Here is a 142,425-nt window from a genome sequence, read left to right as displayed (position 1 = left end):
CACATAATGGGGGTTAGCAGAGCCCCCTCCACTCCCCATCCCAAAGCTGAAATGTTCCAAATTCCTTCATGGGCCAAACCTCTCTCCCCCCAAGATCTTTCCTGGGCTTACAGAGGTCACCACACAAAAGCCCAGCTGGAGTTTTTGACAGGAAAAACACAAAACTCACCGAAGTTTTTTTAAGTACCTCAATCTTTCACAGCCTCCAGGGGTTTAATTCTGATCTGTAATAAGTCTCTGACCCAAGGTTGAGATTTGCAGATGGATTTTGCAAAGCTGCAGCTAACAATTAGAAATCCTTTATCACCTCAGCCTGGGGCCCCTTGCACCTTCCTACCCTCCCTCAGGATCCCTTCCTTCCTCTCCAGGGCTATACATCTCCTCCAAGGCTCTGCAAAAGAACTGCTTCGTAAGTGTCTCCATTCTGATTTATTTGCTACCTTTTAAATTTCTAGTTGTTATCGGTTTGGCCTATGGTGAAGCCAGGCTGGGCCACTTTGGGTTTCTGACGGGAGGGTATGGGAGGGAAAATTCAGGAAGCACCTGGATTTGTAGTATTTGTTTCCTCAAGGAAACCACAAAGTTTCCAGTCTTTGAAACTGCGGGGCCAGAAGAAGCACTCTCCAAGTCAGATGATAATTTCTGGGTGGAGTTTTTCAGGCCAAAAGGACTGAGATCAAGGGATGGGATGAAGGAGGTACAGTTTACCCTCCTGCTTAACTGTGGGGGTGAGGCACCGAAGAGGACTGGAAGGGTGCTTTCTCATGACCAGTTCCAGTGCCTTGCTTGCCATGAAGGCTCACGGAGTCAGCAGAAGATGGATTTCTGAGTGAAGTCCTAAAGTCTCCTCTTTAAGCCCTTAAATAACTCTCTCCCATTGGTCTCCAAGTGTCTCATTAGAAAGCTCTTCTTTGAAGAAAATCCTGTTATTTGCAATAACATGGATGGATCTTGAGGACATTATGTTGAGTGAAATAAGTCAGACAAATACTGTATGATCTCACTTAATGTGGAATCTAAAACACGAAAACAAACAAGAGCACATATACACAGAGAACAGATGGATGGTTATCAGAAGTTGGGGTGGGGATGGGTGGGTGAAATGGGTGAAGTGGGTCAAAAGGTACAAGCTTCCAGTTATAAAATAAATAAATCCGGGGGATGTAATGTACAGCATGGGAACTATAGTTAATACCACGCTGTAGATTTGAAAGTTGCTAAGAGAGAAGATGATAGAAGCTCTCATCAGATGAAAAAGAAAAAAAGTGTGTAACTTTGGTGATGGATGGTAACCACACTTATTGTGGCTATCAGTTTGCAATATATGAATGTATCAAATGATTACGTTGTACACCTAGAACTAATAATTGACGACTCTTTTGTGACCCCATGTACTATAGCCCACCAGGCTGCTCTGTCCATGGGATTTCCCAGGCAAGAATACTGGAGTGGTTTGCCATGCCCTCCTTCAGGGGATCTTCTCGACTCATTATATCTCAATAAAAATGAAATTCCTTTTTTGGACTGAGACATTATTCTCTCCAAGTGGCCTCTTTAAAAAATGGAACTGGAAACATTAACAGCACTTATAGCTAGGGAGGTTGTAGGTGAACTCTGTTTTTTAAAATTCTGTCTTTCTGTGTTTTCCAGCATTTTAACATGAGAATGCTTTACTTTGATGATCAGGACAAAAAGCAACTTCTTTTTTTGTATACAAAGTATAACTTTACTTTTATGAAACAAACAAAAACTTGTATCTGAATATATATGTCACTGAGGGCACACACAGAAGGGTGTATCCATGTGCAGAGAGAGTTGTAAAGAATACCATGCTTCAAACATTGTTTTTCTCCTGACACTTTTCATTTACTTTTCCACAATTCTGTATACTGTAGTATTTTGTTGTTGTTGAGTTGCTAAGTGATGTCTGACTTTTTTGCGACCCCATGGATTGTAGCACACCAGGTTCCTCTGTCCATGGCATTTCTCAGACAAGAATATTGGAGTGGGTTGCCATTTCATTCTCCAGGGGCAACTTCTTTTTAAAGCAATTAGAAAATCTCTCCATCCAGTTGTAGTTTGCTGTGAACTGCTCCAAGGACAAGCTTTCCAGAAAATTGGGCTTCAAAGGAATGGCTTTGCTACCTACCAGAGTGCTTGGGAGCTGGGGGTGAGGTGTGGAGTGGAAAAAGTGTCTCAGATTTCTGGGAGGGACTGTGAGATCAAGGGCTGGAGAAATGAGACTGGCGGACAGAAGAGGGTTGTGGTGGCCTCCATCTCCTCCATATCCTTCCTTGCACTTGAGGATCCACCTATCCCACAGAGTCTCATGAAAGTACCCTCAAAGAAAGGGTACCACTCACAAGACTCTTCGAGCAAGAAGTGGGGAATGGCAGGGCAAGGACCTAGGCAAGAAGGGGTTAATTCAGAAACTGCTGTCAGTCTTGACCCTCTTAATCCTCTCCTGCAGTTCCAGTCCCTCCCCTAAGGAAGATTAAGTAAGAATCCTAAATGAAGCCTTCTTGCCCAGCCCCTGGACCATGGAGTGTGTTGGCCTCACGCCCAGAAGACAAGTTCAGCTGGCCAGACCCAGAGCTCTCTGCCCCTCCAAAGCCACCAGGGCTTGGCTTCTAGGGGGACCCCTCAGAGGGAGGAGTTTCGTTCAAGGGACAGCTGTTCAGTTTTCTAGTTTTCTGTTCAGTTCAGTTTTCTGCCTCTAGTGACAGCTGTTCAGCTTTTTCTATTTGTCCAAGTGGCTTGCTGTGCCCATGGCCTTAGTTGAGACTCAAAACTTCTCATCAAACTAGGGCCTGGAGAAGTGAGGTAACTTCCTCAACAGGTTCCTGGCAGAACCGAGATGAAAAGTTGGTCTTGATTCTCAGGCTAGCACTGGTTCTCTAAACCCTCTACTGCTTATCACACAAACCAAAGCAGAATCTAGACTGGCTCACTGTTCAACCACTTGCTATTTTGTCCACCCCATGCCTTCCTGAGCCTGGCTGAAAATTGACCCTATTGGGCCATTTCTCCCAGTTGAATAAGCTCCAACAACTTGCTCTTCCTCCTGCTCAGCTCTGCCATGTCAGATTCTTTAGAGATTCCAAGCCTCAGTGATGGCATTTAAAAAATTCTTGTTGCTTTTTCCTTGCTGCTTTTACTATTTATTCTTTGTGTTTAATTTTTGTTAGTTTGATTAATAAGTATCTTGGTATATTTCTTCTTGGATTTATACTGTATGGGACTCTGGGCTTCCTGGACTTGGATGGCTATTTCCTTCCCCATTTTAGGGAAGTTTTTGACTATAATCTCCTCGAATATTTTCTCATGCCCTTTCTTCTTGTCTTCTTCTTCTGGGACACCTATGACTTGAATGTTGGGGCAAAGGAGACACAGACATTTTGGACACAATGGGGGATGGAAAGGGTGGGATGATATGAGAGAATAGCATTGAGACATATATGTTACTGTGTGTAAAATAGATAGCCAGTGGTAGTTTGATATATGACATAGGGAACCCAAAGCCAGAGATGTGTGACAACCTAGAGGGGTGGGATGGGGAAGGAGGTGGATTCAAGAGGGAGGGGACATATGTATACCTGTGGCCAATTCATGTTGATGTATGGCAGGAACCAACACAATATTGCAAAGTAATTATCCTCTAATTGAAATACATATATAAATTCTGCCTACCCCTTTCCCCAGACCACTTCCTACTTACTCCTACTGAGTCAGGACTGGCTCTGGAGAGAGGCTCTCCTCTTGGGGACACTGTTGACTCTCATAGGAAACTTAAACCAGGCTCTTCTGCCACCATCCCAGGAAAGCTGAAGCAGTAGCTGCTCCTCTGGGAGGCAGGAAGCCTTCTTCCCATGAATCCTCAAGATAGCCCACCAATCCCAACGGAAAGCTCCGATATGGATAGGAAGTACAAAGAGGAAAGTGTTAAAGCCAACTGGGGGGAAGAGTGGTACAAGGAAGGTTTCAAGGAGAAGATGAGTCCTGAAGATAACTAGCAATTACCCAGGCAAACGTTGGGTGGTTGAGTAGCATGCTTAAGGGTTTGGAGACACATAGAAAGGCAACTTCAGAGAAGTACACATACATGTTCAGGTAGCATTAGATTGTGTGTGTGTGTGTGTGTGTGTGTGTGTGCGCACGCACACATAGGAGCATAAAGCATGAAGTTGTAGGTTTTTGGTGAGAGATGAGCCTGGGATGAAGAGCAGGAGTCAGACATTGGAGGGCTTTCCTGGCTTCCTGGGCTAGAGAGTTTTAAGTTCATCATGGAAGCAACGAAGAAGTCCTGAAGTTTTTTAAGTGTGGCCAAGAGATGAGGCGATACTAATTGTTTGATTTCCATTTCAGAAAGAGCCTTAGCTACTGGATGGATAATTGATCACAGGGACAGGGCAGAAGTGGAATTAGAGGGACCAATTTGAGATCCATTTGAGGTTTGCAACTGGACAGAGATAATATCAGGTTTGAACTAAAGTCTAGCTAGTACAGATGGAACAAAGTGGATGCATTTAGGATATATTTTGAGGATAGATCTCATAGGACTTCATAACTGCTTATATGTCAAGAAGAGATGAGGAACCAAGGACGACTGATTTGGGTTGCTGGATGAATGATAGTCTCACTGAGCTAGGGAACACTGTGTGAAGAATAGTTTGGCAGTGGAGAGAGAATAATGAATATGATTTCAACTTTGCAAAATGTTGAGTCTAAGGTGGCATTAAAACATCCAGATGGGGTCATTCCAAATGAAGTTGCATATAAAAATCTTGAGTTCAAGCGAGAGATATCTGTGCCAGATACATGGATTTAGGAGTCACTGGCATAGAGATGGAGTGCATGATGTCCCTCATGGAGAATGTAAAGAAAAAGAAGTCTAACTGAAACCCTGGGGGTGGGGGAATAGTCAGATTTATACAGTGGGTAGACGAGGAGGAAGTTATACAGGAGACCTAGAGGAATCATTTTGAGGAGCAGGGAAAACTGGGAGTGATGCTGCAGAAAACAAATGAGGAGATAATTTTTTGAAGGAGAAGGACAAGATGAGATGACAGAGATATGAGGGATTTGGGGACAAGCTTGGTAACCTTGATGAGAACATTTTCAGTGGAGGACTAATGGCAGAGACCAGCCTTCAAAAGTTGAGCAGTGAGTGGGAGGGGGAAGAAGTAGAGACACCAGTATTAAATGGCTTATTTAAGAATCTTGGCTGCAAAGAAAATGATGAAGAGAGGGTAATAGCTGAGAAGGGAAGAGGTAGAGTAGGAAGCTCAGAAAGTGGTAAGTATTTGAAGTGGTCACCAGGAGATGTTCACCAGGGACAAGTAGGACTTCCAAACAGCTCTGAAGATACCACTGGAATACAGAAGCACGATCAGGTGAAATTATGCCCATTTTAGCAATAAGAAAACCAATGGCTGGAAAAGAGTTACTTGCACAGCATCTCTGCTGATAAGGTGACAGAGCTGAGATTAAAGTAGATTTCCCTCTGTACCTCCCATTGAACGTTTTCTGGCCCCTGCTCTGCAGTGCTTTGCATCCACACTGGCATCGTCATATCCATCACTGGTGAATAGTACTGTTTATCAACCATGGGTCCAATGCTGCAGAGGCACAATAGAGGTTTCATATGTGGTTTAGAATTTAGTTTGAAGAGACAAGGTAGTCAACAAATGCATGTACTTATAAAATGGTGATGAGAAATCTCTTCAAGAAAATTGGAGATATCAAGGGAACATTTCACGCAAGGAAGGGCACAGTAAAGGACAGACAAGAAAGGACCTAATGAAAGCAGAAGAGATTAAGAAGAGGTGGCAAGAATACACAGAACTATACACACAAAAAAGTCTTAATGACCCAGATAACCATGATGGCATGGTCACTCACCTAGAGCCAGACCTCCTGGAGTATGAAGTCAAGTGGGCCTTAGGAAGCATTACTATGAACAAAGCTGGTGGAGTTGATGGAATTCCAGCTGAGCTATTTCAAATCCTAAAAGATGATGCTGTGAAAGTGCTGCACTCAATATGTCAGCTCATTTGGAAAACTCAGCAGTGGCCACAGGACTGGAAAAGGTCAGTTTTTATTCCAATCCCAAAGAAAGCCAATGCCAAAGAATGTTTAAACTACTGTACAATTGCACTCATTTCACATGCTAGTAAGGTTATGCTCAAAATCCTTCAAACTAGGCTTCAACAATATGTGAACTGAGAACTTCCAGATGTACAACCTGGGTTTAGAAAAGACAGAGGAACCACAGATCAAGTTGACAACATTCAGTGGATCATAGAGAAAGGAAAGGAATTCCAGAAAAACATCTACTTCTGCTTCATTGACTACACTAAAACCTTTGACTGTGGATCACAACAAACTGTGGAAAATTCTTCAAGAGATGGGAATACCAGAGAATATCTGACTCCTGAGAAACATGTATGCAGGACAAGAAACAACAGTTAGGACCATATATGGAACAACAGATTGGTTCAAAATTGGAAAAGGAGTACATCAAGGCTGTATATTGTCACCTTGCTTATTTAAATTACATGCAGAGTACATCATGTGAAATTGCAGGCTGGATGAATCACAAGCTGGAATCATGATGACAGGAGAAATATCAATAACCTCAGATATGCAGATGATACCACTCTAATAGCAGAAAGTGAAGAGGAACTAAAGAGCTTTTTGATGAGGGTGAAAGAGGAGAATGAAGAAGCTTGCTAAACCAATACAGTATTGTAAAGTAAAATAAAGTAAAAATAAAAATTAAAAAAAAAAACTAAAACTTTGGCATCTGGTTCCATCACTTCATGGCAAATAGAAGGGGGAAAAGTGGAAGCAATGACAGATTTTATTTTCTTGGGCTCCAAAATCACTGTGGATGGTGACTGCAGCCGTGAAATTAAAAGATGCTCACTCCTTGGTAGGGCAGCTATGAAAAATTTAGACAGTATATTAAAAAGCAGAGACATCATTTTGCCAACAAAGGTCCATATAGTTAAAGCTATGGTTTTCCAGTAGCCATATACAGATGTGAGAGTTGGACCATAAAGACTGAGCACTGAAGAATTGATGCTTTTGAACTGTGGTGTTGGAGAAAACTCTCGAGATTCCCTTGGATAGCAAGGAGATCAAACCAGTCAGTCCTAAAGGAAATCAGTCCTGAATATTCACTGAAAGGACTGATGTTGAACCGGAGGCTCCAATACTTTGATGCAAAGAACCGATTCATTGGGAAAGACCCTGATGCTGGGGAAGATTGAGGGCAGGAGGAGAAGGGGGAGACAGAAGATGAGATGGTTGGACAGCATCATTGGCTTAATGGATATGAGTTTGAGCAAACTTTGGGAGATAGTGAAGGACAGGGAATTCTGGTATGCTGTAGTCCATGCAGTCACGGAGAGTTGGGCACGACTTAGTGACTGAAGAATGACAAAATCAAATGGTGAAACTCTTTTTCTCTCTGCTGTGTTTCCCACCTCCCCTGCATTCCCTTACTCTTCCTCTGATTCTCTCTCTCAATCCTCTTTCCCAACACTGAGCAGCTCTGGTCCCTTACGCAAGTGTCATTGTTCATTCAGAAATCTGTATCTTATAGTCCCTCAAACCTCCTTACCACTTTTGTTTATTCATTGAGAGGATATTTTTGAACATCTGCTTTGCATGTGAAATGGATGGGTAATGCATGGTGCAAGGCATTAGAGATACAGAAATGAGTAAGACACGGTCCTTGCCCTTGAGGAGCTCACAGACTAGTGGGAAAGAATAAGGATTTAAACAAGAGACTGCAATATAGTGAAATTAGTACTTTCTGTATTTCCTCAAGTATACAATAGGGATTAGTACCTACCACAAGACATGGTTGTGAATTAAGATGCATAAACTGTTTATAGTGGTTGCATAGGATATGAGTGCTGCTATTTATCATCATTAGTAGTAGTAGTAGTCGTACTATGATGGAGGTAAGTAAATACAAGATACTACAAGAACACAGAGAAGGGGAACTTGACCTTGACTAAAGTCATCTGAGCTGAGCCTTAAAGGATGAGAATGTGCTAACCAGAGAGAAAGAATGCCAGGCATTCTGCATTGTAGGAACAGCCTGAGCTGAGGCTTGGAAGCAAAAGACAACAGGACATGACGAGGAACATAAAGTAATTTAGTTCAGCAAGAGCATAGAACATGAGAAGGGCAATGGCAAGAGATAAAGTTTGACAAGTCATAGAGTCCAAACATGTTTGAACTTTATCCTTTAGTAGATGGGGAGACAGTGGAATGTTGTATGGAGAGTAGAGACTTGATCAGATTAATGTTGAAAGATCACCTTAGCAACGGCATGGAGAATGAATTGGAGGAGGCAAGACTGGAGGAAGTAAGACCAATTAGGAAGTCATTGCTATAGTCCAGGGGAGAGAGAATGATGGAGCCCTGGACTGTGGAAGTAGCAGTGGGGTTGGAGAGAAGGGTGCTATGGAATCACTGTGGACAGTGACTATAGCCATGAAATTAAAAGAGACTTGCTCTTTGGAAGGAAAGCTATGGCAAACCTGAAAGTGAAAGTGAAAGTTGCTCAGTTGTGTCCAGCTCTTTGTGACCCCATGGACTAAACAGTCCATGGAATTCTCCAGGCCAGAATACTGGAGTGGGTAGCCTTTCCCTTCTCCAGGGGATCTTCCCAGCCCAGGGATTGAACCCAGGTCTCCCACACTGCAGGCAGATTCTTCACCAGCTGAGTCACAAGGCAAAGTAAAATAAAGTTGCTTAGTCATGTCCAACTCTTCACGACCCCATGGACTGTAGCCTACCAGACTCCTCTGTCCATGGGATTTTCCAGGCAACAGTACTGGAGTGGATTGTCATTTCCTTCTCCAGGGGATCTTCCTGACCCAGGGATCGAACCCGGGTCTCCCACATTGTAGACAGACACTTAACAGTCTGAGCCACCAGGGAAGTCCTGAGTCACAAGGGAAGCCCATGACAAACCTAGATAGCATATTACAAAAAGAGAGATATTACTTTTCTGACAAAGGTTCATGTAGTCAAAGCTATGGTTTTTCCAGTAGCTATGTATGGATGTGAGAGTTGGAGACTGAGCACTGAAATATTGACGCTTTCCAACTGTGGTGTTGGAGAAGACTCTTGAGAGTCCCTTGGACTGCAAGGAGATCAAACCAGTCAATTCTGAAAGAAATTAACCCTAACTATTCATTGGAGGGACTGTTGCTGAAGCTGAAGCTCCAATACTTTGGCCACGTGATGTGAAGAGCCTGATGCTCAGAAAGACTGAGGGCAAAAAGGGATATCAGAGGATGAGATGGTTAGATAGCATCACTGACTCAATGGACATGAACTGGAGCAAACTCTGGGTGATAATGAAGGAAAGGGAAGCCTGGCAGGATCACAAAGAGTCAGACGGGACTTAGTGACCGAGCAACAACAACAAGGATTGGTGAGACTGTGACAGTAGAAGGTGACACGTATGTGTGATAGAAGTGTCAAGAATCACTTCTAGGATTTGGGTCTGGTGCAAGGAGATAGATATCATAGGTATCATTCAGTGAACCCATGGAAGAACTGTTTGGGGAAGGATGCAGTGGGGGTGTGTGTGATGAGGCCTCTTTTGAACATGTCAAATTTGAGCTGCCCATGAGATTTCCAACTGGATGGTAGTTGGTCTGGAAGTCTTGAAGCTCAGGAGAAAGGTCTATGCTGGAAACACAGATTTGGGAGTGCCAGGGGATGGGTAGGAGGTTACATCATGGGGATGGATACATTTGCTCAGGGACAGAGTGTTGATTGAGGAAAGGATGGACTTTCAAATACTCACATTTAAGAGATGATTACACTAAGAACTGTCTTGAATAAGGCTCAAATTGAACAGCCAGATTTTGGTGGGTTGAAAAACAAGTGGGTCAGAGGGTCTTGAGGTGGATGGAAGCAAGGATGTGCCCTTGACCCTTAGTGTCTTGAACCTTGGTAAGAGTCAGGGGCGCCGGTGGGGGACGCTCCTTGAACACTTGAAAACCCTGAGCAGCTCTGTGATTCTAAAGGATTGACTTGGATGACTGCCTCTTACAAAGTCCTCCATTCTGGAGCAGCTGCCTTTTCCTCTGTCTACCTTAGTGTCCCTAGCAGATAGCCCAGGAATGTCAGGGCTCCCTCTAGGCCCTGGAACAACCTTCACTCTTGAATCCTCCCACAACTCCTGAGAGGCCTATGGGGTGATGGCACAACTATTAAGAGAGCAGACAGGAAATGTCTGGGTGTGTGATACATGTGGGAGGCCTCAGGCTAGCCTGTGGAGGAGGATTGGGGCAGGACTGGAAGGACTTGAACTCTGAGAGTGTGGACAGATGCCCCGTTGTCTGCCCCAACCTGCCCTGGAGTCGACTTTAACCTTGGACAGGGTGACCCAGGGCTATACCACTGATCTCTAGGCTGCTGTAGAGTCAAGAGGCCTCTGAGAACATACAGTCCAAGGTTATATCTTAGGGTCTGTTCTTCCTGCTCCTTTGCCTTGGAATTTGGCCCCAAGGTACAATTGAGGGGCCCCGTGGCACCACTGCTGGGCAATGCATTAAACCGTGGGCCTTGGAGACAGAACCAGCCGACAGCGTGATCTGGAGTTAACATAGTCACCACAACCGACCCTGCCGATGCCACCTTCTCAGAAAGCAGCCACCTGTCTGGCTCTAGGTTTTGTCTGGCTGCCAATATAAAGCATGTGCCTACGCAGGAGCTGATGACATTTTGGCTCCACTTTCAAAGTTTTTTTTTTTTCCTTTGTTTCTCATGTGTTTTTTCTAAAGATAACAAAGGTCAAAAGGCACCCAGCATTTTCTGGTTTCTCATAAGCTTCTGGTCAATATTTAATCTGGTTTATGGATTTTTTTTTAAGTCTTCTAGATGCCTTCTTGAGCCTGCTTGTGGCCACCCACAGACACTTGTAAGGAGGAGAGAAGTCAGCCCGGCAGAGACACTGTGAAATGAGGGACTAGAGGCCGGGATCCAAGCAGCCAAAGCTACAGCCAGCAGACAAGGGAGCCTGCCCTGAAGCCGTGTGTGCTGAGAGGTCTGCCATGGCCTCTCTTGGCCTCCAGCTTGTGGGCTACGTCCTGGGCCTTCTGGGGCTGTTGGGCACCCTGATTGCCATGCTGCTCCCCAGCTGGCGAACAAGCTCCTATGTTGGTGCCAGCATTGTGACTGCAGTTGGCTTCTCCAAAGGCCTCTGGATGGAGTGTGCAACACACAGCACAGGCATCACCCAGTGTGACATCTACAGCACCATGCTAGGCCTGCCCGCTGACATCCAAGCTGCCCAGGCCATGATGGTGACGTCCAGCGCCATGTCCTCCTTGGCCTGCATTGTCTCTGTGGTGGGCATGAGATGCACAGTCTTCTTCCAGGAGTCTCGAGCCAAAGACAGAGTGGCGGTGGTGGGCGGAGTCTTCTTCATCCTTGGAGGCCTCCTGGGCTTCATCCCTGTTGCCTGGAATCTTCACGGGATCTTGCGAGACTTCTACTCCCCGCTGGTGCCTGACAGCATGAAATTTGAGATCGGAGAGGCTCTTTACCTGGGCATTATTTCCTCCCTGTTCTCCCTGGTAGCTGGAATCTTCCTCTGCTTTTCCTGCTCACCCCAGGGAAATCGCTCCAACTACTACGATGCCTACCAGGCCCAGCCCCTGGCCACTAGGAGCTCTCCAAGGCCTGGTCAAGCGCCAAAAGGCAAGAGTGAGTTTAACTCCTACAGCCTGACAGGGTATGTGTGAAGAACCAGGGGCCAGAGCTGGGGGTGGCGGCTGGGTCTGTGAACACCAGTGGACACCCCCCCTCCCCCAGGCCCACAGGTGAGGGATATTGGCACTGGATCGTGTCAGAAGGTGCTGCTGGAGATAGACTGACTTTGGCCACTGGATCAAACAAAGGCAGAAACAGGAGCTGGTGTGACAGCATGCGGGTTAAACTGTCAAGACTCTTGCTAAGCCAGACTTTCTGTTTCCTTCATCTTGGCACCCTCCACCCCCCAGCCCTCGAATACCCAACCCTCAACTCCAGCCACCCCCCACCAGAAGCCAGGCCCCAGCATCTACCCTTTACCCTTTGATTTACCTGGGAGTCCATCCAAAAGCCCACTAAGTACGTCCCACTGACTGACCCTCTCTTGTGATCAAAGACCCTTCCTCTTGCTGAGGTTGGCTCTTAGCTCATTGCTGGGGGATGGGGGTGGGTGCGAAGGGGTGGTGGCTCCTGTGGGCATGGCGCTAATCTCCTTTGCAGGCCTCCCTCCAAACAAACTGATTGGCCAGTAATGGGCCCTGGAGCCTCCTCCATCCCACTCTTATGACTCCACATGTCTAGACTCAATGTGTCTAACTGAATGTGTATGAACTGAAATAAAGCCACCCCACTGTACTGAGGGAACAGAGAGCAATGGGGTGGAGGATGAGAGGGCAAGGACCAAAGCTGAGGATCAAAAAAAAAAAAAAAAGGCCAAAATCATGGCCCAGGGACCTAGCTCCCAGAGAGAGGAAAGAACATGCGACAGGGCCCTCAAGGCGGCAGCAGGTTCTGACTGTACCGAGGCGCTCCCTCAAAAGCTACAGCGCCAACTTGCACTGAAGCCCCCGTCTCCCTCTGACCTGGCGTCCTGCTAACAACAGGCGGAAGGGCCTGCACAATGGTTTCTGTAGAGAAAGGAAACTGGTTTGGTTTAGAGATGGCCCTTGGCTGGGGGTGACAGCCTGGGAGCACGGGTGGACACGGGTGGGAGCTACAATGAGTGTTTCTACTGGGCCAGAGAGAGGCAGCCCCCAGGAGAGTCTTCAGGCTTAAAGGAGAAGCAGCCTGAAGACTGAGATCAGGCCCCCGAGGTCTGCCCACAGAGCACAGTAGCACCTCTGAAAGACCACAGCCCCAGATGGGCCCCTGTCAGTCACCTTCCTGTTCTCCCCACCATCCTTATCAGACATGGTGGCATTGCTAGAAGGCATCAAAGGGCTCTAGCATGGAGTCATCCTGACCCAGGTGCCGTGGCCCTCATCTGAGTGACAGCTGAATTGCCACCTGGGATTTTGGTTGAGATGGAAGAGTAGAGGATTCCCAGGCAGACAGTTTCAGCTCCAAGATTTCAAAATGCCCCCTTTCCCCTGGGGGTGGAGGTGGGAGTGACAGGCACAAACAAACCAAAGGCTTGAGCACGACTAGCTTCTGACAAACTCCAGTACACTGCCCTAAACCGCAGTGCCAGCAGGAGGGGTCCAGTCATTGTCTGGAACATGTCTTTCACAGTTCTTGCCTGTATTTAAGCTCCTCTCCCAAGCAGGAAGGCCCTCTCCCCTTAGCTAAGTCTTCCTCATGCTTGGAGAAGCCGCTTGGCACCACCTCCTTCACCGAGCCTCCTCTGACCACTCCGTCCCTCTCCTACCCCTCCATCCTCCAACCCTCAATGTAAAAAAATCACTCTTTGATGCTTATTATTCACAATGTTTGATGGATAATTATCTTTCTATGTGTATGTAACCGATTTCACAAGTACATTGTAAACTCTTGAAGGGTAGGGTCCATATCTTAGCCATGTGTATATTTCTCAGACTATCTGTAAGAGTGCTGAGCACATAGTAGGTGATCAATAAACACTTGTTGATTGAACAACTGTTTTATTAATTCTAATTAATTCAGACAGGGCAGGTGTGACTGAGGGAACTGGGTGAAGGGGAGGGTAAAATAGAAATTGGTCTTTCTCCCCACTAGGTGAATAGAAAATTCTAGACCTTACTGGAGACATTAAGAAAGCGGGATGTTCTTGCCCCTTCTTAGGGAAACATTAACCTTTCCACAATGTCCAGGGACCCTCCCTTCTTACAAGTTATTTCCTTTAAGTTATTTGTTAAATGCTTACATATTTATTCTACTCATCTCTGAACCACCATTATGAGGAAGGTGAAATAGATCAGCAAATCTCCATTTGGCAATGGAGAAACTAAGGTACATATCAGTAAAGAGATTTTCATAGGGCCACACTGCTTGTATAGGTGCCTGAGTCTCCTGACTCCTCAAATAGGACTCTGCCAATTAAACAATATTCACAGCCAGTACTGAAAGCCTGCCAGAGGTTGCAGGTTGTCTGAGGAAAACAACGTGTGGCCAGTAAGGTAACACTGGGGACATATAGGATCTGCTGGTCTCCCATGAGAGAGATCTGGGCGAGTAGCACCAATTCACTGAGTGAACCACTTGGAACTGCCTGCCCTGCCATGCTGGCCAGTTGGCCAGCCTGGGTCCAGCTAACTGGCCCATTAGGGGGAATGCCAAGCTTACATTTAAATAAGACATGACACCTCAACTCCAATTCCTCTACCGCTGGAGGTGTGGGAGTTTGGAAAGCCAATGATTTAGCACTGCTCTAACCTCATTGGGAATTAACCATGTTTGATGTGTAAACATGTTGACTGTGGCAACCCTAACAAGAATGGAGCCCTACAAGACTCAGCCTCCCCAGTCCCTAGACCTGGTGGCCTCAGCACACAGGAGTCTGTTATAAGACACACTACCCTTGCATTCCTGAGGTGAGCCTTCTTTGTGGCAGAGGCTAGGACGCTACCATCCAATCCCGTTTAGAGGGAATAGTGGCAGGCAGGAGTAAGGGCAGTGGGGAGAGGGCTCTCTGAACACATGTTTAATAAGTGGTCATATCTCTGGCCTGGTACCAAGAACCCCAGAGCCCTTGACTAGAGGCCGCTGGAATTTGGAAAATGGATTAGCCTTGCTGACTCTGCTGGGCTGTGCGTGCTTAGTCACTCAGTCGTGTCCAACTCTTTGTGACCCCATGGACTGTAGCCCGCCAGGCTCCTCTGCCCATGGGATTTCCCATGGTGGGTTGCCATTTCCTTCTCCAGGGGATCTTTCTGATCTAGGGGTCGAACCTGCGGCTCCTGCCTCATCTCCTGCATTGTAGGTGGATTCTTTACCATCTGATCCAGTGGGTTGCAACCTGATATGGACTCTGATGACCCACCACCTGGTAGCCAAAGCCCTTTCAGATCCATGATTTCACTACCTCCTCCAAATACCCCCAATGAAGCAGGTCTTTTACAGGAGACAAAAGGAAGGCCCAGAGAGGTGAGTAAATTCCTTAAAGTCAGTGTCAGAATCTGAACATAAGCTTGGAAACCCATCCCACACCAAACGTGGGTCTGGGATTCTGTCTCAGAAGGTGTAAGTGGGGGGCAGCCTGTGACTCTTCAAATTCCTGCCACCTTCCTCCTCCTGTCTTTCACTCAGAATAAGGGCTTTTGAGGAAAATAGGGCACAGAGCTTCCAGCCATGTTAGGTTGAGGCTTGTCTGAGAGATCCTCCTTCCTTTTAATTTGGGAAGATTCTATGGAAGGAGTTAGACTTTCATCGTCAGCTAGAAAAACTGGAACAGGCATGATAAAGAGCAAGTGATCCTTTTGGGTGGTTGAGCAAGAAAAGCCTTGCTCTAGCTACTTTCCCAGAACTCTGAGTCTGGGTCCAAGTTGAACAGCTTTCAGGTCACCCCATTGCCTTCCGTCATAAAGTAATTTAGATTAGCCATAGACCCAGGGACAGTGAAGGCCATTGCATCTATTCCCTGGCCTCACGGTTCTGACCCTTGCACAAGAAGAGATGTTTCTGCCTCCCCTCATTCCTCTGATAATGGTGTGACTCATGGTTTTTCCCCCTGGGGGCCCTACTGACCCACAGCTATGTGATTAATAGGGGGGGAGGAGGAGGCCAAAACTGGTTTCTTGGTGGGAAGAAGAACTCCAACTTTCTGAAAGACCTTCATTCAGCCAGTCAAACAGCCATCCAGCCAGCTCTCCAGCTGGCGAGCTACCAGCCGGCACACACCAACTGCCCTCTTACCTGGTGGCAGGCAATGTGCTGAAGGCTTTGACAGTAACAAGGGTGAACAAGGTAACGTCTGTGCCTAGTAGCAGGTGATACTTGATCTATGGGAGATAAGACATGCACACCCACCTGTGGTACAAGATATAATATGGTCTATCTTGTGAGAGATAAGGAAAAGTGTCACAAGATAAGGGTATATCAGGGGCTAGTTAAAAACGGTTTGAAAATCCCCTAAATCCCAATCCATAGGAAAGGAGGGTCTGGCACTACTTGAGCTTCTGGGGGAAGGATGATCAAACAAAGAAAACTGCTTCCTCCAGCTGAAGGACCATAGGGAATAGAGAAGTAGGGGAGAGGGCTGTACTAAGAAAGAAACAGAGATATGCTACACAGCTAACCTGCGAGCTCCATGAGTTTGTCTCACAGGACCCTAAGTGGTTCTAATGGAGAGAGAGACACTGGGGCTCAGCCTCTCCTTCCTCATCTCCTTCTCCTGATCAAGGCTCCAGAAACTGCTGGAAGCAGCAGAGGCAGTGTCCATCCGGGTAACCTGAGGCCTCTGGGCTCTCGACCAGAGGAGAAACATGTCTGTATGTGGAAGAAGGGAGAGAAGAGGGGCCCAGTCCTAAAGGAAGCCAAATGAGGCCTCACAGGGTCATCATGCAGCCCTACACTCACGGATGTGGCATTCTTTCATGCCTGCAGCTGCCTGCTCTGGGACATGCAGACCCCAGGTTGGAAAGTCCATGTGCTTCTCTTCAGTGGGCTTTGCGCTTATCTAAAGCCTTTGCCAAGTCTGGTCTTGTGGGCCCAGCGAGCGGCTCTCAGCTTTGATGAGAATTTCTGTTATCTCAATGGGAAGGTGGGGGGCAAACTTCAAACAGGAAGTCCAGCAGGTTATCTCTCTCTCTTGCCCTAAAACGTGGCTCCCTACATGCTATGATATGATCATTGATAAAATATTAACAGGATGTTATCAGGAACAGTTATACAAAAACTATAATCTGACCACCCCCTCCACCTCATACGACCCACCACCTTCCTGAGAATTGCAGCCCAGGAATTCCTAGTTAAAACTTTCCTACCATTCCCTGCTCTAGGCCTCATTTCTCTTCAAGACAAGCAGGAGGTTCTTAGGACTTGACAAAGCAGAAAGTCACCATACAAGGGCAAACCAGGAGGTGCTGCTTTCCTGTCATCCTGAAAGTCCCATTCCTCCACTACAGCACCCTCATCACCTTATAAGTCACTTCTTAGGAGGGCCTTGAAGAACTTTCTCTTCATAAGTAAGGCCTTGTGGAGAAAACTTTGAGCAAACTCACAGGCTTTCAAACAGACGCTAGGGAGTGAAATTTGGATGTGAAATTAGATGCCAAATGAGTGTGAGTAGTGTGGCAGGCAACCCAGCATTTCAGTGGTTAGTTCCTTTTCTCCAATATTGCTTTCAGTTGCTGTTTAGTCGCTAAGTCGTGTCAGACTCTTTTGCTATCTTCTGGACTGTAGCCGGCCAGGCTCCTCTCTCCATGGGATTTCCCAGGCAAGAATCATGGAGAAGGTTGCCATTTCCTTCTCCAGGGGATCTTCCTGATCTAGGGATTGAACCTGCATCGCCTGCCTTGGCAGGTGTATTCTTACCACTGAACCACCAGGGAAGCCCAGTGCTTTCAGAGTCTGTGATATTTGACAGAATTCTGTGTGGGTTGCTCAGGAGAAACGCCAGTCACACCACAAGTACAAAGAGAAGACGCTCTTGACTTGATTTCTGGAATTATACAATGGGATGCAAGAGGATGGATCAGCAACCCCACAAAGGATATCTGAGGATATTGTGAGGACTCTGCTCCCCTGGTTTTAAAGGCACTGAAGGCCCTGATTAAAAAGTAAGTATATTTTCTGGGAAGAAACATACATTCAGTCATAGATTAACCATTAACACCATAATTTGCACTAGTTTCTCAGTTTAACCCTTAAAAGAGCCAAAATGAGATGAGGCCAATGAGTTTAAAAAATATAACATTAATTCAGAGACTATGGACACGAATTTGGGGGGGGGTGGCAGGGGACGTCTCTGAGTAACACACACACCCTTCAACTAAATGCTTCAACAGCTTTAAAAATGGAGATGGCGTAGGAATCAAAAAAAAGAGACAAGATGAGAAAGGCAGAGCCATCTTTGCCTTGGCAATTCCAGACACATCTCGTGTGGTTAATTTTACTCTTCTCTGTGTAATAATAAACCAATATGTTCTCAAGTGTCACTTTCTCACTCCCCAAGACTTGCTCAACTCAGCACTGTCTAGAGGGGGTGGTACAAAGGAGCCAGTGGGAACATTCAAAAGCAGAGGCCAACAATTCCAAGACCTCCTGGAGTGTAAGAATAGGATCTTGGTGGCTGTTTTGGTAACAGGAAAGCTGCCAAGCAACGGCCGAGTAAAAACCCAGTCAAGAGGAAATGAATCTTCACATTGTTTGGAGGCATATTCGTTACATAAGTGAACGATTTCCTGATCATGAGGGCAGTTAAACATTGTGTGGGATTATAGAACTTTCTTCCTTGGACATTACTATTAGCGTGGGCTGGCGGTAGCATTTTCTTATCAAGAGGAAGAAGACGAGACTGATAGTTTTTAAGATAGTAGGGGATAGCGGGTAAATAGTCTGGGCTTTGGGAGCTCTTCAGCTGCACTCTTAGCTGTGTAGCCTTGGGGAGTGAGTGAAAGTCGATCAGTCATGTCTGACTTTGTGATCTCATGGATGGTAGACCGCCAGGTTCCTCTGCCTATGGAATTTTCCAGGCAACAATAGTGGAGTGGGTTGTCATTCCCTTCTGCAAGGGATCTTCCCAACTCAGGGATTGAACCTGGGTCTCCTGCATTGTAGGCAGATTCTTTACCATCTGAGCCACCAGTCACTTTTAATTCTTTACACTTTAGTTTTCTCATCTGTAAAATGTGGATTATACCCGCCTCTCAGTGTGGTCATGGCATATAGTAAGACCTCAATAAATGGTTAACTGTATTCTAAGCATCAGTTCAGTCAGTCAGTCAGTTCAGTTGCTCAGTCATATCCGACTCTTTGTGACCCCATGGACTGCAGCACACCAGGCCTCCCTGTCCATCATCAACTCCCAGAGTTTACTCAAACTCACGTCCATTGAGTTGGTGATGCCATCCAACCATCTCATCCTCTGTCGGCCCCTTCTCCTCCTGCCTTCAATCTTTCTTAGTATGTCAGTTCTTCGCATCAGGTGGCCAAAGGATTGGAGTTTCAGCTTCAACATTAGTCCTTCCAATGAATATTCAGGACTGATCTCCTTTAGGATGGACTGGTTGGGTCTCCTTGCAGTCCAAGGGTCTCTCAAAACTCTTCTCCAATACCACAGTTCAAAAGCATCAATTCTAAGCATATTGGTGACCTAAAAAGTCATGCCAAATTTCACTAAAATGTGTCATGTGTCTTTGGGGAATGGAGACAAAGTACATTTTCTACCATAGATCGGAATCTACGTTAACAGGGGGATATCCTTTTTTCCAGGCCAAAATTTCTCAAGATTCTTCCCAAAAGTCTGAATTAATACTTTGAAGACTTTGAATAGGCATCTACTCATCAAATTCTGGGCTTCCCAGAGGGCGCTAGTGGTAAAGAACATGCCTGCCAATGCAGGAGACGTAAGGGATGTGGGTTCAATCCCTGGGTCAGAAAGATCCCCTGGAGGAGGGCATGGCAACCCACTCCAGTATTTTTGCCCAGAGAAGTCCATGGACAGAGGAGCCTGGCGGGCTACAGTCCATGGGGTCGCAAATAGTCAGATACGACTGAAGCAACTTGGCACACAGGCACATCAGATTCCATTAACAGAAGCCAGGGGCAAAACAGACTTGAGAAGCTGGAGAGGAAAGAGGTGGTGATAGTTTTTGACCTTGATCCAGATTTAAGAAAATGTGAGGTGGAACAGAATCATGATCTATCAGGTCCCACTGCTAGAGAAAAGCTTAGCCCAAGGGAATTTCCCGAGCTCAATGACACTAGCGGAGACTTCGTTAGCCACTTTCCTAATTCATATCAGACCAAGGCTCCATTGTTAAAGAAATTTAGCATAGCCCCCTTCTTGTCGGCATTTCAAGCCCTTGGTCCATTCTGTTCCTTATGCCCCAAACCAGTAATTCACTATTCCTCAAACCCTCGGTGTGTTCCCTAACTTACCCCACATCCAGTCTTATGATTTTGCTTATACCATTCCCTACACTTGGAAAACCCCCCCTACACACCTCCATCTTCCCAATCCTCACAGGTTTCCACATCCCATCTGGAAAATCAGGCCTTTGGGAACACTTTCCTGAGCCTCTGCCTAAAGACATCTTGCTTGTCCCTGAGGACTCAATGGCCAAACGTATGGAATGTGTTTGGCACCCAAACATTTGAAGAATTATCTAAAAGTGGGTTAGGGATTTCTGATGATTCACATCAAAACTCTGGGTATAGGTATAGAGGCAAGTAACAAAACACATGTCTCTTACAGATTTTATTTTCCATTAGAAAATGAATGCTATTTATGTCTCATTTAATGGCTAAAGCTTTAACATAACCAACAGTATCTAAATCCATTCCAGTGATGTAGTTTATTATCCAACCACGTACCCTGCCTTTGGAATCAGAAAGTATGCTTCCTGAATTTCCTCTCAGCCTAAGTGAATTTATGAGTCAGGGATGTCCTTGTCACCTAGCAGGCTTCCCTCGTGGCTCAGACAGTAAATAATCTGTCTGCAGTGCAAGGAGATGCAGGTTCAATCCCTGGATCAGAAAGATCCCCTGGAGAAGGGAATGACTACCCACTCCAGTATTCTTGACTGGGAAATCCCATGGAGAGAGGAATCTGGTGGGCTACAGTCACAGAGTTGGACATGACTGAGCGACTAATACTTTGTCATCAAGTACAAGTTACTCTTTTGGGGAAATTACACTTGACTTAGCTTGAGCTCACCCCTAGCTTTCCTGAGCATACTTCCATGCTTCACTCATAACACAGTACTACAGAAAGAAGTTTTAATACATAGTACAGAACTCTGAAACATATTCCACCTGGAGATTATCTGTAGGAACCAGGAGCCTACCAATTAAGCCTCTGTCTCTAAATTGTCACCCCGGATTATTTGCAATCAGTGGACTTGGGTAAGCAAAATCTTCCTCCCTGGGGCCACAAAGTCTCTGACCTGGTTCTCTGGAAGGTCTCCATTTGTTCATCCACAAGCATGTACATACAATTGTCTCTCTGTATCTGTTGGGGATTGGTTCCAGGATCCCCATCAGATACCAAAATCTGAGGATGCTCAAGTTCATTATATAAATTGGTGTTTAATTTGCATAAAAACTATACATAGGCTCCCCTACATCTTAAATCATCTCTAGATTACTTATACCTAATTCAATGTAAATGCTATGCAAATAGTTGTAAATACAATGTAAATGTTATATACCTAAATGAGGCAGATTCAAGTTTTGCTTTTTGGAACTTGCTGGATTAAAAATTTTTTTTTCCATCTGTGGTTGGTTGAATTTGTGGATGCAGAACTCAGGATTTGGTGGGCCAACTGTACTTGCACTGACTTTCTAACATGTTCTGGAAACTTACCAGCATACCTCAGAGATATTTCACACTCGATTCTAGATCATTACAATAAAGCAAATATCTCAATAAAGAGAGTCACAGGGATTTTTTGGTTTCCAAGGGCATGTTGAAGTTATGTTTATACTATATTGTAGCATATTTATGTACAATAGCATTATGTCTAACAAAATCATGTACATGCCTTAATTAAAAATATTTTATTGATAAGAAATGCTAACCATCATCTGAGCCTTCAGTGAGTAACAGCAAAGATTATTGATCACAGATCACCATAACAAATATAATAGTGAAAAAGTTAGAAATATCATGAGAATTGCCAAAATGTAAAACAGAGACATGATGTGAGCAAATGCTGTTGGAAGAATGACACTGATAGACTTACTCCACACAGGGTTGCTACAAACCTTCAAATTGTTAAAAGAAAACAAAAACAAAAACAAAAAACCCAAAGAGAACAAACCAAAACACAAACAAAAAACCCACGCAATATCTGCAAGGCGCAATAAAATGAGGTATGACTGCATTTCCTTGAGGTGTGTTGTCTGTCCTTTGAAAAAGGATAGCTCCTCTTCCCTAGAAATAAACTATCACTGCTCTTGGAAAAAGTGAGAAAATTCCTCAGAATTTTTTTTTTTTCCTTTTGAGTTCTCATTCTCAAGATCTGGTCTCTATAAACTTCTTGTGATTATATTCTATAATTCTTAGTATTTTAAAATTGAAATCTAGGGAGCCTCCTTGTGATAATATTCAAATACTTGTTATAAAGAACACCCGTATTCCCTTTCTCCTGGTAACCTTTCTAATTATTCTAAGATCAGCTAAGGAGAAATACTAAGCCACTCCAGCTCACAGTGTTTGCCTCCCATAACCTGCAGAAATTACTTAGTCTTTCATTTTCAGAGTTTAAGGCCCAGGATTATCTACCTCACCCATATTGCATTTTTCAACCCCCTCCTATAAACGAGGCACTGTTTCAGGTTCTTGAAGGAGATGGAGATAGGAGCAAAACGCACATTCCATCATTAACTCATTCATGAACAACTATTGGTTATCTACTCTATACCAGGTACCATTGGCAAAAACAGGCATGGTCCCTCCCCTCATGGAATTTATTAGTGAGAGGCAGACAGAAACTGGAGAAGGAAATGGCAACCCACTCCAGTACTCTTGCCTGGAAAATACCATGGAGAGAGGAGTCTTGTAGGCTATAGCCCATGGGGTCGCGAAGAGTCGGACATGACTGAGTGACATCACTTCACTTCAGACAGAAACTGTGTTGTGTTCTCCACTGTAAATCACACATCACGCATTATTGGGTAGTAGGTATCCAATAAATATGTTAAATAAAGAAATCAAACAGCCAAATCTATAACAGCAAATTGTGAGAAGTGTTATGGATTAAACAAAACCAGACACATGGCAGAATTGGGTAGACAGAGAAAAATGGCTGCAGGGGAAAGCCTGTCTGAGAAAGCTGACATTTACATAAAGGCCTGAAGGATGAGAAATAGTCAGCCATGCCAAGACTGGAGATATGAGCATTCAGAGAGGAAATAGTCTGGGGAAAGGCTCTACTGAAGCAAGAGCCTGAACTATTTCTGGGGGAAGACCACCGTGAGCAAGAGGAAAAGTGAGATAGGATGGATGAAGAGTTGGAAGACACTAAGTAGAAGCAGCAGGCAGGGGTCTTCATAGGACATTGTAAGGAGTGAGAATTTTATTCTAAGTGCAATGAGGAAGGGATTTAAACAGGGAGCCATGTATTCTGACTTGTATTTTTTTTTTAATCACTCTGGTTGCAGTGTAAGACAATTGTGGGAACAAAAATGGAAGCAAGGAACCAGTTAGGAGCTGCAGGCGCTAGTGGTAAGGAACCTGCCCGCTAATGCAAGAGACGTTAAGAGACATGGGTTCGATCCCTGGGTCGGGAAGATCCCCTGGAGGAGGGCATGGCAACCCACTTGCTTAGAGGATGTCATGGACAGAGGAGCCTGGTGGGCTATAGTCCATAGGATTGCAGAGAGGCGGACAGGACTGAAGTGACTAAGCAGAACAGCACATGGAAGACGATAGTAGTTTGGACTGAGCAGATGTAGTAAATATGAGTGGAGTCAAGATATACTTTGAAGACAGAATTGACAGACTTTCTGACAGACTGGATGTATAGGACTAAAGGAGGAAACTTAAGAATAACTTCCAGGTTTCTAGCTTAAGCAACTGAGTGGGTGGAGGTGCTATTTTCTAAAATGAGTAAAATTGGGGGAAGGAACAGTCCCAGAGTGTGTGTGTCACTGTTTAACAGTTTTATTTGAAATGTCTGTGAGACCTGGAAGTGCAAATGTCAAGTAGGCAGTTGACTTTATTAAATGTGGAGCTTTCTAATGGGAAACCTAGGACAAGGTCACTTGTGATAAGAGCCTAAGTGACAACAAACTTCTATGTTCAAAGGAAATTCTTATCTGGCTAGGTTAATCAGAGGAATTTCCAGGAAAGAAGGTGATATTAGAGCCAAAAGAAAGATGATGAAGGAAAATAATCCAGGCAAAAGGAATAGAATGGCAAAGATGGAACAGAAGAAAAATCTCAAGGCAGGTTCAGAAACTGAAAGAGTTCAGCTTGGATGGAACATGGTTTCTGTTTGGAATGTGAGAAGAATCTACTGAGCTTGGTTGAAGTCAGAAGGGAATTTGCATTGCACTCAGTGCACAACTGAAAGCACTCACTAGAACAAGTTGTTGAGCAGAGGCCTAACTCGATGAGGGCATTAAAAGCAATTTAGTGACAGGGAGGCCAGATATGAATCTAGTTCAGTTAGGAAGGCATGAGGTAGTAAGGACCTAATTGTTGACTGTGGAAATGAAAAATTAAAGGGCAAATGTGAGAGATTTTTGTAAGAATTATATTAACCTGACAGGATAGCTAGGAGAAGGCAAACAATTTTTTTTTTTTTTGCCTCCACAGTACATCATAATCTCTGATAAGGCTGGGTGACACTGTTCAAGATCTCCACTGCCTCATTTAACTTTGGTTAAAGGGACTTCGTGCTGGTATGGTTTCATTGTAAACGGGCAACAGAGGGGTAGTTCTAGTATTGTAGAGACTGAACTCACAGAGCTAACTGTTGTTGGAAGGAGCAGTTTGGGGTTGAGACCACAGATTAGCAGACGGTCTGAGAGTAAGCACAAGTAGAGCTGAATGTTTCCACCCTTTTCATTCTAAAGCCCAACTGCCTGTACTCTTTCATATTCTGCCCCACTGCTGACCCCGCCCCCCGCCCCACCCCACCCCACCCTACACGCATGCACGCCACATTCTCTCTCAGGTTGAATCTTCAATGCTCTGAATCTTCCCCTATACCACTCTCCCCTCATATTGTCCCTCTCTGTGCAAAGTCCCACTGTTTCACAGCCCTCATCTGAAGAGCAAGTATACCTGAGAGAGTGGCTCAAAGTACCACCTGCCTTCCCTCAGTACATTAGACAACCGGGGCCTTTCATATCATAGTCTGACATAAGAATTCATCATTTGGTAGCAAAAGCAGCAGTGAGGTAAGGGAAGAGGGCAGGGCTATCATTAAGCACCCATTCTATGGGTGAAGTGCACCTCTAGCCTCCTCTTACTTCCTTGCAGTCCCACAAGTATCTATGATGGCTCTCCTGAATTTCAAAAAAGTTAAAATAAGTTTGGGAGAGTGTTGTGAAGTAACTGCAGAGGAGAAATAAAATGAACATCCAAAACCTCCTTCAGGACTAGCTAATCCTTTGCAACTGCTTGATCCCACCTCTCTATAATTTCTTCATTATTTCCTATTTTTCACTGTTTGTATATTTTTACGTGTTCATTGGTCAATGTCTTTTGAAGACTACCTTTAACTCTTTGGAGAGTATGCACTATACCAATACAATAAAGAAAAGAATAAATAAAATGTCTACTTTACAGGAGTATGTTTCACTATTTCTGATAATATGAGATCTATCCTTCACTCAGCAGTACCCTGAAGAGTAGGTAGGAGGTGTATTCCGAGGCATATCAAATAGACGTCACTGTTCTAAAATACCTCCCCACTTAACCTTAGAGCCCACAGTCGTGGTGATATGCGTTTTAAAAATTGGAGCCTTGAAGATTTCCTTTTCAAGAATTCCTTATTAAAATGCAAACGCCACAGAGGAGGGTGGGTAGATGGGTCATGATTTAACCTTGAAAGTTACTCAGTAATGTCTGACTCTTTGCAACCTCATGGACTATATAGTCTGTGGAATTCTCCAGGCCAGAATACTGGAGTAGGTAGCCTTTCCCTTCTCCAGGGGATCTGTCCAACCCAGGGGTCGAACCCCGGTCTCCCCACATTGCAGACAGATTCTTTACCAGCTGAGCCACAAGGGATTTAACCTTATTTCCCTTATATTAACCCATCACTCCTACAAGTCACATTTTTTACATTCCAGCTTTTTCCATGCTTTCTTTCATGTTATTTTTCCAGAGGTAATACTAAATACAACATAAATTATAAAAATTACCTTATATTTTCACACAGTCTCTCACTTGATATCTAAATCCAAGCCTATTCATTTAAAAAATGATTTATTTTTTCCAACTTAAGAAGAATAACAGGTTTATAGTAGAAAATTTGAAAAAGGTAGGAAGACAGGAAAAAGAAACAAGTGTCAACCACAGTCCTACCATGTAAAGCACAGCCATTGTTAACAATGCTGTCATGCCTATTCTTTCAGCAGAACTTACTAAGGCCCCATTTCCGATATGATGCCTTCCTTGCCCTTCCTTCTCCAGAACTTCTCTATCATGTTTGTTCCACTCATTTGTACAAGTCTGTTAACTTGGTGTGGGTTTTGTGTTTCCAACTAGAATGTTAGGTCCTTGAAGGCTGAAACTATGAGTTATACTTCTTCACTCATCCTCAAACACCTGGTACATTGGACCCAATATTTGCTGACTGATTTAAGTTAAATGAATACAAATCATATCAGAAAGAATATGAAATAGGCCAAGTATCTGAGTCATTAAAGCTTTCTGGTCACGTGGTTTGGTGATGACTGCTTTTCTGTTCCTGGAACTCTTGAAGTCTATTAAGCCTCTTTTTCTACACCAAGACTGTGCAAAAAGCAGGCTTATTAAGAGCCAGGATTACTCAAAGATTCTCCTTGTGAGGCATAAGGATGAGAGAGAGAGAGACAGCAAGCGAGAGAGGGAGGGAGGAAAGGAGGGGGTAGAGAAGGGGATACAGAGTATCTGGTGCTCAATCCAGTATGTGATTTGCCTCCAGCACTGTATACAGGATCCCATCCACTTGTTCTGAGTCAAACCCGATCTCACGAAGCTCCAAGTGAGGGAGGACAGAAGTAAGGAGATAGCTGACGTGGATACGCAGCCGCGTAAGCTTTGCCAAAGCCCTGTATGATGGAGTGAGGGACAGAAGAGATGACATGAGGTCATTAGCCAACAGAACAAAATGAAGCTCCTTCAAAATGGGCCTACATTTCTCAACAATTACGTTTCCATTAGCTAGAAAGAAAGAAGAAAGCACAATGCCACCAAGCACTGGGAGATTGGCTGCAGCTCTCTAAGTGACTGCTCAATCCTTGGTGGCCTAGGAATTAATTAAGGCTTCTTCTCTTATCTATGATCAGTAACCGGGGGTCCTACGGGAGGCTTCCCATTAGCACTCACAAGCTGATAACTAAACCCTAGTAATTAACCTTTCTAGGTCATCTCCCTCTGGGGTCCGGTAGGAGACCTGAGCCTTCTGCAGCACTTCCAGGTGTATCTCTGTCTCCTTCAGTTTCTCTTTTAGTTCCTGTTTCTCCTCTTTGGTTCTTTCCAGCTCAGCTTTCAGAATCTGGAATTCAGCTTGGCGATAGCCCATGTGTTTCTTGCTCCAATACAAGCCTTCCGTCTCCTGGGTACTATAGGTTACCAATTCATGTTGGACTTTCTTGAATTTGGAATGCCAATGATTCCTCTCCTGTTCCAGCTCCTCCACCTGCAGTCCAAGAAACAGAAATTCAATGACCCCACATTTCACTGAAAGCTAAAGAGTGCCCCCAGGTTTCCTGAACGTATTCACCCTGTGATTCCCCTAAACATATTCTTCTGTTTATGGACCTTTTCAAATCCCAAATATGGGAGGGAAGCCCATTAGGGTTCACTTGATCTGAGATGTACCACAGAATCATTCAATGGCTTACTGTTTACACATGAGATCATCAGTTCTCTCTCTGGTCCCTTGGTTACAATAGCCTCTCATTCCCAGTAGTAAGATGTTACCCTAACCTTTTGCTGGAACATATTCCTTTCCGCCAAAACACGTTCCAATTTTTCTGCAGTTCTCTTCAGTTCTTCTAGCTCTCTTTGGTTCTTCATCTTTGGTATATTACGACCGCTGCTCTCCTCGTAGCCTCTTCCTTTCTCTGCAATAGCTGCAGCAGGAGCTGGAGCAGAGGCCACAGAAGAATAAGGCACCGGATTCAAGGATTCAGCTGCTTTTCTTCTCTCAGCAAGCTCCTCTCTGTTAAAAGGGATCAGCTGAATGGGAGCTCCTGAATCTCTAATACCTTTTGCAACACCGACAACAGCTACAAAAGGTCCCTTGCTCACTTCTTCCTTGTTTACATGTGTGTTGCCTCTGTTAGAATCTTCTGCCACCAATCGGGGCATTTGATCTTCTAACTCTTCAGGGAGCAAGGAACCCTGGTGTTGGTCCTGGGCCCCTGAATACAGAACTGAGGCCTCCCTACTCTGACTGGTACTCTTGATTGCTTCTGGGTACTCTGGGGAAAGGTACGGTGGTGTGCTTCTCTCAGAGCTGGTCTTCTCACGGCTGTTCTCCCCTTCTGGGTTGGCAACTGCTGCCTCCACTCTCCTGTAAGGGCCAGGCATGGAATAATCTAGAGGAGGTGTTGTCATCTCATTCTGGAGCCTTCTTCGTTTCTCCACAGGTTCCTCACCTAGGATCCATTTGTACTTACTGCAAGAAGAAGAGGAAATTCAATTTTAAGCCATCACAAAGAAGCTAAGTATATTCTTATTCTATGGAGGATATGATATATCTTATCCTATGGACACAGATATTCATCTTCAAATTTCCTATATTACAACCGACTCTAGCTGTTATTCACAGATCATTTCATTTTAGCAATACATTTTTACCCCCAAACCCCAACTCCTTCACTCATGCAATTTGCTGAGATAGTGATGTGTCTGTCTTAAGAGAGCGGAGAAATTGAGAGGTATGAAGAAAGTCAGCATCTGAATATAGCAGGACTAGGCTGACCTTGGTAAAATTTCTGAAAATAGGATTGAAACTAGCCTGACTTAGAAGTTTCCGAAAGGCGAATGAAGGAAGAAAAACAAAAAAGTACACATGCAAAATCCCCTAACAAGAGAATGGAGAAAAGGTCATAAAAAGCCTCGTGGAGTCAGTGGAGGAGACCGAGCCAGCTCATTAATTTTAAAGTGTCACAAAAACCTTACAGTATCAAAGACTTATTAACACTTTTATATTGCAATGGGACACCACACAGTGCCTTTGCCAGCCAACTGGATTGTGGCTATTGCCCATCATCCACTTGTAAAAGTTAATTAAAATACAGGGCCCTAGTCAGAAACAAAGAAACCGAATCAGCTAGTTCAAGTCATTCCCCACTTAGGGCTAAAGAATTCCCCTCTGTCCAGGCAAACAGGCACTCCCTCAATTCTTCAGGGAAGTTTAGGATAGTGACTCAAATCACCTTCCATTTCTGGCTGCCATATACAATAATGGTTGAAGGAACTAATAACAACAACAAGAAAAACAGATGCCACCAAAACCTATAGGCAATTTTATATCAAGCAGGAGGACGGGATAACTATCCTTCTCTCTCTCCAGAAAAATCAAGAAATTTCAAGGTAAAAATTAACTTTTAAGTTTTCAATGAGAAAGAACCAGGCATGTTATTGGCCACCATAGCTCAAGGCTGCCCGTGTTTCTCTGCCAATTTCAGAGAACATCTGTAAAACATCTCAAACCTTAGCTTCTTAGAATGCCCTAAACGTTCTTCAAAACTTGTGTTTGCCCAGAAATAAAACTGGTCTGTCATCTCAAGAGGGCTTCCCTGGTGGCTCAGATGGTAAAGAATCCACCTGCAGTGCAGGAGACCCAAATTCAATCCCTGGGTTGGGAAGATCCCCTGGAGAAAGGAATGGCTACACATTTCAGTATTCTTGACTGGAGAATTTCATGGACATAAGAGCCTGGTGGGCTACAGTCATCTTAATAAGATCTTGTTGTATCAGCCTTAAGGGGAAAACAAAAGGCCTTAGGGACTATGTAAGAACAAATGCATTCATCTTTAAACATGTGTAGGGCCACTGTAGATGGTCCATTTAGCTGCAGCACTGAGGATGATAGAACAAGAAGCTTGCAGGTATGATGGAAGCATATATGATACCAGATAGCAACCACAAAGTTTTACAAAAGGCAATTAACATCAAAGTATTCTTTTCATTTTCCTACTTCAAAAGTTCTGTCTTTAGTTATCCTCTTTTCTCCCTACACTTTTCTTTGGTAATCTCATACAATCTTTTGGCTCTAACTTCTGGAAGATAACTTCCAAGTGGTGTTCCCAGCCCAGAATCTCCAGTACTGAATTTCTGACTGCCTGTTACACATTTTTTTTTTTCCTGGAGGTCCCACTGGTATCTCATTCAGTATGTATAAAACTGACCTCTCTCTTTCACCTTCAAACCTGTTCCCTCTACTAAGTTTCCTATTTGTGTTACGACATCAACAAACTCTCAGTAATTTTATATGGTTCTACCACTATCAATACTCAAGTTCAAGCTCTCATTACCGTTCCTGCGCTATTGCAATGGCTTTTCCAGTCTCCCCTTGTCACACCTCCAGATCACCCACTGCCAAGTTAATCTTCCAAAGGCATTGCTCCAATCATGTCACCTCCCTAATTGCAATCTCTAGGTATAATTCCCCACAACATAAAGTTCAAATATCTTGGCTTGGTATTCAAGCTTTTCCATTCCAAAACACAGGGAACATTTACTGAGCACTTACTATGTGCCAGTTTGGTGAGTCAATGTGTATGAGGAGATACTTTTATCTTCATTTTAAAAAGACAATGCTCAGGCCTAGAGAGGTTAAATAACTTTCTGAAAGTCATGTAGCTAGTAAGTGACAGAACTGGGACTTAATTTGGCCCTAGCTTTCTCTCTTACTACTTCCCTTCAAAGACACCAGCCAAACAGAATGCCCCACGATTTCTCAGACTGCTTCTTTTGATTGGAACACACTTCTCAAAACAAGACAATTCAAATGCCACTTTTGAATTCCCATAGCACTTTAGCACTCTCAGTATAATAAATATAATACAATACAATAAATATATATTGCTTTCTACTGTGTATGTGTATTGCAGGTTTCCCACTAAAGTATAAACTCCTTAACAGAAGGTAGCTTAACTACCTGTGCTACATGGGGATGAGGGAATAAAACTTTGCAAATAAGAGGCAATCCAAAAGGAACTATGATGTTAATGAGAGACAGTGAATGGGTTTTACTTATTGGCTCTGTAAATACTTCTGATTCTTCCCACTAGGAATCAACTCTTATTCTAGATCTGAATTCACTGGTTTAGTAAAGATTAATTCAGGGTTTACACACCAGGGAATATTTTCCAACTACATAGTTTCTTCTCATTTTTTTTCTTTCTGTCATATTTCTCCATTGGTTGCCTGCAGAGAAGCCAGCTGATGTTTTGATAGGGACTGCACTGAATCTGTAGCTCAGTTTGGGGAGTACTGCTATCTTAACAACACTAAGTCTGCTGACCCACAAATATGAAATTCGTTTTCATTTTAGGCTTTCTTATTCTCATGTAAAAGATGCTTACTCCTTGGAAGAAAAGTTATGACCACCTAGACAGCATATTAAAAAGCAGAGACATTACTTTGCCAACAAAGGTCCATCTAGTCAAGGCTATGGTTTTTCCAGTAGTCATGTATGAATGTGAGAGTTGGACTATAAAAAAAGCTGAGCAACGAATTGATGCTTTTGAACAGTGGTGTTGGAGAAGACTCTTAAGAGTCCCTTGGACTGCAAGGAGATTAAACCATTCCATCCTGAAGGAAATCAGTCCTGAATATTCACTGGAAGAACTGATGTTCACTGACTCGATGGACATGAATCTGAGTGAGCTCCGGGAGCTGATGATGGACAGGGAGGCCTGGCATGCTGCAGTCCATGGGGTCGCAAAGAGTCGGACACAACTGAGCGACTGAACTGAATTCTCATTTAACAATATTTTGTAGTTTTCAGTGTACAAGTCTAGCTTGTACTTCCGTTAAATTTGTTAATCCTCTATTTTTGAAGCTACTATAAATGAAGCTAGTATAAAACTTCTCCTCCTGCTGGGAGAGATCGAAGGCAGGAGAAGGGGCCGACAGAGGATGAGATGGTTGAATGGTATCACCAACTCGATGGATATGAGCTTGAGTAAGCTCTGGGAGTTGGTGATGGACAGGGAAGCCTGGCATGCTGCAGTCCATGGGGTCGCAAAAAGTCGGACATGACTGAGTGACTGAACTGAACTATAAATGGAATTGCTTTATTAAATTTTTTTCTTAATTTTTGCTGTTCTTTTCAAAGAGCCAATCTTTGGTTTCACTGATTTTTCTATTGTTTTTCTATTCTCCATTTCATTTTCATTCTGATATTTCCTTCTTTCTGCTTGATTTGGGGTTAGCTTGCTCTCATATCTTTAGTTTCTTAGGATGGAAGTTTAGGTTAACAATTTGAGATACTTCTTCAATTTTAATATAAGCATTTACAGATATAATTTCCCCTCTGAATACTTCTTCAGCTTCAAGGTGTAATTTTTTGTATATTTCATTTTCATCTTAAGGTATTTTCTAATTTTCCTTGTGACTTCTTCTTTTACTCATTTTTAAAATTTTGGAGCATGGTATTTAATTTCTACATATTTGTGAATTTCCCAAATTTCCTTCTGTTGCTGATTTCTAATTTAATTGCTATGGTTGCAGAATATCCTTTATATGATGTCAACCCTTTTAAATTTGTTGAGGCTTGTTTTATGGTCTAACATCTGGTCTATTCTGCAGAATATTCCATGGGCACTTGAGAATAATATTTACTATGCTGTTTGGGGGTGAATTGTTCTGCATGTATCTGTCAGGTCCAATTGGCTTATAGCATTCTTCAACCCTTCTATTTTGATCTTTTACCCATTATTGAAAGTGGGATACTGAAGTTTCCAACTGTTACTGTTAAACTGCCTATTTCTCCCTTCAGTTCTGTCTACTTTTGCTTCGTGCATTTTTTGGGCTCTGTTGTTAGGTCCGTATATGGGTATAATTTTTGTATCTTCCTAATGGACTTTATCAATATGAAATGTCCCTCTTTATATCTGGTAACATTTTCTGTTTAAAGTCTATTAGTTTGTCTGATATTAGTACAGCCACTCTTATTCTCTATAGTTGCTGTATATATGGTATGTCTCTTTTCATCTTTTAACTTTCAACATATTTGTATCTCTGAACATAAAATATATAGATATTATATTTGTGTATGTAAAAAAATCCAATTGGATAATCTCCAGCTTTTGATTGGATTGTTTAATCTTATCACATTTAATGTTATTATTCATATGTTAGAATTGATGTCCATTATTTGGTTTTCTGCTCTCTCTATATATGTCATGGTTTCCTTCTTCCTTTACTGTTCCTCTTTTCATGTTATGTGGGTATTTTCTAGTTTAACATTTACAAATCTAATAATACATTACTATAATTATTACTCTATATAATGTTATGTCTTTTGAGGAAGCTAAGAGAAGAAAGTAGAGCAAGGACATATTTATAGTTTGTTAAATTAACCTTATCTTTCCATTTTAAATTTTAATTTCTTACTATGGATGTGAGTTACCATCTGGTATTATTTCCTCACTCCAATACAGCTTTGCTCCCACCCACTTATTTTATGCTATTATTGGCAAATATTTTATATCTGTAGATAATCCCAACAATGAAATTATATATATCTATGAAATTATATACATATACATATTGTTTATGCAATTATTCTTTTAATCAGTTAAGAACAGAAAGAGGAAGAAACATGCCACTGTATTTGGATGTGAGAGTTGAACTATAAAGAAAGCTGAGCACCAAAGAATTGATGCTTTTGAACTGTGGTGTTGGAGAAGACTCTTGAGAGTCCCATGGACTGCAAGGAGGTCCAACCAGTCCATCCTAAAGGAAATCAGTCCTGAATATTTATTGGAAGGACTGATGCTGAAACTCCAATATTTGGCCGCCTGATGCAAAGAACTGACTCATTTGAAAAGACCCTGATGCTGGGAAAGATTGAAGATGGGAGGAGAAGGGGATGGCAGAGGATGAGATGGTTGGATGGCATCACTGACTCAATGGACATGAGTTTGAGTCAATTCTGGGAGTTGGTGATGGACAGAGAGACCTGGCATGCTCAGTCCATGGGGTTGCAAAGAGTCAAACATGACTGAGCAACTGAACTGAACTGATTATCTTTTTATAATAAATTATAGTTATCATTGCCAGTACTGTTTTTTCCTGCAAATTTGAATTACTATTTGGTGTCACTTGCTTCCAAGCTGAAGAACTCTCTTTAGCATTTCTTATATGGCAGTTTTTCTAGAAACAAATTCCATCAGCTTTCATTTTTATAAGAATGTACTTATTTTACCTTCATTTTCTAAAAATAGTTTTATTGGATTTATGACTTCTGGTTAAAAGTGTTTCTTCAAGTACTATGAATATGCCATCCCACTGCTCCTGGTTTCCACTGTTTTTGATGAGAAGCCAGGGTTATTGGGGTTCTCTTTTACATGACAAATATTTTTCTCTTCCTGTTTTCCAGATAATTCTCTTTGCCTTTGGCTTTCAATATTTTCACTATATGGCTGTAAATCTTTTTGCATTTATCCTCTTTTGAGTTACTTGAGCTTCTTAAATGTGTAAATTAATGTTTCTCATCAAACTTGGAAAGTTGTCAGCCATTATTTCTTTGAGTATTTTTTCCACCTCTTCTCTTCCCTCTCCTCTCTTTCATGTTCTCCAAATTTGTATATGTTGGTGCACTTAATGGTGTTCTACATTTCTCTGAGGCTCTGAGGCATTTTCCTTCATTTTTTTTTTCTCTCTGTTCTCCAGAAAGCATAATCTATAAAATCTATCATTGGTATATTTTCAAGTTTGCTGATTCTCCTGCCAATTGTAATGTACTGTTAAGTCCCTTTAGTGAAATATTCACATTAGTTTTTGTCCATTTTACCTCAAGAATTTCCATTTGGTTCTTTTTAAACATAATTTCTGTCCCTTTTACTAATATTCTGCAGTTGATGAAACATGGTCTCCTTTAGTTCTTTGAACATGTTTATAATAGATGCTTTGAAGTCTCTGTTTGCTAAATTCAACATCTGGATCTATTTAGGGGCAGTTTCTATTACCTGCTTCCCTCCCATCTCATGTACAGGTCACATTTTTTTTCTTTGCATGTGTCATAATTTTTTTGTTGACAATCGATATTTTAGATAATATAGTATAGCAAGCAATTTCCACCTCCCTGAATGGCTGTTGCTATTGTTTGTTGTTTTTTTTTTTTCCCTTCCAGTGATTTGGCTGAAATGACTCCATGAAAACTGTTTCCCCTGTAATATACAGCCTCTAATATTCTTGCTCAGATTTCTTCTTGATTTTTATCTTTTACCTAACAATCTAGAAGTTACCCTGAGTCAGCATAATTATGCCCCCTTAGCCAGTTAGAGTTTTACCCTTTACCACTGAATGTATGTGTGGCTTGAAGGCTACTATCACAGATCAAAGAATTCACGTTTCCTCCCCCATTCAGCCAGGTAGTAGCAGCTTGGATTTTCCCTCTCCAATCGTTTCTGAGGCGGCACAGCCTTCAGCATGTGCAGTTTCCCAGACTAACAGGGATATCTGTGATTTTACTTTTGAGCCTGGCTTCAAAGGAGTGGCCCCTGGGCCAGTCAGTGCTTGCTTAGAGGCTGTGCTTAAGTGTCTAGTACCAGTGAAACTTCCGCTCTGTTGTTTGATCTGTGTGAGGCTTGGGAACTGCTTGCAAGTTCACCTTGTGTCCTCATTGAGTGTAGTCTCTTGTTCACGCACAGCCTTCCTAACCCACAGGGTTGACTATGATCCCAGGAGTGCTTGGATGTCTTTTTGCTTCCTTCTCTCTATTACCAAACTTATGATTTCACAGTCATCTCGCTTGTTGTAACTTGTATCATGGAGCTATGATAAAATTGTTCTTAATTTTTCCCCACTAAGATTTCCATTGTCTGACAATGCCCTTAGGAATGGGATTCTCCATGATATGTTCCGAAGTCAGTTCCTTTGGGTAGTACTAAGGAGTTCTTCATCTGTCAGGCCTTCCTCTCTCCCTAAACAGAACCTTTGTGCCACTGTGCAGGGTTGACAGCAGGGACAGAGGCCCACTCTCTGAGTGAAACCTTTTCTTTACAAATGGGTGCTGGGATGGTTTTTAGCTTGCTCCTTCAGGGATGAACCTCTGCACTAAGCGCAGGCGACTGTGACCGGCTGGCGCACTAAGCGCAGCCGAGAGGAGCTACCCTGTGTCTGAGGTCAGAGGCGACGTCCGAGAGGAGCTACCCCACGTACTAGGGCAGAGATGGCACCCGAGAGGAGCTACCCCGCATCCGAGGTCAGGGGCGGCGGCTGAGAGGAGCCACCCCACGCCCGAGGCCAGGGGCGGCGGCCAGGAGGATCAACCCCATGTCTAAGGAGAGGTGGCTGCCTGGGCGCAGGAGGGCCTAGAGGAGCCATCCCATGTTGAAGGTCAGGAAGGGTGGCAGTGAGGAGACACCCCCTCATCCAAGGTAAGGAACAGCGGCTGCACTTTGCTGGAGCAGCTGTGAAGAGATACCCCATGCCCAAGGTAAGAGAAACCCAAGTAAGATGGTAGGTGTTGCAAGAGGGCATCAGAGGGCAGACACACTGAAACCATACTCACAGAAAACTAGTCAATCTAATCACACTAGGACCACAGCCTTGTCTAACTCAATGAAACTAAACCATGCCCGTGGGGTAACCCAAGATGGGTGGGTCATGGTGGAGAGGTCTGACAGAATGTGGTCCACTGGAGAAGGAAATGGCAAACCACTTCAGTATTCTTGCCTTGAGAACCCCATGAACAGTAGGAAAAGGCAAAATGATAGGATACTGAAAGAGGAACTCCCCAGGTCAGTAGGTGCCCAATATGCTACTGGAGATCAGTGGAGATATAACTCCAGAAAGAATGAAGGGATGGAGCCACCAAAGCAAAGACAATACCCAGCTGTGGATGTGACTGGTGATAGAAGCAAGGTCTGATACTGTAAAGAGCAATATTGCATAGGAACCTGGAATGTCAGGTCCATGAATCAAGGCAAATTGGAAGTGGTCAAACGAGATGGCAAGAGTGAACGTCGACATTCTAGGAATCAGTGAACTAAAATGGACTGGAATGGGTGAATTTAACTCAGATGACTATTATATCTACTACTGTGGGCAGGAATCCCTCAGAAGAAATGGAGTAGCCATCATGGTCAACAAAAGAGTCCGAAATGCAGTACTTGGATGCAATCTCAAAAACGACAGAATGATCTCTGTTCGTCTCCAAGGCAAACCATTCAATATCACGGTAATCCAAGTCTATGCCCCAACCAGTAACGCTGAAGAAGCTGAAGTTGAACGGTTCTATGAAGACCTACAAGACCTTTTAGAATGGACAACCAAAAAGGATGTCCTTTTTATTATAGGGGACTGGAATGCAAAAGTAGGAAGTCAAGAAACACCTGGAGAAAGAGGCAAATTTGGCCTTGGAATACGGAATGAAGCAGGGCAAAGACTAATAGAGTTTTGCAAAGAAAATGCACTGGTCATAGCAAACACCCTCTTCCAACAACACAAGAGAAGACTCTACACATGGACATCACCAGATGGTCAACACTGAAATCAGATTGATTATATTCTTTGCAGCCAAAAGTGGAGAAGCTCTATACAGTCAACAAAAACAAGACCAGGAGCTGACTGTGGCTCTGATCATGAACTTCTTATTACCAAATTCAGACTCAAATTGAAGAAAGCAGGGAAAGCCGCTAGACCATTCAGGTATGACCTAAATCAAATCCCTTATGATTATACAGTGGAAGTGAGAAATAGATTTAAGGGCCTAGATCTGATAGATAGAGTGCCTGATGAACTATGGAATGAGGTTCGTGACACTGTACAGGAGACAGGGATCAAGACCATCCCCATGGAAAAGAAATGCAAAAAAGCAAAATGGCTGTCTGTGGAGGCCTTACAAATAGCTGTGAAAAGAAGAGAGGCGAAGAGCAAAGGAGAAAAGGAAAGATATAAGCATCTGAATGCAGAGTTCCAAAGAATAGCAAGAAGAGATAAGAAAGCCTTCTTCCGCGATCAATGCAAAGAAATAGAGGAAAACAGAATGGGAAAGACTAGAGATCTCTTCAAGAAAATTAGAGATATGAAGGGAACATTTCATGCAAAGATGGGCTCGATAAAGGACAAAAATGGTATGGACCTAACAGAAGCAGAAGATATTAAGAAGAGGTGGCAAGAATACACAGAAGGACTGTACAAAAAAGATCTTCATGACCCGGATAATCACAATGGTGTGATCACTCATCTAGAGTCAGACATCCTGGAATGTGAAGTCAAGTGGGTCTTAGAAAGCATCACTACGAACAAAGCAAGTGGAGGTGATGGAATTCCAGTGGAGCTATTTCAAATCCTGAAAGATGATGCTGTGAAAGTGCTGCACTCAATATGCCAGCAAATTTGGAAAACTCAGCAGTGGCCACAGGACTGGAAAAGGTCAGTTTTCATTCCAATCCCAAAGAAAGACAATGCCAAAGAATGCTCAAACTACCACACAATTGCACTCATCTCACAGGCTAGTAAAGTAATGCTCAAAATTCTCCAAGCCACGCTTCAGCAATACGTGAATCGTGAACTTCCTGATGTCCAACCTGGTTTTAGAAAAGGCAGAGGAACCAGAGATCAAATTGCCAACATCTGCTGGATCATGGAAAAAGCAAGAGAGTTCCAGAAAAACATTCATTTCTGCTTTATTGACTATGCCAAAGGCTTTGACTGTGTGGATCACAATAAACTGTGGAAAATTCTGAAAGAGATGGGAATACCAGACCACCTGACCTGCCTCCTGAGAAATCTGTATGCAGGTCAGGAAGCAACAGTTACAACTGGACATGGAACAACAGATTAGTTCCAAATAGGAAAAGGAGTGTGTCAAGGCTGTATATTGTCACCCTGCTTATTTAACTTACATGCAGAGTACATCATGAGAAACGCTGGACAGAAAGAAACACAAGCTGGAATCAAGATTGCCAGGAGAAATATCAATAACCTCAGATATGCAGATGACACCATCCTCATGGCAGAAATTGAAGAGGAACTAAAGATCCTCTTGATGAAAGTGAAAGAGGAGAGTGAAAAAGTTGCCTCAAAGCTCAACATTCAGAAAACGAAAATCATGGCATCCGGTCCCATCCCTTCATGGGAAATAGATGGGGAAACAGTGGAAACAGTGTCAGACTTTATTTTTTTGGGCTCCAAAATCACTGCAGATGGTGACTGCAGCCATGAAATTAAAAGACGCTTAGTCCTTGGAAGAAAAGTTATGACCAACCTAGATAGCATATTCAAAAGCAGAGACATTACTTTGCCCACTAAGGTCCGTCTAGTCAAGGCTATGGTTTTTCCTGTGGTCATGTGTGGATGTGAGAGTTGGACTGTGAAGAAGGCTGAGCGCCGAAGAATTGATGCTGTTGAACTGTGGTGTTGGAGAAGACTCTTGAGAGTCCCTTGGACTGCAAGGAGATCCAACCAGTCCATTCTGAAGGAGATCAGCCCTGGGATTTCTTTGGAAGGACTCATGCTAAAGCTGAAACTCCAGTACTTTGGCCACCTCATGCGAAGAGTTGACTCATTGGAAAAGACTCTGATGCTTGGAGGGATTGGGGGCAGGAGGAGAAGGGGACGACAGAGGATGAGATGGCTGGATGGCATCACTGACTCGATGGATGTGAGTCTGAGTGAACTCCGGGAGTTGGTGATGGACAGGGAGGCCTGGCGTGCTGCGATTCATGGGGTCCCAAAGAGTTGGACACGACTGAGCGAATGAACTGAACTGAACTGAAATGGAGTTCTTCATCTGTCAGGCCTTCCTCTCTCCCTAAGCAGAACCTTTGTGCCACTGTGCAGGGTTGACAACAGGGACAGTGGCCCACTCTCTTAGAGTGAAACCTTTTCTTTACAAATGGGTGCTGGGACAGTTTTTGGCTTGCTCCTTCAGGCATGAACCTCTGCCCTATAAGTAAGCTGGGGGTGGAGCAACAGGAGTCTAGGCTTGTCAGCATGCTGTCCCTCGGTGACTGCTGCTACCTGTGGATGGGCGAAGAGAAAGCTGGGTGGGAGAATAAAGGCCCAGTGCTCTTGAGTCTGCTTGGAACAGAACAAGACAGACCTGGAGGATATAAGAAATGTCAGAGGCCTGCACCTCCCAGGTGAAACCATAGCTCTAGACTAGGAGCTAGGGAGAGAGGAAGCCCCCAATTTCTTGACCACACCCCCCTGGATTAGAGCTTCCTGAATAGTTTTCATAAAAGAAAACTTAGAGGGAGATGAGAGCAGGTTAAATGCCCACCTTTCGCTGTACTTTCTGAGATTTAAGAGATTTTCTTGAACAAATGTTTCTGTACTTGCTGTGTGCCCCTAGGACAATTTCCAGGAACTAAGAATGATTGCTTTGCTTTGTTTAATAATTTTTTTCCAGTTAAATGGTTACTTGTTGGTAAAAGAGTTCATTACACTACTCATTTTGCTATTCTGGAACTCTTTCTCAAAGATCGTATTTTAAAATGTTAATACTGACCCTTGAATCAATTTTATTCATTTGCAAAATTGTTTTTCTACCTTGTGTCTGTTGTTTCAAATATTCCTTTAAATATATTAGGATATCTTTCCTCCTCTCTTTTCACCATTATAATGTATTTTGAATTTTTTCTGGCTATCCTTTTAATATATGAAATAATTAGCCTTTGATATATAGTTTACTCAGAGTAACTGAGGTAGCGTTAGTGGTAAATAACCTGCCTGCCAATGCAGGAGATGTAAGAGATAAGGGTTTGATCCCTGGGTCAGGAAGATCCCTTGGATAAGGAAATGGCAACCCACTCCAGTATTCTTGCCTGGAAAATCCCATAGACAGAGGAGTCTGATGGGCTACAGTCTATGGGGTTGCAAAGAGTCAGACACGGCTGAAGCAACTTAACCACGCAGTATAGCTTACTCAGAGGTTCTCTAAATATCTAAATATATTACAGGCTGTAATTCTCATCTTTGTCTATATGTTCATGGCTACTTTAGACCTTAGTTTATATCACTCATATGAAACCTATCATGTATCCGGGGTGCTTACATATGTAACTTTGAGTACCATAAGCTCTTTCATCTTAGATGCCATCAGTGCCTTAGAATACTGCTTTCATATAGTAAGGACTCAAATATATGTAGAATGAATGAACAGAAAGGGGACTATTTCCTTTAAGCTGTCTTGCCCTAGAAGGTTATGCTTGTTTATATCCTAGCTGAACTTACTCTTTTTTGCAGGTTTTCCCCTATCTTTGCTAGATTCGTGAAGACTCACAAAGCTGTTTCCAATGACACCTCTGGAACACCTTGTAGGTCTTATAACCTACTCCACTAGAAAATTTTAAAACACTCTCGGATAGTGTAGGCTTTATTTTATCTAGAATTAAAGAGCTGTACTACATGACCCAAGGACCCTTATCAGCTTTAGGTTTTGACAGCAAGGGAGATCTTCGTTAACTCTTGACTAAACCTATTATTCCCTTTACACAGTTTTATAAGAAAACCTTGCATATTTTATTAGACTCTTGAGCATCTAATTTTCCTCTATAAAAATGGTAGACTATTTCCAATCAATCTGAATCCCCCCATACGCGTAGCTTGAAATGACAGAATCATCATTTACTGACCTTACATAAAACATGACATTAGCAGTATCAATTATCACATATCTCTTGAAGAAATATTATTCTCAAATTAAAATTACACATAAATAGTCAATTTTACCTGAACTCTAGAGCTAAAACTCAACTCTGGATAGCGCAGTTCCACAATGACTCATACAGAGATCCAAAGACTGATGAAGTATGCCACCCAATGGATGTACTGTCATACTGCACTCATAAAATACACACATAACAGAGGTTAGCATTTGTTATCTCCTTCAGGTTACCAAAATCCACTGGACAGTATCAACAGAAACACTGAAGAGAAAGCAAAGGTGGTCACAGCAGGGAAAGGACAGCTTTCAAGAGCAGTGACATCTTAATACTCCAGTATCAATTTTGATGCATGACTATCTCAAGGAGATCAATGTAGAGAGCTAACAACGTGCTTAACGAAATCACAACACTTTCTCTATACCCCTCCCAACCTAAAATGGGAGTTGAATAACTGTGGATGAAACAGTAGAATTAAGACCAAATCCCTGAGACCAACAAGGATATGTTCCTTAATCCTTTGCTGCACGGTTCTATCTTAGAAATAGCTCCTTCAATATGACTGAATTCAACTATCAGTTTCTGCACAGCTATTCTCTTCCAACTATTCTTGATGCTTTTGTATAGATTCTCATTTACTTCCTTTAGAGTTCTATTACTTTTTCTCCTAATAGCCTACTTCCTCTTGAGACTCTTTGTTCATGCTCAGGGGGATGTGAGGTTCTTTCAATATCTAGGGGGCTTAATTGTGGAAGACTAGGGGACTTGCACATATAAAGAGATGTTTGTCTGGGTGAAAGCTGAAAAGACCCACTTAAGAAGCAAGAAAGAGGGAAAGAAATCAATAACATTGGTGGAGGTGGGGGCAGGAGTAATTTCCCCCTATTATATATCCCGTTGCTTTTTTCCTACCGTATGTTAAGAAGATATCCAAACTGAAAAGGGTTCATAAAAATTTCACAGTCTACTATGTAACAGTCATATTATTGTGAACTCTAGAAGTTTCTACCACTAGAGAGCAACTCTGTACCTTCCCCATGGCTTGGCCCTGCCAGAAGTGAGAAACACAGTAGCAAGGAGAAAGCAAGTCATAATTAGCAGTCCTGAGTTCCAGTCTCATGAAGCACACAGGCAGTCATACCTTCTAGTGCTTCAAATATTCCTGATATTTAAGAAAATTTCTGTTATAAAGATTGCTGTGTGTGCTTAGTTGCTCAGTCATGTCCAACTCTTTGCAACCTTATGGACTGTAGCCTGTCAGGCTCCTCTGTCCATGGGGATCTTTCAGGCAAGAATACTGGAGTGGGTTGCCATGCCCTTCTTCAGCGGATCTTCCCAACTCAGGGATCGAACCCAGGTCTCCCACCTTGCAGGCAGATTCTTTACCACTGGTGGTGGGTCTAAGCCACCAGGGAATAACAAAATAATATTGCTGTGGTGCTAGACGATGAACAAGTAAATTCTAAGACTAAACTTACACGAAAAATTTACCCTAGGAAACAATGGACTACAAAGCTTACTTAATGGCACAAACTTCTAATACTTATTTTTATATGTGGCCAACAATGGCAACCCACTCCAGTACTCTTGCCTGGAAAATCCCAGGGATGGAGGAGCCTGGTAGGCTGCAGTCCATGGGGTCGCGAAGAGTCGGATACGACTGAGCGACTTCACTTTCACTTTTCACTTTCATGCATTAGAGAAGGAAATGGCAACCCACTCCAGTGTTCTTGTCTGGAGAATCCCAGGGACGGGGGAGCCTGGTGTGCTGCCGTCTATGGGGTCGCACAGAGCTGGACACAACTGAAGCGACTTAGCAGCAGCAGCAGCAGCAACATGTGTTAGGCCTATGGGGCCCTGCAGGATTTCAATATTCCTAAACTTAAAGAAAGAAACAATGCTTATCCAGGTAACATTACCTTACATTTGTATAATACATTATGCTTTGCAAAGAGTTTTCATGTCCATTACTTCACTTACACAATTTCCAACATAATGGGAATACATAATCCATAAAAAGAACATTCGTCAGATGATCCCCTCAAAAAAAGTAAAACCAAAAAGACAGAAAAATAGACTTGACATGACAGTTACAATGTTGAAAAATGGGAAGTACATGCAACGTGCAAGTCTATTAATCCCCAAATGGTAGTTCTCCTTCTGAATTCCATGCCAGGCTTTAGGAGAAACACAAACACGATAACCATATCAATTTAGTTTACAGCAAAGCAAACCCTGAGGCTCATTACTGAAGAGAATCTATATTTTTTTTACACACCTGGAGAACTGAAAAATGCTGGAATCCAGAGGCTTAAGTTGAAGAGAAGTTATTCTGCTTTCTTCTCCAACAGATGAAAGCCGGCTGGGGCTATCAGTTCCCTCATACCCAGTCATCTTATTATTCAAGTCATCCATATCTTGAATAGAAGGGATCTTCAGCGGATTAGTGAATACCTAGCAAAGAACGAAAGAACTTATACAAATCCTAATTTCAAACCAAATACCAAAGGATGAGTCAATCCTTCTGATGCTAGGAAAAAACACTTGGCCAAATAAAAAGAAACTGTTTCCTACACAAAACAAACAGCGCGCAGTAATGTACACTAGAACACTGACCCCAGGCATGTTCAGTTATAACCTTATCAGCTGGATACCAACAGACCTCCCCAACTCACTGATTGGCTCCTGGAATCATCCCATCCACAACACAAACCCAGGCCCCCGAATCACTTTCTTATTCTCTCTTTTGACCCAGTGTAAGACTGGGTTTTCACTCCTCTGAGATCTGTGATGAGGGAAGGAATGGAGGGAATAAGCACTGCAGCAAATGTCTGTGCTGGTCTTGGAGAAATGCATGCGAGAGACTAACATATACTGCACACACAGAAACATGCATCTGGGATCTTCTGGGAGAGCCAGCTTATGAAGATAGCATGGATGATGAAGGTGAAGGAGTATAAGGGGAGGTAAACTGAATGAGGACAGGGCAGTCCCAGGAAATTTCCCAGTCTCTAGATCAGACTATAAAGCCAAGATAGGAGGGTTTGCAACCTGTTTATTAATACACCTGGGTCTTGGTAGAGTGTCAGAAGAATTAGTATTTAATTGCCTCTATCCTCACCAGCCTGACCTACCCTGACTGAGTGGGTGGAAGGTGAATCTAACATGCTGCTAGCAGATATCTCTGGGAAAGAGGGTCAAGAGGAAAATCATGCAGAAAGGCAAGGTTGGGTGGGGGAGATAAATGGGTGCTATGGTGGCTGTCAGGAAAGGAGTGTCCCTGAAAGGACGGCCAACCTTATTGCACCCTTCAGCGTCCGGAGCTGGGCAACCATGTCCGAGAGACAGTGCTCCTGAAAATTCAAAACAGCAGAGTCTTTATAAAGCCAGCCAGCCTGAAAGCAGGGAGGGGGGAAAGGGCACAAAGAACCACCCCTTCTTCCCAAGAGGAAAGCAGAAAGGAGTCACCCGTGAATCCTGGAAGGAAGGAGACTGAGGAAAACCAGACACTCAACAGGAGCAGCCTGTATGAGGATGAAGCGTAACCCTGAACACTCTGTGACTCTGAATGGGACATTCACACTACCCAGAATCAGTACTGAATCCAACTCTGGGCAATAAATGATTTGGCTCTTCCAGTTTTGGTGATCTGAACATCAGTAACAGCAGATCAAAGCAAAAATCAAAAGATCCTGTCAAAAAAAAAAAAAAAAAAAAGACCACCAGAACAAATGGCTCGTTATTTCTGTACAGCTTTCAAGAGTGCTGCTTTCTTCAGCCTATGTCCTCTGTTGGGGGAAATTCTGTGTGAGGAAAGGAAGAGGGTGGACCATCTCTCACCTGGTGGCTCTCGTTTTCTGTTGGTACCTCCTTCTTGTCAACAGTTTGATCTCTAGGAGAATATAAAAGTGCTATTTAGTTCACTCATGAATTGTAGATTTAGGTTACAATGTTCCTTCTAAACTAGAAAGAGTGTGAGCCTTGTCGAGTAGTTAAGAGTTCCTTCCTGGACTGTGCTACTAAAGAGAGATTTCAAATGCTCTATCAAAAGAGGGGTGGGGTGGGGGAAAGGGAGAGAAACTAGAGCCAATCTCTAGTTGAGACATTCAGGAGATAACTAGAAAGAATAAAGAACTCTAAGAGCAGAGAGGTGAATAGGAAAATCATTTGAAAAAATCATCTCTCTTCTCAAAATTCCTGTCCTATTAGGAAGGGTCAGGCTCTTCTATCAAAGGATACAGATCACCATCTCGGGTAAGGTATACTCAACTGTTTCTTAGCTCTGCTCGAGTACAGGTCTTCATCAATGAGTTCTTGTTCCTCTGGAACAGAGCACCTCCTGCAGTACATAGAAGAAGTTACCTTTTGGAAAGAAAATGTGCCCTTGACTTTCACCCTTCATTTTCCTCACAAGTATGACAACCACCATCTAACATTATAGAGTTCAGATCGCACCCACCTTACAAAACGTGTGGGCAGGCTACCAGGTAGCAATTCTTTTTTTCAATGCATGAGGTGAGGTGAAGTCGCTCAGTCGTGTCTGACTCTTTGCGATCCCATAGATTGTAGCCTACCAGACTCCTCCGTCCATGGGATTTTCCAGGCAAGAATACTGGAGTGGGTTGCCATTTCCTTCTCCAGAGGATCTTCCCAACCAGGGATCGAACCCAGGTCTCCTACATTGTAGGCAGACGCTTCACCGTCTGAGCCACCAGGGAAGCACAATTTCAATGCATACCTTATCATTATTTTTGGTGCGTATATCACCCTTCTCCAAAGATACTCAAAGTACTTGACAGCTATAAAATTCATATGATGGTAGAGAGCATGAAGCATAAGCTCTATTTTCACCCAGTGAAATTCAAGCACAAGGGAGACTTGCCTGGGCTTCTATAGAAAGAGAATATCACTGAGACTAGAACCTAGGTCTCTACCTCTCATGTACTCAGAAAGCAATCCCCAAGGTACAGGCTAAGCAGGAATATCCATAGACTATGTGATGATCCCCGAAGAGGAAAATCAGAGGCTATGATAGAGAGCAGCACAAAGGGATGAGGAGCTGACATTGTAAAAGAGATAGAACAGAGGCTAGCAAAGAAGGGAAAAAGAGGATTCTATAAATGAAAAGATGATTGCTATATGTAAAGCATGAAGAAGAGAATTTTAGGAGTACAAGGTGAAAGAAGTACTAGAAAATGTATTCAGTGGACAAAGGCAATCCTAGAAAGAAATAAACAAAAACTAATAACTGGAAATCCTATGTTATATCCATTTTATTAGGGGGCAAAGTGTCCTGGAAGGTTATGTCTCCTGGACTAAATATAAACTGACAACATATACAGAATTTGAAAAGGAGACTTCTAAGTTCTCAGTCTCACATTTTAATCACACCACCCTAAGAGGTACTTAGGCACATCTTTAGTCTATGGGGGAATCCTTGCTTATTATAGAACTGGACTTCATTGTTTTATATTTCCTCCATTTTCAGCATTTTTTCCCCTTAAAAAGCATACTGTTTTAGTACCTTTTTCTCTATTAACATTTATACCATAGAAAACAGTTAAGAGAGTCACAGGTGAATTGAAACAAACTGAATTATTATTATAAACCTATGTTACTGAGTCATATAAAAATATTTGTTAAATTGAAATGATGTCCATGATGTGAGAGTTTGGACAATAAAGAAGACTGAGCACCAAAGAACTGATGCTTTTGAACTGTGGTGTAGGAGAAAACTCTTGAGAGTACCTTGGACTGCAAGGAGATCAAACCAGTCCATCCGAAACGAAACCAACCCTGAATATTCATCGGAAGGACTGATGCTGAAGCTGAAACTCCAATACTTTGCTCACCTGATGCGAGGAGGTGACTCATTGGAAAAAGACCCTGATGCTGGGAAAGATAGAAGGTAGGAGGAGAAGGGGACATCAGAGGATAAGATGGTTGGATGGCATCACCGACTCAATGGACATGAGTTTGAGCAAGCTCCAGGAGATGATAAATGACAGGGACGCCTGGCATGCTGCAGTCCATGGGGTCGCAAAGAATTAGACATGACTGAGCAACTGAACACCACCACATCTAGATGTTAGCTGCTTCAAGGAACAGATGAAAGTGAAAGTGTTAGTCACTCAGTCGTGTCCAATTCTTTTCGATCCCATGGACCGTAGCCCACCAGGCTCCTCTGTGCATGGAATTCTCCAGGCAAGAATACTGGAGTGGGTTGCCATTTCCTTCTCTGGGGGATTCTTCCAAAGCAGGGATCAAACCCAGGTCTCTTGCATTGCAGGTGGATTCTTTACAGGCTGAGTGATGGAATATTAGAAAGATAGACATGTAAACAATCTAAATTGAATGTACAATAGGTACTTCAACAGATTCAAATATAGGAAGCATATGAAGAAAACTGTCACTTCAACCTGAAATATAAATCCCTTGTTCTCAAATAGTTTACAATCTCTTGAAGAGCCCAAATGTATACATATGAAAAACATCCCTCAAATTCAAACAGTACGTGAGCAAAAGTGAAGAATTAAATACTACAGTCAGCCAGAGTAAAATCACTGTAAACTACTGTCAACAAGAGAAGTATCACACAAAATATTTCTGCTTCCCAGACGATATGATCAGATGGAATACAGAAAGTCATTCTAAGCAACTGGAATGACAGTATCAAGTCATGGAGAAGGGAATACATGCAGCATGTGTAAGGAAGAGTGAAGCCACAGGCCTGCTAAAGCGGAAGGCCTGTGTTAACATACAAAGAATAGGTAAAGACCAGTTAGCACAGGGGCTTGAATGTCAGGCTGAAGAGTGTGGACTTGAGATGAGAAGTGTTTTAGAACAGAGACAAATCAGGACTTATCTCTGGCATAATACTGAGTCTTAACCTTACCTGTACTTTGGGTGGGAATTATAGTAGCAAAACCATCTTGCAGGTAATGTGGATGGATCAACCTTGCCAGGAAGCCTCCTCCATTTCAGACACTCATCACACTGTACCCATGTCTGGTCAGGAATCTTCCTGAATGGAAGAAAACAAAAATATGACTGTCTATATAGTTTTATACTTTATACTAGCTTTATACTCTTTCTTACATTAGAAAGGCTATATTCTAGCTCTATACTCTTACATTAAAAGGCAATCCCTAAAATTGAAAAGACTGAAAGAAAGAATTGAATATGACATGTGTTAGAAATGTTATAATCCAGGTGTCTAAAATGTATAATCTTAAACTTCACAGATAAAACAATGATAGAACCAGACCAGATATGAAAACAGTAATAAGTATTAATGTGGTAAGCCACCAAATTATAGAGCTCAACAGTACTTATCCTGGAACCTTATTTCTTGAGTTTAACAAAAGGATAACTTTAACTCTAAAATTTAGTAATCAGCAAAAATTTTATATATATTACAATATTACTAAAAAAAAAACCCCAAAGAATCATTTTATTTGCTTCTATCCAATCCCATGATAGATTTGAAATGCATCTGTGAGAGTCACTGAAGCAATGTCATCAAAACGTCTCCTCTATTTCCCCACAGGCTCCCTAGTCCTTTTTTTCCCCTTTCAAAAAGTCTTTGTTTATACTTAAATCAAAATTTCATTAGATAGATATTTCCAAAGTTAATCTTAAAAAGTAGCATAAATTTGATTAAATTTTGTAACTAGAAAAAGTGGCTCCAGTCCAATAATTGGGTTATTAACAGAGAATTCTTCCAGAATTCTACTCTTAAAATTTTTTTGGCTGCACCCTGCATTATGTCAATTCTTAATTCCCTGACCAGGAACTGAACCTGTGTCCCCTGCATTGGAAGACAAGAGTTTTAACCACTGGACTGCCAAGGAAGTCCCCAGAGCTCTACTCTTAAAACACATACTCATTCTCATCTCCCTCAGGAAGTGTAACCCAGTCACCCACATCTTGGAGTAAATTTGTTTCCCTGTAAGAGGAAATGATCCATATATAAGACAAGTAGTGTGCATCTAATATGTGAAAGGCAGACCAGACTGGGAAGGGAGAAGGCTAGAGAAAAGACAGAGAGAGGGTAGAGGGGCACCTAGGGCCAATTTGGAAAACATGTCATTTAGCCTAGGACAGATTCTGTGTACGTTACATTTATACTGCTCTTATGCTGCTGCTGCTGCTGCTGCTAAGTCGCTTCAGTCGTGTCCGACTCTGTGCAGCCCCATAGACAGCAGCCCACCAGGCTCCCCCGTCCCTGGGATTCTCCAGGCAAGAACACCGGAGTGGGTTGCCATTACCTTCTCCACTGCATGAAAGTGAAAAGTGAAAGTGAAGTTGCTCAGTAGTGTCCGACTCTTCCTGACCCCATGGACTGCAGCCCACCAGGCTCCTCCGTCCATGGGTTTTTCCAGGCAAGAGTACTAGAGTGGGGTGCCATTGCCTTCTCCATGCTAGACATTTCAATTGAGTGATATGATTCTTTTATGTCTTAGTTCAATATTTTTCATATCTTTTTAAATGGTGCTTTTTTCTAGTTATAAAAGCAATATAAGCCCATATAAAAAAACTATAAAATACAGAAAGAAAAAGAAAATCTACCAATAAGTCTACTACTCAAATACAATGTCTTCTTGTTTAAAATGCTGTTTTAATGAAGAGAATCCATACACATTCTTGGATATACAGCTTCCTATCTCCTAGCTACAGGCTGCTCCAGCCTTGCAACTCTAAACTCCAAGCTCAGGCCTGACCTCTGGTGTCTATATATTTCTGTACAGCCACTGCTTTATTTGAGGCTTCCCTCATAGCTCATTTGGTAAAGAATCTGCCTGCAGTGCAGGAGACCTGGGTTCTATCCCTGGGTCAGGAAGATCTCCTGGAAAAGGAAATGACAACCCACTCCAGTATCCTTGCCTGGAAAATCCCAAAGACAGAGGAGCCTGGTAGGCTGCAGTCTATGGAGTCACAAAGAGTCGGGCATGACTGAACAACTAACACACTGTTTTATTTAGAGTCAGAGAAAGCAGTTTCAGCAGTAGTGCTAAGGGGACAGAAAAGGTCATATTAGCTTTGGTTTTACATGCACACACACAAGAGTCTCTTGCAGAAGCACGTCAATATTACTCTCTCGGGAACAAGCATTAGAGACAGTAATTCTCTACCTCAGGTTACATGCAGACCATGGTAGATCCTCCAACCCAGGCAGACAGAAGAGGCTTTTTGTGCGCAAGCCTAAATAGGCAGCTGAAGGGGCTATGCTATATTTTTCTCATTGCATCCTTACAGAAGACTGTTGTGGTTAAGAACGTGGGTTAGGGGGCCAGACTGCCTATATCTGAAAACGATCTACCCCTGTGTATTTATCTAATTTTGAACAAGTTACTTAAGCTCTCAGTGTATAAGTGTCTACATTTGTAATGAAGTAACAATATCATCTGCCTATCTCACAGGATTGTTGTGATGGTTAAATATACATGCAAAGAACTTAAACCAGTGTCTGACAGGTAAGTACTAAATAATCACCATTAAACTTCCAGAAAAGGCTGTATAACATATATACACACACACCAGCAATATATGAACATCTGTGCCATTGCATTAATCGGTTATTTAAAAGGCAAAAAAGAGATATCTCATCTTAATTTGCATTTCTTTGAAAACCATGGATGTTGGACAGGAATAGAGATCTTCATTTTTATTTTTTTAAATATAAATTTATTCATTTTAATTTGAGGCTAATTACTTTACAATGTTGTACTGGTTTTGCCACACATCAACATGAATCAGCCATGGGTGTACACGTGTTCCCCATCCTGAACCCCCCTCCCTCCTCCCTCCCCATCCCACCCCTCAGGGTCATCCCAGTGCACCAGCCCAGAGCACCCTGTCTCATGCATCAAACCTGGGAAAACAAAATTTTATATCAAACATTTGATGATTTCCATTTAAAAGAAACACAGTGCCTTTCCCCAAATGAACTTTCAACACTCTAATCTTTGTTTTGATGGTATAATTGACTGTGTACATATTGTCACACATTCTGCCCTCTGTATTACGCTTCTTTCCTGGCCTCCTGAAGCATTTCATCCTGATCCACCATTCTGTATGTGATTTTGTGTCTTAGATTCAGTAAATTCTACATTTTTTCCTGATACGTTGGGTTCTCTATTTCTATTCTCAAATTTCTTGATATGGTTCCAACAATGTTCATTAGAATAAAAAGAAGGGAAGTTTGCTAATATTTCTGAATGCCTACTATATGCCAGGTACTGTGCTAAAAAGGTTAGATGATCTAACTTAACACATTATTGGCTGGGTATTTTTGCAGAAATTAACACCTGTGGCTGGTGATTTGTTATGTAAGTGAATACTGATATGTCTCCAGTCAAACATAAACTAATTTTCCTCCAATTAAAAAATTTAAAAATATAACATTCGGGTAATAAGACATATTAATATGTCTCTGTTCAATAATGAGTTAATATATGCAGAGAGATGAAGTAAACCAATACAGTATTGTAAAGTAAAATAAAAAGATGAAGTGAACCAATACAGTATTGTAAAGTAAAATAGAAAAAGAAAAGAGTTAAATGTACCATTTAACACAGTACTATCTGAAACAATACTACAATAAAAAAAAAAAGAGAAACAAAGGAGATAGACTAGATCAATAATTATAGGAAAACCTGAAGGGTAAGCAAAGATGTACATATCCACCTCTCATCACCCTTACCATCCTCATGACTACCAAAGACTTGTGCCAAAATGCTGCTACCAAACTTGCAAAGAAAGGATCATTTCTCTCCCTATATACTCCTAAAAAGAAGATCGATATATATTCAGATTCATATGTATTTAGATATATGTTTCAGATTCTTTTCCATTTTAGGTAATTACAAGATATTGAGTAATTCTGTGAAAGCGAATCACATTTGTGTAGTGTTTATAATCAGCTTTTCCCACCTTTTCATAGCATTAAATATTTCTATAGTGTCATATTTAAGGGCTAAAAAAAGACTTGTTTTTAAATAAAAAAAAATTAAAAATATAACATTCAGGTAATAACACATATTAATACATCTCTGGTCAATAATGAGTTAATATACTCAGAGATGAAGTGACTTACTTACCTAAGCTCATTCAACTATTAAGAATCAGATTTAATAGAGAACAGACTTGTGGTTGCCAAGTGGGGGGGTGGGGTGGGGCATAGGGGTGGGGTAGGGGAGGAAAGGAATGAGAGTTTGGGATTAGCAGAGGCAAACTATTATACATAGGATGGATAAATAACAAGGTCCTACTGTATAGCACAGGGAACTATATTCAATATCCTGTTTCAACCATAATAGAAAAGAATATGAAAAAGAATATACATATGTATAACTCTGTCACTTTGCTGTATAGAAGAAATTGATATAACATTGTAAATCAATTATACTTCAATAAAATCTAAAAACAAACCAAAACTAATAGACTTTTACCCATGATTTAATTTCATGATTTTTGCCTAATTATTTGGAAATAGAGAATACAACATTCATATATTTAGGTTTTAAAGTAATACTCATAACATTTATAGATCTTATGACCTGAAAACAATTGTAATACATTAGATAATATATAGTAAAATTAAAAAAAAGAAGTAGATCTAAATTTTCAACCAAGGAGTAGCTGATTCAAATGATCATCATCTTCCATTATATTACACTGACGACAGGATAAACTGATAATACTAAACTCATCATATTTATGATCCAAACCATACAAGTGTTAAACCAGAAATGAAGAGGTTTAGAGAATGATGAAATTAGTACCTGTGATTTCCTGCTTTTAGTTAACTAAACTTCCTTATGTGAAAAGCATCATCTTTTCCTATTCCTTCCATTTGCCCTAGAGATGTTACCCCTGATACTTTTATATTCTAAATTTACTACTCACGGTATTGGCCTGACTATGGCCGAGGTCTCCAAATTCTCTTGGGAGGTCTTTTCCTTCCAATAAGCATTGAGCTTCTGGGCAAGGGCATTTATTGTCAACCTGAAAGAAAAAGAAAGAAGCATGTCAATGTTAAGAATTTGTTGAATAATTTTGTAATCTCTAAGATGCTCCCACTTAACGGAACCCAGCCATTTAGAATATTCAGCATAGGTTTGAACATCTATACTTCAAGCAGCTAGGATGGGAATCTACTGCCTTTGTAAATTATGTGTCAAAATGACAAAGTTCATAATGTTGAATAGTCACTTTGGTTGAAAAGATAAGATGGTCAGTTCAGTTCAGTTCAGTTGGTCAGTCATGTCCGACTCTTTGCAACCCCATGGACTGCAGCACACCAGGCTTCCCTGTCCATCACCAACTCCTGGAGCTTGCTCAAACTCATGTCCATTGAGTCAGTGATGCCATCCAACCATCTCATCCTCTGTCATTCCCTTTTCCTCCCACCTTCAATCTTTCACACCATCAGGTTCTTTTTCAATGAATCACTTCTTTGAAGCAGGTGGCCAAAGTATTGGAGTTTCAGCTTCAGCATCAGTGCTTCCAATGAATATTCAGGACTGATATCCTTTAGGATGGAGTGATTGCATCTCCTTGCAGTCCACGGGACTCTCAAGAGTCTTCTCCAACACCACAGTTCAAAAGCATCAATTCTTCAGAGCTCAGCTTTCTTTATAGTCCAACTCTCACAGCTACACATGACTACTGGGAAAACCGTAGCTTTGACTAGATGGACCTTTGCTGGCAAAGTAATGTCTCTGCTTTTTTTTTTTTTAATTTTTATTTTTACTTTATTTTACTTTACAATATTGTATTGGTTTTGCCATACATTGACATGAATCCACCACGGGTGTACCTGCGTTCCCAAACATGAACCCCCCCCCCCACCTCCCTCCCCATTACATATCTCTGGGTCATCCCCGTGCACCAGCCCCAAGCATGCTATATCCTGCATTGGACATAGACTGGCAATTCGATTCTTACATGATAGTATACATGTTTCAACGCCATTCTCCCAAATCTTCCCACCCTCTCCCTCTCCCTCTGAGTCCAAAAGTCCACTATACACATCTGTGTCTTTTTTGCAGTCTTGCATACAGGGTCATCATTGCCATCTTTCTAAATTCCATATATATATGTGTTAGTGTACTGTATTGGTGTTTTTCTTTCTGACTTACTTCACTCTGTATAATCGGCTCCAGTTTCATCCATCTCATCAGAACTGATTCAAATGTATTCTTTTTAATATGCTATCTAGGTTGGTCTTAGCTTTTCTTCCAAGGAGCAAGCGTCTTTTGATTTCACGGCTGCACTCACCATTTGCAGTGATTTTGGAGCCCCCGAAAATAAAGTCTCAGTGTTTCCATTGTTTCCCCATCTATTTGCCATGAAGTGATGGGAACAGATGCCATGATCTTAGTTTTCTGAATGTTGAGTTTTAAGCCACCTTTTTCACTCTCCTCTTTCACTTTCATCAAGAGGCTCTTTAGTTCTTCCTCACTTCCTGCCATAGGGTGGTGTTATCTGCATATCTGAGGTTACAAGTCCTAAAAAATACTGTGTTCTCCACATTTTAGAATCACAGTGAGGGGAAATGACATTAGAGACAACGACAGAAGACTACACTGCAGATAAGTATTTGGGGAGTTATTCAACTGTCAGATCACTACACGTAAACAATTCAGGACCAAGTTCAAAGTCAGAGGATCACATACTGTACCCTACCTATTACAAATCAATCAAACAGTAACTTAAAACATGTCTATATAGTTCTTCTTTATCCAAATGCTGATCACAGCAGTTACAGCAGCAATAGGTAACAAAGTCCCCTTCAACCTTCTACGACACAGCTGTTAGTAGAGGCTATGCCCCAATTATGGCTCTTGCCCTTTCTCCTTTATCTCTCTTCTTAAATGAACAACAGCAGACCCAGGGTAAAACAGTATGATGTGTAGAAAATCTGAATTTTACTTTGAAAAACTGGCAATTTCTAGTGACTAATTTCTGTTTAATTCTACAATTCAGGATTACAATTTAATGTATAGCTGTGCATACATACTTGAAATATCACAAATTTAGTATTTTTAAAAAAATCTCTTGACTCCCCAGATAACTCCCCAAAGATTTTGTAGACCTTTCCTTAAGAGGAATTCTTCCTTAACTCCACCTTGCTCATATTAGATTCTGACTACACAGAGAAGATTAAATGAACTTTCTTATAAACTCTTATTCCCCACTGTGAACTACCAGCGTACCAAACTCTATGTTTATATTCTTTCCTGAAGTCACAGATGAAGAATTATTTCTTGCTTTCTATTAAAGTTTTATGTAAAATCTACTTTTTAAAAAAGATTACAGGGGCTTCCTTGGTGGTCTAGTGGTTAAGAATCCGCCTGTCAATGCAGAGGACACCAGTTCGATCCCTGGTCTGGGAAGATCCCACATGCAGAGGAGCAACTAAGCCCATGCACCACAACTACTGAGCCCATATGCTGCAACTACTGAAGCCCACATGCCTAGAGCCTTTGCTCCACAACAACAGAAGCCACTGCAATGAGAAGCCTGCACACTGCAATGGCAAATGAAGTGTAGCCCCTGCTCACTGCAACTAGAGAAGACCCACGCAGCAATGAAGACCAAGCATGGTCAAAATTAAAAAATAGTTAAATAAGTAAAAAAGATCCCATGGGATTCTGGAAAGCTGGTGGAGTAGGAGGCAGGAATCTGCCTTCCCATAAAGACAACATTTACACTGGCAGAACCTGTCTAATGTAACCATTTGGAATTCTGGAGTCTATTGAATGCTTGTAATTTTCAGGGGAATGCTTGGATGACAAATTGGGAAATCTCAGCTCTTAGCTCAGTAGTAGTTACCCATCTCTTACCCCAGCTCCATGGCAGATGGCTATGCACACATTTCAAGAGTAGCTTACAGGAACTAGGATAGGCAAAAAGGACCTCTCCCTCCAAATATTGGGGATCTGTGCTCTGATCTCTGTTTGCTGCTTCTGCTCAAAGCATCATGTAACCCCATGGTAACCCCAAAGAAAATAGCTATAAATATACATAAAAGGAAATGAGAAGAAATCAAATGTTTCACTACAAAAAAATCAACATAAAAGGTGACAGTAATATAGGAAATGAAGGACAAAATATAAGATGTATAGAAAACAAACAGCAAAATGACAGACATCCTTTCTTATCGGTAATTACTTTAAATGTAAATGGATTAGAGAATGTGGAGAAAAGGGAACCCTCTTACACTGTTGGTGGGAATGCAAACTATCGTAGCCACTATGGAGAACAGTGTGGAGATTCCTTAAAAAATCGCAAATAGAACTGCCTTATGACCCAGCAATTCCACTGCTGGGCATACACACCGAGGAAACCAGAATTGAAAGAGACACATGTACCCCAGTGTTCACTGCAGCACTGTTTATAATAGCCAGGACATGTAAGCAACCTAGATGTCCATCAGCAGATTAATGGATAAGAAAGCTGTGGTACATATACACAATAGAGTATTACTCAGCCATTAAAAAGAATACGTTTGAATCAGTTCTAATGAGATGGATGAAACTGGAGCCGATTATACAGAGTGAAGTAAGCCAGAAAGACAAACACCAATATAGTATACTGACACATATATATGGAATTTAGAAAGATGGTAACGATAACCCTGTATGCGAGACAGCAAAAGAGACACAGATGTATAGAACGGACTTTTGGACTCTGAGGGAGAGGGAGAGGGTGGGATGATTTGGGAGAATGGCATTGAAACATGTATACTATCATGTAAGAAACGAAGTGCCAGTCTAGGTTCGATACAGGATACAGGATGCTTGGGGCTGGTGCATGGGGATGATCCAGAGAGATGGTGTGGGGTGGGAGGTGGGAGGGGGATTCAGGATTGGGAGCTCGTATACACCCGTGGTGGATTCATGTTGATGTGTGGCAGAGCCAATGCAGTATTGTAAAGTAAAATAAAGTAAAAATAAAATTTAAAAAAAGAAAAAAATGTAAATGGATTAAACTCTCCATCAAAAGACAGAGAGATGGGTAAAATGGGTTTTAACAAAAAGGCCAAAATATATGCTGTCTATGTGAGACTAATTTTACATACAAAGACACACAGTGAAAATGAAAGGATAGAAAAGGATATTCCCTGTAAATAATAACCAAAAGAGAGTAAGGGTAGCTATTTAATATAAGTATCAGACAAAATAGACTATAAATCATAAGAGCTAAAACACTGAAGCAACCTATGTCCAGTGATAAATGAATGGATAAGCAAACTATAGTACATACAAACAAAAGAATATTAAAAAAGGAAACTCAGCCTTAAAAAAGTAAAATTCTGACATATGTACAACATAGATGCAACTTGAAGACATTAAGTGAAATAAGTCACAAAATGAGAAATACTATGTGATTCCACTTACATGAGGTACTTAGCATAGTCAAATTCATAGAGACAGAAAGCAGAATGGTTTATTGTTTAATAGGTACAGAATTTCAGTTTTGCTAGATGAAAATAGTTCTGCAGATGATGGTGGTTGTACGGTAAGGGAGTTAGAGAAGGCGAGGTTCGGAAAAAGAATGAGACCAGCACCTTACAGGAACAGATCATCTTTAACGAGGCCAGAAGGGGCAGCAGTCAGATTGGTGAGCTGCTGCACTAACCCAAGAACTGAGTAAGTATATATAGGCACATATGTGGAAATCTACTGTCTTACAGGGGCCTGTTCTTCTCCAAGGTTGTTTGGAGTAGTTATCTCTTAAATGGCTGGGGCAGGGAATTCTGGAGATCAGCCAGAGGCTAGACCGGCTGGGAGATGGACGTAATCAACCTTAATGTCCATTTTTTTTCCTTCCGGTGAGATAGTTCTTTGTTTTGCATAGAATGGTGGGAAGGACCCAGAGGGGACTTTTAACTCCAGGCTATTTTGAGCCATGTAACTTTCCTTCTGGTGATGGTTGCATAACAATATGAATGTACTTAAAAACGCCAAAATGCACACTTAAAAATGGTTAAGATGGTAATGTTATGTGTATTTTACCACAATTAAAAAAAGGAAAAAAAGGAAATAGATTATGTGGTCATTAGGGGTTGAAGAGGAGGGGAAATGAGGAGTGACTGCTAATGGACAAGATGTTTCTTTTTGAGATGATGAAAATGCTTTAGAATTTGATAGTGGAGATGGTTGTACAGACCTCCCCGGTGGCTCAGATGGCAAAGCGTCTCCCTTCGACGTGGGTGACCTGGGTTTGATCCCTGGTCAGGGAAGATCCCCTGGAGAAGGAAATGGCAACCCACTCCAGTGTTCTTGCCTGGAGAATCCCATGGATGGAGGAGCCTGGTGGGCTATACAGTCCACATACTTTGTGAAAATACCAAAACCAACAAAGTAGTCATTTTTAAATGGTGACATTTATGGTACATGAATTATATCTCAATCAAACAAATAAAAATAAACCTCTGTTCTCATGTACTTGGGCAAAAAATACTGAGGTGAAATTTACATAGAGTAAAATGTATCTTTTTAATGTGTAGTTCTATAAGTTTTAACAAATGCACACAGTCATGTAAATATTAATACCACCTCAATCAAAACACCATTATCATGAATTTTGACACTCCATTCCTTCTTGCAAAAACCTGGTTTGATTCCACTGTTCTATTAACCTCTTTCCTTTCACTTCCCCAATCCTGGTATATGCAGTCTATATCCACTATCTTCTCTTCATACTCCTGTCTTAATCCCCTACGATCTAACCATTGCCATTACACGAAATTGTTCTTTTTCCCAATCTCATTATTCTATCTGCCAATATCTACTAAATTTGAGACTTTAAAGTGACCTTTGAATCTCCTTTATTTTCCTTATCCCATTATTAATATATCACCAAATTTTTAAATCTTTTTTTCATAGTATCTGTCATATATTTCCTTTTTCACAGCTGTCTTATTTCAGACCTTCACTTCACATCTAGATTACTCAAATAGTATATAATTCTTTTTAACCTACCCTGCACCCTGTTTCCAGGTTTATCAATTGATACAATTCATGTAAAACACTTTATAAGACATAGAGCAGTACATAAGTATTTTATTCTTAAGACAGAATTATTTCAAGTCACCCCTCTATTCAAGAATAAACCATGAATTCTCACTGCCTAAAGTATCAACTACTCTAGCCAACGTCCCTCTAAGACAGAAGCTCTCAAACTGTCTCGGTTCATGGTACTGTACTGTCTCAAGTTTTTCATGGCACCCTTAGGTCTAAAGAAATATGTACTAGTTCCATTTACTATTAAACAGTTATGTACAAACAACAAGTATGGACTAAAATGTAGCGTCCATCTGAAAATATATATATTAAAATATTTCTATTTCAATCTTAAATAGCCACAGTTACTTATAATGGAATGGGTATGCCTGTTGGATATCGAACAGTTGTTCAAACCTTGGAATCAAATTGGACACAACATCCCTAATTTCTTACTCAACACTGAATTTTTTGTGTATTGCTTGCTTTTCATCACAGTTATCACAAAAAATTCAGATTCACAAAGATATGATGTAATCAAAAGTAATTAAATATTTTTATACCTAGAAGTGTGGTATTAGCATAACAAATACCTAAAAATGTGGAAGTGGTTTGGAATTGGGCAGTGGGGCAGAGGCTGGAAGAATTTGAAGAACATTACACAAATTGCCTGGATTGCCTTGAATAGACTGTAGAAATATGGATGTTAAACACCCCACTAGTGGGGCGCTCAGACGTGCAGATCATGGTAGAAAAAAATACAAACTTCCTCAGAGTATATCTAAGTCACTGGGAACAGATTTTTAGTAAAATTATGGATGTTAAAATTGTCGCTGGTTAAAGGTTCAGAAGGAAATTAGCAACATGTTATTAGAAAACTTGAGGGAAGGTATTCCTTGTTATGTAGTGGCAGAAAGCTTAGCAGAATTGGATCCAATACAAGGTGGGAAGCAGAACTCCTAAATGACAAAACTGGACATTTAGTTGAGATTTTCAAGCAAGGTGCTAAAAGTGTGGTCTAGTGGCTGCTTGCTTACATAAAATGTGAGAAGAAAGAAAGAAACTGAGGGAAGAACTGTTCAATAAAAAAGGAACCAGGACTTGATGATTTTGGAAAGTCTCAGCTTATTCAGATTGCAAAAGATGCTAAAATGTAAATCCAAGGCAGGGGCTGGACAACCTTTTGTTAATATCTTAGGAAGATCAAAAGGTCAACGTACTCAGTCATACAAAAAGTTCTCTGAAAAGACTGAACATATGAATTAGATCTCCACCACCATCTCAGCAGAAGAATAGAAATAGGACTATCTAAGAAAGATCTGTCAAGAATCTCTTGTCTGAATCAGTATCCATGATATATACCTGAGACCCACAAGGTTCTTGAGAATGGTACATTAATACTAAGACATTCATGTCAATGTATGGCAAAAACCACTACAACATCATAAAGTAATTAGCCTCCAATTAAAATAAATAAATTAACTAAAAAAAAACCCTGCTAGATTGGCCTGAAAGGGACAGAGAGAGTGTGAAAGAAGGTTGTTGGACCCCCCAAAACTCTACAGTCAAGAAACAAGTTGAAACAAGATGAAACTACTCAGCTACAAATACACGCTTGTGTGTGCGTTTGTGTTCAGTTGCATCCAACTCTTTTGTGACCCCATGGACTATAGCCCACCAGGCCCCTCTGTCCATGGGGATTTTCCAGGCAAGAATACTGGAGTGGGTTGCCATTTCCTCCTCCAGGGAACCTTCCCAACCCAGGGATCGAATCCATGTCTCCTGCATTGGCAGGTGGATTCTTCATCACTGAGCCTCCTGGGAAACACACATAAATACATGCTATCCTTCAAGAAAAAGGAAAGTCGAGTCTGAGGGTGGAGCCATGAGGACAGAATAGAGCCTTAAATCCAAAGGGTGCAGCTGAAAGCCCCAGAAGAGTAATTCTAGGCCTTGAAATTTAATGAAGTTAGCTTGCCTGGATTCCTTTTTCTGTCAAACTTTCTCCCTGTTTAAACTGGAACATCTATAACTGGTATCCTATGCCTGTCCCACCATTGCATTTTGGAAGCAAAATACAAAAAAAATTTAAAAAGACACACACCTGCAGATGGAGAGGAATTTTACCCCAAGATGCATCAGACTCAGTATCATTCATACTTGATTTAGATGAGATTTGGGAATTGTGAGTTGAGGACATTAAAAACTTAGACTAAGTTGCTCTAAGAGTTGAGAGTTTGGGGGATGCTGGGATGGGATAGATGTATTTTGCATGTGTGATGTAAGTGGATCTTAGGACACCAGAGAGCAGATTGTTGTAACAGAATAATGGTCCTCCAAAGATGTCTATGTCCTAATCCCTGAAACCTGTGAATATATCAGGTTACATGTCAAGGGGGAAATCAAGTTGCAGGTGGCATTAAGGTTACTCATCAGCTGACCTTAAGACAGGGAGATTATCTTGAATTACCAACACAGTCATAAGGGTCCTTAAAAGCAGAAGAGTGAGGCAGAAGAGTCAGAATCAAATGAGATGTGATGACAGAAGCAAGGTCATCAGAGTGATACGATATGAGGACCTGACCCATCATTGATGGCTTTGAATATGGATGGAGGAAGAGGACCATGGGCCAAGGAATGCTGGCAGACTCTAAAAGCTTGAAAAGCCAACAAAATAGATTCGCCCCTAGAGCCTCTAGAAATAAATGCAGCTTTGCAAACACCTTGATTTTAGCCCAGTGAGATCTGAGATGGACTTCTAACCTACAGAACTCTAAGCCAATAAATCAGTGTTGTCTTAAGGCACTAAGTTTGTGGTAATTTGTTACGACAGTAACTGAAAACAATTTCTACTGCTTATAGGCAAGAGTCAAGTACCACTGTACTTCCCTCAAAAATTTTAAATATCCTGTGGCTCCCCTGTGACTTCATTACGTGCAGCTTGGCACACAGTTTGGGAAGTGCGGCTTTAGGGAAGGGGTCAATAAACTACAATCTGTGGGCCAAATCCAGGCTGCTGCCTGTTTTTGTAAACAAAACTGTACTGAACACAGACATGTTCATTCCTTTACTTATGTCTGTGGCTGCGTTCATACTACAGCAGAATTGAGTACTTTCATACTACAGCACAACTGAGTAGTAGTGACAGAGACCACACTGCCTATAAAGCTAAAACTATTTACTTCCTGGCCCTTCACAGAAAGATTTGCCAATCTCTGCTTTAGGATAGGGCCCTATGTTATCCATCTGACTCTATTCCCCTTCACTCTAGTTACATCCCCTTATCCCCAACTCCCCATATTCTTCCCATTCTGAATTTCTGTCATTGCCTTATTTAGCTCCTGCTATAATTTCATCCTGGAATTCCCCTCCCTCCCTTTTCTAAACCCTGTATCTTTAAGGCAAATCTTAAGTCACACTGTTTACTTAAAACCTTCCCTATCTGTTCTATCAGCAAACGTTTCCTGTACCATACCACTTAGTTCCAAATGATCAAACAGTTTATTGCTCTGTTTCATGTTGGTGACAATCTGTCATTACAATTAGACTGTGAGCTCCTCAAAGACAGCAACTGTGTCTCAAATATCTCTGGAAAATTCCACAAAACCTAGCCACTGTGCCATGTACCAGTGAGGTGCTCAGTTCGTATGTGTTGTTTGCGTTTCTTAAGCTGAAATTCACTCTAAAAATGTTGTGAGCCTGAGCTCTGGTAGTTGCAGCTGAAATTTGATACCCACAACTATTAAAAGTGATATTACAAGTGATTTATTTGTAGACATTCCAGCAGTGTGATGGCTGAAACCTCTTTTAGCACTTTTGAGATCTATAATAAATACTCTTAGGATGACTTTGTGATGGCAGACAATCTTCTCTAATGACCCTCTCAAATTCCCTCATATATTAACAAAACACATTTTTCAGTGAATATAAAACAGAGTGAAAAGGGAAATGATGTCAGAATTGGGGTGAGTTACACAAATTTCTCACCCTCAGATGACTCCGTATGCAGGATAGTATACTAGTTTTCTGTTTTTCATAAAATGTGCAGCAGATATTTAGCTACTTAAGCCCATATATTTAACTGAATAAACCTACTTTGTATGGAATACCTCCATTTGGATTCCCCTGCCATCACCTAAAACTCATCATACTGAAATGAAACATCACAAACCAAGGGTCTAATACCTCTAAAATTTAAAAGGTAGATGCAGGGGTGGCAGAGATGGCATAAGAGGATGTTACATAGTTTTAGTATCTAACATTTGGATTTCACAAATCTCAACTATTTGGTTAATCACCAGAAATTCACTACTCCTTTCACTCAAGAGAAATAGAATGACTCGGCTCTGGACTTTTGCCAAACTGATGTCATTCCTAAACTCTCATTCTTGTGAGTCAAGTCCTAATCAAAGATCTCCATTATGGGTCAGACTCATGTTTAAAAGACTATTTTAAACTAAGGGCAGGCAGTTATCATAATCACTGACTAGCCCTAGGGACCAAGAACCAATTACCCTGAAATTAATCTGAGGTTGTCATCCAAATAGTTATCAGTCTGTCAAATATTAAACCTAAAATTCTTATGGTTTCGTATAAATTAAGGCACAACCTTTAACTAATTGTATTATAGTTTTGGACACAAAACAAAAAAGGATTTGGGGAATTACTTTCCCCCTACTCTAACAAAAGATTTGCTACTGAGATTTCAAGGAAAACAACACCAAAAGTCCTCACGCCTCCTTTCTCCATACTCCCAGAACACCCTTTGCCCTTTCACATACTTTCCTCTGCTTAGAATGCCCTCCCCTGGCTTTGTTCACCTAGCAAACTCCAATTTTTCCTTGAAGTTTCAGCTCAAATGTATTCCGGTTTGTAAAGCCTTCCTTGACTCCTTTAGGCTTTATTTAAAGCTGCTTCCCATTTGGCATACAACCCTCATTAATACAATTATTTTATAGGTATTTAACTTTCTTATTTACATATAGGGGCTTCCCAGGTGGTGCCAGTGGTAAAGAACCCACCTGCCCATGCAAGAGAACTAAAAGATGCTGGTTCAATCCCTGGGTTGGGACGATCCCCTGGAGGAGGAAATGGCAACCCACTCCAGGATTCTTGCCTGGAAAATCCCATGGACAGAGAAACCTGGCGGGCTACAGCCCATGGGGTCACAAAGAGCCGGACATGACTAAATGCTGTGTGTGTGACTTAACACACACACAGCATTTACATATATCTCATCCCATTTGTTCATAGGCATCTAGGATTGTTAACTTTCATTCTTATGTCCGTAATGGCAGAGGGGATATCTCATAATACTTGATGAAAGAAGAATGTATGATCTAGCCCTCCCTACAAGTTTTAAAACAAACTATTATACTCTGGCTTTAACAACTCCTTTGTCTCCTAAAAATAAATGAATGAAATATATAATGCTATTTGCAGCAACATGGTTGGACCTAGAGAGTGTCATACTGAGTGAAGTCAGACAGAAAAGAAATATCATATGATACCCTTTATATGTGGAATCTAAAAAGAAATGATACAAATGAACTTACAAAACAGAAACAGACTCACAGATTTATGGCTGCTGGGGGGAAGGATAGGAGGAAGAGATATGTTGCGGAGTTTGAGATGGGCATGTACACACTGCTATATTTAAAATGGATGACCAACAAGGAACTACTGTATAGCCCATGGAACTCTGCTCAGTGTTATGTGGCAGCCTGGATGTGAGCGGGGTTTGGGGGAGAATGGATACATGTATATGTATGGCTGAGTCCCTTTCCTGTTCACCTAAAATTATCACATTTTTTGTTAATCAGCTATTTTCCAATATAAAATAAGAAGTTTTTAAAAATTGTTTCACCATAAGTATTTTACTAAATAACCCCTATGCTCTTTCCATAATTTTTAAAGTTTATTTCAATTGGGCTCCATACATCATGAATCAGTGAGGTTTAATTTAAAAATCAAATCATTTTATTTATAATCTTAGAAAATAGATTTGAAGGAATTCTCAGTTAACTTATCTGGCTGGCTTTAAGAGATGATTTGAGAGTTTTCAGAGAATAGAATCATATCTGAACAAACCTGAGAAACACCTCAGGTTGGGAGTGACTCACCGGTACTCCTTGGTGTATTCAAAGTCTTGTTTATTGTAGGCCGGTTTTAAGAAATTGCACTCAATGACTCCAATTACTCCCACACCTTCTCCATGAGTTGGCTTAGAAGAAAAAATAGTAATTTCAACACTTACATTAATGTTGACTGCCTAGAGGCACTTCCTTTTGATTCCAAACAATAACAGAAAGGTTATATAACATTCACGGGCAGGGAAAGGCCAGTAATATCTAGAGAAACACTGGGAATTTACTCCAATAGACTGCAAGTATTACAATGAATTGGAATCTCTGCCAAATTTTAGGGCAGAGATTTTCAAACTGTGATCCATAGATTCCCTAGGATTTTCCAGGAAAACTCTACTTCACCTATGCTACCTCAAGGCACTTTCATATGTTTTATATTAAGGGATTGCCATAAGATTTCACTTGAACAAAGAATGACAATACTAAGAAAAAAAATTAAGGTTATATACTCCTGGTCTAAGGAACTAAAACCAAACTCCATCTGAAAAAAATTAAGGATGCTATGTAATCATCACACTCTATTAAAATAAAACAATGTTTATATATGTAAGGCCACCAAACAACTGTGAAAGAGTCACACCTGTAGTGATTAATTACAAGTTGATACAAAAGATTTTTGGACTTAAAATCATTTTTGTATTCTTTAATGGAAGGAACTGAGTCAAAGTGTAATTAGACTGGCACACAAACAAGTTGTATAAAGATGATACAACAATAAAAAGAAATACAGGCTGCAAACTAGCTCTCCTGGGTCATATGTAAAACTTTGTCCTACTGTGTAACATAAAGCAGCTTATCATCCTTTGTGCTTTAGCAATCTTATCTATAAAATAGGGATGAATGGGATACTTGTGGATATTACCACTTTAAGCTGTCATTAAAACTTGAAGATGATGGTAATATTTCTATACTTCAGTTATAAAGCACTTTTGCATGATTTATTCCATTTAAATCTCTCAACCCTGTAAACTCTAAGGTAGGTAGAGCAAGTAAAACTACTATTGTTGTTTCCATTTTACAGGCAAGAAAATTGAGCCGCAGAGAAATTAAACAATGTAGCCAAGGTTACATGGCTTTTAGTTGGAAAAGCTGGGACTCAAATCCTGGTCATCAAACACTAAATTTTATGCATCTTCCACTTTGCCTTACTGTCTCCATAAGAAAATGGAAAGCGCTACCTCAAACGTTAGTAAACTTATACACGTGGCAGATTTGCTGTTGCTCTCATTCTACCTCTTATTAACAGTGACCTAAAAAATGCATTCAGTAAAGCTCCCGGGTTAACATTTATGAAGAATGGTAAGTAGAAAGAGCTTCTGAACATAAGACAGCTCACTGATAACACAGAATTCCAGGATCAGATTTAGCAACCATCTCAAGATGGCAGTAAAAAGCTATTCATTAGTTTATCACTTTTGCAAAACTTAAATCTTCTTCCTACTCTTTTCAGCCTTCTATGACAAAGAAACATTAACTACTCACCTTCACCTGGCACCCCACCTTCTCAAAAGACTTTATGAGGCGGTTGTTATGATACATCATTACTCCAAACTGGTTATTATTCTTGCAAGAGAACCCAAAAGTTATTTTCACCTGCTTATTCTGAGAAGAAAATCATTAAGGAGACAAACACCAGAGGCTTTAGCACACAAAATTTTGCATTATATTATAGCAAATAAACATCAACCACCAGTGTATATGAACTGATACAAACTTCACAAAGCATTTTAAAAATCTGTATCAACAGCTTTAAAAATATTCTTAACCTTTGACCAAGTAATTCTATTTCAGGAATTTATACTACAGAAATAGTGAGAGAAGACCATAAAGGTTTATGAGTTATAGAGATTTATCAATGATTTATAATGGCTTAAAAAACAAATAATTTATATGTTTGACAATAAGGGAATGACTAAATAAATGTTAGTGTAGCCACATAGTCTGTTACACAGTTCTTAAAATTATGCCCTTGAAAAATATTTGGGAATATTAGGAAATGTTCAGAATATAGTAAGTATCACTGAAAAATATGTACTATAAATATATGCATAAAAAGACTATAAGAAAATATATCAAAGTATCATCAGTGATCTAAACATTCATAAAACATAAAACATTACCTAACCTTTGCTAACTGCCTAATTTACTACTAGATAAATACATGGCACAACACAATTATAAGCAATTAGGTATGTCCAGCTAATCATACAAAACACAATGAAAGCAAAAGCATAAGGAACAAAATCACTTTCAAAAGTAATTAAAGATTTTAAAATTTAAAAAAAAAATAAAAAATTAAAAAAAAAAAAAGTAAAGGACAGTAATTCTGCTGGAAGGCAGCTATGCTCACCACTATACCACCAATGCACACTAATCCTGTTGTAATCTATTTCATGGGAAGAAGCTAACAAGCTTGAATAAATACAACAAAGAGAACTAATTATATATAAACATGAATAATTATGAATTTTTAGCAAGTCATATTTGATTTAAAAATCAAGGTAAGGGAGTGAGAAAGATAAAAGGGAGAGAAAGAACCTGAGGTTTTCATTAAAACAAATACTAAAAAAATCTTCATGTCTAAATGAGTTAAAATTTTTGTTACTTTTGCAAAAACTGATCTTCATTATCATCTCTAAGTAACAAGCTACTTGCATCAAATCCATGTGATAAATGGACCAGGTATGATATGAAGACATAACATAAGTGATACATAACACAGTAATATTTGGCTCACAACATCCCATGTTCTGGTCTCCAGAAGCCCAATTCAAACCACAAGTAAGACCCCATTCCAATGCAAAAATGAAACAGGGCAAAACTGCCCCAAACAAAAAACCAAAATTCTACACCACAAAATTAACACTTTAAAGATAAAGACTGTCAAATTGTTTCCGTTATACACTTTTAAACTCTAAATTATGATGTGGGAGTACACTGGAGTAGAAGGTTCCCAAATTATTATGAGGGGAAAGGACAAGAGGGGAGAAGAAGGCTTTGATAACTGAGAAATAAATAAGTTAGCATCAGTATCTTTTCCCTCAGTGACCTTTGGAGAAATTTTATTAGAAATTACATTTTACTCATAGCTGTAGTGAATTCATTTAGCCCAAATTCTAACAGGGGAAGGTAACTAGTTTAATGGGAAGGGAGGCTGAGAAGAGCTGAGGTATATACAGAATGAATGCTTAGAAGTATCCTGATAGAAACCCATAAGAGAAAGAAGCTGAAGGCAGAAATATAGTATATCCTGAAACAGTAGTTGAAAAGCACTTCTTTAGACTGGCTCTGTTAAACTTAAGGCACTAAGATCCCAGCTCCATACAGTGATATTATAACTAATTTACCTACATATGCTAATGATGTTAGCTCTGGCTTTGTTAAGCTGGGTGTGGGTTTTTTTTTTTTTTTTTAACTTTCATAGTAGACAAGGATTGTGTTCTCCAAAAGGAGAAAATCAATCTGCTTATAAGTAACAACCATATGGCTATTTTAAAAGGGAACAGCATTTTCTCATTTTTGGTCAAGGGAAGAAAGACAAAGTAAGCTAGATAATGCCTCTGATAAAGTAAACAGTGTGTGAACAGGTTTCTTGGGCCAAGAGCTGAGCTTATTACTAGAAAGTAAATGACATGAGCAATTCTTCAAAAGTACTTATGAATTCTCATCCTTTCAAACACTTGTTTGGCCCCCAAATTCATAAACAAAGATGGACCTAATTTCCATAGTTTGCCTTAAGATTCCTCAAGTGTCTGAAATCCATTCCCAGGGCAATCAGGGGGCAGAAGTGAAAGTGAGTAATTAATTTCTCTGCTGCTGCTGCAAAGTCGCTTCAGTCGTGTCTGACTCTGTGTGACCCCAGAGACGGCAGCCCACCAGGCTCCCCCGTCCCTGGGATTCTCCAGGCAAGAACACTGGAGTGGGTTGCCATTTCCTTCTCCAATGCATGAAAGTTAAAACGTGAAAGTGAATTCGCTCAGTTGTGTCCAACTCTTAGCGACCCCATGGACTGCAGCCAACCAGGCTCCTCCACCCATGGGATTTTCCAGGCAAGAGTACTGGAGTGGGGTGCCATTGCCTTCTCCAAATTAACTTCTCTGAATGGCTGCAATTATGAGAAGTACAAGGAAATCCATGTCAAATCTGTTGAAGATTACTCTCACCCTAGGTTTCCCATCTCCTAACTTCTATCAACATAAGTCTGGACTTCTTACAGCAAAACTCATAGCCTATTCAAAAGATTAACAAATTTAAGTTAACATTTTGCAACAAATTTAAGTCAACATTTTGCATATCAAATAATATGTAATAAAATTCCTGTACAAACCCAACAATGTGGATCATTCCTTATAGTAGAGATTCTCAAACTTGGTTACTCATTATAATCTGTGGAGGATTTTTAAATTAAAAAATATTTCTTATTTAAAAAAAAAGAGATTTCAGAATCTATTGAACCAGAATCTCTAAAGACTCAGGATGCTGTATTATTTTAATAATTTCCAGGTGATCTCTGATAAAACTGGTGCATAGGTTGGTTTTATAAATACCTCCTTAGGATACAGTAAAATAGGGTTTGTCCTATAACACACATTTTTTAATAGAAAAAGGAAAGAGTTCTGTTTTTCTGTGCCAACTTGGAAATCTAATCCTGACACAAAGAGGTCAGTTTCACGTAGTTGAAAGGATACTGTGAAGGTAGGTTTATATATATCATATCCTACGTTGGCCAGGCTCTTGGCAATCATCTGGGTAGTCACCTTCTTCTGACGCAGAAAAATTTTCATCCGTGGCTTCATGTATAGAATGCCACAAAATGCCTATGGAACAGTGAAGGCAAAGTTATTACACAATATTGCCAATTCTACTGACATCCCCATAAAACGCTGCTAGCATCTGAGATCTCATCTGGGCAAAGATTTGGCTCAGTTTGTATACTTTGTTATTCTACGTCAAGTACCATACTAAGTACTGCTGACTATATTAGCTACACTGTTTGACGGTGAAAAGGAATCCGAGTATAGGGTTAAAACGTTGTCATCTTTATATAACTAAAGTGAGATTTTGTTCTGTAATATTTTCATGTTACAGGACATCTTACCTCTCACTGTTGAAGAAAAACCACTCTTACTCACCCGTAATGAGTACTCTGTTTCTGGCAGCTCAGAGGAAACGCCACCAGTCTCTTTTTCATCTGTGCCAAAATCTGTTACCAGGATATCATACTGATCTGTATCAAAGTCCAACTCAGACTTTCCATCTTTATTTCTGGGTAAAAGAGAGAAGTACCAATCTAACAAAAACTGGCTCCAAAGGACAAAAATGCACTAGGAACCCAAGAGAAAAGAAACAACATGAGCCAAAACTCAGATACCTATTTCTTTCCCTGACTACCAGTTCAAAGGAACTATGTGTTACTTGTTTTGAAGATCACACAATATTTAAGGGTATTTCCAGTCTAAACAATTCTGATATGTTTCATAGAGGTGTTATACTAAGTAGCAAAGGAAAGAAAAAAACAAACGTGGGGATGTCTGTGATCTGATAAATCAAATGGATACATCAGCTATCCTTGAGGCAGGAGCTTAATATAGAATTGTTAGGTAGGTCATTCAACAAAATTTCCCCCAAATGAATAAACAGATGAATCAAAATCTACTCTTTCTAACTTCAGTAATAGTGTAAGGACTAATAAGATTTCCCCAGATCTAATTCTATTTCTTAGAAGAAAAAAAAGACTGTGATAGAAACAACATATCCTTATTAGTCTTCTAGGAGATCATTTATACAATTGTCATTTAAATATAATAGTACTCATATTCCTTTCCTAAGGATATTTCTTCTCATAATCCCTTCAGGTCACTTAAATATGGTCTATTCCTAGACCCTGGGATACATCACTAACAACCGCCAGAAGAAAAAAGGCAAAACTCATCTTTGTTACTGGAAAAAACTCCAAACAAATGATGGATTACAGAGAAAAAACATATATCAGAATAACGGTCCCCCAAATTTGTTCTGTGTAATGGCAGTCCCCCAAGATACTCTTAAATATGAAATAAAGATATAAAGTCTATATAATCAAATAAAATTAGAGAGACAGTTTCTGATTTCCAGAGCCAACTCTAGCTTTAGGGACACCTTCTTCATACTTCAGGCTCCAGAGGCTCAGAGTTGCTGTGTTGAAAATGTAGCTCCTTTTTCAGGGCTGAACCAGAGCCACTATCATATGTATCCTGTATAAAGCTCAGGTCATTATAACAGTATATTCTATATTTTCCAGGATAATCCTGATTCCTGCTACCCATCCCACTCTAACAAATGTACTCTGAGGAGATTCCTGTCCCCCACGGCCCTCACCATTCACTGTCCAAGGAAAAGAGGTCTGGAGAGACAGTTTTTTAAATTTGGAAACTGCACACTATATTGCTCTCTTAAATATTTTCACTGTATGTTGAAATAACATTAACATATTAAAGCCTCTCAGAAGTGCTATAATAAAGTTATGTGGTAAGCTCTGTTTAAGCCAGCTTTTCCCAAAGTTATTTGACCACGGAATCTTATTTATGTAACACCTAGTACCATATAACTGAGAAACAATATACAAAGAGAAAAGTCTGCTGAGAATGTGTTTAAATCACTGGGAATACTTCATGAAAATGATCCTTTATAATATAAATTATATTACTTGAGGTTTTCCTAGTAGGACACAGGAAGATGTAAATTACCTTACTTTTTTTTTTCTTTTTAATTCAAAGTACTTTCTTTTTTTTAATATACACATGTGTACCTGTGGCAGATTCATGTTGATGTATGGCAAAACCAATACAATATTGTAAAGTAATTAGCCTCCAATTAAAATAAATAAATTTAAATTAAAATAAATAAATAAATTATATGGACCACCACAGTTTTTTAACTAAGTTTTACCCAACTAAGAAATGAGGCAAAATACCTGACCTATGGAGAAAAAGAAGAATGAATATATCTGATACTGTGTTCTATTAAACATAAGAGTAGCACTTCTATTTTATATTAAAGATTTTTTGGTTTCAATGGACACTATTTCATTTAACATGATGAGGTGAGACAAATGACATATCCTAAACTATTTCTAGGTAGCTTTATTAGCTCTAAATATATGACCTGAAGTCAACTTCATTATAGTTCAAATTTATCTGCTTCAAAGATTTTTCTATTTCTGATCCAACTACTCTGAAAGCACAAATACACATATCCTTATTATTTTAAGATTGTGTTGTGCTTTGTTACCCTAAATTTTCTTCCTTATACTTCATTTTCACTGTCAAATAGGTGAAATACCTATCACTGACCTATCTTTAAACAGTGTCTGTGAATATACAATAGATATTTATAATGGATTTGGAAGATTTTAGAATAATATTGAACTATCTTGATGGTAACAGCTTCAGAATATGTATACAGGTCTTTGCATTATTAAGCGGCACACTTTACCACTGTCTCAAACAGAGCTGTGGTTCTAAGAAAGTTAAGGAAAAGTATGCAATGAGATACAAACATGTATCAAAATTTATCTACTCTGCTTCTCTATAGAAGAGGTTTATTAAAATATGCTTCATTGTATTGCTTCTGTTTATTAGAATCTATCACTCTTGGATACTATACCTGCGGATGTTCCAAATGAGAACACGAGTGCCTTTTTTGCCTGGGATGGCATCAAACTGGGACAGCAGGTCATTTTCACTGTTGAAAATTGAATAGTTCAAGATGGCTTCTAGGCTAGGCAAGGAATCCTCAGTAATAATCATTTTTTGTAAAACCAAGTATAGTCAAAGAAAAATTATCATCTTCAGAGGATGCTATCACAGGAATATCTGCCTTTTGAGTTGCATGTTTAGACAAAATATAAACATAAAAATATAAAGCATGGACATTACTGCTTCAGAAGAAAGGTAAGCGGGGAGGGGGGGGCGGAATGCAGAAAGATTATAGAGACAAATACCAAAATCAGAATCAGTTACCCTTGCAGAATACTGCTTCAAAAATTTCATGTAAATTAAGACAGTCCTATACTTAAGAAACAGATCAAAGTCTGAATTTTTAGACTCTTTGGAAGCAATGAGTTCAAACTTTATTGCTATACTGTCTGCCTAAAGACAAGCTGGTATCTAACAAAAATAATAGCTTGCCCAGTTAATAGTAAAATGAGCTATTCAGCTGTCAGATAAGCTAATGAACAGTATGTTTCTAGGAGGGTGACATAAATATAACTACTTTTATGGGGAAAAAAGAGAGAAGGCCCCAGGGAACTGTACCATAGGAGTGGTGGGGGGTGGAGATAGTATATAGATCAAATCATGTAACAATGAAAACTGCAAATAACAAAAACATTTCTCAGTTTCTTCCAATGATCCATTTATTTTAACAATGTTTAATAGGGTGAAATTCTAGTTAACTTTAAGACATCTGAATACCTCTTTAAATATGAAAACTTTTGATAGCTGGATTTGACCTAAAGAAAGAGGTTTCTATCAAAATTGTCAGGTTAGACTAATTTTTAACTAGCATTTCCCATTTCCAGAAAGGATATTGTTCTGCTGGTTGAATGGAACAATTGGTACAATAACTGCTTGGGCCTGGACACATTCCAGATACGTCTGTGATAGGAGTCCAACAGTGAGAGTGCCCCCGTTCTTGGTGAAGACAAGAGCATCCTTTCCTAGCCGCATGGAGCCTGACTTGAAACCATTACCAAAAACTCCGATGGGACACTGGCTCTTCTTTATGACTTTATCTGTAAAGCCAAAGCTGCAATTATACAAGAAAAAAGAAATCAGAAGAAATCAGAAAGGCAAAAGAGCATCCTAAGAAAGGTAGGCCGAATGTTTGGCTTACAAATGAAGAACACTTATAAAAAGTTCTTCCTTTTGGTATTTCTGGGCAAAACTATTAAGTGAAAACATAGGAAATAACCATGGGGTAATGGCACTGATTTTCCTGTGTGGTTTGTGTGTACATAAACACTTCCACTGCATTAGAGTCACATATTATAAAGGTAAAGGTAGCCTCTTTTCACTAACAGAGGCTATGGCGCAGCTGCCTTTCTTGTTTAGATAAAAGAGCTCTGTTTGCTAATAGAAAAGTTAGGGGAAGATGAGCACGGTAGTTGTCTCAGAGTACACCTGACAGAGGGTAACAAGAGTACCAGATACTGACGCTAGTCAGAGGTATGAGGCAGAGAGTAGGCATCCCTAACCTGGTTATATCACTCTCTAGAAACTGGAAAGTCAGAGGTTATGTATCTTGCAAATTTCAACTATTCACTCAAAGGATAACACTTCCAATTCTTACCCTCTGCTCCATCTGCTGGGACATTTCATTGGAATGTGGCCAAGGGATGAAAACAGGTAGTTCTGCCTCTGAATATCAGCAAACAGCTGCAGTATAAAGTCTCTCATTTTACTAAGGGCCTTTCACAAAGCCACCTCAACAATCTCTGCAGCCCCTTAGGATCAGCTTAATCTAGGAGCTAGATTCTTCCCCTTTCTTCTATTTCCATTCAAATACACAACAAAATGACCAAACCAAACAAAAATTAAAGACAAGGAAAGCTAGAAAATAAGTATTACCTTCATGTATCTTCTTTCATGACAAATAAAACTAATTTTTTAAGGATGAGTTCTCTCTAGATGGACTAAGTTTTTAATATTGTATACTACCATCCATTCCATAAATATTTACTGAGTACCTACTATGTGCTGTGCATCATGCTAAGCAGTGGAGATACAACTGTTAATAATAAGAGACATAATTCTTGCCCTCATGGTTTACAGTGTAAGGAAGGATTTCATATATTACAGAACAGATGTTTTTCCAACATCAATAAAATAGATGCTCTACCTGCCATGGCTGAGCAGCTTGGCCTTGGCTCTAACTCTTTTAATTGGGTTGAAGTACAGTCCCTGAGTTGGGAGGATCCCCTGGAGAAAGGAATGGCCACCCACTCCACTATTCTTGTCTGAAGAACTCCATGGACAGAGGAGCCTGGATGGCTACAGTCCATGGGGTCACAGTTGGACACAACTGAGTCACACACATACATACACCTGATTTCTACTTCCTGGAGGTGGGGGTTTGTGTTTACTCGCTAAGGAAGGAGGATCACTTTTTAATTTTCAAGTGTTACAGGATACCATTGTGTCCCTTGAGATGAGACACTTTAAAAGACTTTTGTGTATCCAGCAAATAAATCCAATCGCATAAAAAGGTTAATTTCTAGGGTAGAACTTCCTTTGAAAATACCAAAAGAGCATTGAGCTTCTGCAGTCTATAGGCCTTAGCAATCCAGAAAGTAAACTTAAAGAAGTTGGTTAAGATTCAAGCATTCCTTTTCCTCCTGTGACAGAATTACCTAAAAACGACAGGGTTTTGAGGAGGATTAAATGTCACACTATGTGTACAATATATTATAACTTACAAAGTAGTATTTAAACTTTAATTTTAAACCCTAGAAGTCATTCAGAATGGTCATATGCTATCATCTACTTCTACTTCAGATCTAATGTCATATCTAAAACTCAGGGCTCTTTATAAACAGTAATCTTACCTACCATGTGAAATGGATCTACAGGGTTATTTGGACTTTAACCTTCTCTAATGCTACCAAGATGCTCCAAAATCAGATGGTGACTGAGCCATGAAATTAAAAGACGCTTGCTCCTTGGAAGAAAAGCTATGACCAACCTAGACGACATACTAAAAAGCAGAGACATCACTTTGCCAACAAAGGTCTGTCTAGTCAAAGCTATGGTTTTTCCAGTAGTCATGTATGGATGTGAGAGTTGGACCATAAAGAAAGCTGAGTGCTGAAGAATTGATGCTTTTGTACTGTAGTATTGGAGAAGACTCTCGAGAGTCCCTTGGACAGCAAGGAGATCATACCAGTCAATCCTAAAAGAAATCAGCCCTGAATATTCATTGGAAGGACTGATGCTGAAGCTGAAACCCCAATACTCTGGCCACCTGATGTGACGAACTGACTCACTGGAAAAGACCATGATGCTGGGAAATACTGAAGGCAGGAAGAAAAGGGGATGACAGAGGATGAGATGGTTGGATGGCATCATTGACCTGATGGACATGAGTTTGAGCAAGCTGTGGGAGTTGGTGGTGGACAAGGAAGCCTGGTGTGCTGTCGTCCATGGGGTCACAAAGAGTCAGACACAACTGAGCGACTGAACTGAACTGAATGCTACCTAAGCTTCAATTAGGTGGTCAAGGGAAAGTGGTGAAAATAGGGAGATTATATTGCTTCTTTAATTTCCTTATCATTTCTGCTTGTTCTGCCATCTATCATCTTTTCCTCTTCATAACTATAAACTTTCATTGTATTATAGCTTATATGGTGGTGGTGGTGAAGTTGCTAAGTCATGTCCAACTCTTGTGACCCCATGGACCATAGCCTGCCAGCCTCCTCTGTCCATGGGATTTCCCAGGCAAAAATACTGGAGTGGGTTGCCATTTTCTCCTCCAGGGGACCTTCCCAACCCAGGGATCAAACCTGGGCCTCCTGCATTGCAGGCATATTCTTTACCGACTAAGACTACCTAAGGTTGGAAAGATAGGTAGTGGGACAAGGCAGGAACCAGAAACGCCAACGGATGAGAACGAGGTGAGAGGAGCTGGAGGCTCAGTTTGTTTTTGTTGTTATGTTACCCTCAACTCTTCCTCTGTGCTCTTTTATTCCACTTGCATTCCCATATTAGGTATTCTATTTAACTGAAAAATCTCAGAATACATGCCAGATACCAATCAAATCGTTGCCTAACATAAATGTATTCACAATAAATAACAGAATTGTAGGAATGACTCTTATATAGTTTGGTATGTGTGTTAGTCACTCAGTTGTGTCCAAGTCTTTGAGACTTCATGGACTGTAGCCCACCAGGCTCCTGTGTCCATGAAATTCTCTGAGCAACGATACTGGAGTGGGTAGCCATTCTCTTCTCCAGGGGATCTTCCTGACCCAGGGATTGAACCCAGGTCTCCTGTATTACAAGCAGATTCTTTAATTTTCCATAGATATTTTGTCTTAGGTGGTTTCTCTTCACTAAGTAAGTCCTATTCTATCGCCTTAATGAAATAGACAACAGTATTTACATAGCAAGGGGGCTCTGTAAGTGGAATCCAGGAAAATAGCAGCTTCTTTTCAAGTTCCTTAAAAAAGTCAACTTTAGAATCTAGAGAGGTAAATTTAAACTGGGACTCTGATCAATTAAAAAAAAACTTAGCAAATTCATGGACATAAAAGGGAAAGTACTGCTGTTCTCTAAATGTACTGGTGATATAATGTGTAGCATAAAATAATGAAAGGATACTCAGCATACTGCTAGTCTCTGGCTGTTGTTTTAGAAGAACAGACCTACTAGGAAATATACTTCTTAAAAGAGGTTTTTCAACAAAGGCAGCTGAATATAGACTAGTTGGTTTACACACTATCCCCATAAGCTAAACAGAATTAATTGTGAATCTTAAAGGAATTTAATGATAGGCTTTTTCTTTTTACCTTAATTTTCATGAGATTTTGTATTTATGGGAGAAACTGTTACTTACATAACTATTTTATTAGCCTGAAAATATAAGAGCAGCATAAAAAGTTGGAAAACGTAAATAAGATTATAACAAACTCTGTAAGTCAAATAGAATTTCTGTAGGCTTAATAATTTTGTATGATTACCTCTGTTATTTCTTCCAAATACAAAAGTAACATGACCCCAAACAGAAAAATTAATATATTTCATAAAAGTTTTCAATGCTACCTCTAAAATTCAACTATTTTAGAACAAATTGTGGTACATGGAATCCCTGGCTGGAATTCTGGACTAAATAATCTCTTTTAAATAAATGGGACCTTTTAACTGATTCAAGTTTGTTTCAAGATATGATCAGAAATAAAGTCCAATACATATATTATACTTAAGCCAGGACTCATTTTTTAAATTCTCTAAAATTAAACAGACTGTGGTTGCCAAGGAGAGAAGGAGGGAGGTATTGGGATTTGGGGATCAGGAGATGCAAACTGATATATATAGGATGGATGGACAATAAGACCTACTGTATAGCACAGGGAACTATATTCAATATCCTGTGATAAACCATCATGAAAAAGAATATATATACATATATATATGTATAACTGAGCCATGTTGCTGTACAGCAGAAATTAACACATTATAAACCAACTACACTTCAATAAAAATTTTTAAAATTCTCTAAAATTAATTTTTAAATATGAGGAACAACTGCCCATCTCAAATTAGCGGGAAACACATCTGGCATAATAATGTCAAAAAAATCCTAAGGTTACTGTAGTTTCTGCCTGTTTTGTTCCTTGTGAAGGAAGCAAAATTTTGAATTAATGATATTCATCCTTAAATCTGAACTCAAATGTCATTTCTACATGGTCATCTTTTTTGATTCCATAGACTAGATTAGATCCCTCTGCTATATATTCTCATAGAAACTACTTTTCCTTCACAGGACTTACCACTAGCAGAATAACCTATGTAATTGTACTACTAGTCAATTATTTTGTATCTTTTTCACTAAACTGTCAGCCCCTTGACAACAAGGATCATATCTGTCTGGTTCACCCCTTTATCTACAGTGATTTTCACATAGGTAGGTGTTCAGTAAAAATTTGGTTAAAGAATATAGAACAAAAGAGACAGTGTTAGTCGCTAAGTTGTGTCTGACTCTTGTGACCCCATGGAGGACTGTAGCCCACAAGGCTCCTCTGTCCATGTCATTCTCCAGGCAAGAATACTGGAATGGTTTGTCATTACCTTATCCAGGGGATCTCCCTAATCAGGGATTGAACCCAGGCGTCCTGCACTGCAGGCAGATTCTTTACCATCTGAGCTACCAGGGAAGCCCAGAACAAAAGTTGTTGCAATTATTTTGAAGCCATCCTCTTCCTTCCTCCTGCCTTATAATTGTAAGCACCAACTCTCACATATCTAGTTCCACAAACAAAATAGAAGGTGGTAAGATTTGTTGTGCCCACTATTTGAAACCCATGTCACTGGGATAACATGTGGTGGGAAAGAATCAATAAGAAGATACGTGATTTTAGGAAAAAAACTAGTACATACAGATTTAGACATATAAATATTTTGGTTCCACCCCACCTAAAATCCTATTTTTCATAATATAAAATATTAACTTTAGGTGATAAAAGTGAGGCTGTAAGTTCAAAAACAGGGCCAACTCCATACCTTCACCAACATACTGGCCATATTCTTATTTCACTTTTAGAAGCTTTCCCCAGATATTCTTCTAATTATGAGGATCTGAGACATATGGTACACAGATTGCTGACTGGTAAAACATAACCAACTTTATAATTGGTTATGCCCAAATTTCACTTCTTTGATGACTCAAAAAGATTTCCCTAGAAACAGGGTTAGAGAATTAGAATACCTTCAAGGAGAACTATAACCAAATACATCTCTTCCATTTTTATAGTTCAGAGCCCTTTCCCTCCTCCACTGGTACTCATGCTTCACAGGAAGCCACATGGAGAGTAATAAACCTCATTTTCTCAAAAAGGAACTAAGAAGGAAAGAGTTAAGGAAGCACTTATCTTTCACTGAGTGATATGTGAAGATAATGAAGTACTAACTTACATTCTTTTTTATTTTAACTTACATTCTTAATTACAAACCTTTTAAAGTAATTAAATGAACTGACAGTGGCAACAGAAATCTATATTACCAGCTTCAGCAGTTAGAAAAGAGAATTTCCTAACTGTAATTCTCCTGCAAAACTTTCAAAGATTATGTGTATGACATCTTCTGTATCTTTCGTGGGGCTTGATTATACCTGGGAATGTTCATGGTTCTAATATATAAACTGTTACAATGCCAATACTTCTACTCTAAGACTGAATTTAAGTTAATACAAATTGGAGAAGGTCTCAGATCAATGAAGACCTCCAGGTCTTTAGCCTTGCTGTTCTTTTTGCCTGGACTCTCACCCTTGCCCTCTTGTACCTTTACCTCATTAAATTCTACTAATCCCCTCTTAGATCTCAGCCTAAACATCATCTCATCTAAGAGGCTTTGCCTGACCTTCTAGATCAGATAGGGCTTCCCTGATGAGTTATCTCATTGCATCCTATACTTTTGTCTCATCATACCTATGGTTTTTTGTTATTACTAGTTGACTGTCTGAATTGCCAGCTAGACTCTAGTCTAGACTCTAGTTCCACAAAGTCAAGAAGAGTGTCTATTTCATAACCTGTGTCCTGGCACATAACAGCTGCTCAATAAACATTTGTTGAATGAAGTAAGAGGAAGGAAAATATTAAAAGAAAATTACTAAGCCTTAAATAGAGTTCATAAACTCAAGACAAGAGGAAAAGAATGAAGATATCTTTACCTGAGCATTCGGTGTAGTTTATGAGGTGTCATCCCACATCCATCATCAGTAAAGGTCAAACAAGTTTTTATTCTTGACCTCTTCAACATCTATAAAGACCGTCCTGGCGGATACATCTGGATCTACAGCATTATCTGCAAAAGGTAGAAATCTGTGATATTAGATCTCTTTTTCTAATATTCTATTAAAATCTCTGGTTCAGTGCCCCTAAGACATAGAAACTGTCCTTTATTCCCTTCATGTGAATGTCCCAGAAGGTGAGCAGAGAGCATTAATGGTATGGGGGAAGAAAGGTACAAGAGCAGATGGGTTTATGAAGCTGATTTCTAGATTTCATATAATGACTGACGTGCAATCTGCCTTTTTCTCTTCAAACTTCACAGATTATGGGAAAAGTAAGTCCTCCATATACAAAGCATTTTGCTCCATTTTTGTCTTATTACTTCTTATCTTTTAGCCACTTTACTGCTCACAGACATATACAGTAAAGGGTGGTTATGGAGAAGAGTTGAATCTGCAACTTTGTTACAAATAGATACACACCACACACATTCGAATTTATTGCGAAGATTTTATTTTCTACTTTTCTTTTACATCACTCTTCCATTAAAGAACACAGATATTATCACCATCCCCATTTATAGCATGAGAGGCACTAAAAGAGTTAGAGGTTAAAACCAAAACACTGCCTGTCTGCCTAGATCCAAAGGCTGTAACAAGCATGCTTAGAAGAGTGAGTCTGCTTAGGTATTCTGTAATAGTCTTGAAGGTGAGACTGTCTAATTCTCATTAAATGGAGAACACAGAATTAAAGTCGGGAAAGATATATAGAAAGTTTTACAATTCTTTCTGGGTTAGGTCTTCACAATGAGTTATTTATCCAAGAATCCAAAGACATCAAATATAGCCATATCCTGATATGTGTGCCATGTCTGCAAGCCCAGGGGATGACACTGGCTAAATAGTCACATCTTTTTGCCACAGGTGCCAGTTTACATAATTGCCAGTCATCGACACACGTGGTACCAAAAATCTCATTAGGGCTCACTGGCTGGAGTGGGAGGGCAGTTTGTGCAATCTGTTGGACTGGTGTCTCAAGCACTCCTGTCTTTACTGGCTCTTTAAACAAAACAAAGGCCTTGCCTCCCACCCACTTCCCTTTCCCTGGGATCCTACATTGATTTACTGATACCATGTGGCTGGGCTGGGAGATCTGGGTGGGGCTCTGGTTGTAAACTCATCCCCACTACCAATGTTCAAATCATGGCAGTTCTTTGTGGGGAACATCACTTACCAGCAAGAGAAGTGTTGCACATATTCAAAATATGTTTTTGTAACACAATTAACAGTATCAGTTACAACCACTTAAATGTGTGGAATGCCCATCAAATGAAACAAGACAGATTAATTTCAAGGGCCACAATGGTATTGCCAGAATTACTGATAAAATTGTCACTGACTGTAACCCAGAATGTCTTAACAGCATTAAGGCATCACAGATAGCCCCAGAAGGGGATTAAAAGGTCTGATAGAGTCAATCTTTAAGGACTACATGGGGCCAAGCCTTGTGTCATGTGATAAATCAAGTGGACCAACTTTTGGCAGGAATTGTTAAGTCTGACATGCAATAGTGCCTTTGTCAGAAAGACAGTGTTTTACTTTGTAATAAGAGGCAGCAGCTTTTTTTCTTTAACTGACAGGATTCAACACTGTGAAGGCACCTACATTGTTTCAAAAAACTACTTGGCAAGTAGGCCCTGAATTGTTTTAGAACCTATCAATCATGGCTACTGGCAGCCAAGGCCATTGAGACCAATGCCCTTAACTTGTCAACCAACAGGACATCATTTCTACTTTGAAAACTTTGGATATAGAGGATTTTTTTCCCCTAACACTTAATGAACATTTACAATTCAAACATATAATGCATATCAATTCCAATTCTGCATTTATATAAACCGCATAGTCAATGAACCAGCTTACAGGCCTCTCACAAAAAATCACTTTTTCCCCCATTTTATTGTCAATTTCACCCAAACTTTACTAGGTGCTTTTTTTAAACAGAAACCTACCAAAGAGTTTTAAGGTAACTACCAGGAGCAGCCTGAAATTTTATCTCCTTGGCTGGAAGCAGGTAGAATACAGGGGGGGGAGAGGGCACAGCAGAGGCCAGGGTCAGCTGGGGCAGCAGGGGAAAAGAGATCAGCAGACAGACCAGCAGCAGTAAGCACAGCTTTGCACTTATTTTTGGTTTAAGTGCCCTTCCACTTGGCCTCAACAAATGAAGTTGTAATAACACGTTTGGCCTCCAATAAATGAAACTTATAATAAAAAAAAAGGCACCAATCTGGCAGCTGGTTTCAATTTCTGTTTAATCTTTCAAATGTTATCAACACATAGCACATGCTATCAAATCCTACGGAATCTATCTTCTCCCGTGGCCCAGCCCACCTAGCCTATGACCATGCAGGGCAGAAAGAACTCCTATTTAACTCCCTTGGCTCACCACTTAGGTGAGAGCTATACCACCAAATCCTGGGATGTCCTTATCCCCTCACTTGGCTCACACAGTCTCCTGTGCTCTCAGATCCCCAGTAATCTTATCTCTCTTAACCTAGCCCATGGTACCCTCAGTGGGAGGACTCTAACTCCCTTCAGCCACCATGTAGGTAACAGCATGAGAAACCAAGTCTCAGGGACTTTATGTTATCCCCTAACCATGTGACCCATGGTCTAAAAACAATCATAACTGAACCTTCACAGCTCATTCTAACCTGGGAGGCAATGAGAAAGTGTCCCAAACAGCATCCCTGGAGAGACAGGATGGCGAGTGGGAGATAGCTGGTTTTGATATAGCTCTTCCCCCCATCCCCTCCTGTTCCAAGCAAATGGCCTATGACGATTCCTGCAAGGTTGTCAGGGCCAAGCTGTGGCCCTCCCAGACATCCAGTAAGAATCTAAAACTGTTTTCATCTAAAATTAAGGTCATCATCTTCTGACACAAGCTTATTTTTCCTCTCTCCTCTCTCTCATACACACAAACACACATGGTGTCAGCATTCACATGCCAAGTTTGAAATATAAAAGTCATTTTTTGTCCCTCTCTCTTTCTTACCCTATACACCCCTAGTCTCTCTCACATCTTCGTATTTCTATTTCCCTTGTCACTTAGTTTACAGTCTGTTCCCTCTCATCTGCATTGTTTTGATAACCTCCTGCCTAGTCCTTCAAAACTTTGTCCCTCTTTGCTCCAATTCATCTTATACAATGTTGCTAGATTAACTTTCCCGAAGCTCAGCTCTGACCACAATATTCCCTTGATCAGAAAACTTCAGGTTAAAAGTCCAAGTACCTGAGCCTCCCAGTCTCATTTTGGTCACAGCTCGCCATTCTAACCTCATTCCCTACTTAGTACTTAGGGTTAAAAGACCTGCATTTAAGTCCTGGGTCTGCCACTTAATAAACACACAATCGTGGAAAAGTCAACTAAATTCTCTGAGCCTATGTACCCTTATCTACAAGATGAGAGTAATGATGACAACAGTGATGCTACTGCTGTTTACCCCAAAAGGTATAGTTACAAACATATTTGTGAAAGCTCCATGTAAACTCTCTAAGGACCTATAGTTTTAACTCTTCATGACATCCATGTTCCAATCAAACTCAGCTACTCAGTATTCTTCATGACTTTGTTCATGCAGTTGTTCCTTTTGCTTGGAATGCCCTCCCCTCCCCACACCCATGCCCACATGTCCCAATCCTTCAAATCTCAGCTCAAATGTCACCTCCTCTCCAAAGCCTTTCCCAACTCTCCTTTTCCTGGTAAGCTGGATGTCACCCCTCCTTCCTTTGGACTCCCACAGTACCCAATGTGTCCATCTTTGCCGATATATCACTTTCTATTTTGCAGTTATACAAAGAATAAACCTTCTGTACATGTTTTCTCTCCCCTACTAGAAGATGAACCTGTCATATTCATTTCTGTATCCAGCACAGTGAATGCTCAATAAATATTTATCAAATGAATGGTTCACCAGAAAATTAATGCATAAGTGGAGAAGAAAACTACTGAAGGAAAATCTAAAGTGAAAGCTTCAGATTACTAGTTAACACTTTGCTCTCCCTTTTCTCTATTATTAATATGACAGATAGTTGTGATTAGGTTTTAATCTGTGTTGGTATCTACGTGTGCAGGCATGTGTGTGTATGTATATAATACACCTGTATACTTGCACTTGTATGGGTCAGCTTAGACCAGAATTAGGTTCTTTTAAGTTAATGCTTAAGGCAAGAATCATATATATTAAAATTACAAATGAAACACTTTAGAGATCACCCATAAAGTTCAGTACACAGTATAGCATAGGTACACATGGTTCTGCACAGTACTACTGTGAGGGAACAAGCTTCTGTCTCTCATTTCTCACTAAGTAAATTGGTGGCTTTCCCCTCTTTTTCTCTTTTGTAAGTCACATGCACCTAGATCTCACTCCACTGTGAATTTCCCTCAAGGCATGGTGCAAAGTCTTAAAAATACAGTCTAGGATTCAAAACGGGTCAATGTCAGTTTTTCTCCTTCACCTTCTAACGAACAGTCAGACATACTGTAAGCATTCTGTGTTACCGTGAAAATAATCACCCTAGTTCCCCATCACCCCTGCAAGTAACTCTCCTGCTGCCCACTGACTTCTCACTCAAGACAATTCACACTGCAGGGCCACAGCGATTGCTTAAGTGGAGCCTGGAACTCATTTGGGGGAACTTTGAAACCGTTTTCAAGATTCTGTTCTGTGCTACCTTGCCCCAGAAACACCTTGCCGTATTTTGAATTTTGAAACATTTGCAATGTGCTCGGTATGCTTCTGCCATTTTGTCCAGGAATGTTTTTCTTCTTTGCTTTCCACACAGTATTTAGCACACTACTGCAAAAGCTGGTGTACTTGGCTTCAAGGGATCAACTGAAAACGCTTTAAAAGCAAACATCGGTGGAGCGAGAGGTTAAGTGCTCAGTTATTCATTCCAGCGGTGCGAGGGCGCTCTTGGATCGCGGACCCAGCGCTCCACCGTCGCAGGGAGCCAAATGCACTCGTGTCATCTCTTAAGAGATGTCCCATCATTCCCAGACTCTCTGGTCCCAAAAGTTAAAGAACTCCGTTTTCCAGACTTTTCTTCATGCCCCTTTGCTAGCCTGGCGCCCTCCGTCTGTCGCGGGCCCCCGTGGAGCCCAGCTGCCTCAGGGCCCGAAATTTGTGTGCATCTCCTTTTGATTATTAACTAAGCTACCCTAAAGCGCCTGGAACGTCACGGGCCAGAGAGAAAAACCACACGGGACTAACTCTTGGGTCACATCTTGTTTCCTCAGCTTTATCTGCGGAACTTCATCCCTGGCGACGGAGCCGACCCTCTCCGCCGCCTGCGAAGCCGAGACCAGTCCCGACGCCCCCACCCTGCCCCGGCCCTCCCCGCGCGGCTCTGCACATTCCTCTCGCGTCCCCGGCACCACGTTGGCACCTCTGCCTCGGGCGTTCGCGGCCAGGCCCGCCCTCGCCACTCACCTAGCAGCTCCGCGATGGCACTGAAGGGTCGCGTGTGGCTGCTGGAGTTGCTCTGTAGGTAGCGAGGGCTCATCTGGGGGCGAGAGAAGGTCCCGTCCCGCGTGAGGCCTCGGCCCGCCGGGCCCTCCCCGCGCGCCCCCCGCAGCCCCGGGGCCCGCGCGCGCGCGTCCGCCCCCTCGGGCCCCCGACCTACCGTGCTCAAGCGGATCCCAAAGGCCTGCGGGCCGCTGCCCGGCCTGGCCAGCGCGCTACCCGGCGCGCCAGGGCCCGCGGGGGCCCCTCGGTACAGGAGCATTTTTTTGGCCGCCACGATACTCTTTTGCCGCTGCCGGACTCCTCGCCCGGCCGTCCGGGACTGGCTCTCGCTCCCACCCGCAGCTGGCGGGGGCGGGGCGCGCTACAGCCACCTGTCCGGGGCGGGAGGGGTGAGGCCGGCAGAGCCGCGCAGTGGCCCCGCCCTGTCAGCACCTCTCCCAACCCGCCGACTGCCGAGCCGGCAGCGGGGCCGTACAGAAATATGGCGACCTCCTGACAGCCGCTCCTTGATCCCCGCCCCTAATTAATTCTTGGCGTTTGCCATAGGCCAGGACGCCGAGCGGGAAAGCGCGCGGGGGGGGGGGGGCGGGCGCATGGGGAGGGGCAGGAATGAGACGAGGGGAGGGAGAGGGTGTAGGGATTTCTGGAACAGAGTCCCAGTTTGGAGGCATGACTAACGGGCAGGATAAGACAAGTCTTAGAAGTTCTGAAAACTACAGTTTTGCTATCTGGGGAGATAGCAGGCAGGCTCGCCTGATGGGAAAGCATTCAGACTATTTTGCCTCAAATGCCTCCAGAAGCAGCCAGAACTTTTCAGAAGGCAATTGGCAAATCATCTTCAAATCTTTGCAAGCATGCAGGGAGGCTGTTTATGAAAGAAGAAATTGGAATGCACTTACATACCGCAAGTAGGAGATGGGGGTTAGATTATGCAGTATCCACAAAACGGAATACTATGGAGTTCTTAAGGACCGTGTTTGCAGATGAAAATTTATTCATGTGGAAAATATTTATGAGGAAATTAAGGAAACAGGAGGTCACCGAATATTGTGTAACGTGATACCTATTTTTATTGGAAAAGCAAGTGCATGCATATATGTATAAATATGCATGTAGTCTCTCTCTCTCAGACACACACACACACACACACACACACACACACACACACACCCCACAATGAGAAACACCTGAAATGATGTATTTCAAGATGTTATCTTCAGGTCCGGGATTATGAGTTTTTCCGTTTTTTCTTACTTGCATTTTTACATTTTTTGTACTATTAAACAAACATACACTATTTGATTATAGAAAAAATATTTATTTTTTAAAATATAATGATCCCTAATACAGATGAACCATTATTTGACCATTCCTCTGTGATATTTCATGTTGTTTGAATTTTTTTCTTGCCGTGATCTGTACATCCTCATGAATTTCTGGTACAATTATTTCTACAGAATATTGTTATATCTACATGTACCCCAATGTTCATCACAGCACAATTTATAATAGCCAGGACGTGGAAGCAACCTAGATGTCCATCAGCAGATGAATGGATAAGAAAGCTGGGGTACATATACACAATGAAGTATTACTCAGCCATTAAAAAGAACACATTTGAATCAGTTCTAATGAGGTAGATGAAATTGGAGCCTATTATACAGAGTGAAGTAAGCCAGAAAGAAAAACACCAATACAGTATACTAACACATATATATGGAATTTAGGAAGATGGTACCAATAACCCTGTATGTGAGATAGCAAAAGAGACACAGATGTATAGAACAATTTTTTGGACTCTGTGGGAGAGGAGGAGGGGAGATGATTTGGGAGAATGGCATTGAAACATGTATAATATCATATGTGAAATGAATTGCCAGACCAGGCTCGATGCATGATACAGGATGCTTGGGGCTGGTGCACTGGGATGACCCAGAGGGATGGTACTGGGAGGGAGGTGAGAGGGGGGTTCAGGATGGGGAACACATGTACACCCATGGTGGATTCATGTTAATGTATGGCAAAACCAATACAATATTGTAAAGTAATTAGCCTCCAATTAAAATAAACAAATTTATATTGAAAAAAGAATATTGTGTCTAAAAGCATGTATATCGTTTACTCTTTTTTTTCTTTTTTCTTTTTTTTTATTTTACTTTACAATACTGCATTGGTTTTGCCATACATTGACATGAATCCACCACGGGTATACATGAGTTCCCAATCCTGAACCCCCCTCCCACCACCCTCCCCATATCATCTCTCTGGGTCATCCCAGTGCACCAGCCCCAAGCATCCTGTATCCTGTATTGAACCTAGACTGGTGATTCATTTCTTACATGATAGTATACATGTTTCAGTGTCGTTCTCCCAAATCATCCCACCCTCGCCCTCTCCCACAGAATCCAAAAGTCTGTTCTATACATCTGTGTCTCTCTTGCTATCTTGCATACAGGGTTATCATTACCATCTTTCTGAAATCCATATATATGTGTTAGTATACTGTATTGGTGTTTTTCTTTTTGGCTTACTTCACTCTGTATAATAGGCTCCAGTTTCATCCACCTCATTAGAACTGATTCAAATGTATTCTTTTTAATGTCTGAGTAATACTCCATTGTGTATATGTACCACAGCTTTCTTATCCATTCGTCTGCTGATGGACATCTAGGTTGCTTCCATGTCCTGGCTATTATAAACAGTGCTGCGATGTACATTGGGGTACACGTGTCTCTTTCAATTCTGGTTTCCTCAGTGTGTATGCACAGCAGTGGGATTGCTGGGTCATAAGGCAGTTCTATTTCCAGTTTTTTAAGGAATCTCCACACTGTTCTCCATAGTGGCTGTACCAGTTTGCATTCCCACAAACAGTGTAAGAGGGTTCCCTTTTCTCCACACCCTCTCCAGCATTTATTGCTTGTAGACTTTTGGAGAGCAGCCATTCTGACTGGTGTGAAATGGTACCTCATTGTGGTCTTAATTTGCATTTCTCTGATGATGAGTGATGTTGAGCATCTTTTCATGTGTTTGTTAGCCATCCGTATGTCTTCTTTGGAGAAATGTCTATCTAGATCTTTGGCCCATTTTTTGATTCGGTCATTTATTTTTCTGGAATTGAGCTGCATAAGTTGCTTATATATTTTTGAGATTAGTTGTTTGTCAGTTGCTTCATTTGCTATTATTTTCTCCCATTCCGAAGGCTGTCTTTTCACCTTGCTTATAGTTTCCTTTGTTGTGCAGAAGCTTTTAATTTTAATTAGATACCATTTGTTTATTTTTGCTTTTATTTCCAGTATTCTGGGAGGTGGGTCATAGAGGATCCTGCTGTGATTTATGTCAGAGAGTGTTTTGCCTATGTTCTCCTCTAGGAATTTTATAGTTTCTGGTCTTATGTTTAGATCTTTAATCCATTTTGAGTTTATTTTTGTGTATGGTGTTAGAAAATGTTCTAGTTTCATTCTTTTACAAGTGGTTGACCAGTTTTCCCAGCACCACTTGTTAAAGAGATTGTCTTTATCCATTGTATATTCTTGCCTCCTTTGTCGAAGATAAGGTGTCCATAGGTGTGTGGATTTATCTCTGGGCTTTCTATTTTGTTCCATTGATCTATATTTCTGTCTTTGTACCAGTACCATACTGTCTTGATGCCTGTGGCTTTGTAGTAGAGCCTGAAGTCAAGCAGGTTGATTCCTCCAGTTCCATTCTTCTTTCTCAAGATTGCTTTGGCTATTCGAGGTTTTTTGTATTTTCATACAAATTGTGAAATTATTTGTTCTAGCTCTGTAAAAAATACCGCTGGTAGCTTGATAGAGATTGCATTGAATCTGTAGATTGCTTTGGGTAGTATACTCATTTTCAGTATATTAATTCTTCCAATCTGCGAACATGGTATATTTCTCCATCTATTAGTGTCCTCTTTGATTTCTTTCATCAGTGTTTTATAGTTTTCTATATATAGGTCTTTAGTTTCTTTAGGTAGATATATTCCCAAGTATTTTATTCTTTTTGTTGCAATGGTGAATGGAATTGTTTCCTTAATTTCTTTTTCTACTTTCTCATTATTAGTGTATAGGAATGCAAGAGATTTCTGCGTGTTGATTTTATATCCTGCAACTTAACTATATTCATTGATTAGCTCTAGTAATTTTCTGGTGGAGCCTTTAGGGTTTTCTATGTAGTAATAAATACTGTATGTAGTAATATATACTGTAAGATGGGGACAATTTGCCCTCCTAGAAAGTTAGCTGTTTTGTTACATTCATAACAACAAGCGCTATGATCTTACTTTGATCCTTTAACCTTTGACCAAGTTTTGACCTTTTAACCTTATGACCAAGTTTTGATCTTTTAACCTTTTTCCAATATTTTGAATAAAAATTACTATCTCAATGTTTTAATTTGTATTTCCCTTTCAGTAAAACTGAATATTTCCTCAAATGTTTACTGTATATTTATGTCCTCTGAGCATTATTTCCCCTCCTCGGTCATTTGCTTTTTTTTTTTTTTTGGTATCTTAAAATTTTTTTAAATACACAAAAACAAAAAGAATGATATGAATTCCCAGATACTTATTACTCACATTCAAAAACTGAATCACTTTGCTGTGTACCTAACACAACATTGTAAATCAAGTATATTTCAATAAAAATTTTAAAAATTAAAACCTTTCTATACCTGCTTTATATATTCTTTTCTTCTTTTTCTGTCTGTATATTTTAGAACAAATTTCAAACAGCATGTCATTTTATCCTATGTAATTCATTCTTCTCTGAAAATGTGGACATTTTCCAAAAGATATAGCCACAATGCCACTTTCACCAAAACAAAATTCATAACAGTTCTTTGATGTTCTCTAATACCCAGCCCATAGTCTGATTTCTTCAATTATCTCAAAAAATGTCTTTTTACATTTGGTTTGTTTAAATCTAGATCCAAACAAGACGCACACATTGTACTTGGTTATGTGTCTTTAATCTAAAACAGTCTCTCTCTCTCTCTCTCTTTTTCTTCCTTCTATTGAGCTGTTGAAGAAATCAAGTCACTTGTATTGTTGAAAGTCCTACATTCTCATTTGTCTCTTTGCTTATTTTTGTTGTTAACTTTTTGGATGAGCTGCTGAGAGCACTGTTGGAAAGCTGCCTCCAGCTGTTAGCTCCTTCAGGGATTGCCTCAGATACGAAGTTGACTCACTCAAGGTAACAGAGCTTTCTGGGGGCAGCCCAAAGAAGGACTATAAAGGTTTAACCATCTCAGCTCAGCTTGGGATAATTCTGAAGGGTCATTCTAACTTCAGATCTCTCTGTGGGGTTGACTGAGGCTGTTATTGGGCCTGCAGTGCAGCTCAACTCCAGCCCCCACCCTCACTCCCTGTCAAGACCTGCTCCTTTCACAGGTGTTAATCCAAAAGACATCTCTTAATAAGCATCTAGCGTGCTACATTCTGTCTTAGAGTTGGCTTCCTAGGGAACACAAATTATGACACTTGAGATTGAGTGTAACTCAGGAAAGCCAGCACTTCAATGGGATTTGGGATCTAGAACACTCACTGCCCAGTTGGCAAGGACGTCCACATTGCAGAGGGGTAGGTAGAGAACGGATACATCTCTGCCATGAGGTGACACTCCTATCATTGTAGACTTTCACCAGGTGGTGAATTGCGATGGTATACTGGTAGAAGGGAACATATGATCTGCTGTGCTATATCACGTATTTGAGAAATAGGGTGAAATAGTAGCTGTGAGACCAATAGCATTCAGTGGTTGGTGCTGCTGCTGCTGCTAAGTTGCTTCAGTCGTGTCCAACTCTGTGCGACCCCAGAGACGGCAGCCCATCAGGCTCCTCCATCCCTGGGATTCTCCAGGCAAGAACACTGGAGTGGGTTGCCATGTCCTTCTCCAATGCATGAAAGTGAAGAGTAAAAGTGAAGTCGCTCAGTCGTGTCCGACTCTTAGTGACCCCATGGACTGTAGCCTACCAGGCTCCTCCACCCATGGGATTTTCCAGGCAAGAGTACTGGAGTGGGTCACCATTGCCTTCTCCAAAGATTAACTCCTAATGGAGACAGGTTTACCGCATCAAAATCAGGATGCTTCCTGGGGAAAGAATAGGACCCTGACATACAGTTTGGGGATATCTAGAGGGATACCACCAAAATCTTGAATCCCCAGATTTCCCTGAACTCTCTAAGCCTGTAGAATTTGGCCTGATTTTCCTACATTTAATAGTCCCCACACCTCTTACTTGGAGATAATGCAGAACTTCCCCCCCCCCCCAGAAGGCAAAACATGCATTTACTTCCCCTCTAGCCACTAAGCCTATAACAACATTTAAGGCACAGCATGAACACGCTAGGCTTGATAAAGGAGGAAAGTAACAATGCTCCAAGTAGCTGCACAGCCTAGCTTGTATAGATTGGCAGGAGCTGGAAGAGTGCACATGAAACTGATTCTGTGAGTGCTTGATCAAGGGAGCTAGACTATAAGGTTGGAAAAAGGAGAGTTTATTAACGTGAGACCACAACCCTGGAAAATAGGATTGAATACCCTGGCAAGGATCACAAGAGTTAGTGCAGACTTACTAAGACAGCTTCTCAAAGTATAGAAAACATGATGATCCACACTAAATGAGGTCAAAATGCCAGCATTTCTATGGCAATAATGGAATATGGGACGAAAAGATTTAGAAGTGGACATATTGGAGTGGATATACTGAAAGAGGGGTTGTCCCTCATGGGTCAGACAATAAAGAATCTACCTACAATGCAGGAGACCTGGGTTTGATCCCTGGGTTGGGAAGATCCCCTGGAGAAGGAAATGGCAGCCCACTCCAGTATTCTTGCCTGGAGAATTCCATGCACAGAGGAGCCTGGCAGGCTACAGTCCATGGGGTCACAAAGGGTCAGACATGACTGAAAGACTAAAACATACTGGAAAAAACTGGAAAACTCCAATAGAAAGACACAGGATACACCATTTACCATGGCCCTGAGGAACTTGCTGTGAGAAGGGTACACCGGCACTGCTAAGAAACGCAGCGGTGGTTCTCCTCTGTAGGTTAGGCCTGTCCGGAGGAGGGACCATTACAGAAGGCTCATTAAGGCAGTGGGCATTGTAGGGCTCATGTAGGAGTTCATGATCAAGAGCTCAGGGCTCTTACCCTAAGGCTGAGTGTAACCATCAAAAAAGAGGTGGGTGCAATTATCATAATGAGTGCAAGGTTAATGGAGAAGCCTGAGGAGCCCAAAGTGAAGTGATGGAAATGGGAAATAGAACGTGGCATCCTACTGGAAGGATAAAAGAGCAGGGACAATAACTGTCCATCCTGGTGAGGTTTTAACCAGTGCCCTTCTGTCTGGATTGAGCATTTGTAATCTTCCCTACAGACTGATCCCCAGCCATTTCTCCCTCTCAGCCCAGCACAACACATTTGAAAGCCTTGTTTGGCCCTCACTCTTATTTGAATCAAGTCTTAGAACTTCTAAAACTGCCCATTTACTGCCTTCTTCTAAGGTGTGTTTGCATTGATCACTGAGGACGGCTTTCTTATCTCACCTTGCTATTCTTTGGAACTCTGCATTCAGATGCTTATATCTTTCCTTTTCTGCTTTGCTTTTCACTTCTCTTCTTTTCTTAGCTATTTGTAAGGATGGACAGAAAGCCATTTCTTTCCATGGGAATGGTCTTGATCCCTGTCTCCCGTGCAATGTCATGAGCCTCATTCCATAGTTCATCAGGCACTCTGTCAGATCTAGTCCCTTAATTCTATTTCTCACTTCCACTATACAATCATAAGGGATTTTATTTAGGTCATATCTGAATGGTCTAGTGGTTTTCCCCACTTTCTTCAATTTAAGTCTGAATTTGGCAACAAGGAGTTCATGATCTGAGCCACAGTCAGCTCCTGGTCTTGTTTTTGCTGACTGTGCAGAGCTTCTCCATCTTTGGCTGCAAAGAATACAATCAGTCTGATTTCGGTGTTGACCATCTGGTGATGTCCATGTGTAGAGTCTTCTCTTGTGTAGTTGGAAGAGGGTATTTGCTATGACCAGTGTGTTCTCTTGGCAAAACTCTATTAGCCTTTGCCCTGCTTCATTCCATATTCCAAGGCCAAATTTTCCTGTTACCCCAGGTGTTTCTTGACTTCCTACTTTTGCATTCCAGTCCCCTAGAATGAAAAGGACATCTTTTTGGGTGTTAGTTCTAGAAGCTCTTGTAGGTCTTCATAGAAGCGTTCAAATTCAGCTTCTTCAGCATTACTGGTTGGGGCATAGACTTGGATTACCGTGATATTGAATGGTTTGCCTTGGAGACGAACAGAGATCATTCTGTCGTTTTTGAGATTGCATCCAAGTACTGCATTTCGGACTCTTTTGTTGACCATGATGGCTACTCCATTTCTTCTGAGGGATTACTGCCCACAGTAGTAGATATAATGGTCATCTGAGTTAAATTCACCCATTCCAGTCCATTTTAGTTCCCTGATTTCTAGAATGTCGACATTCACTCTTGCCATCTCTTGTTTGACCACTTTCAATTTGCCTTGATTCATGGACCTGACATTCCAGGTTCCTATGCAATATTGCTCTTTACAGTATCAGACCTTGCTTCTATCACCAGTCACATCCACAACTGGGTATTGTTTTTGCTTTGGCTCCACCCCTTCATTCTTTCTGGAATTATTTCTCCACTGATCTCCAGTAGCATATTGGGCACCTACCGACCTGGGGAGTTCCTCTTTCAGTATCCTATCATTTTGCCTTTTCATACTGTTCATGGGGTTCTCAAGGCAAGAACACTGAAGTGGTTTGCCATTCCCTTCACAAGATAGAGGAAAACAACAGACTATGAAAGACTAGAGATCTATTCAAGAAAATTAAAAATACCAAGGGAACATTTCATGCAAAGATGGGCTCGATAATGGACAGAAATAGTATGGACCTAACAGAAGCAGAAGATATTAAGAAGTGGCAAGAATACACAGAAGAAATGTACAAAAAAGATCTTCATGACCAAGATAATCATGATGGTGTGATCACTCACCTAGAGCCAGATATCCTGGAATGTGAAGTCAAGTGGGCCTTAGAAAGCATCACTGCGAACAAAGCTAGTGGAGGTGATGGAATTCCAGTGGAGCTATTTCAAATCCTGACAGATGATGCTGTGAAAGTGCTGTACTCAATATACCAGCAAATTTGGAAAACTCAGCAGTGGCTACAGGACTGGAAAAGGTCAGTTTTCATTCCAATCCCAAAGAAAGGCAATGCCAAAGAATGCTCCAACTACCACACAGTTGCACTCATCACATACACTAGTAAAGTAATGCTCAAAATTCTCCAAGCCAGGCTTCAGCAATACGTGAACCATGAACTTCCAGATGTTCAAGCTGGTTTTACAAAAGGCAGAGGAACCAGAGATCAAATTGCCAACATCCACTGGATCATGGAAAAAGCAAGAGAGTTCCAGAAAAACATCTATTTCTGTTTTATTAACTATGCCAAAGCCTTTGACTGTGTGGATCACAAGAAACTGTGGAACATTCTGAAAGAGATGGGAATACCAGACCACCTGACCTGCCTCTTGAGAAACCTGTATGCAGGTCAGGAAGCAACAGTTAGAACTGGACATGGAACAACAGACTGGTTCCAAATAGGAAAAGGAGTACATCAAGGCTGTATATTGTCACCCTGCTTATTTAACTTATATGCAGAGTATATCATGAGAAACACTGGGCTGGAAGAATCACAATCTGGAATCAAGATTGCCGGGAGAAATATCAATAACCTCAAATATGCAGATGACACCACCCTTATGGCAGAAAGTGAGGAGGAACTAAAAAGCCTCTTGACGAAAGTGAAAGAGGAGAGTGAAAAAGTTGGCTTAAATCTCAACATTCAGAAAATGAAGATCATGCATCTGGTCCCATCACTTCATGTCAAATAGATGGGGAAACAGTGGAAACAATGGCTGACTTTATTTTTGGGGACTCCAAAATCACTGCAGATGGTGTTTGCAGCCATGAAATTAAAAGACACTTACTCATTGGAAGGAAAGTTATCACGAACCTAAAAAGCATATTAAAAAGCAGAGACATTACTTTGCCAACAAAGATCCCTCTAGTCAAGGCTATGGTTTTTCCAGTGGTCATGTATAGATGTGAAAGTTGGACTGTGAAGAAAGTTGAGTGCTGAAGAATTGAGCTTTTGAACTGTGGTGTTGGAGACTCTTGAGAGTCCCTTGGACTGCAAGGAAATCCAACCAGTCCATTCTAAAGGAGATCAGTCCTGGGTGTTCCTTGGAAAGAATGATGCTAAAGCTGAAACTCCAATACTTTGGCCACCTCATGGGAAAAGGTGACTCATTGGTAAAGACTCTGATGCTGGGAGGGATTGGGGGCAGGAGGAAAAGGGGACGACAGAGGATGAGATGGCTGGATGGCATCACCGACTCGATGGATGTGAGTTTTAGTGAACTCCGGGATTTGATGACGGACAGGGAGGCCTGGCGTGCAGTGATTCATGGGGTCACAGAGTGTCAGACACGACTGAGCGACTGAACTGAACTGAAGGTGTGTGGTCCACTCGTCTGTTCTTGCTGTGGGGCTTTGTGAATGCTGTACTAAGTATTGGTGTGTTTACTACTTGGGGGATTTGTTGTTTAAACAAAAGCTTTGTGACTCCCTAAGTACTTGGCTTCCTGATTGTCAGCTGGGGTCAGAGTCCTCCTCTTAGCCCCTCTCCAGCTCCCCAAGACAGAAGGTTGATCCCTAGGGGCCCGGGGAGCTGCTGAAAGTCTAGATTTGGCCTCCTTTGGATCTCACTGCCTGTGCACAGCAGTAAACAAAAGCAGCAAAGGAATCCATACAAATTCCATCACTGTGGCTCCACAGGGCAGTAAACAGGCCATAATGCGAGGTTCCACATACTTCACCACCAAACAAGCTGCAGCAGATCCTGCAGGCGGGCACAGCATGGATGTCAGCTGGGAGCCCCTGGGTCTTGTTGCAAAATGAGAAGCGGGGAATTGCTTCAGCAGGGTTTGGTGTGCCTCTGAAAACCCCTAGCACACCTCTCTGTCTTGGGGCAGAACTTAGTTCTGAAGGCTATCCCTACATGGCCCAAAGCCTTGGATTCCAAGCCCTGAGCCACCTACATGATCTTTATTATTTCAGTCTGCTCCAGGTTGAGTTCCTTAGCCACAAACCCATGCAAATGGAGGAGCCCCCCAGGGAGCCAGGAAGGCACCTCCCATTTTCACCCTGCAGAAGAACCTGTAACAGCACTAATTGTTCCACCTGCACAAACTCTTTGCCCTGCAGGGTACTCCTGGGGCAGGAGGGACATTTCTCCTAGCAACCTTTGACCCACTCTCTAAGGTCACTTGTCCCAAATCCCTGGATGGATGTTACAGAGAAAGAGCCTAAGAGGAATCAATCAGTGTGGAAAGTCAGCCAGGTGTGATAGAAAGGTCCAGAGTCAGAAGACATGGGTTCCTGTCCTGACTCCACTGAATTGGCCTGTGATCTTAGGGAAGCATCATGGGCTGCGTTCTCCGGAAAACAGTGTGACACAAGCTTTGTGGGCAGGAGGTTTCTTGGGGAGCATCATCAGAATCAACACTCGTGAGGAGTGAAGAAAGCAGGACCAGTCAGAGGAGGAAGTTGAACTCTGATGAAGCCATAACATGGGCAGCTCTGGAGCCAGTGCGGCCCCTCAGAATTGTCCTAAATGGTGGTAAAGGAGCCAGAGCTTTATGTCCCCCCATTGACCAGTCACTAGATGCAGGCTGCCACCTGGGATTGGTTCACAGCCTTGGGAATTATGGCTACTTTCAGCTGAAGGTCGTTTGCTGCAAGGGGCCCAGCCGTGTGCTGTCAATCACCAACAGGCTGAGGGCTCCAGCATTGAAGGGGGGGGGGGGATGGAGCAGAGCTGGGCAGTGCCCCACAGCATCCTTCCAGCAAGTTACTTCCCTTCTCTGGGCCCCAATTTTCTCATCTGTCAGATTCCAGCTCCAGGGCTCTGATTCCATCAAGCCACTCTCTCTCTTACTAACACCTCCCTTTCTCTTAGGCTACACCCAATTTAACATCCCACCCCTTCTACAATGTCTGTAGCACCTCCTTCTTGACTGTCAGTTCAGTTCAGTTCACTTCAGTTGCTCAGCCGTGTCCGACTCTTGGCAACCCCATGAACCGCAGCATACCAGGCCTCCCTGTCCATCATCAACTCCCGGAGTCCACCCAAACTCATGTCCATCGAGTCGGTGATGCCATCCAGCCATCTCATCCTCTGTCGTTTCCTTTTCCTCCCACCTTTAATCTTTCCCAGCATCAGGGTCTTTTCCAATGAGTCAGTTCTTCGCATCAGGTGGCCAGATTATTGGAGTTTCAGCTTCAGCATCAGTCCTTCCAATGAATATTCAGGACTGACTTCTTTTATGATGGACTGGTTGGATCTCCTTGTAGTCCAAGGGACTCTCAAGAGTCTTCTCCAACACCACAGTTCAAAAGTATCAATTCTTTGGCACTCAGCTTTCTTCACAATCCAACTCTCACATCCATATGTAACTACTGGAAAAACCATAGCCTTGACTAGACCTTTGTTGCCAAAGTAATGTCCCTGCTTTTGAATATGCTATCTAGGTTGGTCATAACTTTCCTTCCAAGGAGTAAGTGTCTTTTAATTTCATGGCTGCAATCACCATCTGCAGTGATTTTGGAGCCCCCCCCCCCAAAAAAAAATAGTCTCTCACTGTTTCCACTGTTTCCCATCTATTTACCTTGAAGTGATGGGACCAGATGCCATAATCTTATTTTTTTGAATGTTGAGTTTTAACCCAGCTTTTTCACTCTCCTCTTTCACTTTCATCAAGAGGCTCTTTAGTTCCTCCTCACTTTCTGCCATCAGGGTGGTGTCATCTGCGTATCTGAGGTTATTGATATTTCTCCCAGCAATCTTGATTCCAGGTTTTGCTTCATCCAGCCCAATGTTTCTCATGATGTACTCTGCATATAAGTTAAATAAGCAGGGTGACAATATACAGCCTTGACGTACTCCTTTCCCGATTTGGAACCAGTCTGTTGTTTCATGTCCAGTTCTTTTCTTTTTTAAATTTATTTTAACTGGAGGCTAATTACTTTACAATATTGTAGTGGTTTTTCCCATACATTGACATGAATCAGCAATGGGTGTACATGTGTTCCCCATCCTGAACCCCCCCTCCCACATCCCTCTCCATCCCATCCCTCTGGGTCATCCCAGTGCACCAGCCCTGAGCACCCTGTCTCATGCATGGAACCTGGACTGGCAATCTGTTTCACACATAATAATATACATGTTTCAGTGCTAGTCTCTCAGATTATCCCACCCTCGCCTTCTCCCACAGAGTCCAAAAGACTGTTCTATACATCTGTGTCTCTTTTGCTGTCTCACATACAGGGTTATTGGTGCCATCTTTCTAAATTCCATATATATGCATTAGTATATTGTATTGGTGTTTTTCTTTTTGGCTTACTTCACTCTGTATAATAGGCTCCAGTTTCATCCACCTCATTAGAACTGATTCAAATATATTCTTTTTAATGGCTGAGTAATACTCCATTGTGTATATGTACCACTGCTTTCTTATCCATTCATCTGCTGATGGACATCTAGGTTGCTTCCATGTCCTGGCTATTATAAACAGTGCTGCGATGAACACTGGGGTACACGTGTCTCTTTCAATTCTGGTTTCCTCAGTGTGTATGGCCAGCAGTGGGATTTCTGGGTCATACGGCAGTTCTATTTCCAGTTTTTTAATGAATCTCCACACTGTTCTCCATAGTGGCTGTACTAGTTTGCATTCCCACCAACAGTGTAATACGATTCCCTTTTCTCCACACCCTCTCCAGCATTTATTGTTTGTAGATTTTTGGAGAGCAGCCATTCTGACTGGTATGGAATGGTACCTCATTGTGGTTTTGATTTGCATTTCTCTGATAATGAGTGATGTTGAGCATCTTTTCATGTGTTTGTTAGCCATCTATATGCCTTCTTTGGAGAAATATCTGTTTAGTTCTTTGGCCCATTTTTTTATTGGGTCATTTTTTTTTCTGGAATTGAGCTGCAGGAGTTGCTTGTATATTTTTGAAATTAGTTGTTTGTCAGTTGCTTCATTTGCTATTATTTTCTCCCATTCTGAAGGCTGTCTTTTAACCTTGCTTATAGTTTCCTTGGTTGTGAAAAAGCTTTTAAGTTTAATTAGGTCCCATTTGTTTACTTTTGCTTTCATTTCCATTACTCTGGGAGGTGGGTCATAGAGGATCTTGCTGTGATTTATGTCAGAGAGTGTTTTGCCTATGTTCTCCTCTAGAAGTTTTATAGTTTCTGGTCTTATGTTTAGATCTTTAATCCATTTTGAGTTTATTTTTGTGTATGGTGTTAGAAAGTGTTCTAGTTTCATTCTTTTACAAGTGGTTGACCAGTTTTCCCAGCACCACTTGTTAAAGAGATTGTCTTTTCTCCATTTCTATGTCCAGTTCTAACTGTTGCTTCTTGACCTGCATACAGATTTCTCAGGAGGCAGGTCAGGTGGTCTGGTATTCCCATCTCTTTAAGAATTTTCCACAATTTGTGGTGATCCATACAGTTTGTGGTGATCCTTGACTGTGATAAAGTGCAAATGCCTTGGGTGACTTTCAAGGCCCTTGACAATCTAGTCCCAACCTACCCCTTCAGCCTCCCTCCTCATTACTTATTCTCCATGGCAGATATTTTGTTTCTATTATGATTTCCCTGAAAACACTCTCCCTTGTTTCCTCTGCTCTTTCAGTGAGGATGCATTCATGAGCAGGGTATAGTGGAAAGGACTCTGGAGCCAGACCTCAACTCAGGTCCAGCTCTTATCAGTTGTGTGACCTTAGGCAGGTCATGAGCTCTTTGAGGCTCATCTGAAAAAAATGAAGACTTTTTAAAAAATTGATGTCTTCTTCCATTTGTTTGTTTTGAGAAGCAAATGAAGTAACACGTAAAGGGCCTACCGCAAGCCTCTTCCCTTTGTTGAAATAGCTGAATGTAAATAACATCATCCATATATATTAGTTTCAAATATACTTAGAATGAGTAAATACTGTATATAATTTGGTGCTTTTCTCAGTAATCCTTAACTCTACAAAAATCCAGTCAGTCAGAATTTTTAGTCTGGTACCAAGTAAATTCCCAGTCTCTGCTCAGGCTCTCCTGGTCTACATCTTTCTCAGCAGCCTCTCTGCCTCAGTCATAAGAACCCAGAAACCTTTTTATTCTCTTGGCCAAGAGGCATTGGTCAGCATCACCTGGGAACTTGCTGGAAACTAACATTCTCAGCCACCACCAGTCTAGACCTACCATACCAAAGTTTTTTGGGGGGGGCGGTGGGCCCAGCAATCTGGGGTTTTCCAACCACCCCTGCCCCAGGGGATTCTGACACATGCTCAGTCTGAGAACCACCCTTGCTCAGCAGCAGGGAACTAATCTTAGGCCACGTTCCCTTAGGTTTATTTGTGTCTCAGTTCCCTCCACCATCCAGAAAGAGGGAGGCATGAGGACGGGAGTTAGATAACTCCAGAAGAGACCAGGCCTTTGACAGGAGGTCCTGGCTCTAACCTGTGCTCTTTGGCCACTGTAGGAGCCCCAGGAGCAGGTTGCTGAGCTCTGCCCAAGGCCTGGCCTCATTGAGCTAGAATCTCCTCTGGTTCACATGCTGATCAAGTTTTTCCAGGACCAGAGACTCCTGACCTTCAGGCTGATTCAGCACAACCCCAAAAGCAGTGGTTCTCAGAAGTGTGGTCCTCAGACCAATAGCATTAGTTCCACCTGGGAACATGCTAGCATGAAAATTCTCAGGCCCTGCCCCAGAGCCATAGGTGACTTTGATTCAGGTTCAGCTTTGAGAACCATTGGCCTCAACTTTGCAAACTAGTTTAACTTCATTTGTTTTTTCAACTGCTCCATTTTCTGGCTACTTCTTTCTTCCCTATTACATGGAAGATAAAAAGGAAGACAAAAATATATTTATTGAGAGGATATGTAAAACCCTGTTTCCTAATTAAAAGGAACTCCCTTTCCACTTTAGTCTTTGACTTTGTTCTGACCAGTCACTTCAAAAGGACCCATGGCTGGTCTAACTTGATTTACATTTAGTACATATTTCTCCAGTGGCTTGTTGCTAGTGATATAAGCACATGAAATAAAACGTTTGGAATACAATATGAATAAGCATTTTTGAACAGAGATTTAGTTTCATTGCAGCCACTGACATGATGTGCTTTACAGTTCTAATATCAATTGTGAAGACTTGGGAAGGCAAACAGATTTCAGAAAATAAAGGAAAAAAGGGCAGAGGTGGGGGAGATATACTCTCCAATTGTCATATCAATTAGAGATCTAAATAGATCTAAAGAGCTAAATTAGGCAGGCAGTTTTATAGCAAGGGGAACAGGGGAATGCAGTGCTGGAGCATAACTAAGCTATGAAGTCCTCACCAGGGAAGGAGAGGCCGGAGGACAGCAGGGCTGGCTGAGGGCCTGGATAGGAGAGACCAGGGATGAGGGGTGGTAGGGGGCTCATAGGCAGAAGCTTAGAGGGCAAATCAGGGCCAGGGGCTCAGACCTACGGGCCAGAGGCATGGGCGACTAATAGGACTTCCCGGCCAGAATGATGGCTCCACAAAGTCTTGCTTGGAGTGGAGTCGGCACTATCCCCTCCCCACCATGTACCTGCCAGTCTGAGGATGATGGCAGGAACAAAATGCTAAATGAGAGACTTCCCTGGTTAAGACTCCTTGCTTCCACTGCAGGGGACACACGTTCAATCCTTGGTCAGGGAACTAAGATCCCACATGCCTCAGCCAAAAATCAAAAAACACCAAATGGGCCTCTTGTTCTTCCTCCCAGGGCCCCCAGACCTACCCTTCACTCAGTCAGGTCTGTGGCCGCTCCATCCCTTCTCCCAGGTGTGGGGAACATGGCTGCTTTCCTCCAGCTCAATGCCAGGCATAAGCCCTTCCTGCAGAAAGGCTTGGTTGGCTTATAAGTGAACTCTTGCTCCTTCTTTTTCTTCCCAGGGTCTTCCCAGAGGCCTGAGTGGACCTGCCCTGAGACTGGCGCCTTGGTCAGCCCCAGTGCTCTGTGATCATGGTTTCTGATTTCCCGTCATAACCAACCTGGGCACCTACCTCCTGGCTCCTACCTGACAAGAATCCCAGAGCATCGCAGGGGGAAGGAGAGGGTAGCTGTAGCTATGGGAGGGGGTACCTGTGGTGGGGGGTGGGCTCTTCAGACCAGGCAGGTGTATGCCGTTAGCTCACCTGAAGCTGGCTGTGCTGGGAGAGCTCATGGTGCCAGCTGGCCATTGTGTCAGTCATCAGTCAACTGTGAATCAAGGAGATGTGGTCCCTGGGTCCATGGGGTTCGGGGGGAGGGAGGCCCTTGTCTAACCTATGTGCATATGACTAGATAAGTAGCTTGTTAGCTCAGCCAGGTGGGGCTTGTCCCACGTATGTGTATGTGCTGTGCATGGGAGGTACTTAAATGGTATGAAACACAGTGTTATAGGCATTTGTCAAAGTCATCAAATGGTACACTTGAGATTTGTACATTTCACTGTATGAAAATTTTACCTAAAATAAGAACTGTAAACAAACATTGATCTCTAATGAGATGCATATTGAATTGTTTCAACAGACATGTCCTGGTGTTTACAGCTTACTTTGAAATGCATCCAAGAATTAAATGGCTTGATACATGGATAGAAAAATGGAATGGATAAATACATGACAAAGCAAATATAATACAATGTCAAGTTTAGAAGCTAGTTGGTGTCTACATGAGTGTTCACTGTATCATACCTTAAACTTTTAGAAGTTTGAAGTATTTTCCATAATGGAATAGTGGGAAAAATAATGGTGTCATTCTTAAAGACTTAAGCATGCTGGGGTGTTAGACTCTGTCACATCTGTATTTAATTCACCAATCTTACCCACAGGGAAAAAGATAGATCTTGGAAAATGACAGGCTATCATAAGCTCAACCAAGTAGTGGTCCTAACCTCTGCCACTGTGCTAGATGTAGTATATTCGCTAGAGCAGATCAGCGTACCGTCAGGCACATGGTGTACTGCCATTAATTTTCTGAATGTGTCCTTTTCTACACTCTTCAGAAAAGAGGATCAGAAAGTGTTCAGGTTCACGTGGGACAGACAACAATATACATTTGTGATTTTGTTACCATGCTATGTTAACCCTCTTGCCCTTTGTTGTAATATAGTCTCAAGGGATCTGGGTACCCCACAGAACATCACATTGATCCATGGAGAAATTATGCAGATAAATCTGGATGAGCAAAAAGTGGTTCACACATTGATGGCCTTGGTGATAGACAACATGGGAGACAAATCCTATGATGATTCAAGGGCTTGGCACATCTCCACATTTCTTAGGTATCCACTAAGGTTAGGGGAATTCTGTGTAATCCCATCAAAGGGAAAGGACAAATTATGACACTTTGCATCTCTCACCACAAGGAAGAAAAGTGCACCATTTGGTTGGCCTCTTCAGGCTCTGGGGGCAATATATTCCTCACTTGGGAATACTGCTCTGACCCATATGCTAGATGATGTTAAGACTGATAACTTGAGTGGAGGTCAGAGGAGGAAGCGCTGAGCAGCAGCCTACACTACAGTACAAGAAGCCTTTACCTGAGCCCTGTGACCAGAGTACTCTATGATATTAAAGATAGGAAAAAGCTGGTATGTAGGATTTGTGGCAAATCTCATGGGATAATCACAGTGCAAACTCCTGGGGTTTTAGAAAAGGGCTATGCTACCTTCAGAGAATTGTATGCCTTTGAAAAGCAACTCCCAGTGTGATGCTGGGTCCTAGTAGACACAGAACAAGCTAATCATGGGACACCAGGTAGTATGTGGCCACAGCTTCTAATCATGAACTGGGTTCTTTCCGACCCACTAAATTCTAAGGTCAAATGGGCCTAACAGTAAGCTCTTGTAAGGAAGTAGTAAATCCAGTACAAGTAGGGCCAGAGAAGTCAAGTAGCTATATGAGCAGGTGGCCCAGACTCCCGTGTCATCCACCACTATTTCATAAGCATCACTTCCTATGTTCACACTTCTATGCCGGCATCTGTGAGTATCCCTTGAGACTAATTGATGAAAAAGGAAAAAGCCTGAGCTTGGTTCATGGACGGATTGCTGTGGTGCATGGGCGTAAACTGAAAATGAATGGACAGCCACATTGCAGACCCGCTCATGATGGCCATGAAAGAAAGTGATGAGGGATAACTGCAAAGGGCCATTCTACTTGAGATTATCTTTGGGCCTACTACACAGCTCTACTCCCTCTACTCACTCCTGTTTCCTTTGTCTCCCTTCCATAGGTATTGATCCAAAGGTTACTTAATTAACATGATGCATACTAATACGATCTCAGAGTCCACCTCTTACCACAACAGTGCCCCTTTCTTTTTAAACTTCTTCATTTCTCTCGCTCTTTTTTTTTTAGCTTCTCAATTTGTAAGCCTTCTTGTCTATTAAGAATATTAACCCTTTGTTATATATGTTGCAGATTTTTTTCTCCTAGTCTGTCTTTTGCCTCTTAACTTTTCTTACAGTCATTTGTAAACCAAATAATTTGATTTTGTTTTGGAATTGAATTGGTTAATCTGCCCATACTCCTACCAAGAGATAATGACTTTGACATATAGGCATGAACCTGAAAGGCTAACTGTGGTATACTGTCAAGAGATAAAAGCAAGTTGCAACATTTATCAGACTCTTCTGATTATAAAACTCATTAAACTTCTTTGAAAGTTCAGATTCAATAAGTTTAAAGTGGGGCCCAGGAATCTGTATTTTAAAGACAAACACTCAGAGTGAGTCTATGGGCAGATTCATTTGGATGTAAAATATCAACCCAAGAAAAGAAAATAAGCAGGCAAGTAAGTATTTGTGTGTGTGTGTCACAGGTGGTTCAGTGATAAAGAATCTGTCTGCCAATGCAGGAAACATGGGTTCCATCCCTGGTTTGGGAAGATCCCTTGGAGAAGGAAATGGCAACCCACTCCAGTAATCTTGCCTGGAGAATCCCTAGACAAAGGAGCCTGGCGGGCTATAGTCCATTAGGTTGCAAAGAGTTGGCATAAAGTTGCAAAGAGTTGCAATGTAGCGACTAAACAACATACTATTTGAGCATATAGAAAAGTGTATATGAATATACTTCAGATTAATGTTGGTTTTTCCAAGTGGATGCAACCTAAATAAGCAAATTTTGTCTCTCTTCATATATTTTTGTTATTCTTATTATAATGGGCATTAGCTACTTATAACAGTTTAAGAAATCTACTAGGAGGCGGTCCTAAGATGGCAGAGGAATAGAATGGGGAGACCACTTTCTACCTCACAAATTCATCAAAAGAACATTTCAACACTGAGTAAATTCCACAAAACAACTTCTAAATGCTGGTAGAGGACATCAGGCACCCAGAAAAGCAGATCATTGTCTTCAAAAACAGTGAACCTCTCTGGGTGTCCCTCAGTGTGGAGAAACTTTTCATCTTTAACCTAGATGTTTTATCATCGGTGCTGTATAGATGGAGAAGTCTTGAGGCTACTGTAAAAATAAAACTGAAAACCAGAAGCAGGAGGCTTAAGTCGAAATCCTGAGAACATCAGAGAACTCCTGACTCCAGGGAACATTAACCAAGAGGAGCTCATCAAACGCCTCCATACCTACACTGAAAATAAGCACAACCCAAGGACCAACAAGTTCCAGAGCAAGACATACCACACAAAATCTCCAGCAACACAGGAACACACCCCTGAGCTTCAATATACAGGCAGCTCAAAGTTACTTCAAAACCATTGACATCTCATAACTCATTATTGGACACTTCATTGCACTCCAGAGAGAAGAAATCCAGCTCCAGCCACCAGAACTCTGACACAAGCTTCCCTAACCAGGAAACCTTGACAAGCCACTGATACAACCCTACCCAGAGCGAGGAAACTCCATAATAAAGAGAACTCCACAAACTGCCAGAATACATAAAGGCTACCCCAAATGCAGCAATATAACCAAGATGAAGAGACAGAGGAATACCCAGCAGGTAAAGGAACAGGATATATGCCCACCAAACCAAACCAAAGAGGAAGAGATAGGGAATCTACCTGATAAAGAATTCCAAATAATGATAATGAAAATGATCCAAAATCTTGAAATCAAAATGGAATCACAGATAAATAGCCTGGAGACAAGGATTGAGAAGATGCAAGAAAGGTTTAACAAGGACCTAGAAGAAATAAAAAAGAGCCAATATATAATGAATAATGCAATAAAGGAGATCAGAAACACTCTGGAGGCAACAAATAGTAGAATAATGGAGGCAGAAGATAGGATTAGTGAAATAGAAGATAGAATGGTAGAAATAAATGAATCAGAGAGGAAAAAATAAAAACGAATTAAAGGAAATGAGAACAATCTCAGAGACCTCCAGGACAATATGAAATGCTCCAACATTCGAATTACAGGAGTCCCAGAAGAAGAAGACAGAAAGAAAGACCATGAGAAAATACTTGAGGAGATAATAATTGAAAACATCCCTAAAATGGGGAAGGAAATAATCACCCAAGTCCAAGAAACCCAGAGAGTCCCAAACAGGATAAACCCAAGGCGAAACACCCCAAGACACATATTAATCAAATTAACAAACATCAAACACAAAGAACAAATATTAAAAGCAGAAAGGGAAAAACAACAAATAACACACAAGGAGAATCCCATAAGGATAACAGCTGATCTTTCAATAGAAATTCTTCTGGCCAGGAGGGAATGGCAAGACATACTGAAAGTGATGAAAGAAAATAACCTACAGCCCAAATTACTGTACCCAGCAAGGATCTCATTCAAATACGAAGAAATCAAAAGCTTTACAGACAAACAAAAGCTGAGAGAATTCAGCACCACCAAACCAGCTCTCCAACAAATGCTAAAGGATCTTCTCTAGACAGGAAACACAGAAAGGGTGTATAAACCCAAACCAAAAACAATAAAGTAATGGCAACAGGATCATACTTATCAATAATTACCTTAAACGTAAATGGGTTGAATGCCCCAACCAAAAGACAAAGACTGGCTGAATGGATACAAAACCAAGACCCCTATATATGTTGTCTACAAGAGGCCCACCTCAAAACAAGGGACACATACAGACTGAAAGTGAAGGGCTGGAAAAAGATATTCCATGCAAATAGAGACCAAAAGAAAGTAGGAATAACAATACTCATATCAGATAAAATAGACTTTAAAACAAAGGCTGTGAAAAGAGACAAAGAAGGCCACTACATAATGATCAAAAGATCAATCCAAGAAGAAGATATAACAATTATAAATATATATGCACCCAACATAGGAACACTACAATATGTAAGACAAATGCTAACAAGTATGAAAGGGGAAATTAACTATAACACAATAATAGTGGGAGACTTTAATACCCCACTCACACCTATGGACAGATTAACTAAACAGAAAATTAACAAAGAAACACAAACTTTAAATGATACAATAGACCAGTTAGACCTAATTGATATCTATAGGACATTTCACCCCAAAACAATGAATTTCACCTTTTTCTCAAGTGCTCATGGAACCTTCTTCCAGGATAGGTCACATCCTGGGCCATAAATCTAGCCTTGATAAATTAAAAAAAAATTGAAATCATTCCAAGCATCCTTTCTGACCACAATGCAGTAAGACTAGACCTTAATTACAGGAGAGAAACTATTAAAAATTCCAACATATGGAGGCTGAACAACACGCTTCTGTAGCAAAATCAACAAAGCCAAAAGCTGGTTCTTTGAAAGGATAAATAAAATTGACAAACCTTTAGCCAGACTCATCAAGAAACAAAGGGAGAAAAATCAAATCAACAAAATTAGAAATGAAAATGGAGAGATCACAACAGACAACACAGAAATACAAAGGATCATAAGAGACTACTATCAGCAATTATATGCAAATAAATTGGACAACTTGGAAGAAATGGACAAATTCTTAGAAAAGTACAACTTTCCAAAACTGAACCAGGAAGAAACAGAAAATCTTTCACTGTTTGCAGATGACATGATCCTCTACATAAAAAACCCTAAAGACTCCACCAGAAAATTACTAGAGCTAATCAATGAATATAGTTAAGTTGCAGGATATAAAATCAACACACAGAAATCTCTTGCATTCCTATACACTAATAATGAGAAAGTAGAAAAAGAAATTAAGGAAACAATTCCATTCACCATTGCAATGAAAAGAATTAAATACTTAGGAATATATCTACCTAAAGAAACTAAAAACCTATATATAGAAAACTATAAAACACTGATGAAAGAAATCAAAGGGGACACTAATAGATGGAGAAATATACCATGTTCACGGATCAGAAGAATCAATATACTGAAAATGAGTATACTACCCAAAGCAATCTACAGATTCAATGCAATCCCTATCAAACTACCAGTGGTATTTTTCACAGAGCTAGAACAAATAATTTCACAATTTGTATGAAAATACAAAAAACCTTGAATAGCCAAAGCAATCTTGAGAAAGAAGAATGGAACTGGAGGAATCAACCTGCCTAACTTCAGGCTCTACTACAAAGCCACAGGCATCAAGACAGTATGGTACTGGCACAAAGACAGAAATATAGATCAATGGAACAAAATAGAAAGCCCAGAGATAAATCCACACACCTATGGACACCTTATCTTTGACAAAGGAGGCAAAAATATACAATGGATAAAGACAATCTCTTTAACAAGTGGTGCTGGGAAAACTGGTCAACCACTTGTAAAAGAATGAAACTAGATCACTTTCTAACACCATACACAAAAATAAACTCAAAATGGATTAAAGATCTAAACATAAGACCAGAAACTATAAAACTCCTAGAGGAGAACATAAGCAAAACACTCTCTGACATAAATTACAGCAGGATCCTCTATGACCCACCTCCCAGAATACTGGAAATAAAAGCAAAAATAAACAAATGGTATCTAATTAAAATTAAAAGCTTCTGCACAACAAAGGAAACTATAAGCAAGGTGAAAAGACAGCCTTCGGAATGGGAGAAAATAATAGCAAATGAAGCAACTGACAAACAACTAATCTCAAAAATATATAAGCAACTTATGCAGCTGAATTCCAGAAAAATAAAAGGCCAAATCAAAAAATGGGCCAAAGAACTAAATAGACATTTCTCCAAAGAAGACATACGGATGGCTAACAAACACATGAAAAGATGCTCAACATCACTCATCATCAGAGAAATGCAAATTAAGACCACAATGAGGTACCATTTCACACCAGTCAGAATGGCTGCTCTCCAAAAGTTTACAAGCAATAAATGCTGGAGAGGGTGTGGAGAAAAGGGAACCCTCTTACACTGTTTGTGGGAATGCAAACTGGTACAGCCACTATGGAGAACAGTGTGGAGATTCCTTAAAAAACTGGAAATAGAACTGCCTTATGACCCAGCAATCCCACTGCTGTGCATACACACTGAGGAAACCAGAATTGAAAGAGACACGTGTACCCCAATGTACATCGCAGCACTGTTTATGATAGCCAGGACATGGAAACAACCTAGATGTCCATCAGCAGATGAATGGATAAGAAAGCTGTGGTACATATACACAATGGAGTATTACTCAGACATTAAAAAGAACACATTTGAATTAGTTCTAATGAGGTAGATGAAACTGGAGCCGATTATAGAGTGAAGTAAACCAGAAAGAAAAACACCAATACAGTATACTAACACATATATATGGATTTCAGAAAGATGGTAATGATAACCCTGTATGCAAGACAGCAAGAGAGACACAGATGTATAGAACAGACTTTTGGACTCTGTGGGAGAGGGAGAGGGTGTGATGATTTGGGAGAATGGCATTGAAACATGTATACTATCATGTAAGAAATGAATCACCAGTGTAGGTTTGATACAGGATACAGGATGCTTGGGGCTGGTGCACTGGGATGACCCAGAGAGATGATATGGGGAGGGTGGTGGGAGGGGGGTTCAGGATTGGGAACTCATGTACACCCGTGGCAGATTCATGTCAATATATGGCGAAACCAATACAGCATTGTAAAGTAAAAAAAAAAAATTAAAAATTAAAAAAAAGTCTACTAAATGTTAAAGCCATTTTCAAATTGCCTTGTTATCTTCTTTTTTTAAAAAAATTCTACCCAGTCCTTTTATTTTATTTAACAATTTTTAAATTTATTTTTGACTGCACTGGTCTTCATTGCTGTGTGTGGGCTTTCTCTAGCAGTTGTGCTCAGGCTTGTCATTGCAGTGACTTCTCTTGTTGTGGAACATGGGCTCTAGAACGTGTGGGCTTCAGTAGTTGCAGCTCGTGGGCTATAGAGCACAGGCTCAGTAGTTGCGGTGCACAGGCTTACTTGCCTTGCAGCATGTGGAATTTTCCCAGCAGGGATTGAACCTATGTCCCTGCATTGGCAGGTAGATTCTTAACCACTGGACCACCAGGAAAGTCCATGCCTTGTTATCTCTTAAGAGAATAATATGAAGAAGAAAAAAGTTTTCAGAAGAGTTGTCTTAATTTTTAGCTAAGCCTTTCCTGCACGCTCCATCACAGTATCAGGAATTTCCCTTCTATCAGGACAGCTAAACCTGGCCAATGGTGGATGAGGTTTACACCTAGGTGACCATGAAAGAGTTAACAGAGTTTCTATGTTGTTAGAATTTTGGTTCACACCAAAAATAGTTTATACAGGTTGTGTAACAGCTGCTGTTGCAATTATGTCTAATGGAAGGTTTTGATTCACACCAAAAACACTTACATGTGTTTTGAGTGGCAAAAACTTCTGGTTTCCAAGGAACTAACTACACAAGTCTCCCCCCAGGGACTCTGAAATCATCCTCCTTACTTTTGCCTGGTTCACTGCCTTGGAAACTTTCAAAACAGATTTCTGATCTGCTTCTAGGCACTGAGCTTTTGAGACTTGCTTGTCCCTTTTATTTAGAAAAATGTTTGTCTGATTATACAAGTAATTACATGCTTACTGTATAAAATTTGAAAAAGACAGAGAAGTATAAAAAGAAACAAGAATCACTCATAACCCTACCACCCAGAGGCAACCACTGTTAATCTTTTGGCATATTACCTTCCAGTTTTGTTTCTGTGAACTTTTAATGTTATTTTTTTAGTTTGCTTCTGTGAACATTTAATTTCATATACTGCTTTTATCATGTAATGTGATAAAATAAGCATTTCCAACAAACCATACTTTCATAAGATTCCACTTATATAGACGTACTCTGATCTACTTTGCTATTCACCTTTTGGACAACATTTGTCTTATTTTGCTATTTTAAGTAACATTTAAGCTTATATATTTAATATTATTCATGTCTGAATTTGAAGCTATTGCCCATTTCTAAGCAAGAGAGTTCCAGAAAAACATCTATTTCTGCTTTATTGACTATGCCAAAGCCTTTGACTGTGTGGATCACAAGAAACTGTGGAAAATTCTGAAAGAGATGGGAATACCAGACCACCTGACCTGCCTCTTGAGAAACCTATATGCAGGTCAGGAAGCAACAATTAGAACTGGACATGGAACAACAAACTGGTTCCAAATAGGAAAAGGAGTCCGTCAAGGCTGTATATTGTCACTCTGCTTATTTAACTTACATGCAGAGTACATCGTGAGAACGCTGGGCTGGAAGAAGTACAAGCTGGAATCAAGATTGCCGGGAGAAATATCAATGACCTCAGATACGCAGATGACACCACCTTTATGGCAGAAAGTGAAGAGGCTAAAAAGCCTCTTGATGAAAATGAAAGAGGAGAGTGAAAAAGTTGCCTTAAAGCTCAACATTCAGAAAATGAAGATCATGGCATCTGGTCCCATCACTTCATGGGAAATAGATGGGGAAACAGTGGAAACAGGGTCAAACTTTAATTTTGGGGGCTCCAAAATCACTGCAGATAGTGACTGCAGCCATGAAATTAAAAGACACTTACTCCTTGGAAGAAAAGTTATGACCAACCTAGATAGCATATTGAAAAGCAGAGACATTACTTTGCCAACAAAGGTCCGTCTAGTCAAGGCTATGGTTTTTCCAATAGTCATGTACGGACGTGAGAGGTGGACTGTGAAGAAAGCTGAGCACCGAAGAATTGATGCTTTTGAACTATGGTGTTGGAGAAGACTCTTGAGAGTCCCATGGACTGCAAGGAGATCCAACCAGTCCATTCTGAAGGAGATCAGCCCTGGGATTTCTTTGGAAGGAATGATGCTAAAGCTGAAACTCCAGTACTTTGGCCACCTCATGCGAAGAGTTGACTCGTTGGAAAAGACTGATGCTGGGAGGGATTGGGGGCAGGAGGAGAAGGGGACGACCGAGGATGAGATGGCTGGATGGCATCACTGACTTGATGGATGTGAGTCTGAGTCAACTCCAGGAATTGGTGATGGACAGGGAGGCCTGGCGTGCTGCGATTCATGGGGTTGCAAAGAGTCGGACATGACTGAGCGAATGAACTGAACTGAACTGAATGCTGATGAAGGTGTTGCCTAATAGCTCCTCTCCAGTAAGGTACTTGGAACTTTTCACCTTGTAATCATCATAGTGACTTTCAGGATATCTTAAGGCCATCAGCTAGGAGGCAGCTGTCATGAACATAGGGAACAAGGAAATAAATGAAATCATAGTTCCAATGACAGAAAGGACAAATGTGTTATCTTAACACCCAAATATATTGAAATTCCCTAACAGTGACAACAATGGTATCCTTTGTATTCAGCCCAAACTCCTATGTGTCTATTTCTAGGTTGTGCTTTGTTCTTATTTGAAGTGCTCAGTCAAAAAAAAAAAAAAAAAGCTTTTTCATTCTGTTTGCTCTGGCAGAACCCTTTCAAAGGGAGGAGGGCCAAAAGAAATCTTGTCCGCTTGAGCTGTGCATTGCTAGCTGAGCTAAGGCCATAAAAGAGATTTCACCAAAACTGGAAGAGTTTTTTTAAAAAAATCATGCTGGCAATTTAATTAGGGCTAAAGACCCATGAGGTTTAGAAGGACATATATTTCTCATTCTAATTTCACACCTCTTCAAACTCTTCTCAAAAATAAGACAACAGTTGCTTTAAAATACTCCAGAAAAAGAAATTTGGCTCTTTGAAAAAAATAGATGAAACAGGATCAGTGAAATGTTGAAACTAGATGATGGGTATGAGTTACATTATTCTCTCTATTCCTGGGTATGTTTGAAAATGTCCACAATAAAAGAAATAAGATAGATACAAAGAGATAAATAGCGAGATAGAGAATATTAAAAGGCATGTAATAATTAAAAATTAAAAGTAAAAAACAAAAACCCGTAAGACCCCTATGCAAAAGGTTACATTTGATCTTGTTTAATTCAGAATTTTCTCATCTGTAACTCACTTTCTGAGCTTCCCTGGTGGCTCAAACAGTAAAGAATCTGCCTGCAATAGAGGTGACCCTGCTTCAATCCCTGGGTTGGAAGATTCCCTGGAGAAGGAAGTGGCAACCCACTCCAGTATTCTCGCCTGGAAAATTCCGTGGACAGAGGAGCCTGTTGGGCTGCAGTCCATGGGGTCGCAAAGAGTCAGACACGACTGAGCGACTAACACTTTCACCTTTCAACTCACTTTCTAAAATAGCTAGAAAACTACATAAGCAATTTGAGGGGGCACATTTGATTATGTAGTTTCTCACCTATAATAATTTAGCTATTTGTGATAAACAGGAATCCTATTGGTTCCTACATAATTGATGAACTGATATTGCATTGGTTTAGAAAATGTACTTTGATTAATTACTACTGCCTTTCACGCCTTGCAGGAGGGAGAGGTAGATGAATGTGACTGACTTTACAATTTTTCAAAAGCCAGCTAGCCTATTAGCTGCTGAACACACAAAGCAGATATTCCAGAAGCATGGACAAAGCATGGCCTTTGAGTTGTCTGTGACACATGGCCTCCTTTTGATGCTGGCTCCCTGAGTAGAACTAGTTATTCTACCCAGTTTGTCCAAGGATCCATCCCAGGATCTGGCATCTGATATCATGATATATCCTTCTGCTGGTTTTTCTTCCCCTCTAGAATGCCAGCTATTTTGAAATTGAAACTGTGTTTTATTCAGTTTTTGTTTTCATAGTACCTGGTACAGTCTTTGGAAATGGGTAGGGAGCATAAATGTATGCTAAATAAACAAAGGTATAAATATACACAGTGACTGGAACTGGAGTATATACATGGAGGATTAGGATGTAGCTTATATTTATTAGTTGTTCAATCTTCAGAAAGTTCCTTAACCTATATGAGTCTCAGCGATTATCACTCAGTCACTCAGGCCCAGATACACACACACACACACACACACACACACACACACACACACACATATACAGATACACACACATACATCTATCTAAAGATGCACATAGGGGAAGGGAAGGAACAGCAGAGAGCCAAGGGGCCAGAAGGGTCAATCACATCTGCAGTACTTTCCAGTTTCTACAGAGCTTTCCCACACAGTAGCACCCTGCGAATTGGAACCTAATGCTAACGAAACTGGATATGACGCTGAGGGCCCAAACCACATTTCACTTCAGTGGGATGCTGAGCAGAGGTGCAAAGTTGCCCTCTCTGGAAAACAATTTCAACCCTCAGAGTATAATTGTACCTCCAAGAGCTATACATTTGAATAGCCCAATTAGCCCTTCCCCTCAATTCATCTGTGGATGATTTCATTGTGTTCACTTTATTTCAGAGACCTGAAAACGTTATTTAAAAGCTGAAAAATTATTGAACTTCCAAGTCAGAGATTTGGCTTCCCCTGAGAGCTCAGTTGGTAGAGAATCTGCCTTCAATGCAGGAGACCCTGGTTTGATTTCTGGGTCGGGAAGATCCACCGGAGAAGGGATAGGATCCCACTCCAGTATTCTTGGTCTTCTCTTGTGGCTCAGCTGGTGAAGAATTCACCTGCAATGTGGGAGACCAGGGTTCAATCCCTGGGTTGGAAAGATCCCCTGGAGAAGGCTAACCACTTCAGTATTCTGGCCTAGAAAATTCCAAGGTCTGTATAGTCCATTTTAGATTATACATGACACCCACGTGGAAAAGTGGCAAAGAACTCAAGGAGCATTAAGCAATCTTATGTTTGCATTTTATTTCTAACTTTAGTTGAAAGGTGATAAAAGAGGCCTTTTCCTAAAAAGTTTTTTTTCAGTGCCCATAATGTTGCCTCCCAGATAATTCATATTGGGGAAAAAAGTAGCTCATATACAAAGTTAGAAAGTTCAAACATAAAAAGGCACATTATGAAAAGTGGAAGCCTTCCCTCCCCTTTCCACCAGCACCCCTTCCTGAGGATGACTGCTTTTTATCATTCTTAGAGTTCTTCCCAGAAAAACAATATTCATTTTACTCAAGTCCTTAGCAACATTTGTCTCAAATTGATCACGCCCTCCTCCAGGAAAATATATATATATATATATATATATATATATATATATATATATATATTCACTTAACTTCCAGGCCCCCACACCCATTTGTTCTCTTCCTCCCCCCTTGAGGCACCTCTTCAGTTTCTTTTGTTGGTTCTTTCATCTTTGCCTAAAGCAAATGATTATATTCTGCTTCCTTTGACCTTGGACTGTAAAAGGAAATACAGCCATATCCAAATCTAAAGAAGACAATTGTGTTTTGAATTCAAAGGCTCACAAACTATCTATGGTACCTTGTTTACAAAGAGGCCTATGACAATCCCCCCAATCCTGCAGGTCCATTTCTGAATTTGCTGCTCCTTTCATCAAGCACAGAGTCCCTGGTGGCTCAGTGGTAAAGAATCTGCCTACAGTGCAGGAGACTTGGGGTCAATTCCTTGGTCAGGAAAATCTCTTGGAGAAGGGAATGGACACCCATTCCAGTATTTTTGCCTGGAGAATTTCATGGAGAGAGGAGCCTGGTGGGCTACAGTCCATGGGGTCACAAAAGAGTTGGGCACGACTGACATACACACACACTCAGAAATTGTACAGCATCACTTCTGCCACATTCTACCTGTCAAATCCAGTCACAGAGCCAGCCTAGAAAGAGCAAAGAAAAGAGACTTGTGTTTGATGAGAGGTGGTGATGGTTTAGTCTCTGAGTCATGTCTGACTCTTTGCGACCCATGGACTGTAGCCCACCAGGCTCCTCTGTCCATGGAATTCTCCCAACAAGAATACTGGAGTGGGTTGCCATTCCCTTCTCCAGTGGATCTTCCAGACCCAGGAACTGAACCCATGTCTCCTGCACTGCAGGTGGATTCTTTATCACTGAGCCACCTAGGAAGCTCACAATTTCTGAGATTAGGCCTAAAAAAGCCTTAATAATTTCCATCATTGCCCTTTGGGAAGCTATCCTACTGGAAAGAGAAGCTACATGAAGGAAAACCAAGACATGTCACCAAAGAACCAGAACCAAGATCCCAGGCATGTGGAATGGGGCCATCTTGTATCCTCTAGCCTCAGTTGAACTGCCATAGCTGACAACATGTGGAATAGGGGCAGCTACCTCCTGAGCCCTGCCTGAATTTCAGAGCCTCAACGAGGTGAGCAAATAAATGGCCATTCTGACATATTTTGAGGTTGTTTATTATGTACCAACTGACAACTGAAACAATAGTGCAAAGAATCCATATTCAACCAAGTGGACATTACTCTGACTCCTACAAGCTATGGCCCATAGGTGCAAGTCCAACCATTTTTATCACAGCTAGCCAGACAAGCCTTGAAAAAAGGGGAATCATTTCCAATCAGTCCAGAGATCAAACAGAATGACTTTTCAGTCAATCTCTACTGTTCAAAGTAATCAAAGACAAGTTCTTGAAAGTTAAGATCTCAAAAATACTTTTTGATGAGTTCATTACATTCTGTTTAGTCCAAGTCAGAGGTAAAAATAGCACATTAATCAAGGGCTATGCTGGGCACATTACAGGTCCTAACACATCAAACCCGACAGCAGCTCACTTTAAATAATTAATGTTATTCCCATTTTACAGATAAGAAAACTGAGACCTAAAGGTAACTAAGTTGTGCTCAAAGTCACACACACCCCTGGAATAAGTTGGAAAACAAAATTTTATTCAAGTTTTCTAACTCCAGCTATTCCACCCTCTTACCCAGTATGCATATTACTTCCCATTCATTGAGAAGGTTCTCAGCATGTCAAGACTGTGCTGTGGTGAAAAGTAGGTCAGAGTAGAGGGAAAGGAAGAGTCATAGCAGCTTCATCTTGCCTTTCCCCAATGTTGTTCTCACTGCCCACCCATCCCTAACGTCAGATGGAAAACTCACTATCTCACCTTCTGTATACCAACTAAAACCCACAGTTACATTGGCCCCAGGAAACCATTATTTTACCAGTCCTGTAATCAATCAGACAGAACTCAGGTGCTTAAGTGTACCAGAAGACACGTATAAGAATATTCATGGTAGCACTGTTTTGTGACAGTCAGATACTACAAACAGCCAGCTATTGCTATTGCTAAGTCACTTCAGTCGTGTCCGACTCTGTGCGACCCCATAGATGGCAGCCCAGCAGGCTCCCCTGTCCCTGGGATTCTCCAGGCAAGAACACTGGAGTGGGTTGCCATTTCCTTCTCCAATGCATGAAAGCGAAAGGTGAAAGTGAAGTCACTCAGTCATGTTCGAGTTAGCGACCCCATGGACTGCAGCCCACCAGGCTCCTCCATCTATGGGATTTTCCAGGCAAGAGTACTGGAGTGGGGTGCCATTGCCTTCTCTGACAAACAGCCAGAATGTCCATCAAATCAGAATGGACAAATTGTGACAGAGTCATATGATGATACACTTATACAACAATAAAAGTGAACCAGCTGCAGCTGTCTGCAACAATATGGATGAATCTCACAATGTAGAGTAAAAAAGAGAGTTGCAAAATAATACAGACAACTTGCAAGTATATAAAGTTCAAATATCTTCAAAACAAAACTGTGTTGTTTAGGAATGCTTATATGTAAGATAAACATATAAAAAAGCAAAGGAATAATTATCACAATAGAATAGGGGTTATCTCTAGGATAGGTGGAGGAATGGCATCAGTGGGGGGGGCCTGGGAGTCGGGAGAAGTGAGGGAGTCAGGATTATCAAGGTGCTTTATTTTGTGTCCAGAGTGGTCATTAATGAGTGTTAGCTTCATAAATGCTCTTTTAAAAATTTTATTTGTGGCTGTGCCTGGTCTTTCTTGCTGTACACCTGGGCTTTCCCTAGTTGTGGCAAGCAGGGGCTACTCCCTAGTTGTGGTGAGTGGGCTTCTCACTGCAGTGGCTTCTCTCATTGCAGAGCACAGGCTCTAGGCACACAGGCTGAGTTTCCCTGTAGCATGCGGAATCTTCCTGCACCAGGGATCAAGCCCACGTTCCCTGCATTGTCGGGTGGATTTTCATCCACTGTATCACCAGGGAAGTTCATAAAAGCTCTTTTAACTAGCAGCTCTCCTCTTAATGTTTCTGTTTCATTAATGAAATAAAAAGCAAGTTTATTAGCTGGGATTGAGAACGAGGGAGGAGGTACTGAAGATTTTATAAGAAGAAAATTGTATGAAGGAAACAAAGACATTAAAGAGTGAACAGAATTGGGAAATATAGTATTATTTTTCTTATTCTTTTAAGAAATCTTTTCAATTTCTCCTGATTTACTATGTTTTTTTCCTCTCATATGTAATGTTATGTTATTAACCTCAATACAATATACTATATGTAGTTACTCCAATACTTAAATTATAATGCTATTTAACATATAAAAATAAAATTTAAAAGTATTACTGTCATTAAAATACAGAATTGAGAGAGTGTAAATATATTAGTTATTGATTATTTCACTTTGAGCTTTAGAAAAGCTGATGTAGTTTATATTAAGGCAAAATACATAGAATTCACTCAGGACTTGTATGGTAGCTTTTCATTCTTTTTCTTTCAACTTTTTATACCAAGTATCTTTAGTAACATATCCTGTGCTCAGTCGCTCAGTTGTGTCTAACTCTTTTCGACCCCATGAACTGTAGCCCACAGGCTCCTCTGTCCACAGGATTTTCCAGGCAAGAATATTGGAGTGGGTTACCATTTTCTACGTTTCATAATTATTTAAACAGATATAGGTATGATTACCTCTCTATTTTATTGTCTTAAGTTTTGAAATCACTTTTTAAATTTAGAAAATATATTCACATTGAGGAACACAGCACAAAATAGTAAAGTTGATTTTTTTAAGTATTAGAAAATAATTACATCCTTAAAATTCACTCAGAAGATTTAAATGGAAATAGTAGCTCTATATGATACTTTATGAGTTTTTATATGAACCAATTTATAAGAAAAATTATTTAAATGATAATACATTTTAGTTGTAAACCAATCTTTATAATTAGATAGTTTCAGCTGCCAGCTTACATAATGTAAATATAGTGAGTTTAAACAATTACCAGTTGCTGCAGCTCAGCTTGCACTATCTGCCATACCAGCTGTGGGCTTGCTGCTAAGTTGTGATTATAAAAGTAACTGAATGGTGACCTGAGTGGGAATGGCAAGTAAGGATCTCTGAAAATTCTCTCTTCCATAAAACCAATAAGAATGCTATAAAAAATGGTCAAGATAAAATTCTTATAACTCTGGAAATTAGTCAAAGGCTCGAAATAATCTAGGGAGAATTTATTTATGAAAAATGGATGAATTTCATTAAGAACAGTGAGTCTTATGTCATTTTATCCTGCCCCACTGCCAGCTCCCTTTCCTCATTACCATGGTAGCCTTGAAAATGAAGGCCACACTATCTCAATGAAAAATCAACAGCCTAGTGGCCAACTGGAGGAGGCAAATAAGGTCGAAGCTCCTATACACCTCCATGTCCAGATAACTGTCATTATTTGCCCTATCTGATAGTTTGATATGCAATAAGCAATCAAAAGGCTTCTCTTTACTTGACCAGATCCTGATCTCATCCACTAAGAAAAGCCTTTTCCCTGGGAGCATTTGTCAAAAGCAATCAGGAGTGATTGTTTAACATCACAGTTGCCTGAGGCAGTGACAATAGCTGCAACACAACAAACCATTCAAAAACTTAGAAAAGTTGGAAAAAGATGTACCAGGGAGCTTTAAAGACTGTCTACATATTTCTGGAAAACTAAAAAGTGATGCACAGGTATAGGGCTGTATACATGCCCAGGGCTGTACATTTCCCACGAAAGATCTCAGAAGGCTATAAGTTCTCTCCTCTGGCTGACATTGAGGCTCTGCATAAGCAGGAAATGAAGCCCAAGGCCTGGTTGTTCACTGCCTGGCTGGGTGCCAAAAGTATGCCCCAACATGCACACAGCTCCATGGCAAAGGCTGGGAATTACTGTTTCCAGGCATTTAAGGAAATCATTCACCAATCACTAACTGACCACTAAACTAACTGAGCAGAGACTTCACTGGCCACACACAACAAAGAATACAGATTTTACAAAATTAGCTCAGAAAAGTCACTAAACAAACAAGTCCTGCAGAGGGAAGGATCTGATTTCCAGAGTAGCCGTATTACATTATTTCATATGTCTAGTTCTCAACACACAAAAAATGAGGCATACAAAAAATGTATGGCTTATGCATGAGTGCGTGCTCAGTTACTTCAGTCATGTTCGACTCTTTGGGACCCTGTGGACTGTAGCCCGCTAGGCTCCTCTGTCCGTGGGATTCTCCAGGCAGGAATACTGGAGTGGGTTGCCATGCCCTCCTCCAGGAATCTTCTTGACCCAGAGATTGAACCCATGTCTTCTGCATCTCCTGGATTTCAGGTGGATTCTCTAGTGCTGATCCACCAGGAAAGCCTGTATGGCTCATACATAGAGTAAAAAGCAGTTAATAAAAGTTGTCCTTGAGGAAGTCCAGGCATTGGATTTCCTAGACAAAGATTTTAGTTTAAATGTATTTCAGTAACTAAAGGAAACTATGTTTAAAGAAATAAAAGAAAGTATGAAAAAGATGTTACATCAAGCACACCATATCATCCAGCAATTCCAATTGTAGGTATATATATCCCCAAGAGAAATAAAACATTTGTCCATACAAAAACTTGTGCTTGAATGTTCATAACAGTATTATTCACAGGAGCCCAAAGTGGAAATAACCCAAATGTCCATCCACTAATAAGCGAATAAACAAAATATATTATAGTTATACAATGGAGTATTTTCCAGCTATTACAAAGAAATGAAATTCTGATATATGTGATAACAATGATAAACCTTGAAAATAATACACTATGTGAAAGAAGCTAAAACAAAAGACCACATATTTTATGATTCCACTTATATAAAATGTTCATAATAGGAAAATCTATAGAGGCAGAAAGCAAGTGAGTGGTTGATTAGAGCTGGGACATGGAAAACGGAATGGGGAAGGAAATGCTAATTGGCATAGGGTTTCTTTGGGGGTTAAAGGAAATGTTCTAAAATTGTAGTGATGGTATATAAATTATATCTCAATCAACAAAATAATAATAATAATGATTACATGGGCAGAACCCTCAAGAAGAGCAGGATTTCTTGGAATGCCCTAAGTAAAAATACAACTTCAGATGCCAGGACCTTCCTGTGACTGACTTTGCCACCATAATGCCAGTTTCCTCCACTACTACTTTGCCATCCCAAGATTGGAAAGAGATTCTGGCTCAGGGCAGAACCAATAACTTTTAAGAAGTATTTCTACTAATCATTACTTAACCTTCCCAGGTGGTGCAATGGGAAAGAGTCCGCCTGCCAAGCAGGAGACACAAGAGACATCAGTTTGATCCCTGAGTCGGGAAGATTGCCTGGAGTAGGAAATGGCAACCCTCTCCAGTATTCTTGCCTGGAGAGTTCCATGGCCAGAGGAGCCTGGCGGGCTAACTGTCCATGGGGTCTCAAAGAGTCAGACATGACTAAGCACCGCCACCACAGGAGTCATTACTTGTGATAAAAAGGTAAAGTGTCACTAAGGAAAGAGGAAGTATATCCTGTCAGAACTGTAGATTCTAGCCAGTTCTCTGTGAATCCTAGAGCTGTAGGCTCTTGTGGCTTCACTGGACCAGCCCAGGCATTTGGCAGATAAAGTATAGTCAACTTTACCAGTGGGGTTGAGGCCCAGAACACAGTAAGTTGCCAGAGTTAGCTGTGTGCTATGGAGTGAAGAGTGCCAGGGTTTAGCTGAGTCCAGACTGAGCTAGGATTTGGACCTTGGTTCTCTGCCAACTGCTTGGGAAAAATAGATGTTTTCAAACAGTTCAGTTAAAAATGGTCTCTAGGCAATGAGTCCTATGGGAAATGAGAGGAAGCTTTTAGACCCAAATGGATAAGAACAAAAGGAAGAAAAAATCTCTTTTGTTGTAGCAGAAAGAACCCCTAAATAGTTGAGAGACATGAGTTATGGTCCAGCCATATGAACTCCGAAATGCCATAATACTATTCTGGGCCTACTTCCTCATAGGTAAAGAAAGCAGGCTGAATGGATTAGATTAGTTTTTTCCCTCCAACATGTTCCAGGGAACTCTAGGGTATCATCATGGACTAAATTGTGTGTGTGTGTGAAGTCGCTCAGTCGTGTTCGACTCTTTGTGACTGCATGGACTGGAGCCTACCAGGCTCCTCCGTCCATGGGATTCTCCAGGCAAGAGTACTGGAGTGGATTGCCATTTCCTTCTCCAGGGGATCTTCCCGACCCAGTGATCGAACCCGGGTCTCCTGCATTCCAGGCAGACGCTTTAACCTCTGAGCCATCAGTACACAGCCCATGATGATATACAGGGTATCATCATGGACTGAATTGTGTACCTCCGCCAATCTATTTGTTGAAGCCCTAATCCTCCATGTGACTGTACGTGGAGATAGTGTCTATAAACAGGCAATAAAGGTTGAATAAAGTAATAAAGGTGGGGCCTTAATTCAAAAGAAGTGGTATCCATATCAGAAGAAGAGATACTAGGTCTCTCTCTCTTTCTCTCCCTCTCCTTCTCTCCTTCCTTCCCTCCAAGAGTGTACACAGATGAAAGAAAAAGGCCATGTGAGTACACAGTGAGAACGGGGTCATCTACAAATGAGGTAGAGAGTTCTCACCAGAAACCAATCCCGACAGCACCTTGATTTTGGACTTCTAGCCTCCAGAACTGTGAGAAAATAAATTTCCGTTTAAGCCACCAGGTCTGTGGTATTTTGTTATGGCAACCTGAGCTAATACAGGTACAGTGGAGGTGCATCAGTTCATAACATTTTATTTAACTTAACTTTTACAAAGTTTATTTTAAAAGCTTAATAAAATTCCGGGTACAGTTATATGTGTCATATGCCAAAAGTGTTAGAGACTCTGATTTTTATTAAATTCTGCTGCCAGGTTAGCTCATTTTTGGAAAGATCTTTGAATAAAGCTTCCTTTCCTATCAGTTTAAATGAAGAGTATAAGCCTATTTCAGAGTAAGCTGTTTTACATTAGTGGACCACTAAGCGCAGCTTTAAGGAAAGGGGATATAGACCCTGCCTCTCAAATGGTAAAAATGTGAAATAATTTTCACACATACTTTTAAATCACCATAATTTTACAGATATTTTTCTATGTGAATCAGTATTTTCTCAAAACTGTGCAAATACAATAATAAATTCAATCCTGCACCTGAAAAAAAAGAACCTTAGCAATAGAGCATTTTTACCAATGATAATAGATATAAATAAAAGATTAATGAAACGAATCCAGAAATGTATTCAGAACCATTACATCATGACCCAGAAAGACTTAAATAAGAAATTTGAGATAATCAAAGAATCTACTCACATTAATTGTGGTAATCGCTAGATGGTAAGAAAATGTAATTTAATTTTTTATTTTTTGTTTTTTTTATATTTTCTAATTTTACTGCAATGCATATGTACTGCTTCTATAATAAGAAAAGGTTATAAAATTTTTTAAAAAGGCAATCTAGGAGAAGATTGATACAAAATGTATATCAGATAAAGGGCTAATATTCCAAATATATGAAGAATTTTTAAATATAGAAATAGAAGACCAGAAATTCTATACAAATTGTTACAAAAGACATTTATAAAAAGATGAAAATGTCACTTAAACATATTAAGATGTATTCAACTGAACTCATAAGAGAATTCCTTTTATTTATTTATTGAAAGAAAACTTTTTAGAGAAGTTTTAGTTTCTCAGCAAAATTGAGGGGAAGGTACAGGGCGTTGGTGGGGATGGTTCAGGCAGTGGTTCAGGCAGTAATGTGAGCCATGGGGAGGGATGGGGAGTGTCAGATAAAGCTTTCCTGTTCGTCACTTCCTCCTAGTTCCTAACAGGCCCTGTCCTTGGCCTGGTGTTGGGGAACCCTGCTTTATTAGATGTACCATCTGTAAATATTTTCTCCTTGTCTGTGATCTGTCTTTTCATTCTCTTGATACTGTCTTTTGCAGAAGACATCATTTTTAATTTTAATGCAGTTTAACTTTTTTCTTTCATGGGTCATGCCTTTGGTGTTATATCTAAAATTTTACTTCCATACCCAAGGTTATCTAGGTATTCTCCTATGTTATCTTCCAGATGTCTTATCATTTGTTTTGCATGTAAGTCTATGATGTATTTTGTGTCAATTTTTGTGAAGGATGTAAGATTTTCATCTTCTTTGCATATTGATATCCACTTGTTTCAGCACTTTTTGTTGAAAAGACTGTTTTTGCTCCATTGTATTGCTTTTGCTCTTTTCTCAAAGATAAGTTGACTATAGTTATGTAGGTCTACTTCTGGGTTCTCTGTTTTTTCCCGGTTATATATTTTTCTGTTCTCTCACAAATACTATAGTTTCTAGATTACTGTACCTTTAATACTAAGTCTAGAAGTCAGGTAGTGTTAGTCCTCCAGTTTTGTTCTCCTTCAATATAATTTCAAATAGTCTGGATCTTTTGTCTCTGAATATGAACTTTAGACTCAATTTGTTGATATCCACAATATAACATTGCAATTTTGATTGATATTGCATTGAATCTACAAATCAAGTTGGAAAGAACTGACATCTTGACAATACTGAATCTTGAAATACCGATCATGGCATATCTCTTCATTTATTTTGTGCTTCTTTGATTCGTTCATCAGAGTTTTGTAGTTTTCTTCATGTAGATCTTATACATATTTTGTTAGACTGGTAAGACTAAGTATTTCTCTTTAAGGGATGTTAATGTAAACGGTGATCTTCCCTGATGGCTCAGGCGGTGAAGAATCTGCCTGCAATGCAGGAGACCTGGGTTCAATCCCTGGGTCAGGAAGATCCCCTGGGGAAGGGAATGACCACCCATCCCAGTATTCTTGCCTGGAGAATTCCATGAACAGAGGAGCCTGGTGGACCACAGTCCATGGGGTCACAAAGAGCCCCTTGGACTGGAACTGCTGTGCTGTGCTTAGTCACTCAGTTGTGTCTGACTCTTTGCGACTCCATGGACTGTAGCCTGCCAGGCTTCTTTGTTCATGGAATTCTCCAGGTAAGAATACTGGAGTGGGTTGTCATGCCCTTCTCCAGGGGATCTTCCCAACCCAGGGATGGAACCCAGTCTCCCACATTGCAGGGAGATTCTTTGCCATCTGAGCCACCAGGGAAGCCCAAGAATACTGGAGTGGGTAGCCTATCTAGGGGAACTTTCCAACCCAGGAATCGAATCTGCATTGCAGGTGGATTCTTTACCAGCTGAGCTACCAAGGAAGCCTTGGATTGCCAGTAGATCAAACTAATCAATCTTAAAGGAAATCAACCCTGAATATTCATTGAAAGGACTGATGCTAAAACTGAAGCTCCAATACTTTGGCCACCTGATGCAAAGAGTAGACTCACTGGAAAAGACCCTGATGCTGGGAAAGATTGAAGGCAAAAGAAGAGGGCAGCAGAGGATGAGATGGCTAGATAGCATTACCAACTCAGTGGACATGAATTTGAGCAAACTCAGGGAGATAGTGAAGGATAGCGAAGCATGGTGTGCTGCAGTCCACAGGGTTGCAAAGAGTCAGACATGACTTAGTGACTGAACAATAACAATGTGAATGGTGGGGCTTCCCTGGTGGCTCAGTGGTAAAGAATCTGCTTGCAATGCAGAAGAGGCAGGAGACGCAGTTTCAACCCTTGAATCAGGAAGATCCCCTGGAGAAGGAAATGGCAGTCCACTCCAGCATTCTTGCTTGGGAAATCCCATAGACAGAGGAGCCTCGTGGGCTATAGTGCATGGGGTCGTAAAAGGTCAGACACGACTTAGCCACTAAACAACAACAGAATCAGAATCACCTGCTCAGTTGTGTCTGACTCTCTGTGACCCCATGGACTGTAGCCCACCAGACTCCTCTGTCCATGGGATTCTTCAGGCAAGAATATTGGAGTGGGTTGCCAAATACATTTACCAATGTAAATGGTATTGTTTTTCAGTTTCAAATTAATCCTGTTCACTGCTGTTACATAGGAAAGCATTTGACTTTTGTACATCAATCTCATATTCTGCAACTTTGCTATAATTGCTTATTATTTTCAGAGGTCTGTGGGGTTTCTTTGTGTGTTTTGTTATTGTGGTGGTGGCCAATTCTTTGGAATTTTCTACATATATGATCATGTCATCTGTGAAAAAAAACAAAACAATTTATCTTCTTCTCCAATTTGTTTACCTTTTATTTCCTTTTCTTGTTTTATTGCATTAGCTAGAACCCCCAGTACAATGTTGAAAAGGAGTGGTGAGATGGGACATCTCACCTTTGCCTTTTATTTGACCTTAGTGGGAAAGATTCAAGCTTCTCTCCATTAAGTATGATAATAGCTATGTCCACAAGACATTCTTTATCAAGTTGAGGAAGTTCCCCTTATTCTGAATTTACTAAGAGTTTTTATAAGTCTGAATTTGGCTCAGATCATGAACTCCTTATTGCCAGATTCATATTTGTAAATGTGGAATGAGATAGGCAAGGAAAAAGAACCCTGTTGGGATGTAGTGGAATTGAAAGTGTTAGCATGAAAATAGATCTATGGGACTTCCCCAGAGGTTCAGTGGTTAAGACTCTACACTTCCAATGCAGGGGTGAGGATTCAGTCCCTGGTCAGGGAACTAAGATCCCACATGCCTCTTGGTATAGCCAAGAAAGAAGGAAAAAAATGCACATCTATGCATCTCTGCTCTCTGCTAAGTCACTTCAGTCGTGTCTGACTCTGTGTGACCCCATAGATGGCAGCCCACCTGGGATTCTCCAGGCAAGAACACTGGAGTGGGTTGTCATTTCCTTCTCCAGTGCATGAAAGTGAAAAGTGAAAGGGAAGTCGCTCAGTTGTGTCTGACTCTTCGCAACCCCATGGACCGCAGCCTACCAGGTTCCTCTGTCCATGGGATTTCCCAGGCAAGAGTACTGAAGTGGGGTGCCGTCGCCTTCTCCGACATCTATGCACATGTGCATATATATGTATCTGTGTATATGCATATTAATATTTCCTACTACTAACTACTGAAAGAATTTAGAAGCAAAGACACACCAGTTGCAAAGAACAGACCTAACAGCCTCATCTTTGTCTCTAATAAATTTTCCCATTACAGGTAACCAGGGATCTTTGGGAAAATGGCAGGGTTTGAGCAGGCCATATACAAGATGAGTGTGAAGTATTATGTACCAGAAAATAAGGCATATATGACTTTTTCCTCTCAGTTATATGAAAGTTGCATACATTATGACTCTTTACCTCAAAATACTTCAGAGTGTATTTCCCAAGAACAGGAATAGTATCTGACATAATCACAATACAGTTATCAACTTTAAAAAAATTAACATCAATGCAACATCTAATCTACCATTTGAATTTCAATTCTGTAAATTAACACAATGATGTTCTTTATCTTTATAACCATAATTTCCCTCCCATACAATATCTAGTCTAGGATCAGGTGGTGTATTTCTTTGTCATGTCTCTAGACTCTTTCAGCCTGGAACATTCTCATTTTTCTTTCTTTTTTTGTGTGACATTCAATTGTTTTGGAATATGATCTCTCCCTCCTCACTTTTTAGAAATAAAATATTCCTTATTTGGGGTTTATCAGATATTTCCTCCTAATTGGGTTCAGGTCATGCATACTTTGCTGAAATACTACATAAGTGAATAAGACTCTTGAGAGTCCCTTGGACTGCAAGGAAATCCAACCAGGCCATTCTGAAGGAGATCAACCCTGGGATTTCTTTGGAAGGAATGATGCTAAAGCTTAAGCTCCAGTACTTTGGCCACCTCATGCGAAGAGTTGACTCATTGGAAAAGACCTTGATGCTGGGAGGGATTGGGGGCAGGAGGAGAAGGGGACGACTGAGGATGAGATGGCTGGATGGCATCACTGACTCGATGGACGTGAGTCTGAGTGAACTCTGGGAGTTGGTGATGGACAGGGAGGCCTGGCGTGCTGCAATTCATGGGGTTGCAAAGAGTCGGACACAACTGAGCGACTGAACTGAACTGAACTGAACTGAACGTGTGTTCAGAGTATTGCATCTAGAGGAACAAAACGTTCATCTGATGCTCAGTGGTGATGTTAATTATGATCAACTGATTTAACTGCTGTCTGATTTCCACACAACGGTTCTCCCCTTGCAACTGATAAACATTCTGCAGAGAAATCCTTTAAGACCATGCATATGTCCTGTTTGTCTTGAAAAGTACCCCTAGATTTAGCATCCACTGATGATTCTTACATGACCAGACTTTATAATGGCACATACAATATCTATAGATATATTTATATGTAACCAACTGTATTTATATTAAATTAAACAGAAATTATTATTGACGTTGCCAGGTCTAATTCCATTATCACATGACATAGGTCATTCTAAAATACGCCACCTGATTATCTATAAATTTTCACTCCAACAGTGAGCAATCTGGTTCCCACCATTTGCCATCTATTCACTTAACTGTTCATTTTCAGATACATGTATATCACTTTCAGAATTGTTAACTCATTCCTGATAGTAAAGAACTTATTTTCTAGAGTTCAGAACATATGAGCAGTCCATTTTGCCTTTAATCTTGTTGCAAGTGAAAGAAAAAAAAGAGGAATGAATTTTTCTTTAAGGAATGAGTTTTTCTTTCTTTTCTTTCCCTTTCCTAAGAACAAAGAAGACAAAGAAAACATTTAACAGGCCTGATAACTCCTAGTTTTACTTTAACTGTTACTAATGTGTAGTGTCTATAACTAGAAGCCAACCTATCACCCTTTAACACTATGTAAATTACATCCTGCATCTATCGCCCTCTAACTCTGCATGAGTTACATCCTGCACCTGTTACCCTTTAACTCTGTGCTAATTACATCCTGTACCTTCACTGTGCTCCCGTTGCAGACCACCCTTCGTAGATTTTGTATTTCAGAAAGAAGGCCACAGTACAATAAACCAGAGACAAATGGACCCAACTACCAGGCTATGTGATGCCAGCTATGACTGTTTCAAAACAAAGCAAGCAAGAAGAAGAATGGAAAACCTTCATTACTTTCAGCCTTATCATTTACCCTAAGACCTCAAGATCCAGGCCATATAAAGTCTCTTGGTTCCCCTAGGAAGAGGGGCACAGTTCTTGAGCCACTAGCCTGCTGTGTTCTCGAATCAGCCAGCTGAAGTTTAAAGCCATCTTTCTATTTCCTCCAAACACTGTCTCTGTATTTTTTTTATTCTGCTTCAGTGGGCAGAGAAAGCCAAGATTTTGGCAGTAACAGTCTTGCAGACTCCATTAAGTTTTAAAGTTATTTAGGTTAGCACCTCTTCTCCCACCCGCTCCCCCACAGAGAAGTTATTTATACACTTGTAATACAGTTAGATTCTCTTGTCACAGTCTGCATTCTTTGGGGGGATTTACGGAATTTATAAGTGATTTTTATTTTATTTTTTTTATTTGGCTGTGACAGGTCTTAGTTGTAGCATGCACGATCTCATTCTCTGAACAGGGATTGAATGCACCCTGCATTGGAAGTGCAGAGTCTTAACCACTGGACCACCAGGGAAGTCCCTATAAGTGATTTTTAAAATTTGCATCCATTCAGGATGCATTGTAAATCTTTGCATTGTAAATCTCTGTTGGTTTTGGCAAAAGCCTAATGTCATTATCCACAATTACAGTATCACACAGAATAGATTTACAGTCCTAAAAGTCCCTGTACTCCACTTATTCATTCCTCCTTATTCCCTATGAATTCTAGACAACCGTTGTTCTTTTTACTGTCTCTATAGTTTTTCTTTTTCCAAAAAGTCATGTAATCATACAGCATGTAAATTTACAGACTGGCCTTTTAAACTCGGAAATATCTGTTTAAGATTCCTCCATATTTTTGTCAACTTGATAGCTCATTTCTTTTTATCACTGAATAATTTTCCATATATGGATGTACTACAATTTGTTTATCCATTCTTTTATTGAAAGGCCTCCTGGTTGCTTCATAATTTTGGCAATTATAAATAAAGCTGCTATAAATATCCATGTGTAGGTTCTTGTGTGGACATAAGTTTTCAACTCATTTGGGTAAATACCAAAAAGCATGATTACTGGATCATTTGGTAAGAGTATGTTTAGTTTTGTAAGAAACCACCAAATTGTCTTCCAAATTGGCTGTACCACTTTGCATTCCTAGCAGCAATAAATGAGAGTTATTGTTGTTTCATATACTTGTAAGCATTTGGTGTTGTCTTTTTAATTTTTTAAAATAAGCATCTGCTCACTAGATTTTGAAGGTCAAGGAAATTCCTCAGGATAATTGCATTTTTGCTTTGAAGTAATTCTCAGTCTCCCAATACTCAAGGAGGTAAAGATAAGAATTCCCCTAGTGCTACTAACCTTTAATTAATTCCTTGTGTGTGCTCAATCGCTTAGTCATGTCCGACTCTTTGCGATTCCATGGACTGCAGCCCGCCAGACTCCTCTGTCCACGGAATTTTCCAGGCAAGAATACTGGAGTGGGTTGCCATTTTTTCCTCCAAGGGATCTTCTTGACCCAGGGATCGAACTCGGCTCTCCTGTGTCTCCTGCATTGGTGGCTTCTTTACCACTGAGCCACCTGAGCCAAATTAACTACTTGTAACCATCATTTAAACCTGTTATGATTTGTTTCAAATGCTTGTGCATCAGTGTTCAAATAGAATACTGATTTAATAAATGCCATTTGATGTAAATGATTTAAAAGACATCATAAAAAGTTAAAAGGCAAGACGCACACAGAGATACTAAACGTTTCTAAAATCACAGAATAAGGTTATTCACAGAGTATATAAAGAGTGGCAACAGGGGATTTCCTTGGTGGTCCAGGGGCTAAGACTCCAAGCTCCCAATGCAAGGGGCCCAGATTCTATCCTTTTTCAGGAACTAGATCCCACATGCCACAACTAAAGATTTTGCATGCTGCAACTAAAGATCCTGCATGCAACAACTAAAAAAAAAAGTTCCACATGCCACAACAAAGATTGAAGACCCTGCGTGCTGCATCTAAGACCCAGCACAGCCAAATTAATTAATTAATTAATTTTTGAAAAGAGTGGCAACAAATCAACATGACATACAGTCCAATAGAAGAATGATCCAAGGATGTAATTTGGCACTTCATAGAAGAAGAACCCAACTGGACAAGAAGCATAATAAAACTATTCAACCTTACTAGTAATCAGGTAAATTCATATTAAAACAATTGCTCATTTTACAGTCATCATTGAAAAAAATCAATGTCTGATAACATCAAGTGTGGTGACAATGTTGGGAAGTAGGAACTCACACACTTCTGTGGGAGTGTAAATTGGTTCAACTACTTTAGAGAGCCATTCAGAAACTCCTGATAAGCATTCCCTAAGACTCAGCAATTACACCTCTAGAGGTTAGCACTCCCTGAGGCTCAGTAATTAGAATTGTAGGAGTGTACATATAATCTCTAGATTATAGACAGGGGATGCCACTGTGAAACAGTGAGGAATGCAAACAAGTCACTAGGTAATTAAAACACAGTGAGATCAATTCTAAAATGAAAGCAGTGCAAGATGCCATTGGAGTATTCAAGAGGAAAAATCTAATGAGTTTACAGGTGAGAAAATTGAGACTTAGGTTCACTAACTTAATGCTCAAGTTCACATAGCTGGGAAGAGTTGAAGGAAGGAATTCCACTCAAATTTTCTAACTCCAAATATCCCGCATGATTAACTAGCATGCTTCTTATCACTCATACATTAAAAGCCTTCCCTATTTAAAATGTTTGTCACAGCCTTAACTTGTTCTCAGACTTATATTCTCTAAATTTACCCAAGTGTGAAAGTGTAGATTTCTTCTTGACTGAAATCTGTTAGTAGAAGGCGTTTTCATCCTACCTTACTATGACTAGATTCACTGTTCTCTTGATGTGTTCAAAGGGTTTCCATACAGAGGAGCACAGGATCTAATGATGCCCTAATGTCTATTTTTTATAGCAGAGATTCATTTCATTGGGAGATTTTAAAATTTATATATGTATATATGTTATTTTTTTTTAAATTTTAATTTTCATTTAAAAATTTTTTGGCCATGTGGTATGTGAGATCTTAGTACCCTGACCACGGATCGAACTCTCACCCAGTTCATTGGAAGCTCAGATTCTTAACCACTGGACCGCCAGGGAAGTCCTGAGAATTTTTATATATCAAGGGGGTATTACAAATATGGCAGGTATTATAACAAATATATTTGGATCTCAATTCTGGGAGTCTACATGGGATTCTTTAGGGAAGAACGACTCTTTATTTTGACAAAGTATGCACGAGTTCTTACTCGCTCAGTCGTGTCTGACTCTTTGGTGACCCTGTGGACTGTAGCCTGCCAGGCTGCACTGTCCATGGGATTTTCCAGGCAAGAATACTGGAGTGTGTTGCCATTTCCTTCTCCAGGAGATCTACCTGACCCAGGGATCAAACTCGCATATCCTGCATTGGAAAATAGGTTCTTTACTACTGAGCCACCTGGGAAGCCCTTTGACAAAGTATACTTTGTCAAAACATGTAGCTTTGGAAGACACACATGGTGCTCCTGATAGAAATAGGGACTCGTCACTGGCCATCTACTACAAGCCATAGTATCCCTGTTGATCAGTAGGGAGATACAGGTCTTCAGCAAATCATCTCCAAATCTAACAGTCCAGTAGTCGTTCTGCCCTAAGTCGCTTCAGTGATGTCTGACTCTGTGTGACCCTATGAACCATAGCCCACCAGGCTCCTCTGTCCATGGATTCTCCGGGCAAGAATACTGGAGTGAATTTCCATTCCCTTCTTCAGAGGATATTTCTGACCCAGGGACTGAACTGGCATGTCTTACATCTAAACTGGCAGGTGGGTTCTTTACCACTAGAGCCCCCTGTCAGTTTATTCCTAATCAAGTGTTGGCCACTCAGTCCTGTCTGACTCTGTAGCCTGCTAGTCTCCTGTCCATGGAATTCTCCAGGTAAGAATACTGGAGTGGATTGCCATTCTCTTCTCCAGATTATATTCCTAATTGAAGTGAAGTGAAGTGAAGTGAAGTGAAAGTCACTCAGTCACATCTGACTCTTTGCGACCCCATGAACTGCAGCGCGCCAGGCCTCCCTGTCCATCACCAACTCCCAGAGTCCACCCAAACCCATGTCCATCGAGTTGGTGATGCCATCCAACCATCTCATCCTCTGTCATCCCCTTCTCCTGCCTTCAATCTTTCCCAGCATCAAGATCTTTTCAAATGAGTCAGCTCTTCACATGAGGTGGACAAAGTATTGGAGTTTCAGCTTTAGCATCATTCCTTCCAATGAATACCAAGGATTATCTCCTTTAGGATGGACTGATTGGATCTCCTTGCAGTCCAAGGGACTCTCAAGAGTCTTCTCCAACACCACAGTTCAAAAGCATCAATTCTTCAGCACTCAGCTTTCTTTATAGCGCAACTCTCACATCCATACATGACCACTGGAAAAACCATAGCCTTGACTAGACGGACCTTTGTTGGTAAAGTAATGTCTCTGCTTTTTAATATGCTTTCTAGGTTGGTCATAACTTTCCTTCCAATGAGTAAGTTTCTTTCAATTTCATGGTTGCAAACACCATCTGCTGTGATTTTGGAGCCCAGAAAAATAAAGTCAGCCACTGTTTCCACTGTTTCCCCATCTATTTCCCATGAAGTGATGGAACCAGATGCCATGATCTTCGTTTTCTGAATGTTGAGCTTTAAGCCAACTTTTTCACTCTCCTCTTTCACTTTCATCAAGAGGCTCTTTAGTTCTTCTTCACTTTCTGCCATAAGGGTGGTGTCATCTGCATATCTGAGGTTATTGATATTTCTCCCGGCAATCTTGATTCCAGCTTGTGCTTCATCCAGCCCAGTGTTTCTTATGATGTACTCTGCATATAAGTTAAATAAGCAGGGTGACAATATACAGCCTTGACATACTCCTTTTCCTATTTGGAACCAGTCTGTTGTTCCATGTCCAGTTCTAACTGCTGCTTCCTGACCTGCATACAGGTTTCTCATAGGCAGGTCAGGTGGTCTGGTATTCCCATCTCTCTCAGAATTTTCCACATTTTATTGTGATCCACACAGTCAAAGGCATTGGCATAGTCAATAAAGCAGAAATAGATGTTTTTTTCTGGAACTCTCTTGCTGTTTCTATGATCCAATGGATGTTGGCAATTTGATCTCTGGTTCCTCTGTCTTTTCTAAATCCAGCTTGAACATCTGGAAGTTCACGGTTACGTATTGCTGAAGCCTGGCTTGGAGAATTTTGAGCATTACTTTACTAGCGTGTGAGATGAGTGCAATTGTGTGGTAGTTTGAGCATTCTTTGGCATTGCCTTTCTTTGGGATTGGAATGAAAACTGACCTTTTCCAGTCCTGTGGCCACTGCTGAGTTTTCCAAATTTGTTGGCATATTGAGTTCAGCACTTTTACAGTGTCATTTTTAGGATTTGAAATAGCTCCACTGGAATTCCATCACCTCCACTAGCTTTGTTCATAGTGATGCTTCCTAAGGCTCACTTGACTTCACATTCCAGGATGTCTGACTCTAGGTGAGTGATCACACCATCGTGACTACCTGGGTTGTGAATATCTTTTTTGTACAGTTCTGTGTATTCTTGCCACTTCTTAATATCTTCTGCTTCTGTTAGGTCCCTACCATATCTGTCCTTTATTGAGAACATCTTTTCATGAAGTTCCTTTGGTATTTCTAATTTTCTTGAAGAGATCTCTAGTCTTTCCCATTCTATTGTTTTCCTCTATTTCTTTGCATTGATCACTGAGGTAGGCTTTCTTATCTCTCCTTGCTATTCTTTGGAACTCTGCATTCAAATGAGTATATCTTTCCTTTTCTCCTTTGCTTTTCACTTCCCTTCTTTTCACAGCTATTTGTAAGGCCCTCTCAGACAGCCATTTTGCCTTTTTGCATTTCTTTTTCTTGGGGATGGTCTTGATTCCTGTCTCCTGTACAATGTCATGAACCTCCGTCCATATTTCATCAGGCACTCTGTCTATCAGATCTAGTCCCTTAAATCTATTTCTCACTTCCATTGTATAGTCAGTGGAATTTGGGATTTGATTTAGGTCATATCTGAATGGTCTAGTGGTTTTCTCCACTTTCTTCAATTTAAGTCTGAATTTGGCAACGAGGACTTCATGATCTGAGCCATAGTCAGCTCCTGGTCTTGTTTTTGTTGACTGTATAGAGCTTCTCCATCTGTGGCTGCAAAGAATATAATCAGTCTGATTTCGGTGTTGACCATCTGGTGATATCCATGTGTAGTCTTCTCTTGTGTTGTTGGAAGAGGATGTTTGCTATGACCAGTGTGTTCTTTTGGCAGAACTCTATTAGCCTTTGCCCTGCTTCATTCCGCATTTCAAGGCCAAATTTGCCTGTTACCCCAGGTGTTTCTTGACTTCCTACTTTTGCATTCCAGTCCCCTATAATAAAAAGGACATCTTTTTTGGGTGTTAGTTCTAGAAGGTCTTGTAGGTCTTCATAGAACTGTTCAACTTCAGCTTCTTCAGCATTACTGGTCAGGCCATAGGCTTGGATTACGGTGATATTGAATGGTTTGTGACCCAGGGATTGAACCTGTGTCTCCTATATTGGCAGGTAGATTCTTTACCACTGTGCCACCTGAGAAACCCCCTTTTATTTGATTAGAACCAAGGGAACAGGCTCAATCAAGCCAGTGGCTGGCTATCAGGATACATGGACTTCCCCAGAGGCTCAGCGGTAAAGAATTCACCTCAGTGCAGGAGACGCGGGTAGACGCAGATTTGATCCCTGGGTCGGGAAGATCCCCTGGAGAAGGAAAAATGGCAACCCACTCCAGTATTCTTGCCTGGAGAATTCCATGGAGAGAGGAGCCTAGTGGGCCACAGTCCATAGGGTTGCAAAGAGTTGGATACAACGGAGCAGGCACACATAAGGATGCATGCAGAGTCAGGATTCAAATCCCATCCTTTTGGCTGAGGTCTGGACTATAGAACCTGGATATTCTGCTCTTGAGTTCCCTATAACTTTCTCAGATCCAAATCTGCTCTTCCTTTCCAGCATCCACTGTCTGAACCTATGACTTTTCCTTAAAAGTCTTTCACTTGAACCCACGGTTCCTTTGGGAACCTCTGTCTAGGTTTACCTTCTGTTCACAAGAGGAATTGACCTTGATGTGGGAACTGGTTTTGCTCCAAAGGCCTGCACAGCTGTGCAACACCTCTGAAGGGACTGCAACCAGGTTCCCAGAGGAACTGTCTCTATTCAGCGTCTGAATGCCAACAAACCTGGCAATTCAGTCTGAGATGTTCATGAGAGCCTGATTGAGTTGTTAGCAGACAGGCACCCCTGGGGATGGTTTGGGGAAGAGTTTGGGAACATGGGCTTTGTGTGCCTATCCTGAATCTTTTTGACTTCTTTGAGACTCATTATAAAAGTATAATAAGAATAATAGTACTACTTTCTGTATTTACTAAAGCATATTTCCTAGTGTCTGGCACATAAAAGGTATCCAGAGCTGTAGGGCACCACTTATACTCATGCACAGTTATGGCCATGAAACAAGAAGGAAATCATTCAGATCAAGACTGTAGACTTCCTCTTCTTTCTTTCCACTTCATATTCATATTAGGAACCTACTTAGAATTCAGTCACTTACATCAACTAATTGTAGGTTGTTTTCCATCATTATTGTTTGTTTCATGGAATTCAAGATGTTAGCTGTTCCTCAACACTGACACTATGTTGACACTATGTGACACTGGCTTTTCCCATTCATCTTGGAAGACTGTGTCCAAGATCTTTATAACTCTTAAAATTGATCTCAAGTCCAATGAGAACAGCCTGTGATGATGGCTTGCATGTGACCCAAACCAGCTCTCCTAGGTAATGGGGCCCCCACTCTTCCACATGTTAATATCTTAGCCACTTTTACAGACAATGCCTCTACTTACTCCAACTTTAATAGGAATTCTGAAGCTGACCAAATCATAAAGCTATAGTTGGTAGGGGCATAGGGAAGTTGTGGATCACCTCAAGCTTTTTGAACAATTGTCTTTTAATTTTTATTTTTTGAGAAAGAGTAAGTTTTACATTGATATTCAAATAGCATAAAATCCATCATTTTAATGTGTACATTGTTAAAAACTCATTTTCACAATGCTGTGCAATCATTGTGCTGCATGCTCAGTCACTTCAGTCGTGTCCAGCTCTGTGCATCCCAGTGGACTGTAGCCCGCCAGGCTCCTCTGTCCATGGGATTCTCCAGGGAAGAATAGTGGAGTGGGTTGCTGTGCCCTCCTCCAGAGATCTTCCCGACCCAAGGACTGAACTTGTGTTTCTTATGTCTAACCTTCATTGGCAGATGGGTTCTTTACCATTAGCACCACTGGGAAGCCTGTGCAATCATCACTACTGTCTAAATTCCTTCTTTATTTTGGCCAGGCCACACGTCTTGCAAGACCTTAGTTCTCCAACCAGGGGTCAAATCTGGGGCCACAGCAGTGAGAGCACCACCCCCCCCCCCAACCACTGGACCACCAGGAAATTCCCAGTACTATCTAATTCTAAAACATTACCATCACTGTAGAAAGAAACATCTTACCTCATTCCCAATTCCCTCTCCCCTCATTCTCTAGAAACCTTATGGATTTGCCTAGCCTGTCCTTATGGATTTGCCTTGTCTGGACATTTTATATAAGTAGAGTAATATAATATATGACCTTTTGTATCTGGGTTCTTTTATTTAGCACACTATTTTTAAGTTTAATTTGTGTTGTAGCATGCATCATTACCTCATTCCTTTTTGTGGCTGAGTAATTTTCCATTGTATAAATGTGCCACATTTTGTTAATCCATTTATCAGTTGACAGACATTTGGGTTGTTTTCACTTTTTAGCTGTGAAGAATAAATTCTTTGTAAATGTAGTCCATTCTGCTCCTTCTGGTATTGGGAACATGGGCTGATATTTTCAAAGTTATCCTCTGTTGGAGAATGGGGATAAAACTAAAGCAAATTAAAACACCATGAAACATGCTATTGTTACTGAGAATCAGCTGTTTTTCTTGAATAAGTACTCCCCATGTTGCTGAAAACCTACTGTCAGTTTCAAGATTTCCTAAAATGTCAGTTCTGATGGCTTTTGTCATTTTTACCATTATTTTTATGGAGTGGCAAAATTCTGGGTTTCCATTTTTTTTTTTTCTGATATCCCACATCAAGTGTTAAACAGTCCACATCTACCTGAAGATTTGATGACTGGACAAGTCAAATAGATCAAGTTCTTTTGTTCTCAGGATGCAGATACCCCGAGGTATCATAGCCCATTTTACTGTAGGATTGGTAGTAAGTTCAGCTTCATTTCATTCTGGAAATCCAACTGATAAAAGCCCACAGAGAACAGCCTTTTTCAGCTGGATGAAGTACTAGGAAAAGGATGACAAACATGACCAGTCTGAGAAGCCCCAGAGCTCAATTTTGAGCAGGAAGAAAGCAAGCCAGCAACTTTCTCCAGGACACAGGCTGTTGCTGGGACCTGGCTGACTCTGAGCCTCTGAGGAAACTGCTGAGTCATAAAGCTGGCTCCATTAATAAGTGAATTTCAAGCAAAGAACTGAGGATATATCATCAACTCAAACATGCAAAGGCACACAGCAACTCTGCGGGAATGATAAGACATACATATTAGACTCAGACTCACATCAATAGTCTATAGAATTTATCTGGAACAAGCACTTGGCTGAGAATTCATAAAACTAAAAATATAGAGGGGATTTCTGGGGAATATACTGAGCTGAATTTATGGACCAGGGCCCTAAAGTTCTTCTTGGAATTTTTTTTAGATTCTTTGAAAGTGAGTAAAGCAACTAGAAACTATAGGAAAACCCAGAAAGGTGTCCAAGTATACTGCATCATTTTGGGCAATGGGGAAACTGGACATGGGATTGATACTGGACCTGCAGAAATAAGAATATTACCCGGCAAACCCCTCAACCTATAAGTGATGAGTATTCAGGTAGTTATCATTATGTAATGTTGGGTTTTGGTTTTTAGTTATTTTTATAGGCTCAAACACATCTTTGTTAATCAAAGTAGGAAATATTACAATCAACACTTTTTTGCCAATGAGAAATAAGTTTGTTTATTTCTGTAGCATAAAAATCTATGCTTCGGGATAGACAAACTCTTGGAAAGCATTTTATACCTCCTGCTGGTTGTGGAAGCATTCTGCCTGTAAAAAGTTGTTGAGATGCTTGAAGAAGTGGTAGGTGGGCTTTTGTTTTTAAACTTTAGAATCAACACATAGACAAAGCATGGCAGACTTAACCTGGTTATAAAACAGAATATAATGTTAATTTTTCCAAGACAGTAAGCTGGTATGTATCAGGATGGTGAAAGTGAGGTAGGAGCCTGGGTACCAATATCTTTATTTCACAGAGTGGGAGATAATAGATACTGTTAAGATAAAATTAGATAGGAAAATTCAAGTGTATTATTTAGTTTACAGAGACCAAAAATAATAAAACACTAAAATTAAGAACAGCGTTATTGACTTAAATCATCATCATTCACAGACTCAGAATGATATGATTGTAATATCATAATATGTAAAATTGATAATTTTTTTAAAATGAAGGAATAAATATACAGTTGATCCTTGAACAACATGGATTTGAACTGAACAGGTTCACTTTCATGTGGATTTTTTTTCAGTAGTAAATACTACAGTATTGCATGATCTGCAGTTAGTTGAATCCACAGATGTGGAACCACAGATATGGAGGAACCACATAGAGGGAGGGAAAAACATAAGTTGTACATGGATTTTCAACTGTGTAGAGGGTCAGTGCCCCTGACCCCTGCATTATTCAGGGGTAAAGTGTAAAGTGGTAGCTACTTCTTCAACTATTAATAAATATGTAGAGGTAATGTATGCATATGTTAAAAATTAATAAAATGGAAAGGTTT

General features: G+C 40.9%; 2 protein-coding genes across 2 annotated transcripts; one reads left to right on the top strand and one right to left on the bottom strand.

Moving 5' to 3' along the window:
• The first annotated feature begins 10,913 nt into the window (after positions 1 to 10,913).
• CLDN2 (claudin 2) lies at positions 10,914 to 13,662 on the top strand. Its single transcript, XM_005700206.3, has one exon. It carries the CDS (start codon positions 11,091 to 11,093, stop codon positions 11,781 to 11,783), a length of 693 nt encoding a protein of 230 aa, XP_005700263.1. The 5' UTR covers positions 10,914 to 11,090; the 3' UTR covers positions 11,784 to 13,662.
• A 12,413-nt stretch (positions 13,663 to 26,075) lies between these two features.
• MORC4 (MORC family CW-type zinc finger 4) lies at positions 26,076 to 87,353 on the bottom strand. The gene is given in 18 exon segments (XM_018044262.1): positions 26,076 to 26,919; positions 27,226 to 27,509; positions 27,800 to 28,493; positions 43,949 to 44,124; positions 45,511 to 45,562; positions 45,941 to 46,009; positions 48,566 to 48,694; positions 53,581 to 53,679; positions 65,810 to 65,910; positions 67,316 to 67,435; positions 70,522 to 70,650; positions 70,966 to 71,098; positions 73,478 to 73,625; positions 74,403 to 74,620; positions 81,254 to 81,321; positions 81,323 to 81,387; positions 86,809 to 86,881; positions 87,002 to 87,353. Coding segments are annotated over 18 exon segments (2,814 nt in total). The 5' UTR covers positions 87,104 to 87,353; the 3' UTR covers positions 26,076 to 26,765.
• Between the last annotated feature and the right edge of the window lie 55,072 nt (positions 87,354 to 142,425).

Source organism: Capra hircus (assembly GCF_001704415.2).
Source record: "Capra hircus breed San Clemente chromosome X unlocalized genomic scaffold, ASM170441v1, whole genome shotgun sequence".
NCBI classification, from domain to species: Eukaryota; Metazoa; Chordata; class Mammalia; order Artiodactyla; family Bovidae; genus Capra; species Capra hircus.
The sequence above is the reverse complement of the archived record's forward strand: the minus strand, read 5'-3'. Positions and strand labels throughout refer to the sequence as shown.

Coding starts and splice junctions, on each gene's coding strand:
- CLDN2 (XM_005700206.3), top strand. CDS start 11,091: ATGGCCTCTCTTGGCCTCCAGCTTGTGGGCTACGTCCTGGGCCTTCTG.